Raw genomic sequence first — 102,558 nt, 5'->3', positions numbered from 1 at the left:
CTTTGACCATAATGAGTTTAAATTATTGAAAAGAAATCTATAAAGCCTTTATCAATAATTAACAATGTCTTCCCGGTGTGTTATTTTAATAAAGCACCATGACCTGTAAGATTAACAATCAGGGGACCCAAGGGAAAAGGAAGGAGAATAAGTGATCAAATAGAAAGAAATCAAAAAGTAGCTAAGAGTTCATTTCTTCTGCAACTGCAGTGACAGGGGTCTAGAACTGAGTGTTTGATACATGTGTGTATGTTTATATATATATATATATACACACACACTGATATTTACTCATGTAACCAAATGTAAGTCACCCCTCTGACTTCACCCATGTAGTTCTTTATTGCAGATCTAAAGCTTTTAGGCATGCTATTCTTCCAGTATTAGAATGCATCTTTCTTTAGTATATTTTGTGATGTTTATATCCACTTCCAGACTGTTTAGACTTCTGCCCTTCCAGGAATGAAATGAGATCGCTTGCTCCAAAACCATCAGCCTCACACTTTTTTTTTCTGATTTGATCTTGCAATTTCCAAACTTTCACTATTTAATTACGTATTTTTTTTTAGTAATTGGCAGGTGCCCCTGTACCTCTGGATGCATGCAGGTCGTGCTTGACCCTGGAGAGAATCGCCAGGCACCCATGAAAGCCGCTCACTCACTTCCTCCCTCCCCTCAGCAGCTGGACAGAGGAGAGAAAATATAACAAAGGGTTCATGAGTTAAGGACCAGGAGATATCACTCACTAAATACCACCAAGGGCAAACCAGGCTCAACTTAGAGATGTAAAGTGACTTTATTACTGACAAAATCAGGCCAGGATAATGAGAAGTAAAAGAAGCCCTTAAGAACACGTCCCCTCCACCCCTCCCCAGTGGCACAAGGAGACAGGGAAGGGGGAGAGGTCAGTTCATCACCTGAGGCTTCTCCTGCTCTCAGTGTGTGGTTAGGGTGAGCTGGCACTTTGATGCACCACAGGAGAGTTGGTTGTAGAGTTTTTGACACCACCATAACCAATCAATGGCCGAGGCTGACGCATTAATAATCACAAAATAATATTCAGGGTTTTTTATTTAAGCCAAATGAAAATACGGAGGTTACTCCGGAGTGCGGGTATGTTTTAATTCAACCTCCGAGCCCAATATTCCTCCTTTAAACAACTGTCTCCAAAATGTCCCCAAGTAGCTAAACAGAAACTGGCTGCAGTGGCAAATAATAGATCACCATTTCTCTGGGGAGGCCAGGGACTACATTTCCGAACTTTTAAAATTTGCTTAACATTTAGAACCTCGCAGCTCTTTAAGTTAACGTAAAGCTTTAAAGAACAGCGGGTAAATCCACCTTCAGTGTGGTTCAGGTAATTTTATTATTAATAAGAGCTGCTGTTCACCCTTAGGACATGAGGTAAGCACTGAGCTCCTGGCAATCATAGCAAGCCACGCTGTCCAGGACCCATTCCCGAGTTACCACGGCAACGTCGCTCTGCTGCTGGATGGCTGCAAGACAAAGACACAAACAAATGATGCAGCTGTTATCAAGGAGTCCAAACAAGCTCAAGGTGTGCCCATTTCAGGATAAGCTGTCTGCTTCATCTGCCACATTTTAAAGGCCTTGAGAAAAACCAGAAGTCTCAAGGCAGAGATGTGGCACTGCCACTCCCTTCAGCAAGGCAGGTAACAGAGGAGGGCTCTGTGGCAACCGGCCGAGCAGGAGGCAGAAAACACCACTGCACAAACACTAAAAACAAGTTGTTGTCTTTTAATTTAGGATCTCCGTGACAGAGCTTTGGTTCCTGTCCGCCCAGACATACTGAGTGTGTGACAAGCAACGAGTCTCATTAAGACAGAAGCAACAGAAAATGACTGAAGTGTTTCAAGACTGTTCTTCCTCATTGCAGGATCCTTCTATTTTCTCGTTTTTCCACTGCCATGGAAACAGCTGGGTTTTTTTACATCATCATCCTGCTCCACTGTTTTGCTGGATTTCACTGCAGCCTAAGCAGCTCCCACTCCTTCCAGAACCCCACTGCCTCTGAGTCAGGCTGGAACACTTGCACTCTCAAAGCCTCATGGTTTCTCCTGAGCATTTTGCTTAAACGAAAAAAAAAGCAAAACTACATCCGTTAAGGCTTTTTGACATGGCCTTTTCAGACCAAGGGAATCTTGTTCCATCTGAGGCTTTCTCCTAGATCTCACTGGTCCCCTTACAAGGACACCCTTCCCCACTTTTAAAAACCATGCAATTAGAAAAGTTTCTGTAAAGCTGATGATACACAGAGGACAACTGAGGCAATAGCTTTCATCTGCCAGAGTAGCCTTTGAGAATATTGCTGGCTCTTGAGACAGTGTACTTTGTCTTTCTAGATGTTTCTTACAAGACATACTTCCATCTCCAGCTGCAGCAGAGTTTTGATTTCTCTACACCCCTGTGATATTTAGCTATTGAAAGGACAGAAGTGATAAAGACACTTGATGTGCGACAGAAAGCAGCTCAGGACAGCGTTGCTTTACCTCTATAATCCTCGTTTTCCTTCCAAGCATCTGGCTGCACAACCACAACAGCAGTAGAGTTCTAGGATTTTAAAATAAAAAAATAAAAATGCTAGTGTTGTCTATCCTTGCATAATTCTCGTATCTATCTACAGAGAGCAATAACTGTGCTTCAGAGCATCACTTCAGAGAGGAATTTAAGAAGGAGTAAAAGGAGAAAGACACAAGTCCCTAAGATTCTTCTGTGATTTCTCTCCAGAAATGCTGTGACTACACTCAGTCACTAAAAGGCTTTTGGAGCTGGGAAGGAAGGCTCAGTGCTAATTTCAAGGCTAATTAGTGATGTGGCCAACATCAATCATTTCTCCAGTGCCAGGGAGCCTCTCTTCCAGTGAAGGCTGGCCAGAGCCAAGGGGCACTGCCAGGCTGTGCAGACAGCTCTGGAAATCACGGGAGGGGAAAAACCCCTCAGCACTTACTGCTGTGTGTGTGAACAGGTCAGGCTGCTTCACCACAGAGGCACCACAGAGCTCCACCATCCACTCCAGCTGCTCTGAAATCCAGATGAAATCACTCAGTGACCGCAGAGTTTTAGATCACATCGGAGCTCACACGATTCCCCAAGCCCTCGTGTGTCTGTTCCAATTCACAAACCACCACAATTTGAAAGAGATGTGAGCTTTAGAAGAAAAAAAGTCCTTTCACTTCCAAACCTGCCAGGGAACATCAGCTCCCTCCTCCTCACCCCTTAGACAGGTCTGCACAAAACAAAACCCTGGAAAAGCGCTGGAACATATGCCCAAAACTTAAAATCACCATTTACTTCCTCTTATCATAAGGAAGCAAGTCGTGAAATGAAAGTTAAAAATCCAAAGTTAGAACTGTGATTATTTCTCATTAACAAAAGTACTTAATTTGCACCAATTTGTCGAATTGGTGGTGAAGAAGATGGAGCCACAACTGAGGATCACTGCAGCAGGTGAAAGCACTGCATCCTTTGTAGCAACTACTGTAAATGTCAAGAAACGTGAGGATATTTCACCCAGTCAAAAATAAAGCCATCCAGTCCAAAATTGGGCAAATCAGAAAGTATCTGCTGAATAAGCCACAAAAATGGGAAGTCAGGTACAAATATTTTAAGCAGAAAAAGGACAGATTAAATTTTCAAAAATTTGTAACATACTTCATTAAATTTTAAAACTAAAAAATGAAGCTTTGTGTATTAACTTCTAACTTTGTTGTGTTTCACTTTTAACACTTGCTGCTCTAAACATAAGGTTACAATAAGGATGTGGCAACTGCTAGAAAAAGGATACTTAGGAACTGTTTCTAAGACAGAAGAAAAGAAAAAGCTCAAATACAAGTGATCAAGAGCAGCAATAAAAATTACCAGACAGCATGACATTAATGCTTTTCCTTTAGTGCTAGAGAATCAGAGATAAACTAGATAAAAGGCTTAGTTTGAAATGCAGCAAAATTGCCAGGGGGTTGTCTGAGGACATCCAAAAAGAGAACACCACTTCCACTCCCTTTGGAGACAGAACTGGAGAAAATTACCAAACTACACTTTACTCCATGTAGGTATTTTAAAAGTTCCAGAGGAAAAGAGGTAAAAAAACAATTATCCAAGAAGAGGTCAAATGTAAAATTCTGAGGAAGGCACAGTGCCCCTCCAAGTATTTCTTATGTTAATCATTCATCCAACTCCACTAAAAGGACAGACCTGTAGTCATATCAGTGAAAGGTCCACAGCAACAGATCTCAAAGTCTTTAAAGATCTGAAAAGCAAGGAACACGTTAGAGTTCATATGGGGCTTTGGAAGGACAATGACTTATATGCTGTTTTCATTGCACTTCCAGGGCTTGTTACCAAGTTATGACTATTTCACAACACACATCCAAAGCTCTTTGGAACCTACAAACCAGAAGAATATTAAAGATCACTAACCCTACATTATAAAAAGACAGCATTCACTCCAAGCTTAGGGAGCCCCTTCAGAAGATCTGCTCTGCTGCTGACAGAGCTCCCCTTTCATGTAGAAAAATGCTTAATTTGTACAACTCTGTGTGTACAGAACAGCAGAGAAATTGGAAGGAAGTTTCAGATACTCAGCCAGCACAGGCACTTATCTGAAACAGTCAGAGTTTGCATCCCTGGGGTGCTTGTACCTTTTCACTCAGGGCCTGCCTGGCCCTCTTAGGACCTTGATGGTTTCTCCCATTGATTACATCTCCTCTGACTTCAAAGTTCTCCTGCAACATAACAAAAGCAAGGAATCAGGAGACTGAGAACACTTCCCTGTCAGGGTTCTGCTTCAGAATAGGAAGATGACAGGTTTCAGAACTGAAAACCTATGAGTGTGTTCAGAATATGAGTTAAAGGGGTTTTGCAAGGGAAATGCTGGAGTAATGAAACCCCTGCAGCACCAGGCAATTTTTAAAGAAACAAATTATAGTCAAACTGTACAATAATCTAGCAAACTAAATGAAAGAAGCAGCACACTCTAAGATTGTCATTGTCTTATCGGTAAAGTCTTATTTGATAGAAATTATCTGTACATAACATAATTTCCTTAAGCATAGCTCTTTTGCTCTATGCTATAATCTATTAATATCTGTAGGAACACTTATAAAAATATGTCTATAACCTGTTAAAAAATAATAGGGACTCATTATGTCTTCAACACCAATGAATGCATAGGACATAAGTGTGGCTTTCGGTCCTAGCACTTGGTAAAACTACAATCCCAGGTTTCAGAGCTAAAATTCAACGTTAAATGTTTAGACAATATCTGAGGTAACTGATAAGACCATCAGTAACAGCATTACTTTGACATTTCACTCGAGATAAAAGGCCTACCTCATCCAGGATCCTTCCTTCTTTAAAAGACTGAATTACCCCTAAAGAAAAAGATCAGAACAATAAAAGTAATTTTGACCAGCAAAATGATTATTCCAGTACCAGTATTCTGACTTCATTGCTATATTGAATTGTAGGTATTTGTACTAAAGGAATACAGTATAACACTGAAAGTACTTAAGGAATTTCTTGATAATTTATAAATAATACGGATTTTACACGATTTAATGCCATGCATTGCAAAGATTTAAACTCAGAGGGACTAAAGGCTTTTGCCATAGTGAGGAGCTATCTGAAAGCAGAAAACGTATTCACAAGAGTTAGAAGATACTGCCCCTTGTTTGTGCTTCTTAATTTTTATTTCTTTGAAAGTATTTAGAAGAAACACTGCAAAACATCACATGGCAAGACATGAAGAGACCCTTTTTGTTTACTGTAACAAGTGAAGACTGCACTCATGGTAGAAGAGCAGAGACCAGGCATACGTACACTGATAACTGACCACCCATCTTCCTCCTGCAATGCCCAGGAAATACTTCAGGGTCCGTTCACACACCAGCTCCTCATCTGCAGAGCAAACAACAGTAAGAGCTCTTTTAATTTTGCCATTAGCAAAAAAGCACAGGTCAGGGTATTCGTATGTAAAAGCAAACTTTTTTTTTTTTTTTGCTAAGTGCAGCAGCAAAATATCAAAGCCACACAAAGGTTCCAAAAATCCGCTGTCATGATCCTGCTAAAGTGAAGGCAACGAGCAGAAACTAATCACATGTACAACTCATGAGCCCCTTTTTAAATTAATCAATGGAGGTAAGAGGGAAGAAAAAGCATGACTTCTTCGGGAACTATCTTTGTTTCCTTTTGCTTGGTTCTGAACTGCTTCACACTAGTGTGCTGTCAACACCTGAAAATTAACCAAGTGGCTGGAAAAACAAATAATCAAGTAACAATTACACAAGGGAAAGCTGCCCTCACGCTGATTGTGTGAAACAGAATGAGAAAACTCACAAGCTTAAACAAAAACCTTCCAATAGAGAAAACAATCAATACCTCTTCCTCAAACTTATTAAATTTATTGCTGACCTGTCTGCTTGTTGTTTAAACGAAAGGTAAAATTCTACACGGCCTGTCAATAGAGGATTTGGTCCCCTAGCTCCCAACAAACCTGTTTTCATTATGACATGGGTTGTTCCTTCAGTAATGTGATTAGATAAAGTGCTCTGAGTTTTTTTCACAAACTTCTGGACCACCAACTGAAAAGCAGTTAAGAAAATAATCGTTAGCAAGAGTTTTAAAACCCCCAACAGCCCCAGTTTGTAGAAGCATAACATGACAGTTACTTTAAAGTAACAGTTTTATGTGTTGGCATACAGAAGGTACATTTTCTTAAGTTAGTTTTGGCACCATTCAACAGACTAAAGTAATGCAGAGCTCTTGGGTGTGTGTTTTATAACCCCAAAGCCAAATCCTTCTGGAAATTGAGTGCAGAAACAGGTTTATTAGCAACTCAGAATTACTGCTTACACAACTTCTCGCTACGGATCAGAATCTGGGTAAAGCAGCATCATCTGAGAACAGTGCCTGAACCAAACACCCACACAGCCCCTCCCCAGCCCCCAGGCTCTCTACAAATCCTCTGGCTCTGGAATCCTGCGTTTTTCCCCCCAGACATTAGGGATTGTTTAAAAAGTTCAAGTTTCATTAAGCTTAACAGTGCCGTTACAGGCAGCATTGTCACAGTTTTAGGAGTGATAAAGTTTGATTTAAGTTGTTACATTACCTCACCTGCAATATTAGTTTTATTAAACTTGGAGATCTCTCTACTGAGGACTATAGTGCTAATCAGGAATTAACTAGTGATCTCAAAAATCTGAAATTTTACTTACATGCTCGCTGTGATTCAGACCTGATGCCACAATTGACATTTCTTTCCTCTTGGTCACAACTGGACTCGCAGCTTTTTCTTTCCCAGTTGCATTGTGGAGCACAGGTACAGGAAAACATTCACTTCTCTTTAATTTGTGTCCTGGGCCACAGCTTTTATCAGTCCTCTGAGCTACCACAGGCCCATCCGTGCCTTCTGCAGTTTGAGGGGTAAAAAGCCTTACAGAGGAGGAAGAGTTATCTGTACCCGGGCTCCCATCTCCAAAAAGATCTGATGAGACAGATGCAGTGTTTTGCCTGGTCCCAGATTTCTGCTCCTCTGCATCTTCTGCAGAAAAAGAGAAATTACTCCTTGAGAAAACCGCATCTCTTTCTTGCAGTCATGGTAGAAGGTTGTTGCTCTCTCTCTTTTAGGTTTAAATTCTGCAGTTACTCCCTCTCCTTATGTGTTTTATTACTTCATCTTTGCCTCTACCATTACTTTTTCCTGATCTATAGGCAAGACACTGAAACACCTGTGGAACTTTTAGCAGCTTCTTTGTCAAAATGTCTGAATTTAGAAGTGAGACACAAGAACACCTGTTACTGTCAAACTGCTGTCACACCCCATTTGATGGGCTGCCATGCAGCTAGGCCACCAAACAAGACCTTTTTAAAATGACCAGGAACACCCAAATTAAAATCCTAGATTTATAGGAAGAAGTTGTAGCTTGCTGATATTTGAAAACGTGAAAAGAACAGGAGAAAACCACCAGAAATCAAAATGCAGTAGGTGTGTCTGAAATGTTACCTGCTTCAAGCTGACACTGCCTGTGCTCTTGCACTGCTCCCTGCACAGGTTTTGTCTTTTCAGAAGTTTTGTTCTTTAGAACACTGTCACACTCAGGGCCTTTCTCCAGATCTGATCTCTTTGTTAAAAAGGACTCAGAAGATGGAAGCAACAATTCTGGAGACCTTGAGAGAGGGAAATCGATTTCAATACCCTTTTCACTCTTAAGTACAAGAAAAACGTAGCAACAGTGAAACTATTGTAATTTCCCAGAAGCTCAGAGATAAACTTAAGATTTTTTTTTTTAAAATAAAAATTTAGAAATAAACATAAAACCCCCCAAAACATCAAACAAAACCATTAACCTGTTATTTTCTTTGCTCTTTTGATCCATTTCAGATGCTCCTTCAGTACTGGAATGTGGCAGCTCCTTGAGGACAGGTAAACCTTCACAGTTCTGACTTCCATTCTGCTTTAGCACAGCTTCAAGCGCAGCCATTTCTTGCTGAAGTTTTTTCAGGCTATTTTGCATAGCATTCTTCTGCTGCAAAGCAGGCACAGGAATGCCAACATCAGCAAACTCAGGATTAATTTATTTAACAAACACTTGGAAATTAGAAATAGCAAAATAGCTTTGAATTGAGTTTTTGCCACGTGTTCAAAAGGTGACTGTGGTGCTTTTATTGTAACAAATAGCGCACACATCCCACATCAGAAGCAAAAACACCCAACCACACATGCATTTTGCCAGTCAGGTTATTTCAGTTTAGATGTCTCAGAGTTCAATCAATCAGGAAACAACTCCTGCACAAATTTATTTGAAAGTAATTTTCAATCACTTTACAATTTTAAGTCTGAACTCCTTTAGTAGCTCAATCCATGATGTTCATTATTAAATTTAAATTGAGTCTACATTTTCCATCGTTACTGAAAGCCCAAAAGCCCATTTAAAGGACTGAAACATTTCATAATATTCTTCCTGATGTTCCCCCTCAAAAATTACATTACATGATCAAAAACATGCCACAGGCAGTTCCTTGTAAGAATAGCTCAGGGTTTCAAAGGACCTTTTTAAAAACCCAAAGCCTTCACCTTACATGATGAAGCAATTTCCGCAGGACTGAATATTCCATTTGTAGCTCCAGCACTGGCACCGTGTGGAGCCTCTTTGTTACTGAAGCCATGAAAAACCCCTGAGCAAACAGAAAACCATCACCACAGCCCCAAATCCCACACTCAGCCCAGGCACATCCCAGTATCTCCATCCACAAAGCTACAGTAGGAAGGAAATGTTCTGAAAGTGACTAAATTTTATACTGATGCTATAAACAGAAGAAGCACCCATAAAGCACAAAGATCAAATTCCCTTTTTTTTTGGACATACATAAACCCCCATAGGGCTGATAATGCTGAAGAGAGAGTTGGCATGAGACTTACCTTAAAGTCACACAGGACAAAGAAAAAAACCCCAAAGCAAAAGGAAAAAAAAAACCAAAAACCCCAAGCCCCTAACCCTCAATTGAACCTCCAGCCCAAATCACACATTACATAAAGTCAGGCCACTGAGCAGCATTCAGGATTTTAACAGCAGACAAAAATTACACTGCTAGACACACCTTTCATTAGACACTGTTGGGATTTGTATCTAGAATATTCTAATCTGGAATTAGAATTTAATTGATTTAATCTTTACACAGAGAAGACAAGCCTCTGTGCTTCTAAGTATCATACTGTAACAAAACTAATCCTTATAAATTCCTATAATTAAAGCTTTTTAATATGGGGAGCTGATATTTCCAGCACTGGCCAAGTGTGGAGATGCACTAATTAGCATCTCCCACAATTAAGGCCTGTAAGCAAGAGCACATAACGAGCTGTGGCCATTGCAGTGTAAGGTCACCAGGAGAGGAAAAGCCAGACAAATACTGGCATAGAAGCAGCTCTACAGTTCTCCATTAATTCTGCTTTTGCAAGTAATTTAGTGACAAAGAATTATGAGGAAAGAAGTTTTCCACTGTAGTGACCTCACAGCCTGCACATGCTTGCTTATCTCCTGGGATGCAAGCTGCTTCCAGCATCCAGGGCAAAAACTCACCTGTGTAGTGAGGATTTCAGCCTGAGACAATGGTCCACAGGAATCTTCTACAATACTGGTTTCACTGTCATATCCAGATGCTTCACCTTGAAGAAGGTGGAAAAAAAACCTCCCTGGGTTAAAGAAAAAAACCTCACCGAACAGCAACAAACCAACCAGCATTATCCATCATCTCTTAGCACGCAGAGGTTTTAGAGAACTAGTAACACTGAAGTGATAAGGATTGAAAATGCTGAAGTTAAAAGGACAGATCTCCTTTAAGTGAACATTTCAAAGAATACCATGTCACACATGTGACAAAGTAAGCAGAATTCAGTGTTTCACCGGGGATGAAAGAGTCCTGAACATTTACAAAGGCCATAAAAATGGCAAAATATTCTCGACAAAATTCTACAGCCAATTTCAACAAACATTTCACCTGGAACAAGCCAGGATAAGCTGTGAAATTTTGCTGACAAGGAAGTACCACACTGCAGTAAGAGAACCAGCATTTCCCTCAAACATGAATTCCCATCAGCCAGTCTCTAGTGCCCAGCCTGTTCATTTGTGCTCTGAACAAAGAACACTGGAAGAACATAATTTTCAGGAAATAAACCACTGAGGGTTTTTTGGTTTGATTGTTTAAGGTTGATACATTCTTCTACAAGAGCAACTACCCCTTAAATACAGAATCAAGTTTCCATCCAAACACCAAAAACCTGGGTGTAAGGATGTTATAAACACAGCTGCAGAGAGAAAAATCTTGGTTTGTACCTAGATTTGCTCCCACGTCTGCGTCTTTTTGGCACTGATCTTTGGCTGTCTTCAGCCCTCCACTACAATTCTGAGAAGTTTCTTTACTGTCATCTACACTGCTCATTTGTTTGGACACGTGAGCTTGTGGTGAATGTTTCTTCAGTTCTTGTGCTCCATTAAGTGATTCTTCAGACATGTTGGACTGGGAAGAAAATAAGTTGACAGAGCATTCTGACTCCTGGCTGGGTGAAACACACACATTGCTCAGGGCAGCTTCAGGCACTTTGTGCACATTATTGTCATCATTGCTCACACTCTGAGGGAACACGTTGGGACTCGCTGGACACTCTGCCTCTGGAGACTCTACCACAGATGTCCTTTGTTTATCAGCCTGCAAAGGTGTGCTTGCTGATTTGCTGAAGATTACTGCCTGAAAGCATGGTAAGGCTTCATCCTCACAGGACTCCTCATCTGAAGATGGCAGCTTCTGCACTCGCCTTCGAGACTTTTGAATGCCTTGAGATCTTGGCTTAGACCTTGCATTTCTGCTGAGCAGTTCTCTTCCCAGGGCACTGTCACTTTTTACAAACACTGCAGATTGCTCGTTCCTATCAGTTTCACAGAAGCTGGTGTTCTCAATATCAGTATCAGAGCACAGTAAGCCATTAGGGGTTTCAGGCAAACCTGGAAGATCACAATTCTCTCCAAGAGGTTCTTCCAGAGCCCCAGCTGCTGAACACTTGGGCATTGCTGTGCTAACAGGTTGGGCTGCTTGTTCTTCATTTCCATTTACGCATTTCCTTTCTCTTTTGCTACTTTTTGTCCTAGTGACTTCAGAGCTGAATTCAGCAGGGCTTTGCTGACAAGCTGCAGGACAAATCATTGATGTGGACTGAGAACGTAAAATTGGTCCTTTGCAATCAACAACTAGAGTCTTTCCTGCCTGATTGTTTTCTAAACTGAAGCTGATTTCCTGGCCTGAGTTTAAATCATTTTGTCTGGAATTATGCTCCTCTGTGTTGCTCTGATCACTTTGGCTTCCATCACTTCTCATGGGATTCTGTCTCAACTCACTTTCTATCCCTATCTCATTTGACACTGACTTTTCACTGCTGTGCTCTTCCTGTAGCAATCCATTTTTGTGCTCGGTCTGAGCAGTCCCTGTTCTTGCTGCTGTCAGAGTCCCTTCCTCTGCAGCCTGTGAAATGTCATCCCAGTGATCCCCTGTGCTGACAGCAAAGCAAGGCACAGGACCAACACAGGCAGACTCACAGCCCTTAAGCTTCTCTTTCTCAGAAACCCTGCTCAAGTTTTGAGCAGCTGCTTTCTCCTCTTGAAAGCCTTCTGGTTCTAATTGTTTGCTAGCCTTATTTTCTACCTGAGCAGCACGTGAGAGATTTAAGGTTTCAGAAGCAGGGTCTTCCACTGCACGTGCCTGCCTGGGAGTCTGAAAAAGGCTGAAGGACGAGCGCTTTGAATGCCTGAAGATATTTCGCAGATACTGCGTGTCCAAGTCACTGTCCTCAGCTTCCTTAGTCTGTTCTGAAATGTTTTTAGCCATTGGCAGCTTTTCAGTTTTGAAGTCCTCTGGAACATTTTGCGAATCATGCCCACACTCCTGGGGAAGAGGAGCAGGTGATTCAGTCACCTCTTCAGTCTGGTGAGAAGCAGTTTGCTCAGCAGACACTGAAGGAAGTTGGAGGAGGAGGGGGCTACCGAGTATTTCACTGCCTTGAGAACCTGTATCAGGTGCAGTGGAACCACACTTTGAAGGCTGACATGAAGGATTGAACAGACTTTTCCCAGTTTCTGCAGTGTCAGATAAATTCTTCAGACTAACCTGCATTGCATTTGCTTCCAGATCACCTCCCTCCAAATTAGTGACTGGCCTGTCACTCAGCTGATCTTGAGGCTCACACAGGTCTCTGCATTCAGCAGAGTGAGCTGCCACATTCCTTTGGTCTCCAGAGACAGACCTTCCATGACCACTGTTACTCTTTCTTGCTCCCTTTACTCCTTTCCTTGTTTGTTTTGTTATTTCTTCAGAAAGTAACTGAAGCCTTCTGCTGCGTCTGACTGGATTTTGCTCAGAATCAGCTTTCCTGGGCTCTCCACTGCTTGGATAGCTATCAATCTGTGGCTCAGCTGGATCAGGGAAAACAGAGCTTCTGTCCACTACTAACTGCAGAGCACACATAGTTCTGCTAGAATGCCTGCATCTTTTTGCTGCAGAACTTCTTTTTTTGGTGTTTTTCTGATCACAGCTATACATTTCAGGTTCCCCATCACAGTGCTTGGTAGTGACCTTCTCAGCAGCTTTCTTCCATGTGAACTCTCCTTCCTCAGCTTCTGTCAGTGTATTATTTCCTCTGTTCTGAGAGAGGTGACTCTCATTAACAGCAACACTTTCATCACATCTTTTCTTTTCAGCACCTCCAAGCCCCCCATTGTTAACATTTTGAGGGCCCCTGTCTGCCTCATCTGTATCTTTTTTCTTTATGAAATCCTCAGGCTGCAGGACACTGGAACTCTTCCTCTTTCGTTTGAGTCTCTCTTTGCTGAAATTATTCAGGCACTTATCAGCAGTCACATCTTCCTTTCTCCCAACAGGCAAAATGTCTCTCAAAATAGAAGGGGGATTTGATTTTCTCCCTCTAATGTATGTTTTTCCAAATATTTTGTCTTTGATGTCTTCTGCTGTTTGTTTTTTTGACCACCTCTTTTTTCCTTCCACTGCTGCAATTTCCATGGAATCGACCATAGGGTCAGTCTTTTCTGAAACACAGGACTCTTTATCTGATAAACACAGACCTCCTTCACCTGAAACATCAGCTGATGCAGCAGATTCATCCAGGGAAGAACCAGAAGACAAAATCTCATTGCTTTTTGAAAACCATTCATTGACTTTCTGAATGCTCTGCTTCAGTCTCTTCTTGGAGACTTTATTCAGGGTGGCAGAGGGAAGTGTCTCTGGCTGAGGTAGCTTCTCTAGAGGAAGTTCTTTGTCATGGGAAGAGTCATTCTCAGGTTCATACGCCTCTACAGCTTCCACACTTTGTACATCAGTATCCATTTCCTTGCTTTCATCCATCCTGCTCTTTGACCTATCTTCTAAATCAAACTCCTGGTTTTCACTGTTGTACTGGGTTTGCTGCTCATCCATTTCTTCTGAGTTCTTAAAGGATGTGTTCCCATTCACTGTGGGACTGGCATCACCTGCTCTGTCACGCTGCTCTGGGAGCGGGTCTACAGCAAGAACATTTAAAGGAGAACTCTGGCATCCAGTCACATTCACTTGGTCAGGTTTGGCACATTCAGCGATGCTCTGAGTGCTTTTCTTGCTCAAGCATTCCTTTGAGAAATCACTTTCACCTGTTAGATTCATAGGTATAATAAATTATTAACCTCTATTTTACACACACAAGCACAATAAATAACAAGCTCAATGGCTACTTTGTTTTAAAAGAACTGCTCTTATCTCCCCCCCTAACCAGAATATTACACTCCACAAATCTCTCTCTAGAAAGGCAGAAAGATCGTACTACATGTTCTTCTAAATTTTTACATGAATTACCAGTGCTTTTTCCCTGTGTAATATGGCTCATGTAGAATAGATTAAGTTTTGTACTTTGATAAAGTTACTGTTTTTCCTTTTTGTTCCCATGCATAGAACAACCACATTTCAGGTATCTAGGCTCCAGGAACAATCTTGTATTTGCTGTAGGCACCAAGAGAACTACATTATACAAGACTGAAAGCATACATATAGATATACACAATCACGTGAAATAGAAATGTTAACTTGTGGTCTCTTTCAAGCTTAATCACCTTTGTCACCAAAATAACAACACACCTATGATATCTGGTAGCGTTATTTCTTTGGCACGCAGCTTGTCAGGCTGTGCACTGCAAGGATTTTCATTCCCTTCCTCAGCACCTTCAAGTTCTTCCAGGCTTACTTGAGAAAAAATCTGAACCACTCCTTTGTCTTCACACCTGCTGGGAAAGGAAATCTACTTTCATTACAAATATAACTGTATGAGACAGAACAGAAGATGCTACTTATTTTTTCCCTTTTTGGTCTCTGAAATACTTCCTGGAGAAGTCAAGCTGCACAATTGACACTCACCACAACCAAATCTCTTCAGAGTTTCAGGCCATTTCTTTAAAAGATTCTCTCTAAAGCACAGTGCCCACTTTTCTATGGAAGATCTATATCCACAACAAAACATTTAGAGAACAGTTTGAAAGCCTGTGATATGGCAAACTGTGGGAATTCAGCTACCCATGCTGCCCCCTCATGCCCTCAACGTTGAAAAGCATTTGTCAGCTTAAGAATTGTATCAGTCCTATGCTAGGAAACTAGAAGACAAGAAAGGAGAATATTGAACTACTGTCCTTAGAAAATATTAATTCCTTAATCACCTTTACTTACCCAGCTTTGCTTGGCTGTTTAGAAAACTCTTCAGATGATTCAGAGCCTGAAAACAAATAATCTGTTACTCTGGTTGGAAGGATTCAGAGAAAGGTGAGTTTTCAGATTCAGTGGTTATCATCACATACATGCACATAGATGCTTTCAACTTTTAGCAAATAAAATCAAGTTCAATTGTGAAGTATTTTACCTAATTATAATTATTTCTATGTATAATTATCCACATGGCTCCAGCATAAAACTGTGTTTAAATACAGTGACTGGTAGCAGACTGGTAACTAAGAGTTAATTAGCTAAAAGTTAGTTTCTAATTTTTAAATTTATACACAAAACAATTACTAGTATTTAGAATTTCGAGCTGGGAGTCGGAGAAATATATTCAAATATCTCTCACAGATCCTTTGATCCTGGCAGATGCAATAAAGTAAAAAGACAGGAAACAAACTTTACCCATTAAAAGCAGCAATTCGTTCCTTGAAGGAACAGCATAAAAAACAAGCTATGCATGACATGTCTTGTTTCTCATAGCAGTCAACACCAGATAAAATAAAATTCTGAAAAGCTACAGACAGCAAAAAAATATTAATTTCTCAAATGGATTTCATTCTCATCTCAAGCACTGGTGCCAAGGCTTGGTACTCTTCAGAAAACAGTGGCTACCTTCAGCTGTAACAGAATAATTTCTTGCACATCTGCAAACACCTCCTCTGGGTCTTGTACACCAAGGCTTAAGGGTTCACTACAGCAGCATTATTTGGCACGATACAATAAATCATGTAAAAAACCCTTTTGATTTACCAACTTGGAATTGTCTTAAGTTTGTCCCTTTGCTGTCATTTTGGGTGTGTTAAGGAGAAATTAGTGTTTACAAAGACTTCGAACAGAATCACCTTTCATTACTTTGCAAGCATTGTACACAGGATCAATCAGTGTGGATTTAGATCTTACCAAACTCTACATAAGTACGCTTTTGAGAATCACATTTCTGGTGTTTGCTTCTTGGGCGACACATTTTGGCATCTGTAAGCTGAATATTCACACTAGCTTCCTGCTGACAGCAAAATAGAAAGGAATAGTTATTTACAACAGTGGGGTATTAAAAAAACAAAAAAATCACAGCTATTTAAACCTTAACAGGGGGCAGATATAAATACTTAGTTCATATGCATTGGTAGCTTCTAAGCACAATAAAAGTAATTTATCATGTCAATAGAAGCAACAGATCATGCATTTAAGAGATCAAATCAGTAACAGTTTGATCTTACATTCTGTATTGTCTAACATTCTATTCAGCATTAAGCAGATGAAAACAGAAACAAATGCCACGGGCAGTCACACACACACAGCAATTATCCCAAGCTGGGTAATGCCTCATGAATCCTAAGACATAGTTTATGATCTTACCCCTAAAAAGGTAAAAACCCTGCAAATAGTTAGACAGCCTCATGAAACAAGCAGGTGGAACAAGTTTTCAATCCTAGATTCAGTAACAGACTCTATTATGGCAATATTATGTATAAGTTCAGGTCATTTTATGCAAACATCTTTCTCAAGTAGGTTGAAGACAAAAATACATGTCCTTGTCCAGAATATCACTCAAGTCAAACAATCTGAGATGAACTCGAAATCTCCTACTTCATTCTTTTAAGTATATGCACGTATTCACATTCCAAATACATTTTTAAACAATCCACTAAAATAAAACGGGAAGAAACAGTTACCAAGGTGAAGTTTTCTTGTCCATTTCCTTTAGCACTTTTTCTCCTGTTTCTGAAGCCCTTACTTTGGATGACAGAACTTTCTTTACACAGCGACTCAGCAGCAGTGGCTTCCGTGGATGTTCTAGGAAAGCGGTGACTGTTTAAAACTAAAAGATATTATTAGGTTAAAAGAAATATTTTTTTGAGTATGACTCAAGTGTTGTATATTAATGAGATAGACTTGTGTAGACTCTGTGCACTTAGTGCATATACAGCAAATGTACGTTTAGCCAAGAAAGAAATCTTGTTGAATCAATAGTCTGATTATTCTTTCTGAGCACTCTTCAAATAAGTAAAATCTTGATCCTGCCAACTAATTTTCTCAACCAATTTTGCTTATAGAGAGAATCTAGCAAGAGCAGGATCTAATTCTTTCAGAATGTCTGAGCAAGTTGAAAGAATTGAAAAGCAAAGTCTATTTTTTATAGCAGAATATACAAAACACTACCATCTGCCCCCAACCACGAGGTGTGGTTTACCAAAATATAAACAGGCACATCTGACTTTCCAACCCTAACAACACCCTTAACAAAGCACTGAGGTCTAGAGAGGGGAAATCTGGATTCCCTGAGGATCCACCTGAGTGGGATGAGTTAACAAGCGTGGCTACAACGCTGCTAATTCAGGCTCTGAGACTGTTTAACAGATTAAAACTGCAAGGCTGGGCATTATCAAAAGCAGGACTTTTCCTCACAGTTAGGGATTAAACATGACTTGATACACATTCAGCCATGTCTCAGGAACTGAACATAAGATTGGCTAAAGTCATCAAACACACACAGTAAAACTGTTCAAGACATTTTTCTAAGAAAATCTTGGAAACTTAATGGAACTCATGCTTCTACACCCAAGAAAAAAAACCTTCTTCCCATCCATATTTGTTACTGCACAGTAAATGGGGTACCTTATAAATAATCATGAGATGTCAAAATCTTATTAAAAAAAAAATAAAAATTGGGGGCATACATTCACAACACTTACACTTCACTCCAGTGTCAAGCTCAAAAGCATGGATAGTTTCCAACAATCCTTCAATTAGCTGCTTAAATCTGGAGTTTTCTTTCAGACTTCTGAAATAACATCAGTACTTCAGTTATTTTAACACTAGTGAATGGGTTAACTATAAATATTTCTACAATTCTGCCAAAAAAAGGGTAAAACTCCAAAGTGGAAGATGAGACAATAAGATAATGTTGCCAAGGAATAACAACAAAATTCCTCCAAAACAGCCATTACTATGGGAATTGAAGCTATCACAAAAGTGATATCAATTTCTCATAGAGGTTTAGTGGAGAGAAATCAATTGCAAGGAATAAACACTAATATAGCTCAGATATTTTTTAAGAGGTGTTCACTTGTGATCACCTGGAAAAAGGTCACATTGAGGTAAGACACTACATTTACTCCTTTAGAAATGGACAGCTTACTAAATACCCACTTTTTCTTCTGTATTTCAGTCTTACATGAATATATTTTAAAACTTTCGTTAGTCTGTTCTCAGAGCTCAAACGTCTCATCCTCCAACCCCCACACAAAGATGCATTCCTCACCTCTTGGTAACTTCAGTCTTACACAGAGGACACTCTACCACACCTTTTTTCTTTTTGCTGATAAGTTTGAACATGCAGAACCTAGAAAGAAAGAACACTTGTGGTGGTAACAAGAGAAGGTTATTCTTTTCCCTAAAACTGAGAATGCACATTCACCATTTAGTGAATCAAATATACATTCTTGTTCTGGTGTTACAGCGAGCTAATTGATCCCCTTTGACACATTCGTGAAGCCACAGTTCTCTCTTCTACAGAATTGACTTTTTCCTCTCAAGTTTTCCCTAAAGTTTTCCCCTCAGCTTTTTCCCCTAACACATGAAGTTATCAAAACACAGTATACATACATGATTAGCACTGAAGAAGTATATATAGCAATTAAAATCAGTATATATGGATTAAAAAGTTATAAACCCAAAAATATTATATGTGGAAATTAAAAACTGCATTGCACTTGCAAGTGCTCAAACCTACCTGCAGAATATGTGATCGCATTTTGTTGAAACGGGTTCTTGTACCACATCCAAGCTACAAAGAGGGAAACAGAAACAAGAGCACAGAGGTTATAGACACGGAGAACCAGACTTCAACCAGAAGCTTTGCTATCTCAGCATTTGTTTGCATTAAAGAACTACAGACCTCGTTTACCTTTCAGAGATAAGGGACAAAATCCACGTGGCTTTACAAACAATGCTCTAATCCAATCAGATACATTTTCCCCCCCCTCACTGAATAGAAGACTGACAGAATGAGGTTTCAATAGAAAAGCAAAATTTACTAGAACATAAGAGCAAAATATAAGTTTTTTTTCTTGCACTTTCTCATTTAAGCCTTATAAAACATCAATACATTTAGCTCTAAGTACAAATCTCTTTGACTTCTGGCAAGCTATAGAACTGACAAAGCATTTTCAAAGAAATGAGAAAAAAAAAAATACACCTCCAAAAAATTAACTATACTGATATTATTCCCTGACATACCATATTGGGCACTCCAAGTTCTTCTGCATAGCTGAAAGCACATTCTGTACTTGTCCAATAGTAATCACTGAGAAGTCCATCCTTCACATCCAAAAATACTCTACAGAAAAAAAAAAAAAAAAAAATATATATATATATATAATCAGCTTTTTTTGTCTAAAAAATTCTGTTGCCTCCCATGACTACGCTCTCCCCCGCACGGCTCTGCTCTAACTGCAGAATGGTATCAAAACCCTTGCTGTTACTACTTAAGCAACACTTTACAGCACAGAGGGGTTCTTACTCGGAATGTTTGCAGTTAAAACCTCTCGAGCGTCTCGTACCCAAAGGAGCGCCCTGGAAGGGTTTATTCAGGTGAAACTTAAGCGAGGGCGCAGAGCACAAAACAGCAAGAGCGAGGGGCTCGCTAGGTGGAAAAGCACGCAAAGAAGACGGCAGACAGGCTTATGCCAAGGAGCCTGGGAGTACCTACACGAGCCAGCACGGCAAAGCAAGGAGAAACCGCCTGAGCTTCCCGCGGCGGCAGCTCGGGTCCGGCCCGGCAGCGAGGCCTGACCGCGGGCCCGGGCGGAGCGGCCCGGCACGGGCGGAGGGAGCGCGGCCAGCGCCGGGGCAGAGCCGGGGCGGTCAGTGCTGGACCGGGCAGCGCCGGGGCGGTCAGTGCCAGGGCAGTGCCAAGGCAGAGCCGGAGCCGTCAGTGCCGGAGCGGGCAGTCCCGGTGTGGTCAGTCCCGCTGTGGTCAGTCCCGGAGCGGGCAGCCCCGATACGGTCAGTCCTGCTGTGGTCAGTCTCGATGTCGTCAGCGCCAGGCCACGGCCGGGCCCGTCCCTCCTCAGCCCACTCCGCGCGCCGCGTTTCGCGCCCTTCCCGCCCCGCCGCGCGCAGCCAATCCGCGGCCGCGGAGCCAGCGCGCGCCTCTGCAGCACCCCCTGACGGGCTCCTTCCGCCTCGGTGGGGCGGGGCCGGGCCGAGACCCTTTGGCTCTGCTTGGCCGCTGATTGGCTGTCGCCGCCACGTGATCCCGGCGGGCTCCGGCGCCGCAGCGGCGCAGTCTCCGGACGTGCGTGGCCGCGGTGCGCGCGCGCGCGCGCCAGGCTCTGTTTATTATTGTGGTTCCGCGGCCCGTCTGGCTTCGCCCTCCGACCAACCAGAGCGGAGCGCTGAATGAGTGACAGGCGGCTCCGCCAATAGCCGCGCGCTTCGGGCGGGGGGGGGCCGGCCGCCCTCGGGCCGCCATGTTGTGCCTGTCGGGAGGGCTGGCGCCGCTGCCCCCGGCCCCGCGGGAGCGCGCCATGGAGCCGCGGGTCACCCTGCGCGTCACCTGCCGCGGCGACACCCGCACCTTCCTCGTGTCCGACCCCGCGCACACGACGTGGGCCGATGTGGAGGCCATGGTGAGCTCAGGCTGGCCGCGGGAGGCGGAGCGGGGTGTCCGCCGCGGGGCCGCAGCCGTGGGAGCCGGCTCGGTGAGGTGCTGGCCGTGCCAGCGAGGCTTTGAGGGCCCAGCGTCTCCGGCCTTCCTAAGCAGAGACCCCCATTTCACAGGCTGTTGGAACTGGTGGTTCATACGGCTGCGATCTTGATTTTTCTTTTTTCTTTAATAGTGTCGGTTACTCCTGCGCTGTGTGCGTAGATTGACGGGAACGGCCTGGTTTGGAAAATTATTTTCAAGGGCTCTTTTTTTTTCCTGTGTGGTCTTAGCTGTGTTCTTTGCCCTTTTCCCCAGGTATGACCATTTGGTTTGGCTCTGTATCCCTCCGTAAAGTACATCCTATTCCTATTGTTTCCTATTCTTATTGAAGTACCTGTGGTGAAGTAACACACGTCTGTTGCTTTTCTGAGGATTCGTCTGTGCTCCTGGGGTACTGAGTCACTAATACATTTTTGTTTGGTCCCTTGGTTCCCGGAGCTTTGTGTGTGCTAGTTCGGACAGAACAGCGTCTGCCTGGGCCATGCATGCGTGGGCAGTTGTTATGAAGGTCTGTGTATCATGCACTTGGTATAGTTAAGAGTTTGTTTGGGTGCTTATTTTCAGGGCTGTTTAGTGACAACTCTTGTATTGGCTTCGGGTGAAATTGTGTTGTAAGGATTCCCTTGGCTATGATGAAACTAAAATTGTTATTACTATTTATTATTAATTCTGTAGCAACTGTTCTGGTTTTTTTTTAGCTTGCTCTCAAAGTCACATCTGAAGAGACCTTGTTGCTGTTTTATTTTCTGTCTTTCAGCTCTTTTTCTGGCTAGTGTATTCCAGTATACATGCAGGAGGGTTTTGCTTTATGAATTGCTGTAGTCAAAGTTTGAACTGCATCATCTTCACTTGTATTTCAGTCCTCTGAAAGAGGCACTGGTTCAGTCTTAAAATGCTTAGTGCAAGTAGACCCTGCAGGAATGTCTGAGCTGGTTAGAACCCGGCTTGCATCAAAGCTGGAAGGAGATTACTGTGTAAGCACTGTGCTGCCCTTAATCTTAATTCTGAGAGCCAGGGTGTGTTTGTTCAAGGTGTGGTGTTCTATTACAGTGTTTCCCTAACCCAGGCAGAGCCACGGGTTGTCTCTGTTGTGTGAATTACTGTTTTAAGGGAGTATCAGTTAAACCAGTGTCTTTCTTATATTTTGATATTTTCTTAAATATGTTTGATGTTTATAAGGGCTAATGTGAGCTCTTGTTCTGCCTTGAGTTTAGGTGAACAATCTGTGGTGTTAGATCGTGTAAGTAGACACCAGAGTTTCTTCCTGACAAAACAAGTTGGTTCTCTCACTGCGCTCGCGAAATTTGGGTTGTGCTGCTGGAAGAGCCTGCCTGGAGCACGTTCACTGCAGAATGTGTCCATGTGTGCCCTGTGTGCTCCCGTGGGGCTCTGTAACTCCCCAGGCAGCCTCTCTTGGCTGCTGCTGTTGTTCTGTTAGGTCTGGGCTAGCAGGACGTGTGTCAGCTCTTTCTGAGAGTTTCTGTTGGGAAAAACACACCTTTTGTAAGAACCTGGTACAAAAACCTCAAAGGCTCAGCATATGGAAACGACTGCTTTCATTTTATGGCTCTTTTGGTGCAGCTCATTCTGCCTCGTTCATGTAGAGTGCAAAATAACTGCTCGGCTTTATTCTCTGAATTTTGATAGGCTGAAAAAAGGCTGATCACCTATGTGAACTCTCCTCCAGGTGCTTTTAAATGTAAAATACAGAGTTTAGGGACTGTTTGCCTGCACCTTCATGTTTTGCAGTGTTTACCATGATGTAGTTTATTAACCCTGAGCTTGTCTTCTTAGAATGGGAAGGTTATTATTATTTATTTTGGAGTAAACATTAACTGGGCAAGGTGCAACAGGAAAGAAATGTGTTTTTTCTTTTAGTTAGGGAAAGTTAGTAAAGCTTGGAGGGAAGGCACTGGGAAGAGTTCAACTCCAGAGGAATGCACCTGGTAAAACAGTGTTTGCTTCAACTGAGAAACTGAAGGGAGGGATAGAAGGGTTTTAATGTTATTCCCTTTTAATAATCTTTATTAACTGAAGGCATCTGTCATCCTGCCTCACTCTGGTTTTGTGTTCTTTTTTTTTTTTTCATTACAGGTTAAAGTTTCATTTGACCTGGACAACATTCAGATCAAGTACATTGATGAGGATAATGATGAGGTAAAATAGCTGCTACTCCACCCTAGCCAATAAGTGAACTGAAAAATGACTGGTGGCAGAAATGACTTTCTGCCTCGTGATGATTTGTCCTTCAGGAGAGTCTGTTATGCAGATCAGGCTGGGGGAATAACAATAACAGTAATAATAATTTAATAACAAAACAGCTGATAGTCTTGTGGTTTTACTCTTAAGGCAGCATAAAGTTCTAAAATATATTTTTGAGAAGCTACCGCTTTTCTTTTTCCCGTCCTGTTGAAACACCCAGGGGTTCTCTGTGCTCTGAGGGAGGAATGTTTCTGTTGAGGATTTTTTTTTTTTTAACGAGAATAAGGTAGTTGTAACTATTTGTGTTTGCTGCTCTGGTAAAGCCCTGTCTCTTCAATCTAGACTCCTTCCTCTGGAAAATGTCGGTCCCCTCTCATTAGCATGTGTTTGCTTCAGTGATCTGGTGTACTCAAATCCTCTGCTTGCTTTATGCAATTGCTGTAATCTCCAAGCAGATTACTGACTCAGAGAACAAATTGGTTACTTCTAGTTGTCCTTGTTGAGTAACTTCCTGCTTGGCACAGTCTCACCCTCCCATATTATTTTTGTTTATCTGGAGATTCAGAATGTAGCTCTCACACAGAACGGGCATTTGCGAGCGCCGTGTTCCACTGCGTGGATTATAATAGCTCTACTAAATGAGATGGGGGTTCTTGTTCTTACTTTTTTCCCCTCTAAGGGAAAATGTCAGGAGGTTTCCAACAGCCTTTCAGAGAATGACTCTCCCCTTATTTTCCAGCCTGCATAGTGTATAAATATAAATATAGATGCATCTATGAAAGCTTTTTCTGAAATACTGAGCAAACATTGTTCAGAATCTTGTGATGCCGTGGGGATTTTAAAGCGTCTTGTTTTAGTGACTTCTACGTGCAGAATTGATAAATAAGTTTCTGTAGAAGAACGGGCTTATGAAACACTTAATTGGTCTTTTGAAACATTTAACTGGGTATTTGAAGCAACTGGGGCCAAGCCCTGGACTTGTGCAGTGGGCCCAGGGGTACAGGCACTGACTTTCTGAGGAGAGCACGCGTGTTCTGGGTGCCAGCAGTGCCAGAACTGCCTCCTAGGCCAATCCAGTAACAAACAACTTTGGGTAATGATTAAACATGGCAGCAATAACAAATAGCTAAAGGACTGGTGTTTTAGAAGCTGTGAGTAAAAGTATGTTTGTTCTGAAGTATGTTAATTTTAAGAGAATTGCAAAAACAGGTCTGTGGCTCTTGCTCACTGTTAACTTCTCTTTGCAGGTCTCTGTGAACAGCAAAGGTGAGTTGTTGCTTTATTGAGGTGAAATCAAGAAAGAGACCCCAGCTGTTGCTTTGTGTTTTTGAAGATGCAGTTGAGAATGCTTGCTTTTTGATTCTTGTATTTTATATAAGATTTGGAATCAATTTCTTCCCAAAGGAAAGAAGTCTTGATCTGTAGGAACAAATTGGAAGTGACTAAATTAGTGGAATGTTGGCTCTTAGCTGTGGGAATGTGTGCTGGCTGCTCTATATACCATTTCTTGCACTGTTTTAAGGGAATTTACAGAAGGTAGGGGAGGCCCTTTATCACGTAAGAGTTTCTAAGTACTGTGTAATAAACTTAATCTGTTGTGTGAGATAGGGGCCATTCACATTTCTTTCTATTTTTCTTTAGAGGAATATGAAGAAGCTCTGAAGGTAAATGTGCTCTTTGACTTTTTTCAATATATTCATCCTTCTCCAATTAAAATAGCTGTAGCTGAGAAAAAACAAACAAACAAACCAAAACCAAACAAAAAAAAGGCATTACCTGGCCCAGGAAATCAGAATAGCTGATTGCTAGCTTTGGACAGTAGCTTGAATTACTACATTTTTCTTCCATCCTGGTTGGTCTTTGTTTTTATAAGTTAGTTGAGCAGGCACTTAGGATTCAGGACCCTGAGCAGCAGTGGATTGGTTAAGAAATTGACTTTTCTCAAGCCCTTCAACAATAATCCCATATGTGGAAATACTGGGCTTTAGTGAAACCCTTCAAAAATCTTGCCACATAGACTCTGCTGCTGGAGTATATCATTAAAACTTATTAGAGTCAATGCTTAGTTAATTTATAAGCAGTTAGACAAAATAATTGCATTCCTTTACGTTTCTGTTTTACTTTATTAAGTCTTTCAGGACTTTTTGCTCATGGTTTGAATTTCAAATCTGATAGTTTCAAAATAATCGTAAATCCCTGGACACAATCTGTTGTTTACTGGCTGCTATAAACATTTCATTGTAGGTTGAAGAATTCTAGTAGGATATTTGCATGGTTATCCTTTTGCCTTTTAATAAACTTTTTAATAAGCTTGTTAGTAACTTTTCAAAAGTAGAACATCAGCTGACTCTACCTTGGCATCTCTCTCAGTTTTTCTTGTTGTGTCTGTTAGTCTTTGCCCACCCTTTCCCCAAACTCTCCAATGTAGTGTAATACTGTATTGTTACAGATTTGTGTGCTGATCACAAGTGGAAAACATAATATTTGTATGTCCTGTTTATTTAGATTGCAGTTAAACAAGGAAATCAGCTTCAGATGAATGCTTATGAAAAGAATTCTTCTCGTGCTTTGCAACTGCATGAAAAAATTGCAACAGAAAAGCTGGTGCTTCTTAAAGATGAGAAGAAACCACTTTTGCATTATTCCATGCTAGCTCAGGGGTTAAAGGAAGAATTAAAAAATAATGAGGAGCTGACCATTCAGGTAAGAAGCTGAGCTGCATTAAAACAAAGAATTAATAGATGTAATTCACTTTGTGGACTGATTGTCCTCTTTAGCTATATATTAAACCTGCCTCCAGAAGTTGGTCTCTCTTTTCCATTACCTGCACCTGTTGAAGCTCACCAAATAGTTTGAATGACTTCAAGAGGATAATTTGATGCTGTCTTTAGAAATACAGGTGCTTTCATGTTGACCATTCCTAAGTATTGATAAATAGAGCAATTCATCTCCTGAAGCCCTCATTGCCATCTGGGAGCTTCTGGTTGACTTGACTTCTTTGGTGTGTAATTACACTCAAATGCTAATGAGGCAGAAGTGTTTCAGGAGAATGTCAGTGGAGACTTTCTGTTGCTTCTCCACTGTTTTCTGAAAAACTTTAAATATTTTGCTATAAAGACTGAAAAGTTATTTCAGCAGTTAACTTGCTGTGTTGAGGTTTGATTTTTTTTTTTTTTTTAACTTTGCATACTTTTTGTTTGTTTTGGTTTTTTTTTCCCCTCAGCAACAGCTAAATCAGACCACAACAGGAAGCACAAATGAAAATCCTCCAGAATGGTTTACTAGCTACTTGGAAACAGTAAGTGTATTGTCTTGCAAGTTTTGGTATACTTAAATACTTGAAAAGTTGTGCATGGAAGAAATCTTTGTGATGCCTGGCTCTAGATCTGAACACTTTCCATCAGCACTTGTGACCGGGGACTTAATGAGAACTAGATGTCTGTGTCTGCAGTGTAAAGGATACCTTAAAAAACCCCCAGACCATAAACTTGATCCATACCACTTGAAAAGTGAAAAGTGGAATGTTTAGTTTATGCATTTGATTAGTTTGAGTGTAGTTTTGAGTAGCTCCCATAGCAGAATCCTTGTGGCACTCCAGACGGCTGTAGGAATTCCAGACCACTCATTGTGGGAGAGTGTTGCTCTTGTTGGCTCTTGGTTGCCCAATTTCAGCAGGGCAGTTTTGGTTTCCTGTGGTTGAAAGCAGAGCATTTGATGACTTTACTTTCCTTGGCACTTGGAGAAAATACTTCCAGGAAGCCATTGACAATGAGCTGCAGGTTAAGATGTGGATGGTAACTTGTTTTGAACAGCTAATAAACATCACTGAAAAGCAGTTTGATAACACTGCAAAGAATTAATTTCAAGTTCATTTCAACTAGCAAGTTCTTGAACTGTGCTCTTGAAACTTGAAACTATCTTTAAGCTTTTTTTTCTCTAGCATTTCCTTTCCTTTGCCACCTATTTATACAAACTAAAAATAAAGGAAATTTATGGTTATGTTTAAAACATCACTGATGGGCAAATCAGAACTTAATGGCAGAGAATCCGGAGGGGTTTGGGAGTTGTGGTAATTGTTTTTGGAGATGAGTTTCCTTCCTTTTATGGAAGAAAAACAATATTGTAAGCACATATATGTGATCTTGAACTTGCCTTCTTAAAAGCTCTGGGTCTGTATTTTCTAAAATAAAATCCTCTCTGAGGAATGTGGTATTTATTTAATTTTATGCAGAGTGTGCTAGCGATAGGGGAAATGATTCTGTAGTAGTCTGTGACTGCTGACAGATTGGGAGACAACATAACTCAGTTTTTCCGTTGGGGTCTCATTCACGACTGCTTTCATTTCTTTCCAGTTCAGGGAGCAAGTAGTCAAGGAGACTGTTGAGAGGCTGGAGCAGAAGCTGTATGAGAAGCTTGTTCATCACAGTCAGCCTCCAGACTTTTGTGAGAGCTCGATTGCAGGAGCACCTCCACCTTCGGAGAGCAGCAGCAGCCAGTGTGACTGGCTGATGTCGTGCTGCAACTGCCAGGCTCGCATTGTTGGGGTGCGCTACCAGTGCAGGTAGAGTGTGCTGGGAGTGTGAGAAACTCTCCTGGGCTTTGATACTTCTGAGTTCTTAATCTGCAGCCTGCTGTATGTTTCAGAATGTCCATTATGTGTTTCACCGACAGCTGATGTTTTCTGCTGTGGTCGCTATATTTTATCTGCATAAAAGCAAGATTAATACTGTTTTGAGAAAAGGTGATTGTTTAAAGTGAGAGAACTTCATAACACTGTATTCTCAATGACTCTTTACCTTATCTGCATAGGACATGCAGTAATTGTAATGGGAAATGTTTTGTTTGGTTAACTAAATGAAAAAACAAGACTTAGAACCACTGGTCTATAATAGTTGTTTGTTTGGTTCTGAGAATCAGTGAGATTAAGGCAGGTCATACTTTTTTTTAATGATTGTACTGTTGTCTGTCTAATAATATGAAATAGATTTTGATGAATGTCTTGAGTGAGGTGTTAAAAGTGAGAGTTTTATTGAATGAGACAATTGCTGTAAAGATCAGCATTTTGGGACTAGGCAGAAGCAGTGGATGAAATGTCAACAAGAGGTTTTCTTTGGATTATTTTTTCCTTGCTGGCAGGAGGTGGTAGTCTTTTTTATGAGCCCTGTTCCTGGAGGAGCAATTTGCTTTGCATCCCTGAATTCTTGTTGACTTAGTCCTTGTATTTTCATAAGTATGGTTCTATTTCTAGCACAGGATTTTTGGTAAAATGTTCTGCCCTTTATAGCAACAATTTTAGTCAGTTTTGCTAAAGGAAGCATCAAGTTTTTTTCAATGTGTGTTCAAAGAAGAGGGAATTGTGTTGCAATTTTGTCAAGAAGAGAGATAATCATGTAGGTATTCCACACGGAACAAGTGAGACATCCAGCTGCTGTCACTTGGGAACTACTCACCACGTGATACAGCATGACACAAAGTTGTTTCTCTGCATGAATTCTTTGCCTCTTGCTCACCCTTTGTCTTTTCTGCTTCGCAGCCTTTGTCCAGCCTACAACATCTGTGAAGAGTGCGAAGCAGGAACGTATGCACACGATCCAAACCACGTCCTGCTAAAGCTGCGCAGACCCATCCCCTGCGTCGCTGACAGTTACAGCCTGGCAGAGCTCTCCCCACGCCTGCCTGCTACTCTGGAGCAAGTCAGGTAAGTGCTGGCACCTGGCAGGATTGTCCTGCTTGCAGATGGAAACACCTGCGTTGGAGTTGAGGTTCAGCTTTTATTTTAGAGATAACAAGAAATGGATGTGGACTTTATTGTGAGTAGCTAAATATAGCTACGTACTTATAAAGGGCCTAAGTCGTAAATCTTAGAGTGATTTTTAAGAACAATATAGAAAAGGCAGACTTTTGTGCCATAGTAAACTTTGACAGCTTGCTTTTTCTTTGAGCATTCTGTGTCTGCCTTTTTTTTTGTTCTTTCAGAGACCGTTCAAAATAGTTCCACAAGCAACTGTGAGGATGTTCTTTTAAAATAATTTGTTATCCAGTCTAGAACCATGGGATATTTTCTGAGGGGTTCCCTTGAGACTAAGACTGTGTTGGCTAAAGATAAATTCTGAACAGTTTAATGTAATAAGATGTGTTGATTGCTTTGCAGGCTCCAGAAGCAGATGGACAAAAGATTTCTGAAGGCAGAGAAGCAAAGATTGCGAGCAGAAAAGAAACAGCGAAAAGCAGAGGTCCGAGAGCTCAAAAAGCAGCTGAAATTGCACAGGAAAATTCATCTGTGGAACTCTGTCCATGTGTTGGAAACAAATAGCTCACCTGCTCTGAAATCTGAGAGTCTCCAGCCTAATACCTTCCTGTAAGGCTTGTCGTTAACTGAGCATCTGGTAGTTGTGCTCTCTGACCTTTTATTATGAGACCAAGTTAAAGTAACAGGAAGGAGGTTATGAAATCCCCCGTTTGAAGTGTGATTTGTCATTTGACTGTGTGAGAATTTTGTGGTTTTAATTGAGAATGGGTGAAAGGGGGGAAAAAAAAGTGACTGATGATTATTATCTGACACTTAGTGATTTATGTAGATTTAGGAGGGAGTGCCTAGGATTATACATGTGCATGCATTCTCATACAGCATAAATTAACATTTTGTCAGTTTTAAAAAAGTTTGTATCTTCCTGCTTTATTAAGTGTGTCTGCATAAAGTCAAGTACATTCTGTATATTTATGTTCAGTGCTATTTCTTTTTTTTTATGTGCTCTTAAGATGAAGCTCATTAGACAGCAGCCTTTGTAGGCAACTGCTCTGCATTTCCCACTCCCTTTGAGTTTATGAATGTGCAGTAAAAGTAAAACTTGTATAGTTTGTTTCTTTAATTCATCCCTTCCGTTTAGGGCATTTAAAAGCCAAATTAACATTAATCAGCAGCTGAACTTCAGTTTTGGTGTATTTTGGGTTTTTTTGTTTCCTCTCTCCAATCCTAGGAGCCCTAATCAACCTTTCCAAGCTATTGTCCCAACACTAAGTGCAGTATTTGTGGATGAGAATTTGCCTGATGGTACTCACTTGAAACCAGGAACAAAGTTTATCAAACATTGGCGAATGAAAAATACTGGCAATGTGGAGTGGAGCTCAGACACAAAGGTATCTTGCCTTTGCTCTTCCTTCTACACACTAAAATCATTAACATTTTAAAAGTTAACATTTGAATTCTATGTTAGAACCTGTTTAAGATTTCCTTTGGCCTGCTGATTCCCAGCTGGGAATTCTGGAGCAATAATCTGTGTAGGTGCTCTTTATAATGTAGACTATAGGAAGAAAGCCCCTCAGAGTCCCATCACTGAACACGTTTCTCATTAACAGTGTGTCCCATGTTAGAATGGTACAGTTTGACCCTGTTTACATCTGCTCTGTTGCTTTTCTCACCTCCAAACCCTTTGTTCTTCGAGTGGCTGCATTTGTGTTGAAAGTTTGGGGTATCTTTTTGTTGATAGTGACTAATGTGAGGGTGTGTACTAGCAGCCTGTCTTCTCCATGCCTGGTATCTACAAGGCCTTCCAGCAGAGGAACTCTGCTTCCTACTGCCCACACTTTGCAGAGAAGCTTGAGAAATTAACTTTTGGCTTTTTCTGTTGTATATTTCAGTTGAAACTTATGTGGGGCAATCTGACCTTGGCATCTTCTGAGAAAAAAGATGTGTTAGTGCCATCCCTTCCATCTGGACAAGTGGGAACTGTTTCAGTTGAGTTTGTAGCTCCCAACATCGAAGGAACTTACACTTCTCACTGGAGACTGTCACACAGAGGGGAACAGTTTGGGCCAAGGATCTGGTGCAGTATTGTTGTGGATCCCTCTCCAGCTGCTGAGTACGTAGAAAGTGATTGGAAGGATTCTGACTCCTGTCAGAACAGTCAAGCTTCCAGCACCAAACAGGCAAGTCGCTCACCTGGTATTTGGGGCAGTTCAGAATTGCCTAGGAGACTGAATTTCGTGTGTTTTTTGGCGTAGTATTCCTAAATTAGCTATTAAAGGGGCTTCTTTTAGCTGTTTGCTTTTAATTTTTACTTTTAATAGGAAAGAAATACAACATATATTATATTTATAAGTTCTGAAGTAGTTGTTCTTTTTGACAGGCATGACAATTAGCTATCAGTCTGTTGCAGCTATTTGTCTGCTTCTTTGCTTGGACTGAAACACTCTTTGTTAGGTCTTGTCCTTTTGGCTCTGTAACAAGTTGATTTAAATTTATTTCAAATTACTTGAGTGTTTACACAAAATTCAGGCTTTAGATTTCATGTGATGTTTTATTCACTGTGGCTAAGAGGCTTCTGGTTTTTTTTGTTTTTGCAGGATGCTTCCTTCAAGACAGAAACAGGTGCTCAAGTGATAGGTGAAATTGCAGAGCAGGCTGAAGTATCTCTGCCAACTGTTCCTTTAAAGATCAAAAATCTGCCAAGTGAGAGAGAATTTTATATCCCATCTGTCGATCTCCTCACTGCACAGGTAAAGTGCTAAAATTCAGGTAGATATAAAGGAAACCACCTTGAGTTTGATGTCTAGGTAGGTAGACATTTGTAAGGGTAAAGCTTCTGAGCTCTAAAAATAGCCAGTCTATTTTCAGAAAGAGTATATTACATTTTTGATAGCAGAGCTGTTTTCTCAAACTGGCATTAGGTACTGTCATTATGTAGAAGGTGTGTGTTGGGCAGATTAGGATTCTCAAAAAAGAGTCAGCATTGAGTCTTTCTCTGGCTCTAACAAGGGACTTCTTAGCTTTGTCCCTTGCCCTGATTTGTACACCATATACAATGATGTAAATATATTTTGGGGGAAAACTGCCCCCTGAGGTTGTGTTGAGGAACAAAGTGTTATTTGTACATCAGTGGGATCTCTGCTGCCAAGTACAGATATGACTCAGTTTCAGAGTTTGCTCATGGAAAACTGTGTGTGTTTTTTCCTGTAGGATTTGCTGTCCTTTGAGCTGTTGGACATTAATATTGTGCAGGAATTGGAGCGAGTGCCACACAATACTCCTGTTGGTAAGGCTCCCATGTTCTGTGTGCTCTCTCGGGCACAGACAACTATCCTTTGTGGTTTTCAGTCTTGGCTTCTTTTCACCTTCATATCCCCAAAAAACATGACATTCCAGATGTTGAGGAACTTTGTTATTCTCTTTGCACAGCCAGTGGCAGAGTAATGCAAAGCTAGTTGTTTATTCTACCAGCTTATCTTACAAAATAACTAAATTTCTTCAGTTTTGAAAGAATCTCCCTTAAAAAGAAGAACTTTTAAAGATGTTACCTCATGGAGGCTCCTTCTCCTTTAGTGCCAATTCTCTTTGCTCCCTGTGTTTTCCAGACATGACTCCATGCATGTCCCCTTTGCCACGTGACAGCCCCTTGCTGGAGAAACCTGGCTTAGGTCAGATAGAGGAGGAGAACGAGGGGAGTGGATTTAAACTAGTGCCTGGTAAGCAGTAGTCCTGAGGAGCTTGGGGGTGAAGGGAGGATATTGTCACTTCTGTGTAGTCAGCAAACCTGACATCTAAAAGGAATTCTAACTACTGTCTTCCTGTTCTTTGGAGAAAAAAAAAAAAAAAAAAAAAAGGTTGTTTGGCTCATAAACCTGGAGTCTGACACTGCATTAGTGATTAGAGAAGTTGGAGCATAATATATACAGATTTGGAAATCAAAATCACAGAATCACGGAATGGTTTGGGTTGGAAGGACCTTGAAGATTACTCAGTTTTACACCCCCCTGCCATGAGCAGGGACAGCTTCCCCTATCCCAGGCTGCTCCAAGCCCCATCCACCCTGGCCTTGGACACTTCCAGAGAAGGGGCAGCCACAGCTTCTCTGAGCAGTCTGTGCCAGGGCCTCACCACCCTGAAAAGGAAGAATTTCTGCCTAATAATCTAAACATACCCTCCTCCATGTTAAAGTCACTCCCTGCTCTCCTATTACTGCATGCCCTTGTATAAAGTCCTTTCAGATGCTTCTTTTGATTTGTCTGACCACTAGAATTGTTGGGAGAATTAACAATCCGCCCTTTACAGACTAGGTTATAATCCAAATACTCCAGGTGTGCTCCCCATACTTTTCAATCAGTTTCATATTCAACTTGAGCTGAATTCAAAAATCTTTCAGTTTTTAGAAAGAATTAACACACAGAGTCTATATTAGCTGTGGCTAGTCTGAAAAATTCTTCTTATAGTTACATTTCCTTGTTGCGGTGGTAAAATCTGTTGTGTTTCCCTTTCCAAGGAATGGCAGAAGCCTGCCTTTCTGTGGACTCTTCTGTGGGGAAAGTGAAAGCTGAACATGGATTGAGCCAGGAGGAAGGGGAGGAAGATATGAGTGGGACTCAGTTTGTCTGTGAAACTGTCATTCGATCTCTGACCCTGGATGCTGCACCTGACCACAAGCCCCCACAAAAAAACCCCAAAATCCTCCAGAGTAAGTACTGTCATTAGCTTCCTTCTCTGGCTTGACTTGTTTGCAGTCAGACATGAGGCACAAATTGCTCAGCTCAGATGTCTGATACAATTTAATTGTTTTTTCTGATTGGTTTTATTAGACTCCCTACAAACATTGCAAGACACCTTCAGCTGCAATATGATAAATGAAGAATCACCTATAAATAGTAATTGTAATTCCAAAAAGGAAGCAAAGATTCATCAGGCAGAACCAGTGACAGAAAAATCCTGTGGTGAGTAAAATGGGCTTGAATGTAAGATAAAGCTGTAAAAAAATAATGTGTAAGAAGATCTGACACTGTTCTAGGAAATTGATCTTCATTAGAGAAAGAGATCATTAGATTGTCCCAGTTGTGGGAGAATCATTACATCTGAAAATTGGTGTCAGTACTTTAACAAGCAGCTAGTTTAACAGCTGTTTTTTAAGGAAGTGAGATTGAGACCAAAAAGTTCCAGTTAGGTATTCAAGTAATGCTCATATGTTATATGACTGGTGCCTCCATATTTTGTACACATAGCTTGAAATGTTTCTGACCTATTTCTAATGTGTGTAATTTAGGAGCTGAAAAGGACATTTTAAGTTCTCTATATAGCTCTTACTCCTGTTTTTACTGTAAGCATTAATACCAGCAGCATATTTGCATAGGCTTAACATTAAGATTTATTACTCTTTCACACTACACCCTCCCCACAACAGGGAAAATCACACCATTAGTGGCAGCAGCTAAGGTTTACAGTTGTTTCTAAATCCTTGTCTCTTACAACTGGGACAATTCTGTCCCTGCTGTTGTCCATATGAAATGGACAATGGTTAATACCTCACTTTTTTTTCCTACTAGGGGACCTTCCACTGTCTGATGAGAGCACAAGGCCCTGTGGTGGTACTGGCAATTGTGATGAAGAGGAAGATGATAAAGATGATGTTCAGAGTCAGTGCTCCTCTGCTTCCTCAGAGGATTATATCATCATTCTCCCTGAGTGCTTTGACACCAGTCGGCCTTTGGGTGACTCCATGTATAGTTCAGCTCTTTCTCAGCCTGGTGTAGAAAAACCAGGAGAACCTGAAGCAGTAGCAGAGAGTCCAGAAGGGGGAAGCCAGCCAGAGATCCAGAGGATCAGTGATGCACTGACAACTTCCCAAACACTGCCTGCAGTACCATCAACCCCAGCGACTGTGGACAGCTTACCCCAGACACAAAGGTATGATCTGGGGACAAGAACAAAGGAGTAGAGTCTGCAAGATCTAGTGCTTTTCAAACAGGAATTGTAACAAAAGTTTTATCATGTACTGAGGTAAATGTTCTTAAATCCTGCAACTGTTTATAGAGCCTGTACTCACTGATGTAGGTGAGTGCAAGAGAGAGAGAGAAGGGAGCTTGTGAAGTTCTTTCTTTTTTCTGTTGATTGTCACTTATTTATGTGTGTACATGTAGAATAAAAGTAGTGATGTTTTTGCCTTGTGTTCTCAGGAATCTTTCATCTCTTCAGAATTCTATCTTCCAAGAACCAAACACACCAGCTTCAGAGAGTATCTCTTCTGCTCCTCATGATCAAGTACAAAGAGAAGGTATTGACAGTATTTAATGAAGTGTGCAGACTATTGCTATCACCTGTTCCTTATGCCTAGTATTGAATCTGATGTTTCATTTCTCTTGAGGAGAGCAGAAATTTACCAAATAAAGATTTTAGTTTTTCTCTGGGTGTTAAACTTTTGCTGTATGGATGTTGCAAATAAAGAAATAATTGGCTTTGTGCATCGGTTAAGAGCATCTATTAAAGGAAATGCTAAGAGGATACTCAAAAGTACTTACAGGCATCTGGAAAATGACCTTGTTCTGGAATTAATGAGCTGTGTATTGAAGCTGCTGTTACAGTCACTGAGACAGCAGTTCCTCTCGTGTTAAACACCACTGATGAATCAGTCATATAGTTCTGAAAATCTTCTGACTGCTTTCACTGCAGTGAGAATCTGGATTCTTGGTCTGCAGAACTAAGGAGTATTACTGTTGTACTGAGACACACTTTTTTCTGTTTATGTATGTGTTACATTTCTCCAGCTTCATTGTCATTAACTGGACACTTGGACATTGTTTCTTCCTCTTTCAGAACCCAGTGGTGAAGATAATCATGGGCCAGGATCTTCTGCATTTCTCACTAGGTTCTCAGAATACCCGAGGTAATGAAGCTGAAGCTGTGACTTCACAAACAGTATTTTAGTCTGAGAACTGCTTAATTAGACACCTAGGAAAAAGCCCTGGCCTACAGATTTAGTGTAGTCGTAAATTTGGAGAGAGGCCTCCCTTCTTAAAGCAAACATGCTGTTCTCATAAGATCTTGGTTTCTACTTGGGCACAAATTGAAAGGATGCAGAACTGGCAAGCCAGAGTTAATGAAGAGCTCAGGTTGAATGCTTCTAAAATTCTGTGGGGTTTTTTTTCTGGAAAATCTCAGCATTCTTAGAGTGGAGATTTTACAAGTTAGCTATAAAGTTGTCTTAAAATACTGAGACTGGAGAAGTAAGTCAGAACGTTCAGTAGAATATTAAGTAACTTAAGTAGTCATAGAAAACAAATAGAAGTTACCCTACCCTGACTGGATGTGTCACTGCACAGCTTTCATGTAGGTGTGCCCTCTTGTAGATGAGAACACAAAACTCTTTACAAAAGGTGACTTCATGGAAAGCATACACTCACAATTTAATAGGTGTCAAGAAAAAGGAATGAGCTTCTTGTATATCTCAGTTCCCAAACTCTGCTGATTCCTTTGGATCACAGGCTGTGGTCTCCAACAATCCTCCTCAACAGGCATTTCACTGAAACAGACCCTTGGCTTTCCTGACCCTAAAGCAGCACCTGGTCTCTTCACAGGTACCCTCAAGGAAGCAGCATTGCAGGAGAACTGGTGAAAGGAGCTTTGTCAGTTGCTGCTTCTGCCTACAAAGCATTATTTGCTGGACCACCCATTATTGAACAGGTGAATGTCTTTCCTGTGTGCCGTGAGAGTTTCATAGAATGACAACCTTAAATTTATAGATGTTTGTCTTTTTAAGTTTATCAGTATTCTATATTGGAGTTAATGTAAGAGTACAGTGGTAATTTTGATGGTTCCCTTTGAGGTTTGCTGCTCTCAGCAGACTGGGAAATCCATGCCATAGGGATGGAAGCATGTCTCTTGTAGCCTCATGTAAGAGTAGTAGCTCACCTTTCTAAGTGAGCAGTGAAGGGGATTATAAATGGCTTAACTGGGGCCAGAAGAGCCTCTGTGCCTCACTTTGGTTCTAGTATAATGCAGGGCCCTGGTTCAAATGGCAAACAATAAATTACCTTTTTTAGCTTACCTTCCTGTCTTTTTGTTTTCAGCAGCCTGCAGCTCCAGAAGAGCAGACTGCTGCTCTGCTGTCCAGCCTGTGTGAGATGGGATTCTGTGACAGGCAGTTAAACTTGAGCCTGCTGAAGAAACACAACAATAACATGATTGAAGTGGTGACTGAATTGCTTCACATCAGTAACAGAGACTGGTGCAGTAGGTGCTAAACCTGCCTGGTGGAGAGAGGAATGGTCTTCATTGAGTAAACTCTAATTAAAGATTACAAGAGTTAGCAGGGTGCTTCTCAGCTGCTCTCTGTTTGGAGGTTTGACTTAAAACTTCGGCTTCTCTTTGAGCATTTGACTTCTTTTGTTTTGACCCTCATGGAAATGTCAAACAACCCTTGTGGCATCTCTTGAAATGGATACCAGAATTTCAGTTATTATTGGACCTCATAGTTAAATGAGTAGTCTTTAAATCTCTAATTTCAGGTCAAATCCTTTTACAAGGGAATCATGTAGAACTAAACATCGTATCCAGATGAGAACTTCCCATTTTATTGTGTATACACTTTTTTTTTTTTTAGGCAGCTGAAATTTTTTTTTGTTGGCCTAATTAGCTTTGGAATAGCTACCAGTGTAAAATGCTGCTGTAAAATTTAGTCCTGCTTAATTTACAAGAGATGCCTGAAACTAGGAGCTTCTTTGTTTCTTCTGAGGATTTAGTAATTGGTTTTCCAATGTGTGATAGTAAAGTGATAAATTTAAATCTTACAAATTATTCTAAGAACTTACTCATAGAAGAAAGCCATCTTGAACCATCAAACGACTTCTGAAAAGTCTAAAAGTGTAACTGCAGTTCAGCTGTTGAATACCAGTAAAGTTGTTGCTTGTTGTAGCAGAATGAAGGAGAATTACCACCAGCAATTGAACCAGTAATGATAGTGCACACCAGATCTATTAACAAAAGTATAACCTCCATAAAATATTTTGTTAAAAACAGAGTGTAAGGGTAGGAACAGCTTTTCTAGGAATCTTTACAGGCTCTTTTTAAAAATATTAAAAATTTGACCATTACTTTTTTTCACTATAGTGCAAACATTTTATTCTGTTGATAGCACATTAAAAAATGCAAGAATGTGTAGGAACCCAGACCTGAACTGGAGTACAAATTTTGGTAATGTTTAGGAATGGAAAGAATGCTTGAAGCAGGGAATCACATAACTTTACATTAGAGTTTGAACAATGCATTAACTTAAGCACTTTCAAATGTACGGTCTCCTCTGATTGTTTTAACTGGTCCTATGTTTCCATAGCCACACCTGTGGAATTCATTTTTCTCATGGGATTTTTAGATGCCCATATTTAATTTGGAGATCTAAGAATTCCCTACAGAGAATTTGACTTGAGAGATTTGATCCTGAGGAATGACAGAAATGAGCACCAGACACTCCTGAGCAGTGGGGTATCCATAGACAACTCCTCAGAGTTCAGTCCCTCAGCAGATCACAGTGTTGGCTATGCTCTTACTTTCAAGTAAACATTTTTCTTTGCTGCAGTAAGAGACCATTGATTCTAAAATATTTTATATTACTCCTGCTTCAAACTAGTGTTCTGTTTTGTCACCGTGTGGCTGAAGGCGGTGTCAGTATTGTGGCTGACCAGGTTGTCAGTAATTTTTTAAAAGACTTAATACCCATAGAGATAAAAATACCATTAAAATAGTTCAAGAAAACAAATGTATCATACCACTTCCGTTTTAAACCTATTTTTATAGAGTGTGGAAGAGATACTGTTAAATGTTTATTTTGAAATACAGTAGAAGTATTTTGCAGTGTTTCCCATCTCTCTGTACACCAGTACAACTGTGCGCTGTGGACCAGTTAAAGACCCTTCTGTAACTTTCCACCTTAACTTGAGTGTGTTGTTTCGAGTATCTTTTGAGTTATGCCAACTCCAGAACAAGGAGGAGAGCACAGGGGTGAGATGAAGGTGCTGATGACACTTTGAAGCATAGTGTGGTTATTTGCTGTGGTCTGGCGGACCCAGCAGGACCCACATTTGCCGTGTGTACCTTTGTACTTGGAATGTTCACGTGTTCTATAAATGACAAAACAAAAACATTGGCGGAGGAACACTTCATTGAAGATTGAAAGGGCAAGTGTGAGGTTCTGTTCTTTTTAAGTTACTTTTTACTAGAGTTTAGATGCCGTATGCTCAGGCTTAAGATACATTTCTGTTGGCTTTGTATATTTTGTTAATGGATGCATGATATAATTTATAATATATTCTATAGAGCAGATGTGACCTCTGTGTCTTTTTTGGACGAGCTCTGGGGGGTCGGGTTGGGGTTCCCAGCCCCGCTCCTGCCGCGGGCTCTGGACCAGCACGGCCGATGGGCACCGCACCTTCTGTTGCCCTGCCCTGGCCTTCGCTCGCCGCTGCCAGGAGCACAGGGTCTCGGCTGCTTCGGCCGTGCCCAGGGCGGGCCTGAGGGGCCGGGGAGAGGAGAGGAGCGGGGCCCGCGCTCAGCCTTCTCCTCCCGCAGGGCTCGGCCTGCGCTCCCCGCGCCCTTCCGCTCGGTACCGGCTGCGCGACCCCGAACCACCGCTCCGGGTACCCTCAGCTCGCCGGCCTTTGCCGGCCAAGCCTGTCCGCTTTGCCTTTACACACGGCCGTGCCGATCCGCCCGGCTTCGCAGCGCACGGAGGCTCTGCCCGGCCCCGGCAGGGCCCCGCCCGCTGGCCCCGTCACGGCCCCGCTTCCGCCGCGCCCCGGACGCGGCCATGGCGGAGCTGGCGGCGGCCGAGGAGCTCGCCAAGCTCGAGTACCTGTCGCTGGTGTCCAAGGTCTGCACCGAGCTCGACAACCACCTGGGCATCAACGACAAGGACCTGGGTAAGCGGGGCGGGCGCGGCCTTGGGGCACCTCCGGGCCATCGCGTCCCCGGCCACGGGCAGCTTGCGGAGGGCCGTAATCGCCCTTTCCGTGGGGCCGGCTGCGTTTTGTGAAGGTGCTTTTCGAATTTAGACGTTAAAACCTATTCTTGTTCTTTAAAAAACAAACTTGCGAGCCTGAGGGGAACGCTTCGGTCTGGGCTGCCGGGGAGGGAGCTGAGGAGAAGCTGCCCCGGGCCCGCAGCCGCCGCAGGGGCCTGGCTGGTCCCGGCACCGCCAGAGCAGCTTCTGTCCCCACGTGCCGGCCTTAAACTGCTTTTTACTTACTTGTTTCAATTCGCTTTTATGCTTTTTCCTCGCAGCCGAGTTTGTGATAAGTCTCGCCGAGAAAAATACCACGTTTGACACGTTTAAGGCAATTCTTCTGAAAAATGGCGCCGAGTTCACTGTAAGTGACACCGGAACGTTATGTATGTGTTATTTTTGCCGTGCTGTATTTTATAGAGCTTTCTGTTTTAAAGAGTGAGTTGTGAGGAGTTATTATTGGTTTTCTTCAATTGGAAAACTAGCATACTAATTAGCTTCTGATATTCTTGTCTCCCCTGCCCTCCCCTCCCTCATATTTTTAAAGTCTTTTGTAGTCTTTAAAAAGCATTTTCCTGAGCGCTTGAACTACTTCTTGTTAAGTTGAGCATACAAAATATGGAACAAAAAACTTTTCATGAAGGCAAGTGTTGTCATAAGTTTTCCTATGATGTTTGTATGCTGTGTTTGTTGATTCTTCAGGAATAACTGTAGTTGGATTAAATAGGTGATTAAAAACAACTTGCAGAAAAGTCACTTAAATTATTATCATTATTTTTGGGTTCAACTCATGCCTTTTTAGGACGTACACAAAACCCAGTGATAGTTTCTAAAAATCAACCCGCATCTTCAGAACCGGGGGGTTTTTTATCCTGGGAATAAACCCTCATTTGTGCATTCTGCCGATGAAAGTGTTGCAGTCGTTTCTTGAAGCGTTTTACTGATCTCTTTTTTTTTCAGGATTCCCTCATTAGTAACTTGCTGCGTCTCATACAGACCATGCGGCCTCCACCAAAACCATCCACGAGCAAAGGTACGTGCAGCCAGTGGCTCCGTGTTGGGTGAGACTGATGCAGTCACTGTTTTAGTCTTGTAAGGCAAATCCTGCTGCTCCACACGTCCTGCTGGTGTTATTCTGAGCGTGCTGCTCCGAGTTTTCAGTCTTTCACGTATTCACTAATAATCAGAATTTTGTTTGAAGGAAGGTAATACGGTACTCCTTGAATTGGTTCTCTGTAAAATCTATATTAACCTTTGCATTCAGATGAAAGTTAAGCTCTGTATTCAATTACAGAAAAATCAAGAGTGAATTGTTGGAGCAGTTCCAAGTTTTGTGTTTCACTGTGCTTTGTTTTTTTCTTTTTTAATCTCAAAATCAGAGGCAGTTGTCAAACCCAAATCAGAGAAAGAGAAGTTGAGGGAATTGTATCCAGCCCTTTGCAGGCCAGACAATCCCAACATCAGGGTAAGGTGCTAATTTCAGATTTCTTTTGGGACTGTGTGAAAACTTCCCCCTTTCCTCCCCGCCCCCCATTTAGTTTCAACCTTTTTTCTCTGTCTAATGCATGGATAAATGTGAACTATGAGAAACAAAATGTGAAAGAGGTAGAAGGCTGGCGTTATTGCACATTGCTGCAGGGAGTAGTTGTTAGCAATTGCCTTGTTGATCGTGTTTTGCAGAATATGTGGAAGATGTGACGTGAAATTTGTAGCCTGGCCTTCCTTACGTAATGTTCAAAGTAACGACGTGTTACAAACTAATTAAGAACATTCTACATTCAGATGTTAAGAGAGACATGCATTTTGTATTTCTGTAATAATTTATGGCATCGAGACTGAGCTTTCTCTTGTGTAAAAGCAGAACTGTCTCAATATTGTGGCCAAACAGGGAGAGCGCTTTATTAGTTTTTTTCTTTATCACATATTGAGTCTGGTCTTTTTTTTTTTTTAATCTAGCATTCTTTCTGAATAGATACACATACGACGATAATTCTGTAGATGAATTCTTTGTGACAGGCTTTTTATCAGCCCTTTTGCAGGAAGAGGCAACAGTTTTCTGTTCTTGCAGAATATGCTGGATGAAGATGACGTGAAAGTGGCAGCTGATGCCCTGAAAGAGCTCGAAGCCCTGATGCCCAGTGCAGACAAGCAGGGCAAGCAGAGAGGCAGCGACCATCGGTGGGTGCCTGTGTGTCTGGGGGGAAGGTTCTTGGCTGCTCTCATTGCCCGAGGTGGAAACGCACTGCAAAGATTTAAATTTTGTTTGTTAGGGCCAAGAAAAGGAAGAGGAGCCGAAGCCGAAGCCGGGACAGGAAGCGAAGGCACAGATCTCGCTCCAGGTCTCGTTCCAGGACTTGGGACAGGAACAGGGGAAAATCCAGATACCGCTCGAGGAGCAGAAGTTGGAGTCCCAGTAAGGACCGCAAGGATCGGGAAAAGTACCTTGAAAAGAGCCATGAGAGGTGGAGAGACAAGCACATAGACCGTCCACCAGCTGAGGAGCCTTCCATCGGAGACATCTACAACGGCAAAGTCACGAGCATAATGCAGTTTGGGTGCTTTGTGCAGCTGGAAGGACTGAGGTACCCTTTGGTCTTTGATCTGGTACTATTTCAGCTGAGTTCTCTTTTCTGCTTAAAGATGTGAGGAGGCTACCAGCAGCTATTCTAGATTTTGAAGGACTGTTTCAAAAAAATAAATTCGACAGCGGAGGGTAATAAAAATTCTCACTCCAAAAACCAGTTTGTGAACATACACAATCTGTTGGCAGCAAAATGTTTTAATGTAGATTCTGAGTGATCTGAAGGGCTGTCGGTAATCATGTGCTCCTCTCATGCCCCTCTGTTTCACTCCCAGGAAACGTTGGGAAGGCTTGGTCCACATCTCGGAGCTGCGAAGAGAAGGACGGGTCGCCAATGTTGCTGATGTTGTGAGCAAAGGACAAAGAGTGAAAGTCAAAGTGTTGTCTTTTACTGGATCCAAAACCAGCCTGAGCATGAAGGTATGCAGAGGTGTTAAAATTCTTAAAATGATGCTGCTTTTTGCTGGTTTTCACTCTTTTTGGTGGAAACTAATACATAACCATTCAATTGGAAGTTAAAAATTGAGTTACTGTTCTGTATTTCAGTGTCCTATTACTTTTTACTCATTTTCTCTAGGTTCTTAGTTTTGATGAAGTGTTTTTAACAATTTCTTGGCTTGCCATGGTATCAAAGAGGCAAGGCAAACCTCAAGCTGTTGCTGTTTGCCTTCCTTTTTCAGTAGGAGAGAAACTTTTAATTTTAAACTAAATTATTACTATTGCTAAGACAGAGTGAGGATGTTCTTACCCAGCACTGCCAGCTGAAAAAAACCAAAAAAACCCCTACAAAACAGCATTTTCTGTGAATGGGCATTCGAAAGCACCAGAATTAATAGATGAGGAGAAGCGTAGAGCTGCTTGATTAATTAATCCATCTAATGTAGGATGTTGATCAAGACACTGGGGAAGACTTGAATCCAAACCGTAGAAGGAACCTGGTTGGAGAGATCAATGAAGAAACCTCCATGAGGAACCCAGACAGACCCAGTCACTTGTCCCTGGTGAACGCCCCCGAGGTGGAGGACGACAGCCTGGAGCGGAAACGCCTCACGCGCATTTCAGACCCGGAGAAGTGGGAAATCAAACAGGTGTGTGCTGCATTCAGGGAAAAACGGGATGTCAGGCAGGCAGGTTTCATGAACTAGGATATACAGCTCCTGGATTCATTGATTGTGTAACTTAGTGCTTAACTCTGAATTGCTGTCTTCTGATTCGGGACTGGTTTGGTGGAGTGACAGAAGGACTGTTGGGTCAGAGGCTGGATGAGTTTGGGGACAGGACAATTCCTTTGTTCCTGTTTTGCAGGAATGGGGTTAGAACTGAGTCATAGGCATGAGTTGTGTTCCTTCGTGGGCACTTATTCACGTTGCATTCATTCTGTTCACAGATGATTGCAGCTAATGTGCTTTCCAAGGAAGAGTTTCCTGACTTTGATGAGGAGACTGGGATTCTTCCTAAAGTTGATGATGAAGAAGGTAATTATTTCCCAGTAGTCTTACTGTTGTAAATTCCTTGTCTTTCTGGATGAATTTTGATTCAAAAAGATACTGATGATAGAACTATAAAGCATCTCACAGTTTGCTGTCATGTTGTACATTTGGAGCCAGGGTTCCTCTGGCTGTACTTTTAGTGGCACTTGGATGTGCCCTGTCTGTGCATTTTTATTTGCAGTGTTTTCAGTTCTAAAACTCTTAAGTACCTCATAATCAAGATTTCACAGGAAGCATTATTCGGAGAGGCACTTTTATATACCTGAAAGATGTTTAACTTTTCTGTAACAATTGTCACTTGTGAATTTTAGATGAGGATCTTGAGATTGAGCTTGTTGAAGAAGAGCCACCATTTCTTCGAGGTCACACTAAACAGAGCATGGATATGAGTCCCATTAAAATAGTAAAGGTAAGAGATTTCCAGGGCTAAAACCAACGTACTTGATTAAATGAAATAAATGTTTAGGAATTTAACAACCAGTTTCCCACCTGCACATTAATGTGAGGCCTGAAAAACATAACCACTGAACTGAAGCTCCTTCCAAATAAAGCTGGGTTCTAATTTAACCAGTGACTGTGAAGTGGAATAATGGAACTGAAATGCCATTTTACATAGGTGTGTTAATACAAAATTTCTCTGTTCTGCATTTCCTTATCTTTTCAAAGTAGAAGGAAATACTTTTCATTGGTTGTGCCCACAATCCTTCTGACTGCAGTGTGAGGATGCTCCATATTAGTTATGACGATGAAAATTCGTCAGGCTGGCCTGATGGAAATATCCTGGAAATCTAATAACCAAAATTTAACATGTTTAAAGCATTTTTAGAAAATTCTTCTAAAGGACAGTGACAACAGAAGGATAGTTGAAGGTGAAGGAATGGTAGTGCTTGAAGTTTTTTCTTCTTGCTCTCCAGAATCCAGATGGTTCCTTGTCCCAGGCTGCGATGATGCAAAGTGCTTTAGCTAAAGAGAGGCGAGAGCTTAAACAAGCCCAGAGAGAAGCAGAGATGGATTCCATCCCCATGGGCCTCAACACACACTGGGTGGATCCTCTCCCTGATGGTATGTCTGAGCACAGGTAAACTGTGCCATTTTTGTGCTCCTTTAGCAACCCAGGAGAAATGTCCTGGTACTGTGTTTGTCTGCCACGCTTCAAAAGCGAGTCAAAGAAAAAATGCTTTTCCACTGAAATGGAAATAGGAATGGAAAGGGAAGTGTACAGGTGTATAGCCTGTAATAGTGGGGGTATACATGTAGGGACTTAAAAACCATTTAAACACACAGAATAGAAGGCCTGGATGATGGAGCAGTTGGAGCAGGATCATCAGGGTCTGTGCTCTGAATCTGGATGTAATGATGAAATCCTTCCCTTTCCAGTGGATGGAAGACAAATAGCTGCAAACATGAGAGGCATTGGGATGATGCCAAATGATATCCCAGAGTGGAAGAAACATGCATTTGGTGGCAACAAAGCTTCTTATGGTAAGAAGACACAGCTTTCCATCATTGAACAGAGAGAGAGTCTCCCGATCTTCAGATTGAAGGAGCAGCTGATACAAGTAAGACTCTTGAAAAGGCATTTGGGTTTGGGCAAGCAGTGATTTAAAATAAATAGTCTTGGTTTAGCTTTTTGACTTATAAGTGCAGAACTTTAGTTCACAATATGAATTTTAAAATATTATACATTCTGTATACTTCAGTGAAGTTCCAGATATTTATTGATGTAAGTCAAAATTGATACTAAGATCACGTGAGCAAGGGATAAGTGAGGTGAGCAGTTAAACAAGTCAAGCTGACTTGATCAGTAGGAATTCTTACATGATTTTTAGTCTGGGTCAATTGAAGCAAAGGCAAGAGCTTCTCAGTGTAGTCCCAGATAGCCCATGCTGTTCTTGTTTGGTTTGTTTCGATTTTTTAAAGATTTTGACAAGAATACATTTTCTGACCTTTTCTAGGCTGTGCATGACAACCAGATTCTGATTGTTATTGGAGAGACAGGATCTGGGAAAACAACCCAGATTACCCAATACCTGGCTGAGGCAGGATATACCTCAAGAGGAAAGATTGGATGTACTCAGCCTCGCAGAGTGGCTGCAATGTCTGTTGCAAAGAGAGTATCAGAGGAATTCGGTTGCTGCTTGGGACAAGAGGTAAATTTCCATGTTGAAACAAGCGTGAGGAAAAGTAGGAAAAATCAGTAGTGGAGCTAGTTTTCTTGTGTGTCCATGTGTCTGTTCCCCTGTAGGCTGTAAAGTGAAGTTTGTGGAATAATCAGACTGCGAATTAATGAGGCTGATAATTGTGTAACTTCCATTTCTGTGCAACTCCAGGTTGGCTACACCATTCGGTTTGAGGACTGCACCAGCCCTGAGACTGTCATCAAATACATGACAGATGGCATGTTACTGAGAGAGTGCCTGATAGACCCAGATCTGACCCAGTATGCCATTATCATGCTGGATGAGGCCCATGAGAGGACCATACATACAGATGTACTCTTTGGACTCCTAAAGAAGGTAATGCAGCACTGGATTTTTACAGCTTTCAGTGTTCTCTGTGTGGGTAGGAGAGGTGAAAAGCGAAGTTAAGGTCACACAGGTTCATACGTGTGCTTCAAGAGCAAATGCTCTTAAAGGTTTATGGTCTGAATCTTGGTGAAATGAGCCTCTGTGTGAAGGCAGAGCAAGCAAAATGCAGCAGAAGCGATGAGAATTTGCCATCCTGGATGTTGATAATGGTGGATGAACAGGGGAGTGTTCTTGCTTTGCTCATCCTTCTCTGCCAAAGGCTTTCTTGTGATAATGTTGCTAAGGGAGGTTTCAAACAGGACCTCAGTGGTCAATTTTCTGAAATTCAGGTGCTGGGATGAGCTGCCCCTCTCCTCACCTTGAACACCTTGTTAAACATCTTGCATTTATCTAACTTCAGTCATGTGCCATATTTCTATAGCTCCAAAGGCAGTAAATGACTTGAGAACTTTGTCTTCCTGCAGACAGTGCAGAAACGGCAGGACATGAAGTTGATAGTGACATCAGCAACTCTGGATGCTGTGAAATTCTCTCAGTATTTCTATGAAGCACCAATCTTCACAATTCCTGGCAGAACCTACCCAGTAGAAATTCTGTACACGAAAGAGCCAGAGACAGATTATTTGGATGCCAGTCTGATTACAGTGATGCAGATCCATTTAACAGAGCCACCAGGTGAGTAGAGAATGGTCTTGGGTTATTGGTGATTTAAAGACCTCTGAACAAGGTCTTTCTGTAAGTCATGGATCACGTTAGTAATGTGAGCAAAATGCTGTCAGGACTCTTCTTTCTTGTTTGCAAATACAGTAACTAAAATGCTAAAAAAGTTGGGTGAAAGACTGAAGTCTGTTGCCTCTGGCTAAGAGTTACTGCTCAGGGCTTAGTAGAAGTTGGGGATCCTCATCACTGAAAAAGATAGGAGGAATGGAAATGTGGTGATGCAGGAGTTGTACTAAACAGAACTGATTCTGTGAATGTTTTAATTTACTTCCTGTGCAGGTGACATTTTGGTCTTTCTAACTGGCCAGGAAGAGATTGACACTGCCTGTGAAATCCTCTATGAGAGGATGAAATCTCTGGGACCTGATGTTCCAGAGTTAATTATCCTTCCAGTATATTCAGCTTTGCCCAGTGAAATGCAGACCAGGATCTTTGACCCAGCCCCACCAGGGAGCAGAAAGGTAATTTCATCTATGTGCTCTTTCATCTTCTGCTGTTACATTTTACTAGTGGGGTGTATTACACTGCTGAAAGAATACAGTTTTTGGAGAAAATATGATTGCAGCTTAGAGCATATCTTTGGTTGTATACATATCAAGTTATCTAAGCCTTTGAAAACACTAAACACATCTGGTGTAACAAACCTCTGTGTGGAATATTCTTGGTGTGTTATTTTAATGCTGTCTTTAAAGGATATTAACTGCAGTTAATCAAAAAATCTAAAATCTAAATGCGGTTCCTGTAGGATGGAGGTCAATTTCCTACCAAGCAGCTAGGGAATATCTAGGGATACATTCTCAGGAAGATTTTTCTCTAAGTACATGCTGTGTCTGAATGCTAGGTAAAACATCTCCCTGAAGTCAGTGCAGTCTGCTTACAAGCTCTCTTGCTTTTAGTTGTGGATTTTATCACGCTTTTTTACCCTTTTTGCCCAAACTTTAAACAAAGGCAGATTCTTAAAACACGCCCATCTTTGTAGATAACATCTCCTCTTCCCTGTGAACACACTTCTTTCAACATTAAGTGACAGTGGTTGCATTTATAACAAACTGCTCACGTTATATCCGTGGAGTTGAGTGGTGGGGTGGGTTGGCAGCCTGACACAGAGCTGGTGCTGACTCAAACTCTCATTGGCAGGTTGTCATTGCCACCAACATTGCAGAGACATCTTTGACTATTGATGGAATATATTATGTGGTTGATCCTGGCTTTGTGAAGCAGAAAGTTTATAACTCCAAGACAGGAATTGACCAGCTGGTGGTGACACCCATTTCCCAGGTAGATATTCTGTGTTTTGCTCTCCCTGTTCTGTTGTGTGTCTCGCCAGTGTGGCATCCAGGCACATGTGAGCAAAATGAGGCTTTCAACGATGAAACCACATTTTTGAAAGCTTCATGAGGCTCCTCGAGGCTGTGCCTACAGAATACATCCTTCCCTGTGTTGTACTGAAAGCCTTTCTGTCACTACAAGTAAAATGTGAGTTACTTTACTTGTTTTCACCTGTTCCAGTTTGTAGCTGAGATGCCTTTGTTATCTTTAGGCTCAAGCCAAGCAGCGTGCAGGAAGGGCTGGGAGAACAGGCCCAGGAAAATGCTACAGGTTATACACAGAACGTGCATATAGGGATGAGATGTTAACCACCAATGTGCCTGAAATCCAGAGAACAAATCTGGCCAGTACAGTGCTCTCCCTGAAGGTAGGTATTTCACCAGCTTGGTAAGTGTTTCAATAAATGGCTCTCTGCCTTTGAGTCTTGGGAAGTAGTGCTGTAATTTCAGATCCTTCTAGTGAACAGAGCTATTTTGGAAGGGTGATTTCAACAAAAGCAATTGTCAGGCACTGGGCTTGCTCCTGTGTTTTTCTGTTGAGGGTTATTCTGTTGGATATCCAGCTAAATTACGAGTTTCAGCTGCACAGAACATTAGTTACAGGAACAGGAGAAAGAGAAATCTCGAGAGCAGTAGCATTTCCTGTGTAGGGTACATTTATATTGTTAACAGATGGCACACATTGTTTTAGAGTGGGTTTAGAGCTGCAGTCTTGGGCATGTCTAAGTGTGTACCATCCCTCTGGAAGTCTGTGGGCTGGATTAACCCAGTCACAGCTGGGGCAGCTGCTGCTGTTCCCCTTTTTGGGAATGTACTGTGGATCTGTCAGGCCACACTGTGTTACAAGACAGGAAGTCTTCAAAAGCAACATTTAGCTTTTGTTTCTCCTCAGCTGAATCATCTTGCTTGAGGGATGTGTGGAACAGACCAGAAAGCTGAGTGGTGCAGGAATGCCATGGGCCAGTGCTCATTATCTCAAGTGCAGGAAGGCAGCTCTGTATTCATGGCTGCACCTGCAGTCAGGATAAGGACATGAGGCTAGGGTTGTCTAAAGTTTTGTAGTGCCTCGCTGTTTGGTGTTAGATCTCTGGCTGGAGTTTGTTGTCTTCCTTCTCAGTGTTTTAACTTGGCTTTTCTCCAATCCTTCCCAGGCTATGGGCATCAACGATTTGCTGTCCTTTGACTTCATGGATGCGCCCCCCATGGAAACTCTCATAACTGCCATGGAGCAGCTCTACACCCTGGGAGCTCTGGATGATGAGGGGCTGCTCACTCGACTTGGGCGCAGGGTAGGCAAAATGAAATCCCTCTTACCACTGCCTGGGCTGCCAACGTTCAGCGGGTGACTTGAGAACAGTCAGGGCAGGCCTTTCCTAGCATTGTTGGTTTCCTTTTGCTGTCACTCTCTTGTGGTTTTTTGGTAGCTTTTCATTTACCACAGTTACATACCTTCTGCTTTTTAAGAAGCAATTGGTGTTTCTTCTTACTCATAAGTTTTCATTTATTAATGTCTAAAAACTTCCTGTAAATATTAGGATATTCGTATGATAGTGAGTACAGACAGAATTCGCTTGATGTTGAGTAAAGTTATTCTGGGTCAAGAAAATCTCTTTGAAGAAGAAAGAGCATTGCTTTCTCTTGCACTGAGAAGACTCAGGATTTTTCACTGAATGCCCTGAAACACATTTCTTGCAGATGGCAGAATTCCCCTTGGAGCCCATGCTGTGTAAGATGTTGATCATGTCTGTGCATCTGGGCTGCAGCGAGGAGATGCTGACGATTGTCTCCATGCTGTCTGTGCAGAATGTGTTCTACAGGCCCAAGGTGAGGAACTGAGCCGAGAGGCAGCAGTGTTACAGTCTGGCTGGGTTTGGTGTGAATGCCTCAGGGGTTAAGAGTGAGCATATTTGCCAAAAGGAACCGATGATTTGGTCAGAATATTAGTTTGTGCATTACCTCTCTGAGAAATGAAATGTTCCTTTTCATTTAAGGGCCTGTAGCTGTGCTGTTGGTAGTTTGTTTGCTGATGGGAAGGTAGAAGGGAGAAGTCTTACAATCACTCTTGCATTTCCCAACAAACATAAAGCCAAAACCAAGTCAGTCCCAGCTCTGGAGTTCAGATTGCCTTTGCATTTCCAGATACACAGAAAGTATTTCCTCACAGCACCTCTATCCTGTGCTGCTTTCTTTTAAGTCAGTAAGCAGCCGGCTCTCCTGTGCTGGAATCGGGTTTTGGATCCATTACTTCTTCTGCAGGGTAGTCTGTTAACTTCTGTTTTGATCTGTGTAACTGCAGTGTGTGATTAATGTTTTATGTGCTGAATGGAGAAGTGGGGAGAGGTGTGTGAATCCCCAGGCTCAAACCTACTGCTTCAGCACATCTCTTGATGAGAGACTGAAGTTATTTGTAGAGCAGTAAGAAAACCAGTTAGTGCAGCATGTGCATATGCTTCCTGAAGTGTAAGTGAACCATTTATTTTGATGTGTCCTTTCAAAAATAGGAACTGAAATTGAACAAAACATTTTGTGTTGTCTTACTCTGTTCCACGATAGCTTTAAAACATCATGCTGTGAATGACAGGGAGCCTCTGTCATTTGTATTGTGCAGGGATTTTCTCTCTGATGTAGATATCTGATTGATGTATGTTTTATGTGTCAGGATAAACAAGCACTTGCTGATCAAAAGAAAGCCAAGTTCCATCAAACAGAAGGTGATCACCTCACGCTGCTGGCTGTGTACAATTCCTGGAAGAACAATAAGTTTTCAAATCCCTGGTGCTATGAAAATTTTATCCAGGCCCGATCCTTACGCCGGGCACAGGACATTCGCAAGCAGATGTTGGGCATCATGGACAGGTGAGCATGTCAAGGAGGACAAGTACTGACTTTGTGTCTTCTCCCATTGTAATAGCTAAAGAAAATCTGCTAAACAGATCTTCTTAGCTGAGTCCAAACCTGGAAAGCTGTAATCATTTCCTCTCTTGTGTGGCAGACACAAGCTGGATGTGGTGTCCTGTGGGAAGGCAACAGTTCGGGTCCAGAAGGCAATTTGCAGTGGCTTCTTCCGAAATGCAGCAAAGAAGGATCCCCAGGAAGGATATCGGACACTCATTGACCAGCAGGTTGTCTACATCCACCCATCCAGTGCTCTCTTCAACAGGCAGCCTGAATGGTAAGGAAAGCAATAGCATGGAATTTCCTCTTTCTCCTCAGGCTTTGTAGCACAGAAAGTCGTGGTGTGTGCTGTTTGTGGAGTACAGATCTGAGCAGAGGCTGCTGATTCCTTAGCAATGAGCAGAATGAGAAAAGTTTCAAGCCTACTTTTGTCTCTTTCTGCTGCTAAACTTAGTGCGTGTGTGGGGATGAGACTGACTTTTGGAGCCAAGGCTAGGCCTGAAGTTTGCAGTTGCGTGGGTTTTTTTGTGGATGAGTGTCGAAGAGGGAGAGAGCATTGTTTAAAATGGGGTGAAGGAATTCTGTGCTGAAGAGTGGTTGTGAATTTGGAGGGGGAATATAGGGATAGCTCTTCTGGATGCACTAGAGCTTAAAAGGAGCAAGCTTAGCTACTCCAGCCCTTGTCTTGCCGCTTCTTGTTTGAAAAAACCCTGATTTCCAGAGCTGCTGCTGTCCCTTTTCACAGGGTGGTGTATCACGAGCTGGTGCTGACCACCAAGGAATACATGCGGGAGGTGACGACCATCGACCCTCGCTGGCTGGTGGAGTTTGCCCCAGCTTTCTTCAAGGTCTCTGACCCAACCAAGCTGAGCAAGCAGAAGAAGCAGCAGCGCCTGGAGCCCCTCTACAACCGCTACGAGGAGCCCAACGCCTGGAGGATCTCGCGCGCGTTCCGGCGGCGATGAGCTCGGCTCCCTGCGGGACTCTGGCTGCTCTCGTGTTTGTGGCGCCGGGACTTTGGCACCGGTGCCAGTGTCCTGGGAGGCAGACATCCCCATGAGGCTCACCTGGGCAGTGCTCAGGTGGTTCAGCCTTGGCACAGCAGGAGCTCAGGGGGCACCCCAGATGTGCTGCAGCTGCACTGGGCCGCTGCGGCCTCTCAGAAGTGGGTCTTGGAGCACTTTAGTGATTTCCCTTTGAAGAGACATAAATCTAAGACACAGAAGTCTGGGTACTGAGCTGAGCAACACAAAAAAAAGAGTGGTTTAAAACTGGTTGTTCACCAACCTGGCTGGGTTCTGAGTCACCAGACAGATAGAAGCTGGAATAGTTTGTGTCTTTACCCTGCTAAAAGGGATTTATTTCTACTTAACGTTCTTGGTCAGTGACTGCTTTTTGGGAGCAGCCTGTTCTCTACATTACCGAGTTTATACATTTTCCCATTCAATGTAAGTATTTGTCTTTTATTTAAGCCATCTGTGGTGAGATATTTGGCATCTCTGGCTTTGGGATAAGGCAGGAAAAATTCTTGAAAGCCAGCTAGAATATATTTGGAGCATGGCACAGGTGAGACTGCATCTCCTGGGTGCTGAAGGGTTTATCAACCAGTAATTGCCACACTCCCTCTGCAGCACTGTTCCATCTGGAAATGTCAGTTTTTACAAATGTTTAGACCTTTTATACAATGTGCCATGTGCTTTATTTTCACTTAGAATGTTTGGTGACATCACAGCTGTTGGTTTTTTTAAATAGCTCTTACAGCTAAAGTTTCTGTAAAAATTGTGTTACAGTTTCTTATTTTAAAAAGAAGTTGACTGCCCAGTGTGTGCTATGTCATGCCCAAACTATCTGTAAAATACTTTTTTTGTTGCTAACAGATGAAATTTATCTGACTCCATAGCTGCAAAAACCTTATTTTTTTTTTTCCAAAGCTGGAACATTTGCTAAAATTATTGTTGAAATGAAGAGAATTAGGTTGCCTGGTTGTTTTACACAGCGAACTGGAAGAATGTTTGACACTGAAAAGCAGCTATATTGGAAATACCTGTCTGTACAGAGGGATGTTGTGAAATGTCCTGAGCCTTCCCTCATGTTGTATCATCATAAAATTAAAGGGAATTACCAAGTTTTTAAGTTTGGAGTCAGAGAGTCAAAGCAAAAAGGACAGGAATGGAAGTGCCTCCAAAACACGCTTGAAGCTAATTTAGAGAGATGGAAACAGGTACCATAAAGCCAAAGTGTTGGGGAGGATGAAGCCAGAAAGCCCTATAAATATGATTGCTTAGATTCTGAGAATGTGAAACCTGTAAGTGAGATAGAATTGAAAGTAAGTTTTGATGTTTGAGGTGTCCTGGCTACTGGATGTCTGGGAAAAGTTATGTGACCAGCTGAAGGTCACCTGCAGCCAGACCCAGAGGTCAAATGGAATGTTTTGTCTCACCCCCCAATGTATGGTTCATCCCACACCTGTACCCCTCCCCTGAAGCATCAGGTCTCTGTGACCCCATTGGCTCAAGCCCTGTCACAGCCCACCTTGAAGACCCCGATAAGGGGTCCCATGGGGGCTGGACGCTCTCTTTGCTCTTACCCCTCTCCCTCTTTGCCTGGCACCCTTCCCTGAGGACCTTCCTCTCTTGGAATTTCCTCTCCCTACCTCTCCCTTCCCCGACTCCCTGGGCGTTGCCACGAGCTGCAGCCTGGCAGCTCAGAGCAAGGCCTCACATCCTTTACAATAAACCTCATCTTCTAAAACCCAACCTCAGAGATCTCTCTTCTACATTCCTCCACACCGTCCTGGAGTCTACAGCAGCAAAGCAATTTCTACACCAAAGCTCAGCAAGAACTGAGGTGCCACAAGCTCTTCACACTCCCTTGAGACACTTTCCTCTCTCTTGCTTTGCTTTCTCACCTGATACTTTCCACAGTTCCCTAGGGGCCAGGAGAATGGTTCTGAACATCCTGGGCAGAGCCTGGGATGCTCAGTGATGTGTTTGTGCAGCTGCTCTTTCTGAAGAAGGCAGGCACAGCGCAGCCTTCAGGAGTCCACAGCTCCACCAGAAATCCTGTGTCTCTGTGCTGGGCACTGCTGAGGCCACGGCTCAGATCCTACATCCAGGTCAGGGTCCTTCACCACAAAAAGGATGTTGAGGTGCTGAAAGTGTCCAGAGGTGGGCAGGGTGTTATGAACCAAGTGTTAGAGAGATGCTTCTACCTGAAATAAGATGTGAATGAGACCCCATGCTGAAGTCAATAATAGGGATTTTATTTAACTGCAAATATGAGGTAGAGAGAGAGAGAAATAAATAGGAAGAGGAGAAGTAAGGAGTGAGGGTGACAGATTAGGTGGAACATGCAGGTATAGATGGGAATGGCCACACACCTTCCTGTTTTACAACAGGCTGGTTCTGTTGCAGCACTTGTCAATCCTGTGGAGTCTTCAGAAATGAATCTGGGGCCTTTTTGAGGGATAATTGATGACGTTTGATCCCTTCCAAGACTCTCTCATGGATGTCCCAGGTGAATGTGACCTGGGGTCGGGTGTTGTGTTCTACAGCAGAGGCAGTTTGTGTGAGGGAGGCCTCTGCAGGGTCTGCTGCTTACCTGGCTTGTGGCCAGGGGATGTGTGTGTTCACCCCTCTGTGCCACACGTTGGGAAATCACACTCAAGAACTCTCTTCCCCCTTTGCCTGGTGGGGAGAATGTGCAAACCTGGCCAGAGCAGATGAGTCTGGGCTGTGCACCCCTGCTGAACCCAGCCAGGGTTAATTCTCAGCACAGCTGCTGCGTTGGGTTTTCCTTGTGGACACATTCTTCTCCCCCAGCCTTGCTAACTTCTCCTTAGACCTGAGATAAATTAGTGCCGTCTTTATCTTAGCTCAAGTTGCTGTCAGTCCTGGTGTGGGCAGTGGGGTGGGCTTTGGTGCAGTCACTTCTTTGCAGTTTGCTACAATGGGCAAAGCCCTTGGGTGATTTTAACATCGAGCCATTAACTATTTTAATCTCTCTCAGGAGGGTCTGGAGCACAAATCTGATGAGGAGCAGCTGGGAGGCTCAGGAGGCACCTTCTCACTCTAGGACTCCCTGAGGTTAGAGCCAGGTGGGTGTTGGCCTCTTCACCCAAATAGCCAGTGATAGGCCAAAAGGAACTGGCCTCAAGCTGTGCCAGAGGAGGGTTTGACTGGATATTAGGACAATTCTTCATTGAAAAGGTTGTTAGACATTGGCACAGGCAGCCCAGGGCTGTGGTGGAGTCACCACCCTGCAGGGGGTTTTAAAGGTAGATGTGGTGCTTAGGAATAAGCATTAGTTCTTAGTCTGACTTATGGAAGCTTCTGTGGGAGTGTTTTATCTCTCTCCTGGAAGCTCCTGGTTGTTTTCAGGACCAGCAGAACTCCAGGACTTTTGTCTATTACTCCCACCCTAGCTGCCTCTCGGTCCAGCTGATCTGGTATTGCTGAGTGTATTTATTGACTCCCAACTCTCTGATCTGGGTTATTGTGAATCTCTGAGCTTTGGAGGTCACTGCCCCTCAGTGAACCTTACCTTGCTGATGCCTGGAATTCCTGGACTCCTGCTCTGTGGCTCTTTGATCTGTTGCCTTGACTTGAGAAACCCAAATGAAAGGTGCAGCTAAAATTGCATTGAAATGTGTGAACTCGCTCCCTGAATTCCTGTTCTGGAAGGAAGGGCAGAGGGAAAGCCCAAAGGATACTGGCTAAATGCAAAGTCCTTGGGAATCCTGCAGATGGAGATCTCAAAGCTGTGAGCTGGGGCAAAGCAAGCCCAGAAGGTAAAGGAGGAGCAGTCGGTGAAGTTGCACTGGCCAAAGACAGACCAATTTATTAATGATAGTATTTTTACACTCATAAATAGTAAAGGCAGCTTATACCAAAGGAAGGGTTCCCCTTCACTCCAGGGACACCACAGGAACCGTGGCCAGGCAGGTGCAGGGCAAGGCAGGAGGGTCAGGAGCTGTCAGAACATGAGTCTGAGCAGCCTGCAGACAGCGCCTGGCCTCTCCTCGGGCAGGGAATGCTGCCTCTCACGGCTCCTGCACTCAGGGACGAGGCTGGGAGGGTTGGCATTGGCCATGCAGGGGAGATCAGGGGAAATCAGGCTTTCAGTCGATATACAGAGCTTTTTCTACAGGCTACCGTGCTGACAGGATTGGCAAAGTTCTGTATTCAGCAGCTGCAACATCAACCTGAAGCAGTGGAAACAGACTTTTTCTGTATAGGTACACTGATCCATGTCTAACTGGTGGAGCTGCTAATTAAAGAATTAAACACCTCTTAATTAGGATGTGGTGCCCATGATAAACGTTTACTGTGGTGGAAAACCTGCCAGTTTAATCAAGTTGCATGTGCTAATATGAGCTGCCTTTTCAACGCATTCGAATTCCCCTCAAACATGCAAATAGCTGTGGAGTTTAAGTCTGAATTCCTATATTGATATTTATGTATGGTTTAGGTTACTTGGTATAGCATTTTTTAATCACACGATTCTCTCGCCAAGCCCAGGATGGGCACACTAAAGGGCCTGGCAGCTCTTCAAATATCCTGAGAATATTTGTCGAAGAAGTTTTTCAGTTTACAAAAGCCACAACGCTGCACTGAGCTGTGTCTCAGGCCTTGCTGCCTCCCACAGTCCCTCTGCCTGAAGGAGGCACTGGCTCTGACCTGTGCCCCAGACCGATGCGATGAAGCTTCGCTGTCGTTCCCCGAAGTGGCTTTGGGCCCTGCGCTCCAGGACTGCTCTGGCCAAGGCTCACTCACCCTGCTCAGGGAGCCTGAATGCCACAAACTCCTGGCACGAGCAAGGAGGTGATAAGGCAGGAGCATGCAGGTACAAGAAATGAGTATTCCTCAAGGAAGGCACAAGATCTGTGACCCTTGTCCTGCAGCCGTCCTGGGAAGAAGGCTTCAGTGGCCTGTCAGAGTGAGTTCCTCTGCTCAGAGCTGAGAGCAGGTCACACAGAGGTGCAGGACAGCTACTGGAGGAATGGAGGCAGCAGCAGCATTGCAGCATTCTCATGCACGAAGAAAACAAACCCTTGTGGGACAGCATCCCCTCCCTCTGCAGAGAGAGGGATTCTGAGGGGTGTTTGATGCAGCTGGAGGCACCAGTGACCTGACCTGCTGCTGAGCTGTCTGCAGGGCTGAGAACGTGCCCCATCCCGCCACAGGGAGAGTTTTATCACAAGCTGTGAGGTGATTTTCCACTTGTGGACCTGAACTCTTGTCCTGACCAAAGCAGGCACCGGAGTTTAGCGCTGGCCTGAGCAAATGCTGGACGCTCTCCCTCTGCACACAGCCACAGCGTGCTCCCAGCAGTGCTAGTACGTGTAGCCCTTGCTGTAGAGCTGTGGAGGGAAGCTCCCAAGGTCTGGCAGGTAGGAGCCACTCTCATCCAGGTGAGACAGAGGCACCGTGTCCTCCTCGCTGAGCTGCCGCTCAAACTCCGCCTTCAGCGCCGGCCGCTGCTGCTCGGGGAAGGCCATGGAGAACAAGGCTTCGGGCTCACACACAAACTTGTACACGTAACGCTCCCCAGCCACCTGCAGGGAGGAGATGAGGGCAGGTGAGAGCTGCAGGCCCAGGCAGTGCTCCCCAACGCCAGGGAAGGCTTGCAAAAACATCCGGTGCCCCGAGACGTGTCAGAGTTGTCAATTCCTCCTTGCGCTGTCCTCTCGCTTCTCTGCCGCTCTGACCTCCTCTGGAACAGCTCCTGGGAGCTGGGATGCTGCCAGCTGAGGCTCTGTCCAGGTAACAGCGGCAGCTGCAGTCCCTGAGCAGTCTGTCCTGAGACATTTGCACTCCCAATTACCTCTCCAGGGCCCTGGGTGTGCCACAGACCATCCCTACCACACAGGACCAAGTTCCTTCCTCTCATCAGAGGAAGGACTGGTGCTATCTCCTTGAAGCTGCAGAAATTCCAACTCTCCTGACTGCAGACACGTACAGAAAATGAAAGAAGCCGTAATTCCCCGCGGTTTGATTTCTCATGCCTTGCCTACATTCAGCTCCTTCCCCATTTAACTACAGCAAGGAGGAGTTTTGGGGAGAGCACTCCTGGGAGGCCTGGCTAGCTCAAGGACATCCTGTCCCTACGACTTCTCATCTCAAAAACAACAGAAGCATCACTTAAAGCATCAAGTTTTCTCCTGCTTTGCAAACTGACCTTCTGCATGATGCCTTTCTCGTAGTAGTAGCGCAGCGATCGGCTCAGCTTGTCGTAGTTCATGGCCGGACGGTTCTTCTGGATCCCCCAGAGCCTGGCCACCTGCAAAGAGAGCACCGAGCTCTGGGGATGTCTGAACACAGCCCCAGAGGAAGGAACCTTATCCAGCTGCTTCTCTTCTCACAGGTGGAACCGCGTTCAAACGTTTCAAGAACGGACTCATCAATAATCGGGCAGTTTTTAAACGTGAGCAGAACTCGAGCGCTCTGTGTCGCAGAGAAGTTCTGCCACTGCACAGCTGTCACCACTGCTCCTCGCTCTGCAGCTCTCTGAAAGCCTGAGGCTGTAAAGGGCTGCTTTATCCTGTGCTACACTTAATCTTCAAGGGTCCCACGTTTCTCAGGAGGCCAAGCATGAGGGAGCACACTGGAGGAGACCTGTGCCTTCCCTCTCCTACGTGACTTTCAGCTTTATCAGAAGTCTTCAGACTCAGAAGTCTGTTGCAAACCTGCCATAGAAGTGCCCATAAATTTCGATGTGTAGCAAGAAGAGTGCTAAATGCAGCTCTAATTGGAACAAGATAGGAAGAGATATTATGGCCACTTCTCCCAGATACTGTAAAGTATCACTTCCAAAAATAACACCTTTTTTTTTGGAACATGGCAGCATTTGAAATTACACTTCAGTGAAAGTAATTTTGAAATAGACTAGGATATATCTGCTTCCAGATTCTTATGGAAACTTCTGCAGTCAGTAGGGTTCAAAACTCCAGACCTCAGTGTCAGCCTCAAGTATGGAGCATGACAAGACAGCACAGGTCACTGCAAGCTTGAGAGTGAAGTACGCAGGGAAATGAAGGCAGTGGATAATTTGTTCTAAACTTACATACAAACAGCCTTTCTTAAACCTGATATTTGTGTCACTCAGGTGTTTTGACCTCGTGTAAAAACCTTGACTTACTGCAGGGTTTAGTGAGCACCAGTGGCAGGCAGAGAGGAAAAAAAACCACTTGAGAATCTGCAGCCGCAGAAACAGTGAAACAAAAACATTCCCCTGAGCCTGTAGAGAACCTCAATGGTTTCACCTCCTCTGGCTCAATGAGCTTGAACTCCATTCCTCTGCCAGTCCAGGCAATGAAGTGGGAATTGGTGGGATTGTCCAAGAGAGCCACAAGGAATTGCCAGAGCTGCAGCGAACCCCGTCTCTGGTAGGGGGGTCCCTCCCGGTACCCTCCACCTTCCTGCTTGATGTCTCCTGCTGAGAAGAACAAACAAGATGTTTCGAAGGAGAACAGTGCAAAATCCACTGGGGAAAAAAGAAAAAAAAGGAGAAAAAAAAAAAAAAAAAAGGCAAAAAAAAGAAAAGAAAAAAAAAAAAGGCAGCACATTTCACAGTTTCACAAATGTTTACCTGGAATATTTCAGTTCACATAAAACAGTGGCCAATTCACAAGCAGCTCTTCCAAGAGCAGCTCTGATGTACATCACAATTAAGCTCCTTGTGCTAGAAGGCCTGGTTGCTGCTAAGAAGGCTCAAAAAGTGGGACACCAAAAAGCTGGGTAGGAACACAACTGCAAGAACACCGTGATGAACTACGTAGGCACAAGTCAAGTGCCTGGCCAGGATGATGAACAGCCCTATCTTACACCAAAACTCCCAAAAGCCATTCTTTCTCCAACCTTCAAATTTTTCTGGAACAACGCAGACATCATCAGCAAAGGGCCTCATCTGCTTGTCGTAGCTGCAGCCTGAAAGAGAAAGCAACATCAGCAGTCACAGCCAGCCAGGGCAGCACCAGAGGTTGGTTTGATTCCCTGCAGGGAAAACAGCCCCTGCACCTCTTACCTAATGCATCTTCTGGGTTTGAATGGCTTGGGTAACTCTCAGCATTCATGTACATGGAAGGACAGTCAGGAACATCTACAGAACAATGAACAAACTCACTCATTTCAAAAGCACCCGTGGCAGAGTCATCTTGCTCTGCAAAGGTGGACAGGGGAGGGCAGCTGTCTAACCAGAGCCCTCCTGAAGGGTTAATGGCAGACTGGGAACCACAATCCATTTGCATTTCCCTTCCACTCATGAATCAGAGGAGTAAGTTTTGGTGGCACTATCACACACCATCCTTCAGAGTAGCCAGGACAGCCAGGCAATCCCCTTTTATAAAAAATCATGGACAACAGGTTAAATGTGAAGCTCTCTCTCTCATCTTAGTTAGGATAAATACACATTTTCCTGCTGCTTTCCCAGCTGAGAAGGCGTTACAGCGTCCCAGGGGCACTGTGATGATGTAAAGGGAGAGCAGTAGCACCTGAATGTTTCTGCAGTCTCACAAACGTCATTTCCGATTTCTCAAGCCCCCTCTGGCTCCTTCACACCGTGAAGGGGCATTCTCACAAAGAGTTTAGAAAACATCAAAGAAAAACCAGCCTTTGCTAAAAAAAAGCAGGAAGTCTTTTCCTGATCCTGTGTGTAGTGTACAATTCTGCCTGTGCACTGCAGTTTGTGATTTCTGTATCTTGTGTTTTCTGCATCAAATTAATTTCCTTTACACTGGGAGCTTCGGAAAGGTTTATGTCACATTTCCCTCACACACCTCTGTCTGACCATTGCTTCCAGCGGATATTTTGCTGATGCTAAGGGAAGAGAACTCTGAGCTGACAGACTGGGTGTTATTACAATCATAAACTCACAAAAAACCACATTCCCATCTTCTGGGTTTGCACATTTTCTGAACAGAAGGACCCAGTGAAAGTGTAATACCAATATCACCCCAGTGACACCCTCATAGGAGCCTTTTATTTTTGTGTTTATTTCTGCTAAAGGAAACAATTAAAGAAGTCCTTTAAAATACCAGGAAACCAGAAGTAACATTCCCTCTGGATATTTTGAACTCAGGGTAGTGAGGCTTTGGACAGACCTACCAGAAAAATAACATTTATCCCTTGTGGAAAAACAAGAGGATCACCTGGCGGATCTGGCATCTTGAGAGCTATTTTTAGCATCATCTTTTTTCTCGTCATGCCCTGAAATCTTTGTTCTCTGTGCCTTGTTTCCAGGGGAAGGAGCAGGTGGGAGCTGATCCTCCAAGGGACACCAAAGCAGCACCCTGGCGCTGAGCTGAGCCCACCCAGAGCTCCTCTCCTCTGCCAGTGCTCACAGGGGCTTTCTGCTGCAAGGATCCAGGGCAGTTTTACTGTAAGAGCTCCAATTCATTTGATTCCTTCCTTTCTGCTGCTGTTTACAGCCTGTTTTCACACTCTGATTTCTTCAAAGCTGACCTCACTTATTTTCTGCAACCTTCCAGCTCGCAAATATCCCCGAAGACAAAAACTCCCCGTGAAACTGCAAACAGCCTTTCCTTCAGTTCTGATGGTGTGAGTGGGCTAATCAGGAATTTTGAGAGTCTCCTTACTGGCAACTTACTCCCCTGGGGGTGGAAAAAACCTGTGCTTTAATCTACTTCGAATGGATTTAACATCACCTTCTACCTCTTGTCTTGCCAAGCTCTCAACTCTCTACCAGAAGAACCTTTCTCAGAGCGCGGTGAGCGCCCTGGTGAGCAGACAGGACTGGTTTGTCGGGGGCTTTCCCTGACATTCAGGTGGTTTCAGGGTCTTTTGCTCTTCTGCACAGTTCTGAGTTAAGCTGAAGGAAGAGATGGAGTTCTCAGGTTTAGATTTTTTAATGTTGCATACTTTGTTTATTGTTTCTTATCTTACAATTTTCTCGGAGTCCGACGAGATGTTCGCAGCTGCATGGATTCCTCACGTCTCCCCCTGAGCTGGGCTGTCCTTATCTTTTATACTAATTACTACGTATTTCTTGTTTACTATTTCTTACCAATGTCTATCACTATTACTAAAAAGGTAATCTTTACTTTGACCCAATCCTCACTAACTACTTTGTGCCACGTCAATGCAGCAATGGAGTGAGGGAAGGAGAATGAAGAAGAAGGAGGCAATGCCCCAGATTCTCCATCTTGTCCCCATTCACTCCAATGCTAGGAACCTAAAACTACTATTTTCTCATTCTGTGATAAGCTAAACTACTATTTCTCACACTCTTGTGGCCTGTAAACCTTCTCTCAGTGTAGGAAGTTTTTCCCATGGACTGAAATCAAAGCCAGTGTCTCTCTGAGCTCTGGGCTGGGGTCCCAGCCCCCCCTGCCCAGGTCCCTGACCCTCCAGGGCAACCAAAGGAATGCCCTGGACTCCAACACTGGTTCAGCTCCCTGCTCCTCAGCCAGGCACCCAGACAGCTCCTGCTCCTGCCAGTGCCGCCTCAAAGCCCCGAGCCAGCAGCGATGGGCGCGCACAGGGAGCTCCTGCAGTCAGGGACAGGCAGTTTGTGCCTACCTGAGTCGTAGATGTAATCCAGCTGCTCCTGCTTGACCAGCACAGCTGGGAACTGCTTTGCCTGCTCGTACTGTGCCTCCTGCTGCTCCTCTTTGAAGCCCTGGGGAGGGTGCTGGAGGCAGGGCTTGGGCAGCTGGCACTGGTAGGCGGCGGGGTCCTCCTGGGCGGGCGGGAAGGGATGGCACATCTCCACAGCAGGCTGGTAGGCAGAGCTGAGAAGGGAGAGGACGTGAGACAGCTGCTTCCTCGGCTCTCTGCTTTCAGGCCTGGCACAGAAACGTTCTCAGCACATTACTGCAGCTCTAGGAGCGCACTCCTGGCTGGGGCTGTCTTAGGGCGGCAATGCGAGATGGAACCAGCAGTGTGTGTTCTATTGCCAGCTGTTGAAACTGGTTGGAGAGGTGTTTTTTTTCTTTTTTTCTTTATCTCTTCCATGACCCATCCCTCATAACTCCAGGGGGATCTTCTGTTCAAACCAGCTGGGTCACTGCTCTTTATCCCTTCCAGGACCCATCCTCCCTGCAGGGATCTCTGCTGTTCCTGGGCCATCCAGGCTCACTGCAGGGCTGAGACAATTCCATCCTCCATTGGGAGATGCTGCACCCAGGGGAGGAGCCCGGCATTCCCAGCTGGATAAAAGCTGGGAGTGGGAACAGCAGCACAGGCTGTGTGCACTGGATTGCCACAGGGACACCGGAGCCATCTCAGCACCACTGCACCTTCAGAGGAAAACTCCACCCTTGTACAGGATCATCTGTGCACCCAACACCCTGACCAACAGGGTGTCAGGTTGTACTCTGACTCTGTCAGTGTTCTTTTTTTTGCTTGTTTGTTTGCTTTTTTGTACTACTACATTTTTATTTTTAATATTCCTACTAAAGAGCTGTTATTCCTATTCATATACCTTTGCCTGAAAGCCCCTTAATTGCAAAATTATAATAATTCAGAGGGAGGGGGTTTCACATTCTCCATCCCAAGCTCCAGCTTTCCCTGGCAGACACCTGTCTGTCCAAACCAAGACAGGGACAAGGAAGGGAGCCCAGTGAAGGGAGCTGCTGCACAGCCCATCACTGACAGAGTCTGCCAGGGTTCAGGTTATGGATTTCCACCCCAGGCAGCAGTGGTGGGTCCCTCAGGAGGGGATCCTTTGCTCACAGAGCATTTCCTTCCTCCTTTAACCACCCAGGAGGGCAATCCTTGCCTGCTCCTGCAGCAACTCACCTGTTCTCACCGAGGTACCCGCAGCTGGCCGTGGAGCTGGGCCCTGCAGGGCTCAGGAAGCTCCTCTCCTGTCTGGGGAACTGCTGGAGCGGTGGCTGGAGCAGGACTCCAGGGCTGGGGCACTCTCTGGCTTGGTCATAGGCACTGCAAGAGCCAAAGAGATATTGCAGCATTTCAGTTCTCCAAGGAGGGCCTTGTGGCAGCATCTGGAACAGATGTGCAGCCACCTGGGCCAGAAAAAGCCCAGCATCAAGCCCCTGCTGTCTCAACCCTTGCAGCAGGAGCCTGGGGAAGCCACAGCACAGCTCGGGGTGGGACAGTGGGGCCAGGGGTGGGGCAGATTTTGGAAAGCAGCGGGGAGAGGCATGCGGTGGATGCCAGGATTGCTGAGTATGAGGATGGCTGAGGGACAGGGAGAATAAAAAGGGGGCAAACCCAGAGGTGGTGTTCACAGACCCCGTGGGCAGTGCTGGCTGGGAGCCAGAGCTGCTGAGCGCTGCTGCCACACGCTCTGATGGCAGAGGATGCTGAGCACTCGATTTCAGAAGAGCTCCTGGGCCCTCTCCGTGTGACATTACCTGGCATAAAGGCACTGCTCGCTGTGCTGGAAGGGCTGCTGCTGGCTGCAGGACACCGTGAGCTCCGAGGGGCTCTGGGGCTCCTTTTTAATCTTAGCAGGAGGGCTGTGAAAAGCTACTGCAGGAGAGAAAGGAAAGATCGATTGGACAGTTTTCTTCTTCACCGAGAGCCGGCGTCCCTTTGGTGAATCTCTGCTCTGCCACAAGTCCAGCACCCCTGAATGTGGCACTGGGGGACCTCAAAACCACTCTGCTCATCCAGAACAGCGGTGACAGTCCAGGGAGAAGCAAGTGAAAAAGCTTCTTCCCATTTTCAGTGCACTGGTCACGGCAAGAGCCTGAGGCAGACGAGGAAGGATATTTCTGGGCTTGTCAGGATTTCATGAATAACAGATGTGGGTTGCAGTTTGCAGCACCAGGAATTAGGATGTGGGTGTTTACTTCTTCTGCTTGATTCAATCCAGCAGGGGACAGAACTTGCTCCCTAGCTCCTCAGAAAGGCTGAAGGATGGGCTGAGCCTCTTCTCCCTTTGCCTGGGGGCTCTGCTGCTGCTCTAAGAGCTCACTGGCATTTAGGAAGGAAAGGAACCCCAGAGAGGTGCATTAGTCCAGGATATTTTTTCAAACTAGGGAAGGATGTGCCCTCCAAATCCAAGCTGTAGTCTTTTAGTGAGGCCATCTCCAGCCCTTCATCACCAGTTTACTCCCACCTCTTTAAGTGTCATGATGCTGCTCTGGGTCTGGGATTTTCAGTCCCTTCAGAAGCCAGCAGCTGGCTGAAGGGGCAGAAAAAGGGTTTTGCTGCCTCTCATGGCACAGGACACTTCTACTGTCAACATCCTTCCCCAAAAGGAATTCTCACACCAAGAGGGGGATATCTGCCCCTTTCCCCCCCAAAAAACCCCAACTCCTTTTGGCTGCCTTTGGTTTCATCCCACACCAGAAAAGCCCAGCACTCCGAGAGTTTGACAGAATCAGTATAGAGAAATAAACCCATAAATCCCAGAGCCTTCTGTTGCTTCTGCTGCTGCTCAGGCACTCCTGGCTCCCGTGGCTGCTGTCAGAGCAGAGGAACCATCCACAAACAGCTCTGGGCACTGCCCAAACTGGGAGAGGGGAGAATTTCCTGCCCCAGTGGTGTCCAGACACCTGGGGTGGATTCAGCATTCCAAGCAGGACACTCCTGCACCCCTGCAAAGAGCCCAGGCCCCAGGAAGGGCCAGAAGAGAAAAGAATCTTTGTGTGTCTGGTGCACCCTGGAGCAGCAGTGTCTGGCTGCACAGAGCCCATCAGAAAATGCTGATGGCTCAGGGGGAAAAAACAAACTGCTCTCTCCACTCCACTGAGCTGCATGGGATTTTCAAGGAGCTGGATGTGTTAGGAGCAGACACTTCTTCCCAGCCCCTAATAGCTGGAACACACTATCACATTACCCCTGACTCATTGATTCACTGAGTGAAACCCAGAACCATCCATCCCTCTCCTCAGTTCTAGGTCAAAAAGAGAAAGAGATGAGTGAAACCCAGAACCATCCATCCCTCTCCTCAGTTCTAGGTCAAAAAGAGAAAGAAATGAGTGAAACCCAGAACCATCCATCCCTCTCCTCAGTTCTAGGTCAAAAAGAGAAAGAGATGAGTGAAACCCAGAACCATCCATCCCTCTCCTCAGTTCTAGGTCAAAAAGAGAAAGAGATGAGTGAAACCCAGAACCATCCATCCCTCTCCTCAGTTCTAGGTCAAAAAGAGAAAGAGATGAGTGAAACCCAGAACCATCCATCCCTTTCCTCAGTTCTAGGTCAAAAAAAGAGATGAGTGAAACCCAGAACCATCCATCCCTCTCCTCAGTTCTAGGTCAAAAAGAGAAAGAAATAAGATCTACGGCTCAGAGAGCGGGCTGGGGACAGGAGGGAAACAAGAGCAAGCAGTAAAAGTGTTTTCATTTCAGCTTATGTGGAGGAAACTGCCTGGGGTGGGAGGGAAAGGCACCAGAATTTGGATTTGTCCTTCCCCCAGGAGTTGGGAGCATCCCCGTGCTACTTACAGTTCTCCGAATGGAAGTCAGGCACAAATTGCTCATCGTTGTCTGGAACCTGAGCTGTCAGGAGAGAGGGGGGAAAAGATAAAAGAGGGAGGGAGAAGAAGAGGGAGGGAGGAGTTAGTTTTGGCACTTTGTACGGTATCATTAACGCTAAGGCGGGAATAAATCCAGGCAGGAATGAGCTGAGCTTTCTGCCGGGATGATTTAGGATTGTTTCCCTTTGGGATTAATGTGAGTCCTGGGAGAAACCTTTGGGGGGGGGGGGATCTTACCCGTATTTTATAATTCCTAACCATTTCTTTTACATCCCTTTTAGTGCAGGGAAGGGAGCAGCAGATTGTTGTTATTGCACAAAGCCTGTGATTGTTGCTGAAGGAAACGCTGCTGCTGCTGAAAACCTTCACTCTGCAATCACCATCCCCTCAAATAACTGCAATAACGACAGCAAACTGCAGATGTGAACAGCAAAGGATGGGGAACTGAGGGAAACAAACCAAACAAAAAAATCTAGAAAATTCATTCTCTGAATTATCTTTGAAAAGCAGCGTGGAAATAGAAGAAATTCCAGGGATCAGATTGCGTGAGGAGGGTTTGGACTTCACTGGTGATGCTACAAGAGAATGAAATCCTGAAAGCAAGAGACGTGGAATGAAGGATCAACTTGTGCTGGAAGATAAATTCAATTTTTATATTTTTCCAAGAGCCATCCATACGCAGAATAATTCTTTGACTCTCAAAAAGAGAAATCAAGTGTTAATTGACACTACTAAAAATATTTTTAAAAGATAACAAAGAGATATACCTCTGAGTGAAATCACACAGATATATATGTATATATCACACATAAACACATAAATAAAGATGCATGTGCGGTTTAAATTCATTGACATCTTTGGCTGGTGCCTTATTTCTAGTTTGCTTCCTCGCTATGTTTGCTTCTCTTTTATTTAAAAAGTAACACCAAAACCTATAAATAAATATAAAAAAAAAATTTAAAAAATCCCCTAGATATGATAAAGGAAGATAATAAATAACATATTTAATATTTTTTCACTTTTTGTTCTGCATTGTTTAGGAAGTGTGTTCTGAGCCTTCCTCTCAGGAACAACTGTTGACATGGAGACACACACAGGACATTAGTAAAAAACATTTTCACCATTCAGGAAAATATTTTGACACACTGGTGAAAAGGGAAAACCAATGGTTTGCATCAGAGAGTCATTTTTCTTGTTACAAGTCTGGAAACGGGAGCAACAACGGGAGAAACCCAAAATGCAGACTAAAATCAGAAACTAGAATATTAAAACTCCTGAATTCCTCAGGGATTTCACTTGGACTCTGATTAGATGCTACGAGCTATGCAAAATAATAATAATAATAAAAACCCCCTCTGCCTATATTCCAAAAACATCCAGTAAGGTTTGCAATCTCATTTACTAATCCTGACTGGAAGCAGGGCACAGGGGACTCACAAACTCATCCTACAAACACCCTGCTACTGGCAAACGTGTTGTAAGAGATTCCATGGAAATTGTTTAGACTGGTGAGCTAAAAATAGTATCAGACACGGTAATATTCTAATAACATTGCTTTTAATATAATACCAATACATGGTATTATTAATATAATAATAGTATAATATAATAATAGTTTAATATATTAGTGATATAATATATTAATAATATACATGTGTAATATATCATAGATATTATGTTATATATTATAGCATATAATTAATATTGATGTTAATCTCGATAATAATTGAATAATACTAGAAAACCTAAAATTGAAAGTCTGCCAAAAATCAGTTCTGAGGCAAACTTATTGGCAGCTTGAGTTCCTCTAAGATTGATTTCTTTTCAATCTCGTGCACGTTCAGCAGGTCAGTGCCATGACCAGCAATTAATACCGATTTTCCTGCTCTGATAAAAGTTACACTTGTGGTCAAATTAGAGGAAACAACCCGGCTCAAAATGCCACGCATGTTTTTACACCATTATTGTCAAATATTTTTAAGTGCCTAGATCAGAATAAGTACTTCTGCATTGATCAGAAGTTTGTACTCGAGGATGTCTTTTGAATTTTCTAGAAGATGGATCACCTGTACTACCGGAATTAGAGCAAAATCACCGCGTTTAGAACTAGTTTCACTTGGAATTGATGTGACTCCCCGGCATTCGAAGTTTTCCTTGAAGTTCAAAGTCAAAACAAGACACCAAACTGAAAAGATGAAAATTCCAGGAAAGTATTATGATTAAATGTAATTAAAATAATAATAATTTTTTTAAAAAAGGCATTTTGTTCCCCATATTAAAAGACTGCTTTATTGTTGAAGAAAATATCAACGCTCCGGCAAACCGACAAAGATAAGCGACAAATTAGCATAAAATCGATCCAGTTCCAAAGAGCCTGAAGCGCAAATTGTACCCAGGAGAGCGGGCGAGCAGCCAAGTCCCATTCACAAGCAAGTGCCCGGCACAATGGTGTCATTCAGCGGCTTAATTTACGCAAGGCAGAGGCTGAAAAAACCCACTTTTGTTCGGAGGCAAGGCAAAACACGGCAAAGGAGCGGGACAAACCTCAAAAGACGACCGGAAAGCGAGCATAGGTGGAGAAGGAGTTTACCTTCAGTCAGCCAGGTCTCCTGGAGCTGCCTCAGGTCCTGGAAGAGCTCTGCGGGGAAAGGGGCGGGATGCTGAGCGGGATGCTCCGGGCAGGAGCCGCTCCGCGCCCCCGAGCCCCGCTCACCTTCCGAGTCCTGCGGCGCTCCCGGCTCCCCGCGAGTCTTCCCACGGCCCAGCACGGCTCCGGCAGCGGGCCCCGCCCGGCCCGGGCGCTGCTGCGGGAGGAGCGGCTCAGAGCGGAGCCCCGGGCGCAGCGGAGCCAGCCCGGAGCCCCGCCGCCACTCACCTGCGGGAAAGTGAACGGCACCTGCTGGTCCGGGTAGCCCTTCATCCTCCCGGGCCGCTCCCGCTCTCCTCGGGCATCTGGAGGCGATCGGGGAGGGATGAGCCGGGCCGGGCTGGCCGAGATCGCCGCCGCTGTCCGGGAGAGGCGGCGGCCGCGGGGCAGCTGCCGAAACTCGGGATGAGAGCAGGAACGGAGCGCGGCGGCCGCGGCCAGCCCCGGGCACGGAGCCGAGCTCGGCGCGGGTCGGGTCCCGTCCGGAGCCGTCTCTCAGCGCCGGCGGCCCCGGTCCGAGCGGAGCCCGAGGCGGAGCCGCCCCGTGGCCACCGTGGGCCCGGGCCCGGTCGCCCACTGGCCCCGCGCTCACGGGCTCGGCTCGCCCACTCCTTTGTTCCATCGGATTTGTGAATGAAGCTCCGCCCGCCAATCCGCGCTCGCCCCGGCGGGGGTGGGCGTGGCTTCTTTCCCGGGGGACCAATCAGCTCGCAGAGCTGCGCCGTTCATTCACGCCGAGCTCCCATTCATAAAAAAAAAAAGGAAAGAAAAGGAATTTTGCCGGAGTTCATTGAGAGCTGCTGCTCCGCGTTTTCGTGCGTCCCACCCCGCGGGGAGCAGCCCTGCCCCTCCTCACGCCCACCGCACTCCGCTCCAAACGCTCTCTTGAGGTCGTTTTCAAACGCTCTTCACGTACGTTCGCTTCCGCTCCGAGGAAGTTGCAACAAGAGTTGGAAGAAATCTCACGGGAGTGAAAATAACCAAATAACTAAAACCCTGGCCACCAAAATCAGTTTTGCTCATGCCATTGTTAAGGGATGAGAACATGAAAAGAAAAAAAAAAAAATCTAGTCTTGGGATTTGCACTCTAAAAAAAGTGGATTTGCTTTTTCAGATGCTGTCTCCTAGGCCGTGTGCATGCATCCATTTTGTTTGATTGTTTTTGTTTTTCCCCATAATTTCTCCTTTAGAATAATTCCAAGATGCTATCTAACATTTATTAATCCTCTTTATCCTCCAAAAAATATTAGTGACCGGTGGGACCTGGTGATAATAAGACAATCATTCACGGAATGTTATCTCCTGGAGGAGAAATGGGTACTCAAGAGAAAAAGAAAAGGGGAAGGTTATCCATAAGGGCTAAATGGAAGTTTCCATCCAACATCTGCTCCCACAACCCCAAATGTTGCAGATGTGGTCAAGTGCAGCACAATTCCAACTTACTCTGCTTTGAGAAAATCACTGAAGCATGTGAGTTAATCTGAACTTTCAGTTTTACCAAATTTGCTTCTGCTCTATGTTCTTTGTAGCAGTCCACTCGGGCTTTTAATCTTAATCCAGATTTATTGGACAACGGTGAGAGAATATTTCTCCTGATTAGATTGTTGTTATAAAAATTGTACTTTAAAAGGTCTCATGAAGTCTAAGTGTCAACACACACTCACGTTTTTCCCTTTTGCCTAAAAATACCCCAGCAAAAATGGTGATTTGTCACTCAGTTCTTAGTGCTACACTTCCTATTAAGAGATAATTTGTTCCTGAGGTCTGACTTCAATCCCTGGCTGTGCCCTGAACTCCAGACAGGATGGGATTTCCTGCTGTAAGATTTGTGCACTCTGTGACGTTCTGATTTCCCATCCGACTGCAGGAACAGGGATGCTGCTGTCCGAGGAGCCTCGGGGCTCATGAGAGTTGTCTTTTCACTCCTGTGGCACTGTGCAGAGGGACCAGAGGCTCTCTAGAACACAAGTCTGACAGGGAGCAGCTGAAGGAGTTGGGTGAGCTCATCCTGGAGGGCCAGAGGAACCTTCTCCCTCCCTAAAGTGCCTGGAAGGAGCTTGTACTGAGGCGAGGGCTCATCTCTTCTCCCGGAAGAGGACAAAGAGGAAACAGCTTCAAGTCGTGCAGGGGAGTTCTCCACGGGATATTAGGAAAAAACTCTTCATTGAAAGGTTGTCAGGAAGTGGAACAGCCTGCCCAGGACAGTGGTGGAGCCTCTGCCTGGGGTGGGGGGTAAAACAACCCCAACTTCCCCCTATTGATTTGCAAACCTGTCGGTGGGGAATGGGAAGGGAGGGGTTCACACTGCTGCTGGTGCCGGCTAATGCTGAAACCTGCCCGAGTTCCAACTCCAGCGTGCTGACAGCGAGCTGAGAACGTGGCAGAGCTGGTGAAGCGAAGGAAGCAGCAGGTTCCTCACATCACATCACAGATATTTACCTGCTGAGCTGCCAGGTGGCCTGGGGACTTTACTCTCTAAAAGCCCAGTCCCACTTTTCGACAGCAGCTCCTTCTTAAAATGTGTGTGGAAATTCCTCCCTGGAGCAGGGATGGCTCTCAGGCTCTCTCCTCGAAGGTCTGGGTGAGTAATATCCGTCTCTATTTCATAATTGTTTTGGCTAGCTTTAATGTAACATTCAATATTGTTTCGAAAATCGTGCACTAAGCTGTACCAGGAGTTATAGCTATCCATACTACTTCTGATTAAGATATTTTAGTCTAATCATTAGCATAAGAAATAATTAATTTTTATAGTAATATACTTGATTTGCCATCCTCAATCCTGCAGGACAAAGCTCTATAAAGTTTCAATTGCACCTACATAATCCTTTAGATATAAACTGCTGACAAAATCTTGGACTACTTGATCCAGCAGCACCCAGGCTCCTCTCTGAGGAGGAGTTTAGAAAGCCAAGTGATCCCTTCTGCACCTCATTGCTATTTGTACTAGTCAGACAGTAAAGCCATTTTTTAATTTTTATTTTTTTGGGTTTCTGACAGAAATGTCCTGTCAATACTATCAATGGCTTTTTCTATTTCTATGTCACATTTGTTTTCAAAGGCTGGCTAATCAAATGTGAGCAATTAATGTTCAGGGTGATTAATTGCCTTCTTTTTTTTTTTTATTTTCCTTGAGGTGTGGAGTGTGTGAAGAGTTCAGAAGAGTTACAGAGATAAACCAGAGAGCTGATTCTTGCTTATAAAGTATTAGCAATAGATTTATTCCATCACTGTAACACACACTGCCTGAGTTGGTTCTTCCCTGGACTTATGGTTTATTTTTCTTCGTTGCCAACTGAATTTTGTGCCTAATCCTCCTCCCCCTCCTGTGTCCATCCCAAAGATTTAGCTGTTTCCATTCATTGTACTGGCTTCAGAAAACCCAATCCTAAATTTCAGATGCATCCCCCGCAGTCCACAGCAGCTGTGGCTGGTGTAATGTAAAGCTCTCAGACGGAGATGCTGACACAGACAGGCTCAAATTACAAATATCTTAGAAAGTGACACGCTGGAAGTTGAAAAAAAAAAAAAAAAACAACAAAAAACCTCTCTGCACTGTAGAAAGGAGCACGAACAGTGCAGTTTTATAAAAAAAAAAAAAACAAAAAAAAAACAGCTGGACGAAGAGCTCAGGTTTCTTAACACCAGGCATGAAATCAGCCCAGCTGCTACCCAATACCCCTTTGCTCCTTGCACAGGAATATCACGGGGAAAGGTGCTGAGTCTAGAATTGTCTATTGTTCCCAGCCAGCTCTGCCCGGTGGGTGATGCAATGCCTTAAAAAACCCACAGAAATCCCGATTTCCAGCACTTCCAGCTCGGCCCAGCTGCTGGCAGGGTGCAAAAAGGAGCTGGGGATGGATGTGCAGCTCCTCTCCCTGCTCCCACTCAGGGAAAACACCTCGCCTGTGCTTCTGCTCCTCTCCAGCAGCACACACCACAGTGGGTCTGAGGGAGGGTCAAGCCCTTGCTGTCACCAAAACCGTGGGAAAGCCAAAAAAAAAAAAAAAAAACCTTCAGCAACATTTCTAGTGTTAGAAAATGAAGGCATCACTTTATTCTGGCCAGGATGTGCAACAGAATTCATTTCACCCGCACCCAGCCTGGGCTGTGCAGAGAAAATCATTCCACGATACGCGAATTTAAGTCCATTTTTCAGGTACCTACACAGCAGAAACCCAGAGATATTCATTGGTTCAATGACCATTGGCCCTAAGTCAGGCAGCTGTCAGTGTTTGGGTTTTTGTTGGGTGGGTTTTGGTCACATTGCACCGATCAATGCCGGCTTTGCTCTCCCTGCAGCAGCCTCTTGCTGGTCTTGGTCAGGCTCTGGAATTCTGAGCCCGTGCAGATGATGAGGTCAGTAAAGGCTCTGCCTTTGAAGTTTGTGTGATCTTCCATCCAGTCTGACCCAGCCCAGCCTGGGCTGTGCAGAGAAAATCGTTCCATGACACGCGAATTTAATTCCATTTTTCAGGTACCTACACAGCAGAAACCCAGAGAAATTCATTGGTTCAATGTCCATTTGCCCTAAGTCAGGCAGCTGTCAGTGTTTGGGTTTTTGTTGGGTGGGTTTTGGTCACATTGCACCGATCAATTTGCTCTCCCTGCAGCAGCCTCTTGCTGGTCTTGGTCAGGCTCTGGAATTCTGAGCCCGTGCAGATGATGAGGTCAGTAAAGGCTCTGCCTTTGAAGCTTGTGTGATCTTCCATCCAGTCTGACCCAGCCCAGAATCCTAACGAGGACTTTCCAAATGCACCCGATCCCAAGATCTTGCTGGGTTTGTGCTCCAGACCGCTGAAGGAGTGTGCAGGGTGCTGATGAACCACCAGAAGCAGAAAATGAGAATGGGATTTCTGCGCAGAAGCAGAAAATGGGATTTGGAGTGGGTAAAGTGCAGGCTGCTCTGCAATCCCCCTCCTGTCCATCCCTGAGCGTTCTGGCTGCTGGAGCTGTTTCCACAACACTGGAACACGCTCAGAAACTCTCCCCTAAGCCTTTTTTTTTTTTTTTTTTTTTTTTTTCCCTCAAAAATTAAAACATCCAGTTCTCAGCCTTTCCTCACGTGGCAGCTTTCCAGGCCTTGGATCATCTTTGTGGCTCTTTCCAACCTGCCCACCTCTTTTTTTGGGTTGTGGTTTTTTTTTTTTTTTTGTATAGCAGAGATCAAAACTATATTCCAGGCATGGTCTGGCAGGTGTCAAGAGGGACAATGACTGCTCTGGCAGGGTTTGATGCAGCCCAGCATCCTGTGATCTCCGGTCACTCATTTTTGCTGCTCATCCCCCAGGAACCTTTTCCACAGTTTGGAGGTTTCGCCATCCTAATTCATTCTGAGACAAAAAAGCACAGAAAAGAAAGGTTGTGCCCAATGAGGCTCCAGGCTGGATCTGGCATAATCAATCCAGACACGGGGTGGATGTGGTTGGCAGGAGCGCAGGGAAGTCGAAATTGCAGACACGGGTTATTGGCCAAAGTTTGAAATGCACAGAATGCCCTCCTGACAGGAAGTTCTCTTTATCGAGCCTAAATATATAAATCACAAAAGTTACTTCAGTCCTGTCTTTTTCTGCAAGGGGATCTGTGGGAGTAAGAGTTACCTGCTTGCGGTTTGAATTTTGTGGTTTATTTTCAAGCTCTTGTAAAAGGGCAATAGGACAGGAGATTTCCACCAGCCCACAGAACTTTGCTCATGAGATTTGCCAAGTTTCTCAGCTCTAGGTGACTTTCTCCAGTGCAGGTAGTCCCAGGACAAAAGGAGGTGTCTTGTTACTGTGAAACACAAAGAAATCACACGAAGACAAGAGATTTCTGCAGAGGTTCTTCTGATCCAGCTTCTAGCTGAAAGGGCGGAGAGAAGAGATACCCTTTGTTTATTCTTTTACTTTTATACATTTGTGGGTCTAGCAGAAGATTGGCTTTTTGGGGTTTCCACCCCTCAGCCTCAGTGGCCAGACGAATTGTCAGTTACAATTGTTTTCAGGTTAGAAATATGCAAACAAAAGACAGAGAATGAAAAACAAAGGATTTGTTTATATTACTTCTGTAGGAAAGGTGGAAAAACTGCTCTAACATTCTACAGTAACTAAAAGATCTGACTCCATTTATGAAAATCAAAAGGCTAATAAAGAAACTCAGAAAAACCAGGGTAACAGTGTCTGGGCAGGTTTCTTGCACCTTTGTGGCTGAGACACAACACATTCCCTAGGGAGAACAGTTTTATATCAAGTCTTCAGAATAAAACAGTCCTTTTAAGCATTCATGACAGCCACCTTTGATAATGTTCTGAATGAGAGAAGACGTTTCAGTCACTCTGTCTACAGGAAGGAAGCCATTATTTTATTAGCACTTTGAGAAATTAAATTATGTGAATTATGGCAGAATAAGTTTAGCAAAATGCTATAATGTAAGAAAACAATTAAAAAGAGTTATATAAGGTTGGGTGGCTTCTTTATTCTGAGAGAGTGAGCAGTTAATTGATTGTCACATGGCTATAATGTACCAGCACAGCTGTGAGAGCAAATAGAGAGATCTTTGCTCAGGAAATGCAGAGAAAGGGCCACGTCTTGTAGGGAAAAGGGAACGAGCAGTGGGCTCATTCCTCAGCTCCTTCTCTCTGTGTGCTGTGAAAGGACATGAAGAGAATGACAGGGAGCTTCTCTGTGCTTCAGTTTCCATGGCCTGATGCTGCAAGATCTCAGTGCTCCTCACCACTGCAGGAAGCAGGAAAACTTCAGGATTGGATCCCAGAAATAAGGGAATTAGGAGACAGAAAAGCTTCAGGATTGGATCCCAGAAATAAGAGAATTGGGAGACAGAAAGCTTCAGGATTGGATCCCAGAAATAAGGGAATTAGGAAGCAGGAAATCTTCAGGATTGAATCCCAGAAATAAGGGAATTAGGAGACAGAAAAGCTTCAGGATTGGATCCCAGAAATAAGAGAATTGGGAGACAGAAAGCTTCAGGATTGGATCCCAGAAATAAGGGAATTAGGAAGCAGGAAATCTTCAGGATTGAATCCCAGAAATAAGAGAATTGGGAGACAGAAAAGCTTCAGGACTGGATCCCAGAAATAAGAGAATTGGGAGACAGAAAAGCTTCAGGATTGGATCCCAGAAATAAGGGAATTAGGAGACAGAAAAGCTTCAGGATTGGATCCCAGAAATAAGGGAATTAGGAGACAGAAAAGCTTCAGGATTGGATCCCAGAAATAAGGGAATTAGGAAGCAGGAAATCTTCAGGATTGAATCCCAGAAATAAGGGAATTAGGAGACAGAAAAGCTTCAGGATTGGATCCCAGAAAGAAGAGAATCAGAGTGGTTGTTCTGCTGGCACTGGCAATGGAGCCAGGCAGTTTTGTACCAGCCTGGTCACTGTTCCTGTTCCTTTCTGAGAGTTCTCAACATTCTGTAAACCCTCTTGGGCTGTTGCTCAGATGGCTTTCTGTTAAAGAAGCTGGAAGAAAATCCTTTCTCCTAAGGTCACTGCACTTTGTTTAGCACAAAGAGAAGCGTGGAGCTTCTAGCCAGGAAAGCAGCTATGTTAGAGGAAAGGAAATAACCCAGAAGCAGCAAGTTACAAATCATTATCGCATTATTGCCCCGAAGAGCCCTTTTCTCTAAATCTGTGAAGACTTCACTTGCTGCTACTCACAGATTTTACACGATGCAGTATCACTTCTCCTGATTAATTTTTCAGGTTTCACTGGCGCACTTCCACTTCCCTGCACCATCATGAAATTCAGAAACAGCCCCAAAACAGCTTAGCTGGTGTCACAGAGGGCATCCCCGAGAGCAGATGAGTGCAGCTCCCCAGGGCCTGGGGCTGACAGAAGGGATGGAGCAGCTCTGAGCAGCAGCAATCCTGGCTGCACAGGGCTGAGCTGGCGACTTCTGCCTCGGTTTCTCACCTGCAGAGGGGCAAAGGCAGTTTTTGGACTTCACAGACACCGGAGACACACAATCTATTTTAGAGGCTGCACCACAGAGCAGAAAGTATTGGGTTGCAACGTGTTTCTGCCCACCCTCAGGGACGCCAGTTGTCGGGGGCTTACCCCAACATTCAGGTGGTTTCAGGGTCCTTGCTCCCCTGCACAGCTCCGAGCCGAGCCAAAGGAAGAGACGGAGTTCTCAGGTTTAGATTTTTTAATGTTGCATACTTCGTTTATTGTTTCTTATCTTACAATTTTCTTGGAGTCCGACAAGATGTTTGCCTTATCTTTTATACTAATTACTACGTATTTCTTGTTTACTATTTCTTACCAATGTCTATCACTATTACTAAAAAGGTCATCTTTACTCTGACCCAATCCTCACTAACTACTTTGTGCCACGTTAATGCAGCAATGGAGTGAGGGAAGGAGAAGGAGAAGAAGAAGGAGACAACACCCCAGATTCTCCATCTTGTCCCCATTCACTTCAATGCCAGGAACCTAAAACTATTATTTTCTCATTCTGTGATAAGCTAAACTACTATTTCTCACATTCTTGTGGCCTGTAAACCTTCTCTCAGTGTAGGAAGTTTTTCCCATGGACAGAAATCAAAGCCAGTGTCTCTCTGAGCTCTGGGCTGGGGTCCCAGACCCCTCCTGCCCAGGTCCCTGACCCTCCAGGACAACCAAAGGAATGCCCTGGACTCCAACAGCAATGGAGGTTGCAGTGATAATTGCAGCAATTAAAAAAAAATGCGAATGAATAAATAATTATTAATAGCAAATGATACGCTATTATATAATTATATAATGAAAGCTAGCTGTATATTGTATAGAATTATATAACACATATAAGTTATATAGAGATATAATTAATAATATCGACATATAGAACATATATAGATATAAATAACGATATAATAATAGAAATAAAATCATTTATAATAATTAATCGCAGCAATTGTTTTCTTACGATAGTTTGGCACCTTCATTGCTCTAATGGCACAAATCACAGCAAAATCTCCTTAAATTCTACCTGTTACCCCTTAAAACAAAGGCAGTGAAAGATGCACAGGCCACCACTCTGCAAAGCCAAAAGTTACGGATTGGGGAAAAGTCTGGAAGAGGATCCCAGCGTGAAGAACACGATGAGAAAACAACTGAGAGCAGGGAGTGTGCATGGTTCAGGGCTCAGGAGGGAGTTGTACCTCCTGGTACCCTTGGGAGAAATGCCTCTCTGGATTACCAGTTTGTGTTTCTAACAGGCACCACCCACCAATCCTTCAGAGAGGAAACCACAGCAGCGTGAAGCATCAAAAGTCAGGAGCGTGAAGGGGACGACTCTCCAATGCTGGGTAATTTTTCACTTAAAAAATAAAAATAAAAATAAAATTAAAAATCCCTCTTTAAACCACTCTGCTCATTTGAAAGCGGTGATCTCCCAGCTCCCCCTGTTTGCACGGTGCTGCCTGGGGCTCGGTGCTTCAGCTGGGTTCCTTTTTGTTGGTTTTTTGGGGGTTTTTTTTTTTGTGCATTGACGTGGCACAAAGTAGTTAGTGAGGATTGGGTCAAAGTAAAGATGACCTTTTTAGTAATAGTGATAGACATTGGTAAGAAATAGTAAATAAGAAATACGTAGTAATTAGTATAAAAGATAAGGACAGCCCAGCTCGGGGGGAGACGTGAGGAATCCATGCAGCTGCGAACATCTTGTCGGACTCCGAGAAAATTGTAAGATAAGAAACAATAAACGAAGTATGCAACACTGAAAAATCTAAACCTGAGAACTCCGTCTCTTCCTTCGGCTCGGCTCGGAGCTGTGCAGGGGAGCAAAGGACCCTGAAACCACCTCAGTGTTGGGGTAAACCCCCGACAGGACTACAGGGACGACCGGAGGCAAACGCAGAGAAATGAGAGGAGGAGGTTCCAACCAGCAGCCCAGGGATTTTCTCAGGAACACCACCTCCAAGCAGCTGCCACAGGGCACTGAAATGTCAAAAGAAACGGAGGCAGTAAGAAGGTGAAGAAGGAATTAGCAAGCAATCAAGGCAGGAGAGAGGAACTTCGCTGGTGGATGCAGAGCCTGGGTACCAAAGCAGGAGCTGTTAGCAGGTACCAGCAACTTGGGCCATTAGGGTTGAAGCCACCACCAATAAAATCTAATCAATGAAATCCCTTTTAAGTTGGTTGGATCAGTGACCCAGAAAATAGCTCCCCTGCAGAAAAGGAAATGATAGTCTATAAAGTGGGAGCTCAATGGGAAAAATCTATTAAAGTGAGCGAGCTATAAGGAGACCTTTGGTGTTAACTGAAACCTTTTGGAAAGAAGCCACAAAAAAAAAAAAAAAAACAAACCTCGGAGCAGACTTTTAACCCTCCCGCTGCCACAGTGCCAGAAAGTGCTGAGGGTGGAGAGTGGCACCGAAACTGTGGGGAAAAATAAACCAAAACCCCTCCAAGAGCATCTTTTAGTGTCAGAGGATGAAGGCATTGCTCTATTCTGGCCAGGATGTGCAACAGAAATCATTTCATCCACACACTGCATGGGTTGTGCAGAGAAAATCCTTCCATCACAAAACGTTTTCACTGGATTTTTGCTGTGCTTACACAGTCAAACCCCAGGGAAATTCATTGGGTCAGTGTTCATTAGTCCCAAGTGAGGCAGTTCTTGGTGTTTGGTTTCCTATTGATCCCTCCCCTTTTCCATGTTAATTGGGTTCTCATTCTTGGTTCTCTCGTCCCTCTTTCCTCAGACCAGGTGTCTCTGGCCGTGCCAGAGGTGATATTTAGAGCTGATGTTCGTTTATGGTCATTTTCTTTTGTGTATTTTCTGTGCTGCTCCCAACCTGCTGAGATGTTCAGCTCATCACGCTTTGAGTGATGAAACCATCCTTTGAAAAGAAACTTAAAATTCCTTTCCCCCGAGGCAAAGGCGAAAAAAAACTGACTAAAGCTACAAAAAAAAAAAAAAGAAAAATAAAAAAAATTAAGTTTTGTATCATTTTCCAACAATGAGGCACGTGTTCAGAGCCAGATGAGGAGATCTCAGGGTGGATTGAGGGGTTCTCAGGGTGGGTTGATGAGATCTCAGGGAGGACTGAGGAGATCTCAGGGTGGATTGAGGGGTTCTCAGGGTGGATTGAGGAGATCTCAGGGTGGATTGAGGAGATCTCAGGGTGGATTGAGGAGATCTCAGGATGGATTGAGGAGATCTCAGGGTGGATTGAGGAGCTCTCAGGGTGGATTGAGGAGATCTCAGGGTGGATTGAGGAGTTCTCAGGGTGGATTGAGGAGCTGTCAGGGTGGACTGAGGAGATCTCAGGGTGGATTGAGGAGATCTCAGGGTGGATTGAGGAGCTCTCAGGGTGGATTGAGGAGATCTCAGGGTGGATTGAGGAGATTTCAGGGTGGATTGAGGAGATTTCAGGATGGATTGAGGAGCTCTCAGGGTGGATTGAGGAGATCTCAGGGTGGATTGAGGAGCTCTCAGGGTGGATTGAGGAGATCTCAGGATGGATTGAGGAGCTCTCAGGGCGGATTGAGGGGTTCTCAGGATGGATTGAGGAGCTCTCAGGGTGGATTGAGGGGTTCTCAGGGTGGATTGAGGAGCTCTCAGGGTGGATTGAGGGGTTCTCAGGGTGGATTGAGGAGATCTCAGGGTGGATTGAGGAGATCTCAGGGTGGGTTGAGGAGTATCCAGCAATGCCAGGGATGGAGCTCCAGGCTCATCCCACAAGGCTTGGAGCTGGTTTCTTGCCCTGCTGAGCAGTGGATTCACAGAGTGCCCAGAATTATCACTCAGCTTTTTTGTACCACAGAAGGCATTCAAACCTCCCTTAGCAAAGGCATCCTGAGCCTGGGACAGTGCAGGAGATGAATCTGATGGAGCCAGGACTGCATTACAAAGGAAAGGGTTTTCTGGTGCTCAAATTCAAAATATCACACCCAAGTAAGTTTGGGGAAAAAAAATTAATCCATTTTTCATTAGATTCTTCTTCTTCTTTTTTTTTTTTTGGTCCAAAAAATCAGCTTTCTGTTGTCTGCCTATAGACAGTATTGATTGATTGACTGCTAAGATTAGAGGACAGAAAAAAAAAAAAAAAAGGCAGAATCTCTGCCTTATTTCTTCTGACATATCAGTGCAATTTCTGATATTTCTGAGAAGCTAAATGGGGATCCAACAGTCCTGGGAATGTAATTCAATAACAACAAAACTGGGAAAAGCATCTTGAAAGAAGTTATTAACTCAGACCTCCTGAAAAATCAGAAAATTCAGACTATGCTATGCATTTAATTCCACCTAAGATTAATTTGATTAAATTACTTTATTATTTTTTAAATGCTAGGCCATCCCCACTCATTATCTAAAAATGAAGAGAAATTCAGTGACGCAAAGTAAGTCCAGTATCTCGGAAAATTCGTCATCCAGAGCTAAGTCTTGATCAATCAATACAGACTTCATTCTTGCATATAAATCACAGCAAAGAAGTGAAGAATATCCATGTAGAGGTAGAAGTATCAGACTTGATGTGAAATGTGTTTTCACATTTTCAATTTTAAAAGTATTGGAAGTAATACAGCAAATCTGCCCCCAGGGACACTTAGCCCTTTTTACCTTTCTCTTCACTTGCTGCCTCTGACTTTTTTATTCCATGTAAGCGGAAAAGGGATGGGGGGAGAAAGCTTATATGCACTGGAAGACTGTGTGAAAAACATGTGTAACCTCTGCTCTTTTTGAAAGTGGCGAGAAAAATCCACGGAATTACAATCTGAGAAAACTTGTTTCCCAAAGAACCTGCCATGGGACTGGAGGGTGATTGAGATATTTCTGCCTGTAGTAATCATTGTATTAAAACTTCAGAAGCTGAAAGTCTGAAAAGAGGATCCTATTTTATCAGAATTTCACCTTCTTCTCTCTGAAAACTGTTTAGCCCTGTTGTTTGGCCAAGTGGGTTTTCCAGGAAGAACTCAGTGAAGGGAAGAAGTGAGGGGTCCATTTGGGGCACTCGACATTTTCTGGGGAAGCCCCTGCTGGGGTGGGGCTCATGCAGCAGACAAACTGGTGTGTGCCATACTGAAAACCTAATGATAGACAGACATAATACGTATTATATGTGAAATTCATTTTAAATTCACTGTTTAAAAGGCATTTTAAGTCACATAACTGTGCCTCACGCAATAGCCCACTCTTGGTTCTGGAGAAGTAAATCACGTCTCCTTTTTTTGACTCCGGATATATTCATGTGGGGCAAGTAACCTGGCAGTAAATATTGATAAAAGACACTTGTCCTTTCACATCTGATACCCTGCCACTGGCCAAGGGGTATGCCCTGCTCTGCATGCTTTGGAGTGCAGGGGCGCAGCAGATGCAGAGGAGCAGCCCTGCTGCAGCTGCAGGCACTCCTGCGCCTCTGCCCAGCCACATCCATCCTTCCTTCTGTCTTCACCTTCTGTGTAAAGGGCAGCAGCGGTGTGAAAATTCCTCGGCTCTGAACTCAACTGAAATTACTCTTAGCAGCCCTAAATAAAACAATAATCCAAATTTTTGAAATAAACTTTTCTTTTCCCTTGAAATAACTGCCAGCGCGTAAGAGCGTTTCAGGCCTTGCTTACAAGAAAAAGGAAAACAAGCACGAATTTCCCAACCGATCCTGGCAATATTTTAAAGAACCTTCCAGCGCCTTCTGTTTGTCAGCGCTTTTAGCAAACTCCTGGCAGCGAATTGGCCAGGTGCTTCTAGGGGAGCTCTGCTGCCTGCTCGGGTTATTGCAGCACTTTTCTGCTTTTCAGAGCACTTCCCTGCACAGGGCAAAGCTCAGTGCTCAGTGGCAGAACTCAGCAGAGCCCTGCCCTGCTCTGAGCTTTCACCCTCCGGTCCCTTCTCAGTGTCAGCGCAGTGCCACATTGTCCCACCCTGCCTGCAGCACAGCCTGCGCCAGCTCAGAGGGTGCTTGGTCTGTTGGTAGGTGTGAAAAACGCCAATCACTTGTTTTAAATTGTTAAAAGTTTAATAGTAAATAAGATGGTTATAAAAAATGGAATTAGAGTAAAAATTGAACAATTTTAGAGTTAGGACAAGACGAGACAATAGAAAACAAAGTTACAGATGTCTGGGTGCCTCCTGCGAGCAAAAAAGCTCCAAAGAAGGACCTCTGCTAACAAAGGACCATCTCTTAAAAGCAATAGCCTGTTGAATATTCATATATTTCATACATGATGCATAGACTTTATTTAAACAAAGAACCGTCTCTGGTTAGTATCACTTTTTTCCTTTAATCTCTGTGGCATTCTCAAGGCTGAGAGAGGCAGGAGGAGTCGGTTTCTTCTGATAAGGAAGTAGGAAATTCTTTTTTTCTCTGAAAGATTTACGTTTTCCTGTGGTTGGTACATAAAAACTACATTTTAACGACAAAACTTCATTTACCATACTATCAAAATATTAATACAACACCAACAATTAACACAACACAACACATACAGTAAATATCTTGCGTAGAGCCATATAATATGCACTTTTGCAGGAGATCTTAAACAAAAATGTTTGTTTGGATGGAAAGCAGTAGGGATGGAAAGCAGTTGTTCGGAGCTTTATTCCTTTTTTTTTTTTGCAGCCCCTCTAACATCTGGAGTCACCCCAGCTCATCTTTCTCTCCTCCCAGAGCAAGAACGTCGTGCTGTGACAGCGAAGGCATCTCTTGCAGCAAACCCTGCGCACAGCAGAACCTCACAGGCAAAGACAACCCCCCGTGGCTCCTCTTGTTTACTCCAGCAAGGAATGAAGTGATTAAAGAGGCCAGAACATACCTTTTCTCCCCAGGATACACCGGAGAGGCGCAGCTGAATAAATACCCCGTGTTTTTGCAGTCCGCTTGCCTGGCAGTTAAACTGCAGGTAGCAAAGGGCTCTGCCAAATGTGCCACGCTCGGCATCCGCTGCCAATCCCACAGATGAGAGCCAGTCAGAAAGATTTATAAGGCCCAAGGAACATTCCCAGAGTTTCCTGCGCTGCAGCTGGAGCTCTCTGGGTCTCCACTGAGGGCAGGGGATGTCTCAGCCTGGTGCTCTCCTGCTCTTTCAGCACGTGCCCTGGGATGAAGGCTCTGGGATGCAGCAGAGATGATGCCAGCACGCTGCTTGGTGCGTTGTCAGCCATCCCTGCCCTTACACAGCATTTTGCACCCCTCTGCAACGGCCACTCTTTTCCCTGAGAAGCTTTACATGTTTTGAGCTCGTTTCTCTGTGGGATGCAAAGACACTCTCGGTGTGCAGGAGGATAAAGGCTTGAAGCACTTTCACTGAGCTGGCAGGTTAAAGTGTGTGTGTGAGCAAAACTGGCTTCAATAAGAAGCACGGAAACCCGCGGAGAGAGTTTTTATAACCCCCACTTCTGGGATTGCAGCAATTTTTCTTTCTCTCCTTCATGTTCTCTGCCCATTTTGATAGACATTAGCCGAATACAGGTAAGTTTTCTACTTAAAAGAAAACAAAACAACCCCAGTGAGCCACTGTTTTCAGTGGGCACAAGAATAGCTGCATCTTGTGTAATCAAAAACAGGACATGAAGTTAGGAAAAAGGAAGAAGCAGAGTTCTAATTAGGGAAGAAAAAGAAACTGTGAAAGAAAAGCCAGTATTTCATAGTGCTATTTCCATGTTCAACCTAACTGCTGAAGTGTGCTTGAAAACAGAGTAACTCTTCTCTAATTCTTTTCTATAGTCCACAAAGAAAAGAAACATTTTTTGTTTAAGATCTCCTGCAAAAGGCATGGGGGAACCTGCCGAAGGCTCCTGCTGTTTGGGGTCACGGGCTGCACTGCACAGACACTGATCTGGGACCAATCTAGAGGTTTTTGATTGATGGAAAAGCACTTGCCACTATTTTTCAGCGAGCCTAACTTGTTAACATGAGCTGGCTGAGTGAACACAGAGACGCCGTAACTGGGACAAATCCCAGCTTCCTCTGAAATTTGCAAACTTTTTTTTTCCTTCCTGTCAGATTCCAGACAGATGAAATTTCCTTGGCATAGACCTCTTCCATCTCTCCTCTGAATCACAATAAATCACGACTTGGAGGGTAACTGATCAAGACTGTGGGAAGAGAACCTGGCTCTGTGTTCAGATCCAGCCCCATCTGCCCACCAGCTCGCCTTCTCCCATGGGTCCTGCCTCTGCTACTACTCATTTTCTGGAAAATCCCAACTCCTATTTGATTCCAAAGGTTGCTGAGTCCAATTGATACTGTTGTTTGTATGATAGCGTAAAGAGTGAGTACATTCCTCAGGTCATAAATCATCTCAACCTGACCCCAATTAACTACAGACCCTGGATTTAATTTCTCTCCGTTCTCAGCAGCCATAACAAATTAGGTCATTCTGTGTCAGTGAGACACTGGAGCAGACACCACGGGGAGCACCACGGGGGATTCTGGTCCAGTTGTGCTGCAGGGAGAGGGAAGGAGACAGAATGGATCATATCTTCCCATTCCTTTCCAGACAGGAGTCATGGCACTCTTGGCAGCGTAGGGAAAGGATTTTCAGAAGGATACAGGAAAACCACGGATCCCTAAGTTCTATTTAAATCTTGCTCCCATAAGAGAGCGAGGTGATCTTTGACACCTGGGGCTGCTTGCTTTGCACAAAATGATTCACTTGTACCTTGTGCAAGAATCTAGCACCCAGTCAAACACATCACGAGCTCAGATGTGCATTGCAGGCACCCGAACTGTCCTTCCCTCTTGAAGGCTCTTCCATTTTCATGTGACACATGGCAAAGACTGCATGGGACCTGGAAAAGAGACTGTGCCCCTGGCTGTTTTATTTTAAAAATGCACTGCTGTAGAGCTGATGGTCAACAGATTCCTCAGGTTTGAGAGATTCTTCTGAACCGGCACAGCACCACTAAGGTGGATTCAGTGTTCTGTGGAATAAGAGCTTTTTGAGCTCAGTGTGATGCTAGAAATCCAGAAGCTGTGGATAGAGTGCTGAATCCATTGTTCCTGAGGCTGAGATTTATGCCTTGGATTTGAATAGGAAAATCCAAATGACTCTTTCCTATAATTCATTGCTTTCACTGTGTTGTTTTACCAACATAGTTTATCTTGTTCTTTTAATGTTATCATTGAAGTGCAGTAACAATACAATAACGGTGAATGATCTAAAATTCCATCCCTAAGAAAGGCTAATCATCAGTTCACTAATGACAACCAGCATGAGGAATTAATTAATTCTTTTTGTTTCCAATCAAAACTACCTGCCTTTAGCCCTGCTTTACACCACTGACTACTTCTCAATTGAGTAATGTAGTTTTTATTTGTGAAACCTCATACTATTAAATGCAATGAGCTCATCCTTTTTCTTGGCGTCACCTCATCTTGATTCTGGCAGAGACACAAAGAAATTACAGCACAGAGAAGACTGTAAAAAAGAGAGATCATTTTTCCCTTAAAAATAATGCTAGTCAAGCTGGCCCTGGCAACTGTGAAGGAAAGTGAAAATTCAAGCCCAGTTCCAAATTTGCAGTTATACACAGATTACAAATCCAACATTATTACCCTTGCATTGTTTTCCATATGGTGAGCTATATTTTTCCTACATATTAATGTGTGTAAAAGATGTCAAAGCAACTGCAACCAGAAGAGATTTTTTTCATTTGGAAGCGACCTGTAACAACCACCGAGCCCAACCACCTGACTTCTTCAGGGCTATTTCTAAGAATATAATCAAGTGCACTGAAAGCTCTGGAAAGTTTCAGGCGCAGTTTCCCTCTCCAGCTATTCTCTCATCTTGTTACTGGCTGAGAAATTCTCACTGTGCACAAAGAAAAGGAACTACGATGTGTAAGAGGCATGAGATAATGTGGGCCATATTTAATCTCTTGATGAAGATCAATATTGAACCAGACAAGGACTCCAGATGCCTCTTGCAGCACTGGGCAGGTCCCCACTTTGCAGTTTGGGAAGGAGGGTACATACACATGACAATTTTGATTTTCTTCTTGATGTTTGGCTATTTGAAAGGACAAAATGTCTCTGGGACAAGGCCTTCTCTGAGCCAAGCACTGTGAGGCTCTGGTCTTAAATAATATCTCATGGTGCTACAAAATGCAAGGGGTAAATGGATGAGTTTCCACTGAATTTGTTTCCCTTATGGCTTTCTTGGACTTTTTAAACAGCTCTGCCAAGATTGTTTGTTTTGTTTTGTTTTGTTTTTTTTACAAGAAATCTTGTAAGGACGCAGGAAGAATTTAATTATTGCAGTAGAACGACCTTCTTTTCATGCTTATTTATTTAATGTTCGAATAGTTGAAAAAGTCTTCTCAGTGTGTGCATTAAAGACTTCCTGCCTGTGAAGCAGCCTGAGCATTCACGGGATATAAACCAGATTCATACTGGAACCCAGCAGTATAAACACATCTTCAGTGCAGACACGAACCCTTAAGTCTTGTAATGTGAAACATGCTCCGGTTGTGTCTGTGTTTTCTCCTGCAAATAAACCAGTGAGAGATGTGCCTAAAACGTTTTCCTGACACAGACAATTTCTCACCTCATTATTTCCTCCTCTTTTTAATAGATTTATTTTTTTATTGGGATACTTTAAAGAATTTGTAACTCAATCCAGCTAGATACAGGTGACCTGAAGACAGTAAGTAGCTTGTCACAAGTTCATTAATTAAGAGCTCTCATTTTATACTTTGTGCCATTTCTAGGTATAATCACAGAATAGAGTATTGGATGTTTGTATACTTGAATGGAGATTGACTTCTGGAGCTATACTTTTCCCCAGAATCTTCTTTTCAATTAACTTCAGAGAGAAACAACTGTGGATAATTATTATGGAGAGTTATACTTCTATTAACTGAAAAATAACTTCCAGTCCAGATTTTTAAGATACCCTGACACTGAGACTGGGGGTCTGTCCTCCTCAGCTAAGAAAAGTGGATGGAGAAATTAAATTAGATCTGATAGATTTTTTTTTTTTTTCCCCTGAATTGGAGACTGCATAGATTCTCAACAGTTATATCACTTTTCTGGATCATCTCTCATGAAGGAAATAGAGAATGGGAAGTGTTGAAATGTAGATACAGATAGGCATCAAAATATAGAAATTTAGAATGAAAAGTAGATGGAAGTATAAAACCGTTAAGATGTTTGTGGGGAGCGTTGAAAAGAAGAAACAATCCTTTTTTTGGGTGTCTTCATAATCATCAACTTAGCATTGCTGGGCTAACACTCCTGGGTGTAGGAAATACTTCAGAGTGGCATTCTGAGTGACAAATTAACCTCGGGTACAGAGTGTGGGCCATAACAAAACTTCACTGAACTAAAAATCAAAGGCTGTAAGAAAGCATGTCAATTCACGCGTCTGTTTCCCGCTCCAAAGCCAGGGATATTCAGCGTGACTGAGAGAAGCTTGAAAAAATGTTTTCTCCTTTAATAAGGAAAGAGAAACGCGACTCAAACCTCCGCGCTATGAAGTCACCATCCTCTCTGTTACTCACTCCCATTATCTCGCCTGCAATCTGCTCCCAGAGGAGCTCCCAGACAACCCTGTCTAAGAGTTATTTAAAAGAATAAAATCACAATTATGGTCTAGAGGAAGGGAAGAACAAACGGTGCGAGAGTCTGGCGCTGTATGACAATCCTTCCTTCGTGCAGGAGCTAGAACAATGCGGCTCCCAGACAACCCTGTCTAAGAGTTATTTAAAAGAATAAAATCACAATTATGGTCTAGAGGGAGGGAAGAACAAACGGTGCGAGAGTCTGGCGCTGTATGACAATCCTTCCTTCGTGCAGGAGCTAGAACAATGTGGCTCCCAGACAACCCTGTCTAAGAGTTATTTAAAAGAATAAAATCACAATTATGGTCTAGAGGAAGGGAAGAACAAACGGTGCGAGAGTCTGGCGCTGTATGACAATCCCTCCTTCGTGCAGGAGCTAGAACAATGCGGCTTTGTGTGTGGGGAGGGTGGGACGGGGCCGGCACCTGGGCCCGGGGCTGAGGGGAAGCCGCCCCATCGTAACTCACAAATACAGCCTGAAAGGCAACAGCCTGAGCCCGAGGTGATTTTACAGCCACGCCAGGCAAGTTCCAGTCGGACAAAAGCCCTCCTTGCTGTAAGCGCGGAAGGAAAGTGGATTTCCTGTCCATCTGCCTGGATCCGGTTCGCTGAGCGCAGTAACCGATGCGATGCTTCTCGAAGGGGCTGTGCGCTTTCCTCAAGGGAAGGGAATTATCCAAAATATGAGATAGTGGATGATGAAACTTTATATGAGCACTGCTGGGGGGTGGGGGGGAGGAAGAAAATGGGGTAATTGAAAAATTGTGTGCTCTGTAAAACGCCCTGATTTGTTGTGTGCGCTTGTTTCCACGCGTAGGAAGTAGGATTTGGAAGCTTTGCTTGAGTAGAATATGCCGCAGTCAATCTTTAGCAAACAGAAATGTTTGCTAAAGGCCTCTCTTTGTTTCCCAGACACTGTGAACTGAAGGGTTTGGCTCCTCATTCGCAGCATGTCTATGACATTTTGTACTGTGAGGGTGGCGAGGCCCTGGCACAGGCTGCCCAGAGAAGTTGTGGATGCCCCATCCCTGGAGACATCCAAGGCAACATCGGGCTGGCCTTGGGTTACCTTTGGAGCTTCAGTAGCTCCATTGACTGGAAAAATCCCTGGCTTAAAGCTGGAATGGCACTGAGGGACTGAGGGCTGACAACAGAGGAGCCAGAGGATACAGAACCTGGAAAACAAACCAGGGCCGCTGCTCCGTTGGCATCTGGCTAGATAGATAAAGAGTCCATAAAGTCTCTGACTCTAAGGAAAGCACTTCTCCTGCTCTATTTAGATGAGGCAGCACAGATATAAAGGGCTCCAGAACATATTTTTGAGTTTCTACAGATATCCCCGTTCCCTGTGGGCTGTTTGCACTGGCAGAAAGTCTCACTGCTCTGCTTGCCGGTGCTTCCTGGGGAATTCCTGCCAGACCTCTCTGATGCCATGGGGTGATTGTGTGCTCGGATTATTTTTTGAGAATAAGGCGTGGAAAACTTTGCCAAACATCCCCAGGTAGCTTCCCTCCCTCCTGTGAGGAGAATACAGCCTGAGGTGTATTTCTGAGAAAAATGATTGTGGGTCAAAGACTTTGCTCCCAGACGACAGGCCTTCCCTGGAAGATTCTTGGCACCAGAGGTTCAGAGGTCAAATGCTTTGATGTCAGGAGTGAAATGTTCCTTCTCAAAACACTAAAATCTTAGAGTGAGCAGATGGTTTAATGAGGAAACTGCCTAAGCAGAAGAAGATCTCACAGATGAGAGAGATCATAGCTTATTTCTCAAAATTCAGAGCAAGAACTGCTTAGGAGCTGTAATTATGGGTACAGACTGAGATCCCATTGATTAGTTTTTAAGTAAATTAGGATTCATTATGCTACCATTGACAGCTTCTTTGAAAGGGAAGATTTATTAGCCTCTCCTCTGGGTGAGGAGCTGGTTTTGGTTTCTGTTAGTAGCCAAGAGCCTGAAAGTTTTCATCTCAAAATAAGCTGTTCCTGCAGGTTGCAAACTTCCTAACCGCAGTGGGGAGGAGGTGATGTACAGTGTTAAATGGCTTGAGAGGTTACAAGGATAGAAGTAAAAAAGAACTCCTGCTCCATGGTGATTTGTGTCCCAGGAGAAGGATACCTGAGCACCAGAGTTCTTCACAATACAGCTTTCTTTAGTCTTTGTCAAGAGCCCAGCTATTGAGTTTAGTCAGAAGTTTAATCAGAAGTCACCAAGGTTCAAGGAGTAAAGCCAAAGACACTTTCTCTTTTAAAAGATACAATAAACTATAGTTTCTTCTCATCTGTGCATAGGCAATTTTTTTTTAGCCAACTGGTTGTATGTCACCTGAGTAGTGAGATTATGATCCTGGTTCTAACATTAGGTTTGTTAACCAAAAGAATGGTGTTCTGTCATTGTCCTCCCTTATCACTGCTGCAGTAACTGGGATCCCACCATAACTCCCCGGCTGTACCATTTAAATCTCTACCACAAGTGTCCCAGGGGGAAGTTGAGGGTATTTCTTCTTTATCATAAAGATCTGAAGAGACAATGGTAGGTCTAGCTCAGAGAGAGAACATGCATACCCCTAAATATTATAACAGATTATATAGTAGTTATTATATTCACAGAATTTACATGGGTTTACTTCCATGCTGTGACTGCAGGTATGTGAAGAGGCCCTGTGTGAGACATCCCTGATACTGTTTTCTTAGGTTTTCTTTTTCAGGAATGTTGGCATTTTGGTTTGTGTAACTGTTGTTTTTGGATAAAGTGGATTAAGAGCAAGTAATGCAGTTTGGAAACCAGACAAGAACCAAATTCACTTCCTCAGTGCTGCTCAAACTGCTCAAGTTTCTTTAGTTTTAAATAATTTCTTTTTTAAAAATAATTATTCTTTTTAATTGGTTTTGCACAAATATATACTCTAAACTGTTGATTTTTTCTTCTGTCAATCAGAGTTTGGAAATGTTGAGAAGTAATGTATGTTTTTTCCTAGTAGATACAGTAAGCAACTCTTTGAAATGAATACAGCATCTCTGTGTTTTTTTAAAGTTGTTATTTATCAATTCTGAGGTCTTTTACAAGTGGAATTACCACTAACAGCTTTATAAACATATAATCCAGATATATACAAATTTGTACCCAGCATATCTACAGTTCACATGCAACAGCAGTGCATCCGAGTAAGGTGAAAGGCTGTAGCTGCAAATAATGGTTGCCCTTGAAATATTTAAACCAAAGTTTCAGTATTCTCAATAGTCATAATGTGGTACACTAGTGTAAAATTCTGCTTAAAATATGGCATTAGTACATGAAACAAAAGGATATAAGAAATGGGAGCAGGCACTATACTTTTCTAAATCATCATAATTTGGTAACACTCCAAGTTTTGGTTGAAAGTGGGGATAATTTAAAGTGGGAATGTTCTTAAGCGTTCTTAAGCCTTCTGGTGGTGCTGTGGCAGTTTATTGGAAAACGTGAAACCAAAATAGTGATATTTCAGCTGCTGCGTTGAGAGTTCAATCTCTGCTGTGCCTTCTGGGACTTTTGGTAATGACTGCTTTGAAAAAATATTTGAAAGTGAGATCTAGCAATTTAATTTCAGGATTTACAGTAAGCTTGGAAGAAATCTCCCTCTGTAAATTTCTGCCATCAACAAGGCACCTACCTTCTAAGACTGTCAGTGTGAAAGCCATCTCTTCTGAAACTGGTGAGCAGACTTCTGTGTATATCTATTTTTAGGCTCACATTTTATTTTGTAATCTTATTGCCTAGTTATACAGGTGTTCAACTCATTTTGCAAGAAAAATCAGTGACTATCAAAGTATTTATTTCTCTCCAAGTAGGGCATAAGGAAAATGTGCATTGTCAAGTCCAAATGCAGACTGAATAGGTGTGACCAGGGAAAGCCTGGATGAGAATACAGCTGCAGATGCTGGCTAATAATCTGGATTTTCTGGATATTTGAGAGTCTTGGTGACATTACTCCAGTTTTATATTCGGTGTTTGTTGTTGCTTTTTTTTCTGTAGACACATCTGCGGTAGTAAGACAATTTGAGAGACAAAAATCAAAACCATGCCCTCTCCTTTGGCATTTTCCCCCCTGTGCTCTTTAATTGCCTCTGTAACCTCAAGCATCATGCACCTTTTAAAGACTATGGGCTGCAGGATTGGCAGGCAGGGTGATCTCATTGTGTAGCTGATTCTAAGCAATTGCACCCAGATTCCAATCAGTGACTTTCTCCAAACTCCTCTCCCATTGCTGCAGGGACTACTCAGAGCTGGGGGAGGCAGCAGAGTCCACATCCTCTGTGTCATGTTCGTGTGGGGGCACTGCTTGCCCACCTTTAACACGTTTCCACTTCATTCTTCTGTTCTGAAACCATACTTTGACCTGGGTGATCAAAAGAAAAGAATTACTTGTTACCTCAACCTGAGCTGTATAAGCAGAGCTATGCATATGTGTGTAGACAGATGATTTGTGGAATTCTAGAAGAGAAGGTGAACAGAGCCTCACAAGTTTGATTAATCCATCTCTCTAACAGACTGGGACAATTCTTTCTGAAATGCTCCACACAGTTGTTTCCCTGAAATCCTCAAAGCACAAGTGCTTTGCCTAGAATCTGTCTTCATGTCAAATAAGGCACAGTGCCTCTCATGTATTTTTAACATTTAGGCCATTCAATCTAATGCTTCAGGAATTTTAATTTGCCTCACATAATTACACAATTCTTCTGCCGTCCACTTAGTCTTGATAAGGAAACCTGGACTGGGATGACAGTGAGAGAACAGAAATACCTCTCTCCACAAAACTCTGTATAACTGTCTTTCCTTATGACCTCAAAACACCACCAGACCCAGGAAGAATGCATGTATCAAACATTCATTTGAATAATTTCCTGTTAGTCAAAGTCTAAGGTGATATACATATTCCATATGTAAACCTTGATATATCAATATGCACCAATGAATGGTGGTAAACAAGAACTCAGTAGAGGTCTGTTATTACTAAGTCTATCTTTCATTCAGAGAAATATAATTAAATTTATTAACTACTTACAGGAACTTGTAATGAAGGTCTTGGAAAGAATGTGGAGGCTTTGTTTTAAAATACCTCTGTGCCATTGCAAAAGCAGAGTAACATATCTGGGTTTTAGCATTAGGGAGAGGTTGTGGAGGAGGAGGAAGGAGCTGGGGAGACAAGGGTTTGGAAAGTACTTGTCTTTCGGTGAGATCCAGGTTCACAGCTATCTCGTATCTCCTGAGTCTTGTCAAGTAGTTATGGTGGGCAAATTCAGCTTCCAGCTCCCGCAGCTGCTCCTTAGTGAAAGCCGTCCTTTCCTTCCGTGATTTGCTGCTGGTTTCTGCCTTATTGCTTGAGTTCTGGTTCTCTAAGAGGCAAGCACACTCGTGTGATTTGTGGTTATGCTGATGTGTGTGAACATGTGCAGTTGCACAGATCTAAACAACTCCCTGAAGTGCTCAGTGGAAGCTTTAAGATGTTTGCTTTATGCCCCCTCGAGCTCAGCACGACTGAGTGGTGTTGCCAGCTTTGGTTTTGAGGGGGCACAGGTAGGACAGCTCAGTCAGGATGGGGAATGCTGTCAGAATTGCCTGAGTCTGTGCAGTCATGGAACTGGAGCTGTGGGAAAGAAGCTCTCATTCCTTGCTGCCATTGCATCGAAAGTTTCCTTTCCCACATTTTAATTTTTATTCCTTATATATATATTTTCACCCTCCCCTGATCTACCAGGCAGCCAAGCACATGCAGCATGCAGGATGTCAGGAGTGTGTGGTGCCCAGCTTTGGTGCAGGACACCAGAACAAATCACTGAGTGGGCACCCCCAGCTGCGGTACATGGCCTGGACATACTGGGGATGTGGGGCAGTAAAAAAGCAAAAGCAGAGAAACAGTGGGATTTTGCCCAGACCCACCTTGAACACTCCTGTTTTTAAACTTTTTCTAATCCTTGCTAAAGGAAAACTACAAGCAGATCTGGTGTCTGCATATATGACTGGCATCAGTATCATCCTTGTCATTGTGCTGGCTTGAAAAGCCTCTTTGCTATTTGTGTACATTTCTGCGATGTAGTCAAGATTCATATTTCAAAGCCAAATTTCAAGCCATAGCCAAAGTGATCCTGCACCAATTATGATAATAAGCAAACACAAACTCACTTTACCTGAGACTGTGGCAACCTGGCAACCCTTTTTCATTCTTTAAATCCTTAAATCCTTTCTCTATTTTTTTATTTTTCTTGTTTCTTTTCCTTTTTTTTTCTCCTGTGTTTTTAAAGTTGGTGCTCAAACAATCTCCAAGCAATGTAAGGAAAGATGCATTTTTTAAGTGAGCAAAGTCCAAACTGCCAGTGTTTCAGGGAGCCAGTTTTGCGAGTTCCTTGACTCTTTCTCCCCTCTTGCTCCTCTTGCTAGATTCCCTGAATTAAGCAGTATTTTTGTTATGCTGAGAATCAGTTACTTAATTTCTGTATGTAAGCAGTACGAAGTGGAGCTCTGTGCATCCTAGCATAATATTTATGCACAGAAATGATAAGCAAAATGGTAACAATATGAGCATGATATGCAGCTTCATCTTCTGGGTGTCATTTTAGTGGCCAAAGTAGTAAAATTGGAGTAATTTGTGAGGTGTGACTGTGGGCTTTGTGACTGATCTGATCTTATCTCTGCCCATCAGAAATGGAGAAATCCAACACAGCTCTCGTTATTGGTAATGCACACAGGGACCAGTGTGTCACAGGCTGTAGCTGGACTGCTTTCCATTCCAAGGGAATTCGTCTGGTTTGTTCCATACTGGTTTTGCTGCTTCAGAAATTCACAAATAAAGATGGGGAATGTACAGGAACAAAACTCCAGAAGTTTCTCCCCGTGTTTTTGCCCCCAGTTTAACAATCCCCTTTGTTCTCATCCCTTACTGCACAGACACGCTATCACGTTTCCCAGGGGCTCACGAGTGTGACTGTGAAGCAGCAGTGGGGAAGAAGGATTTGAAGTGTGGATCTCTTGCTGGGAACTTTGTCACCAGCTTCTGGGAGCCTTGAACTCAAGGGCTTCCCCTGGGATCTGTGCTGCCCTCACAGACACGTGGAGGCTGCAGCAGCTCTCCAATGCGTTCAGCACATGGCAGAAACTCTAAACAAGCAGCTGATGCAAAGTACATGTGAGCTCATCACAGCCCTCTGGGAAGGGCTCCCTTTCCAAGGGGCAGTTTCACCAGTCTGCATCTCAAAAAGACAACAGGAATAATTTAAGATGGATATTTGGCTATTTCAGGGAGCAGAGTAGGATGTGTAGCTTGGAATCTCTCATCTACACTGTCCTCCACAGGGTATTGTCAGGAGACACAATGCTTATCCATGGCTAGAGGTTCTGCGAGATTCCAGAAGCGGAAATGTGGCCCAGCTGCTTCAGTTTTGACAACAGAATGTGAGAAATGACAAATGTGTGAAAGGACAAATCATCTTGGGCAGGTTCTTCCTGCTCTACTGCCCATTTAAAAAGAAGAAAGGAGAGCAAGGGAAGTTCAGGGAGGTTAAGGGAAGGGAAGGGAAGGGAAGGGAAGGGAAGGGAAGGGAAGGGAAGGGAAGGGAAGGGAAGGGAAGGGAAGGGAAGGGAAGGGAAGGGAAGGGAAGGGAAGGGAAAGGAAGGAGCTGCTGAGGAACCAGAGGCAGATGTGTGTCTCCCAGTCTCCTTCCAGGATCCCAAGCAGCTGCAATGCTGGGTTGAACTCAACAGCTGCCTCTCCCCAGGGTTGCAGTGGTCACTAGAAGGTGGAACCCCAGCTCTCTCAGGGATGTCATTGCTTACAGCTCCCTGAAAGGAAGAGTGTAGGGGAGAGCAGCAAGTATGAAAAGAAACTGGGAAGAGTACTAGTAAGAGAAAAAAAGGGAACTTTTCTGTTCTACTTAAAACAGGGAGATGAGCTTTGGAATCAGTCTCTTTAAGGATAAAGATATCCCTCTAATGTGAGTAAGCTGAAATCTGTTTTCCTATGACTAGCTCATGTGTTAATGAAAACATTGTTCACTTTTAAAATTATTATTTTATTTAAACTTCTTTGCATTTGGGAAAATTTTGCCTAAACATGCTTTTTTAGTATAAATGAACTTAAATCTTCCAAATGTCTTCAAAACCTAGAAATCAATCAATCAATTAATATTTTTATCCCTGCATTCTCTGCCTGTGAAATGGGGCTAATGGAAGATATTGTCCACTTGGTAGCAGGGCTGTGGGAAAAAGCACACCGTAGCTTGTAAATGAGTGCTATGGCATTTGAATGCATATAAGCATCTTAAATTTTAACGACTTCCTTAAGAAAAAACAGTTTTATGCATATTTCACTGATTTGGATCTGAGATATCCGCAAGTTAGAGTTTGTGTAACTATGAAATTATTGATTTTTACACTGTAGAAAGAATGTGTTTTGGTAGCTAGGATGACACCATGAAAACCATGTACATTTTCTGCAACGTTGGACACTGTACTGATGGGCAAACTTTTAGTACCTCCTGTTTCGAGGTTAAAATATTTAACATTTAGTGAGACTGAATAGAATTTATATTTAAAGGAACACTTTGCCTCTTGTACTTCTCACCATGAGCCGAGATGTCAAATTTCTAGTATGACAAACTACCACAGGCAGCTCAAGATGAGGGATCTTTGCTCTGTACCATTCTCTTTGGCTCAGACAAATGGCAGGTGTGACTGTACAACTCTACATCCCAGGACTTTCAGTTCTGTGTGCACATGCCATGTGATTCCTGTTCACTTACAGCAAATGTGCATTGTGCTGGTGAGTAAAATACCTAGCTCAGTACCCAAGATCGGCAGGAGTGAAATACAGAGACCAGAATAAGACACTTAGTTACAGTGCTGTTCCTGTCTAAAGTTTCCCCAGTCAAGTATTGTGAAATGTTTTGCTCATCAGCTTTCTTTCTTAATTCCCAGTCTCACCAGGTATTCTCATTCCATCTCCTGCACTCTACCACAACTCTGATTTCATATCACCTACCTGAGCTTTCCTTTTTCCTTTTGGATGGCTTTTTCTCGGAGTCACTCGTAGGATTTGCTGGTGCCTCATCCTCTTCATCCTCACCCACAGCCACACTCACTAGGCTGGGGCTGCTGCCCTCTGACTCTCCAGAAGCCAAGGCCAGTCCTGGATTTATTCCTCTTCTGGCCTCAGCTGCTGCCAGGTGCCAGTCAGAGCGTTGGAATGAGGGGTGCTGCTCCACAAGTGCCCGCTCCTCCTGCGGGAAGCTGTGGGGAGCTGTCACCAGGCAGGAGGCTGAGAAATCGGAGTAAGCAGCAAAATCTGGTTTTTGCTGGAAAGAGAATGATGCTGCTGGATAGTGGCTGAGAGCTGGAGCTGTGCTCAGGTCGGTGTGGGAGCTCCTCACACACCCCCAGAGCAGGGTGGGAGGCTGTGGGCTGCGCATGCAGCTGCTGCTGCTGGGATCCATCTGCTTCCAGTCCTGTCCACACCTCAGTGCTCCTGGCTGGTGACAGCCCAGCCTTCAAAAGCAGAAGAGAAGCAGAGGGAAACTCTTCCAAATTTTACAGGATAGATCTCCTCCCTAAGCAACAGTTTGCTTGTGGGTTTGATGCTGTTGCAGGTTTGCTACTTTCGGAACTCTGTTTCTAAAGGTCTTCATTGCCCTGACTGGGGCAACCAGATTTATGCAGGGAGTGCCATGAGTTGGTTCCTTGTGGAAGTGCTGGGCATGAGTGAAACACTTTTTAAATACTGTGCTGGGGAGACAGTGACAAGTTTGTGAAGTGAAATGTGAGCGAGGGGAGGGAGGGGTTAACACACATACCCTCAGCCCCTCCAACCAAAGCAAAGCAGGCAGCTATTAATCATCTGAAACCTTATATGCACATCTAATGGGATTTGCAGATGGAGCCTTTTAAAGAAACAATGTCTGTATTTTTTTTTTTTTTTTTTTTAAGGGAAAGAGCAGCACACACAAAAAAGTCTTTAATGTTTCCTTGTAACACTATGAAGTTATTTTTATTGCGCTGTTAACAAAATTCTCCATCTTGGGTTTAGAAAAAGCCCTAAACCAGGATTCAACAGACAGCAAATTTCAAGAACTAAAGTGGGAAATAGAAGTAAGAAAGGACTTCAAGAATTATATATAATTTAAGGCCCAATCCTAAGGTTAAAAAAATTATTAAACCTGGCTCGTACATACATGGAAGGTTTTGAGTGATGTTTGTTTGTTTTGTTAGATTTGTAACACGTGTGTTTGCTGAGAGTTGGAGTTTGCTGCCAGTGGCAGTTATTCTTTCTGTATTCTACTTTCTAGGGAATTTCCAATACATCCTCCTGCAAGGAAATCTCCTGATTTTATGCCAATGAAAGACATGTTTTTCATCTTTTGTCGAACATTTTATAGTTTTTCTTAGCAGAAAGAAGATTTTTTTTAGACCTTAGAGCCATCCCAGCTGAAAAGACATTAACGGGGAATCTGTTCTCAATCCCTTTTTCACAGAAGTATGGCAGCTGAGAAAGCCCCAAACCCTGCTATGCCAGGGTTACTGCAGCTCCTCTCAGGGTTCTTCTCCATATTTTTAATGACAGTTGATGTGTTTTTGCACGCATTTATGCATGTGTTCCATGTTTCCAGAATCTGCCTGCAATCCTTTCAAATACTCCCCCAGACCTTGCTCCATGCTGTGTGTGCCTCTTTCCCTTCTCCCACCCCTGGTGCTGGGTTTTGTGTTGACTCGGGAGCACAGAGATTTAACAGACATGACGTCTTCATTTTTTTTCACAGGAGCTGAAGTGATGCATCATTTTGGGTTTTGTGTAGTTCAGAATTGTAAAATTTCATGGAATCTGGGTGAGGTGGGGAATGTGTTGTATCTGTTGGGTTTTAGAACTTGGCCTTTTCCAGGAAATCAAATGATTTTAGTTTAGATCCTTCTGAACAAGAATATCAAATTCCTTTCAATCACAGGAATCTAAATTTTCATGCAAAATACTCAGTTTCTGATAGCTAATTCATTCTCTAGGAAGAACTCACCCAAATACTTAAATCTGACGCTCTGTTGCATTAAATAGTAGACATTTAAAAGTATTTCATACTCACAGCCAGGAGGAAGACCCCCAGACTGCTCTTTTTTTGAAAGGTCAGGTTATGATGGACTTGTGAATGCTGCAAATGTTTCAGGCGCTGGCAGAATCTGAGTCAGAGCCCAGAATGTTTTGCCAATGCAGAATATTTAATTTATATTCTCTGTGTGTGTGAGAAATGGATTTCTAGAGGATTTTTAAAGCCTGACTGAAAGCTCATATAGTCTTATACATCTGTATGCAAATTCTGGGATAAGGTGTGCTGACTTAGAAAGGCAATGGAATAGAGGAGACATTGTTGAGACAGAAATTGAACTGGAAACAAGTTTCAAACAATGGCCTTGCAAACAGACCAGATATTTTGGAGAATTAGAACTGTGAAAGATGCATTGTAGCAAGACCACATGGGGTAAAATAATAGGTGATTGGTGTTAGAAGTATTAGCAGCATTGTGTGGCAAAAGCTGAGAGGCCAAGGAAGGCTTATAATGTATTGTGATTAGGAAATAGTTCAGCTTCTGATTGTGATGGCGTGAACTGTAACGTCTATACCGTCTCACCCTTCACATGAGACTGAAAATGGAATAAAGTCCCTAAAACGCCTCTCAGGAGCTCTGTCTCTAGGTCAGAAAAAGAGTTTTTCCAACATATGTGTGTGTGTGTGTGTTGTTGTATGTATAACATTTCACTTACACGGGCTACTCGGGGTTTGTATGAATTCCGACTGAGCCTGTTTTTCAGTCCTGCCTTCAGTCGACAGAAAGATCTAGCTAATTAGCAAACATCTGTCCTTGCGGGGATGGAAGGGAAAGAAGGATTGTCCCTTATTCTCAAACACACTTGGGTCAGGATCAGCTTCAGGCCTCCGCCCGGGAATCCCCGTCAGCCTGAGCAGGGCCTCGCCTGCATTCCCGCGCACCAACATTCCAATTTAAACTGCGCACCAACACTCCCATTTAAAACGAACCGCTGGGACCCTGCTCTCCTTAGGGAGCTCTCGCCGCTGTTCCTCCAGCCTCAGATGTGGGAAAAGGCGCTGCCGTGGCTTTTCCCGAGGTGGGAACGCTCCGGCGGCACCGCCGGCAGCTGCCGCTGTCACTCGGCGCCTCAGCGGGGGCCGGGGCAGCGCTGCATCTTCCTGACACCTCACCGCTGAAACAACAACCGCCCTCCCCTCCTGCCAAAGCCCATTTGTCGGCCCAGGCAGCCACCTTTAACCTTCGTAAAGTCAACATCTCTGCGGTCAAGCGCTGAGAAATGGACGGGGAAAAAAAATAAAAAATGGCGCGCATGGAGGTGGGTTCTCGTGAGGGGAGCTCCCGTGAGGAGCTGAAGGCTGGGAGGCAGAGATTTATCTTTGAGGGGTTTTTTTTGTTGTTGTCTGTCCATTGTGGGATTTCCCCGGGTAAGGAGCAGACCCAGCAGAGGGCAGGGGAGCTGGAGAAGGGCTGACGAGGACAAGCACCTGTGGAGGAGAGGAGAAGGGGCTGCAGCTGCTGGGAGAGATGGGGAGTGTTAGGAAAATTAATCCACGAACACCAGAGGTTTATGTCCAAAAAGGAGACAGGAGTCCTTTTACTTTATTCGAATAAAGGGAGAGGCCATGGGGCATTTCCCCTGGGGTCTCTCAGTTTTTCAGAGGATGCAGCCTCCTTTTTATCCCAATTTCCCGGCCACATTTCCCTCTCTCTTTCCCCATTAGCTGAGGACCTTGAGAGGTACAGACTTCCCGAAATGCCTAAGATTCCCCTTTTAATGTATAACACCCCCCCCCCAATTTTTAATTTTTATGGGATTTATGGGTTTTCCCCATTGTTGCTTTCATCTTTCAATATTCAGTTTCATTTACAAACAAACTTATGGTTTGTTTGTAAAGGCAAGTATCTTCTTTTCCATTCATCAATCAGTAGAATCCTTCCCATTGTTTCTCTTATCTCTCAGTGCTGGTTTTATCTACCCAGGGCTTGTTTGTAAACACAAATTTCATTCCTCTCAGGAGGAACCACCAAGCCCAGAGATGGGCTCTGTGTATTTATCAGTCATTTTAATAGTTTTCTCAGCCTTTCTGGAAGAATAAAAGAATAGGAGAAGTGTAAAGCTTGGACTAATAGAGGCATTGCACCTAGAAAGGGGAAATGATCTCCTACGAATGAAAGTTAAAGAGCCATGGGATTAAAAGAGCGCTATTAAAAGACATCAGATATTGGACAAAATGTCATGAAATGTTAACTTGCATTTTGATGTAATGCATTTGCAGGAAGTCAGTATTAGATTTTTGATAATTTGAAGGAGGAGATTTAGAGAGGAAGTCTGTATTCCTTCTTAAAAAAAAAAAAAGGCTATTTTATAACTAAAATACCTGTGATATCACTTATAGTGATATCACAGATGTGTGATATCTCTCTTCTCCCTAAACTTCTAAG

At 43.6% G+C, this 102,558-nt stretch overlaps 5 protein-coding genes across 15 annotated transcripts; 2 read left to right on the top strand and 3 right to left on the bottom strand.

Moving 5' to 3' along the window:
- Positions 1 to 592: 592 nt before the first annotated feature.
- On the bottom strand, positions 593 to 20,150 carry BRCA1 (BRCA1 DNA repair associated). Of its 6 annotated transcripts, none has more exons than XM_040087479.2 (22): positions 19,552 to 19,640; positions 19,046 to 19,099; positions 18,575 to 18,655; positions 18,006 to 18,094; positions 16,986 to 17,131; positions 16,213 to 16,312; positions 15,265 to 15,310; positions 14,683 to 14,828; positions 10,848 to 14,201; positions 10,095 to 10,180; positions 8,365 to 8,543; positions 8,021 to 8,184; positions 7,233 to 7,558; positions 6,512 to 6,599; positions 5,839 to 5,916; positions 5,350 to 5,390; positions 4,659 to 4,742; positions 4,213 to 4,267; positions 2,969 to 3,042; positions 2,511 to 2,571; positions 1,391 to 1,496; positions 593 to 682 (listed from the first exon to the last, which is right to left on the bottom strand). In XM_040087479.2, exons 1-21 carry the CDS (start codon positions 19,629 to 19,631, stop codon positions 1,393 to 1,395), a joined length of 5,436 nt encoding a protein of 1,811 aa, XP_039943413.1. In that variant the 5' UTR covers positions 19,632 to 19,640; the 3' UTR covers positions 593 to 682; positions 1,391 to 1,392. The 6 variants fall into 6 exon arrangements, 5 of the variants coding, with proteins under 5 accessions (XP_039943413.1, XP_039943414.1, XP_039943416.1 ...); XM_040087480.1 differs by lacking the exon at positions 593 to 682 and adding an exon at positions 20,024 to 20,150 and having other exon boundaries at positions 801 to 1,496; positions 16,213 to 16,315; positions 19,552 to 19,651; XM_040087482.1 differs by lacking the exon at positions 593 to 682 and adding an exon at positions 20,024 to 20,150 and having other exon boundaries at positions 801 to 1,496; positions 14,683 to 14,825; positions 16,213 to 16,315; positions 19,552 to 19,651.
- A 642-nt stretch (positions 20,151 to 20,792) lies between these two features.
- Positions 20,793 to 39,303, top strand: NBR1 (NBR1 autophagy cargo receptor). Of its 4 annotated transcripts, none has more exons than XM_040087289.2 (21): positions 20,793 to 20,945; positions 23,117 to 23,179; positions 24,472 to 24,490; positions 24,866 to 24,888; positions 25,730 to 25,927; positions 26,448 to 26,522; positions 27,577 to 27,785; positions 28,758 to 28,922; positions 29,376 to 29,582; positions 30,202 to 30,361; positions 30,863 to 31,150; positions 31,568 to 31,720; positions 32,181 to 32,256; positions 32,576 to 32,686; positions 33,481 to 33,672; positions 33,794 to 33,925; positions 34,532 to 34,892; positions 35,162 to 35,259; positions 35,799 to 35,868; positions 36,560 to 36,665; positions 37,055 to 39,303. In XM_040087289.2, exons 1-21 carry the CDS (start codon positions 20,844 to 20,846, stop codon positions 37,223 to 37,225), a joined length of 2,979 nt encoding a protein of 992 aa, XP_039943223.1. In that variant the 5' UTR covers positions 20,793 to 20,843; the 3' UTR covers positions 37,226 to 39,303. The 4 variants fall into 4 exon arrangements, with proteins under 4 accessions (XP_039943223.1, XP_039943222.1, XP_039943225.1 ...); XM_040087288.2 differs by having other exon boundaries at positions 37,052 to 39,303; XM_040087291.2 differs by lacking the exon at positions 32,576 to 32,686 and having other exon boundaries at positions 37,052 to 39,303.
- A 454-nt stretch (positions 39,304 to 39,757) lies between these two features.
- Positions 39,758 to 53,645, top strand: DHX8 (DEAH-box helicase 8). The gene is made up of 23 exons (XM_040087348.2): positions 39,758 to 39,895; positions 40,257 to 40,342; positions 40,939 to 41,011; positions 41,358 to 41,443; positions 42,047 to 42,156; positions 42,249 to 42,560; positions 42,835 to 42,979; positions 43,444 to 43,647; positions 43,947 to 44,034; positions 44,361 to 44,458; positions 44,964 to 45,111; positions 45,427 to 45,608; positions 46,005 to 46,199; positions 46,380 to 46,565; positions 47,042 to 47,252; positions 47,577 to 47,758; positions 48,435 to 48,575; positions 48,838 to 48,993; positions 49,777 to 49,914; positions 50,321 to 50,449; positions 51,285 to 51,481; positions 51,618 to 51,797; positions 52,266 to 53,645. Exons 1-23 carry the CDS (start codon positions 39,784 to 39,786, stop codon positions 52,483 to 52,485), a joined length of 3,579 nt encoding a protein of 1,192 aa, XP_039943282.1. The 5' UTR covers positions 39,758 to 39,783; the 3' UTR covers positions 52,486 to 53,645.
- A 2,730-nt stretch (positions 53,646 to 56,375) lies between these two features.
- Positions 56,376 to 69,983, bottom strand: ETV4 (ETS variant transcription factor 4). Of its 3 annotated transcripts, none has more exons than XM_040087303.2 (12): positions 69,804 to 69,983; positions 69,642 to 69,732; positions 69,519 to 69,566; positions 66,897 to 66,950; positions 64,857 to 64,974; positions 64,279 to 64,422; positions 63,058 to 63,269; positions 60,545 to 60,619; positions 60,379 to 60,447; positions 59,784 to 59,956; positions 58,700 to 58,801; positions 56,376 to 58,076 (listed from the first exon to the last, which is right to left on the bottom strand). In XM_040087303.2, exons 1-12 carry the CDS (start codon positions 69,846 to 69,848, stop codon positions 57,855 to 57,857), a joined length of 1,353 nt encoding a protein of 450 aa, XP_039943237.1. In that variant the 5' UTR covers positions 69,849 to 69,983; the 3' UTR covers positions 56,376 to 57,854. The 3 variants fall into 3 exon arrangements, with proteins under 3 accessions (XP_039943237.1, XP_039943238.1, XP_039943239.1); XM_040087304.2 differs by having other exon boundaries at positions 59,784 to 59,953; XM_040087305.2 differs by having other exon boundaries at positions 69,642 to 69,729.
- Positions 69,984 to 93,308: 23,325 nt separating this feature from the next.
- MEOX1 (mesenchyme homeobox 1) lies at positions 93,309 to 98,517 on the bottom strand. The gene is made up of 3 exons (XM_040087453.1): positions 98,067 to 98,517; positions 94,256 to 94,428; positions 93,309 to 93,431 (listed from the first exon to the last, which is right to left on the bottom strand). Exons 1-3 carry the CDS (start codon positions 98,515 to 98,517, stop codon positions 93,309 to 93,311), a joined length of 747 nt encoding a protein of 248 aa, XP_039943387.1.
- Positions 98,518 to 102,558: the final 4,041 nt, after the last annotated feature.

Source organism: Hirundo rustica, chromosome 27 (assembly GCF_015227805.2).
Source record: "Hirundo rustica isolate bHirRus1 chromosome 27, bHirRus1.pri.v3, whole genome shotgun sequence".
NCBI lineage: Eukaryota > Metazoa > Chordata > Aves > Passeriformes > Hirundinidae > Hirundo > Hirundo rustica.
Note: the sequence above shows the minus strand (reverse complement) of the source record. Positions and strands in the feature narration are given on the sequence as shown.

What these genes read in the sequence shown, in the direction of transcription:
- MEOX1 (XM_040087453.1), bottom strand. Translation starts at nt 98,517, where the DNA reads ATGGATCCCAGCAGCAGCAGCTGCATGCGCAGCCCACAGCCTCCCACC. An exon ending in AAGGAAAAAGGAAAGCTCAG is followed by an intron (nt 94,429 to 98,066) that starts GTAGGTGATATG and finishes CTTGCCTCTTAG; the next exon opens with AGAACCAGAACTCAAGCAAT. An exon ending in TGGATCTCACCGAAAGACAA is followed by an intron (nt 93,432 to 94,255) that starts GTACTTTCCAAA and finishes TTGATCACCCAG; the next exon opens with GTCAAAGTATGGTTTCAGAA.
- NBR1 (XM_040087288.2), top strand. Translation starts at nt 20,844, where the DNA reads ATGGAGCCGCGGGTCACCCTGCGCGTCACCTGCCGCGGCGACACCCGC. An exon ending in GCTACTCTGGAGCAAGTCAG is followed by an intron (nt 28,923 to 29,375) that starts GTAAGTGCTGGC and finishes ATTGCTTTGCAG; the next exon opens with GCTCCAGAAGCAGATGGACA. An exon ending in AGTGGAGCTCAGACACAAAG is followed by an intron (nt 30,362 to 30,862) that starts GTATCTTGCCTT and finishes TGTATATTTCAG; the next exon opens with TTGAAACTTATGTGGGGCAA.
- BRCA1 (XM_040087480.1), bottom strand. Translation starts at nt 19,631, where the DNA reads ATGGACTTCTCAGTGATTACTATTGGACAAGTACAGAATGTGCTTTCA. An exon ending in GACAAGAAAACTTCACCTTG is followed by an intron (nt 16,316 to 16,985) that starts GTAACTGTTTCT and finishes TTTTGCTGTCAG; the next exon opens with CAGGAAGCTAGTGTGAATAT. An exon ending in TTTCACTGATATGACTACAG is followed by an intron (nt 3,043 to 4,212) that starts GTCTGTCCTTTT and finishes TCTGGATTTCAG; the next exon opens with AGCAGCTGGAGTGGATGGTG.
- DHX8 (XM_040087348.2), top strand. Translation starts at nt 39,784, where the DNA reads ATGGCGGAGCTGGCGGCGGCCGAGGAGCTCGCCAAGCTCGAGTACCTG. An exon ending in GTGCAGCTGGAAGGACTGAG is followed by an intron (nt 42,561 to 42,834) that starts GTACCCTTTGGT and finishes TTTCACTCCCAG; the next exon opens with GAAACGTTGGGAAGGCTTGG. An exon ending in ATGTGTTCTACAGGCCCAAG is followed by an intron (nt 50,450 to 51,284) that starts GTGAGGAACTGA and finishes TTTATGTGTCAG; the next exon opens with GATAAACAAGCACTTGCTGA.
- ETV4 (XM_040087303.2), bottom strand. Translation starts at nt 69,848, where the DNA reads ATGAAGGGCTACCCGGACCAGCAGGTGCCGTTCACTTTCCCGCAG. An exon ending in GGAGACCTGGCTGACTGAAG is followed by an intron (nt 66,951 to 69,518) that starts GTAAACTCCTTC and finishes CTCTCCTGACAG; the next exon opens with CTCAGGTTCCAGACAACGAT. An exon ending in AAACCCAGAAGATGCATTAG is followed by an intron (nt 60,448 to 60,544) that starts GTAAGAGGTGCA and finishes TTTCTCTTTCAG; the next exon opens with GCTGCAGCTACGACAAGCAG.